We start from the raw sequence: 144,179 nt of genomic DNA, 5'->3' as shown, positions 1-144,179 counted from the left end.
GAGCAAAATAACCAGTTAATATCATAATGGCAGGATCAAGTTCACACATAACAATCTTAACCTTAAATGTAAATGGACTAAATGCTCCAATTAAGAGACACAGACTGGCAAACTGGATAAAGAGTCAAGACCCATCAGTCTGCTGTATTCAGGAGACCCATCTCACACGCAGAGACATACATAGGCTCAAAATAAAGGGATGGAGGAAGATTTACCAAGCAAATGGAGAACAAAAAAAAGTGGGGGTTGCAATACTAGTCTCTGATAAAACAGACTTTAAACCATCAAAGATCAAAAGAGACAAAGAAGGCCATTACATAATGGTAAAGGGATCAATTCAACAGGAAGAGCTAACTATCCTAAATATATATGCACCCAATACAGGAGCACCCAGATTCATAAAGCAAGTCCTTAGAGACTTACAAAGAGACTTAGACTCCCATACAATAATAATGGGAGACTTCAACACTCCACTGTCAACATTAGACAGATCAACGAGACAGAAAGTTAACAAGGATATCCAGGAATTGAACTCATCTCTGCAGCAAGCAGACCTAATAGACATCTATAGAACTCTCCACCCCAAATCAACAGAATATACATTCTTCTCAGCACCACATCGTACTTACTCCAAAATCGACCACGTAATTGGAAGTAAAGCACTCCTCAGCAAATGTACAAGAACAGAAATTATAACAAACTGTCTCTCAGACCACAGTGCAATCAAACTAGAACTCAGGACTAAGAAACTCAATCAAAACCGCTCAACTACATGGAAACTGAACAACCTGCTCCTGAATGACTACTGGGTACATAACGAAATGAAGGCAGAAATAAAGATGTTCTTTGAAACCAATGAGAACAAAGATACAACATACCAGAATCTCTGGGATACATTTAAAGCAGTGTGTAGAGGGAAATTTATAGCACTAAATGCCCACAAGAGAAAGCAGGAAAGATCTAAAATTGACACTCTAACATCGCAATTAAAAGAACTAGAGAAGCAAGAGCAAACACATTCGAAAGCTAGCAGAAGGCTAGAAATAACTAAGATCAGAGCAGAACTGAAGGAGATAGAGACACAAAAAACTCTTCAAAAAATCAATGAATCCAGGAGTTGGTTTTTTGAAAAGATCAACAAAATTGACAGACCACTAGCAAGACTAATAAAGAAGAAAAGAGAGAAGAATCAAATCGACGCAATTAAAAATGACAAAGGGGATATCACCACCGACCCCACAGAAATACAAACTACCATCAGAGAATACTATAAACACCTCTATGCAAATAAACTGGAAAATCTGGAAGAAATGGATAATTTCCTGGACACTTACACTCTTCCAAGACTAAACCAGGAAGAAGTTGAATCCCTGAATAGACCAATAGCAGGCTCTGAAATTGAGGCAATAATTAATAGCCTACCAACCAAAAAAAGTCCAGGACCAGATGGATTCACAGCTGAATTCTACCAGAGGTACAAGGAGGAGTTGGTACCATTCCTTCTGAAACTATTCCAATCAATAGAAAAAGAGGGAATCCTCTCTAACTCATTTTATGAGGCCAACATCATCCTGATACCAAAGCCTGGCAGAGACACAACAAAAAAAGAGAATTTTAGACCAATATCCCTGATGAACATCGATGCAAAAATCCTCAATAAAATACTGGCAAACCGGATTCAGCAACACATCAAAAAGCTTATCCACCATGATCAAGTGGGCTTCATCACTGGGATGCAAGGCTGGTTCAACATTCGCAAATCAATAAACATAATCCAGCATATAAACAGAACCAAAGACAAGAACCACATGATTATCTCAATAGATGCAGAAAAGGCTTTTGACAAAATTCAACAGCCCTTCATGCTAAAAACGCTCAATAAATTCGGTATTGATGGAACGTACCTCAAAATAATAAGAGCTATTTATGACAAACCCACAGCCAATATCATACTGAATGGGCAAAAACTGGAAAAATTCCCTTTGAAACTGGCACAAGACAGGGATGCCCTCTCTCACCACTCCTATTCAACATAGTGTTGGAAGTTCTGGCTAGGGCAATTAGGCAAGAGAAAGAAATCAAGGGTATTCAGTTAGGAAAAGAAGAAGTCAAACTGTCCCTGTTTGCAGATGACATGATTGTATATTTAGAAAACCCCATTGTCTCAGCCCCAAATCTCCTTAAGCTGATAAGCAACTTCAGCAAAGTCTCAGGATACAAAATTAATGTGCAAAAATCACAAGCATTCTTATACACCAGTAACAGACAAACAGAGAGCCAAATCATGAGTGAACTCCCATTCACAACTGATTCAAAGAGAATAAAATACCTAGGAATCCAACTTACAAGGGATGTAAAGGACCTCTTCAAGGAGAACTACAAACCACTGCTCAGTGAAATCAAAGAGGACACAAACAAATGGAAGAACATACCATGCTCATGGATAGGAAGAATCAATATCATGAAAATGGCCATACTGCCCAAGGTAATTTATAGATTCAATGCCATCCCCATTAAGCTACCAATGAATTTCTTCACAGAATTGGAAAAAACTGCTTTAAAGTTCATATGGAACCAAAAAAGAGCCCGCATCTCCAAGACAATCCTAAGTCAAAAGAACAAAGCTGGAGGCATCACGCTACCTGACTTCAAACTATGCTACAAGGCTACAGTAACCAAAACAGCATGGTACTGGTACCAAAACAGAGATATAGACCAATGGAACAGAACAGAGTCCTCAGAAATAATACCACACATCTATAGCCATCTGATCTTTGACAAACCTGAGAGAAACAAGAAATGGGGAAAGGATTCCCTATTTAATAAATGGTGCTGGGAAAATTGGCTAGCCATAAGTAGAAAGCTGAAACTGGATCCTTTCCTTACTCCTTATACGAAAATTAATTCAAGATGGATTAGAGACTTAAATGTTAGACCTAATACCATAAAAATCCTAGAGGAAAACCTAGGTAGTACCATTCAGGACATAGGCATGGGCAAAGACTTCATGTCTAAAACACCAAAAGCAACAGCAGCAAAAGCCAAAATTGACAAATGGGATCTCATTAAACTAAAGAGCTTCTGCACAGCAAAAGAAACTACCATCAGAGCGAACAGGCAACCTACAGAATGGGAGAAAATTTTTGCAATCTACTCATCTGACAAAGGGCTAATATCTAGAACCTGCAAAGAACTCAAACAAATTTACAAGAAAAAAACAAACAACCCCATCAAAAAGTGGGCAAAGGATATGAACAGACATTTCTCAAAAGAAGACATTCATACAGCTAACAGACACATGAAAAAATGCTCATCATCACTGGTCATCAGAGAAATGCAAATCAAAACCACAATGAGATACCATCTCACACCAGTTAGAATGGCGATCATTAAAAAGTCAGGAAACAACAGGTGCTGGAGAGGATGTGGAGAAATAGGAACACTTTTACACTGTTGGTGGGATTGTAAACTAGTTCAACCATTGTGGAAAACAGTATGGCGATTCCTGAAGGATCTAGAACTAGATGTACCATATGACCCAGCCATCCCATTACTGGGTATATACCCAAAGGATTATAAACTATGCTGCTATACAGACACATGCACACGTATGTTTACTGCAGCACTATTCACAATAGCAAAGACTTGGAATCAACCCAAATGTCCATCAGTGACAGATTGGATTAAGAAAATGTGGCACATATACACCATGGAATACTATGCAGCCATCAAAAAGGATGAGTTTGTGTCCTTTGTAGGGACATGGATGCAGCTGGAAACCATCATTCTTAGCAAACTATCACAAGAACAGAAAACCAAACACCGCATGTTCTCACTCATAGGTGGGAACTGAACAATGAGATCACTTGGACTCAGGAAGGGGAACATCACACACCGGGGCCTATCATGGGGAGGGGGGAGGGGGGAGGGATTGCATTGGGAGTTATACCTGATGTAAATGATGAGTTGATGGGTGCAGCACACCAACATGGCACAAGTATACATATGTAACAAACCTGCACGTTATGCACATGTACCCTACAACTTAAAGTATAATAATAATAAATAAATTTAAAAAAAAAAAAAAGAAAATGTGGCACATATACACCATGGAATACTATGCAGCCATCAAAAAGGATGAGTTTGTGTCCTTTGTAGGGACATGGATGCAGCTGGAAACCATCATTCTTAGCAAACTATCACAAGAACAGAAAACCAAACACCGCATGTTCTCACTCATAGATGGGAACTGAACAATGAGATCACTTGGACTCGGGAAGGGGAACATCACACACCGGGGCCTATCACGGGTAGGGTGGAGGAGGGAGGGAATGCATTGGGAGTTATACCTGATGTAAATGACGAGTTGATGGGTGCTGACGAGTTGATGGGTGCAGCACAGCAACATGGCACAAGTATACATATGTAACAAACCTGCACGTTATGCACATGTACCCTAGAACTTAAAGTATAATAATAAAAAAAAAATAAAATTAAAAAAAAAAAGAATCAAGTGCTGGGTAGAAACAAATATTTGCCTTGAGCATTGTCTTCAATGAAGGCAAAAACAATTTGGATTTTCATACTTTTCGATAGTGGAATAAGTCTAAGACAATGAGTCCTATAAGATATTGGATTACAAATCTTAGAATCACATTTCATGAATACATTTTCCTCCCTCAACAAAATTCTGTCAATCTATATTAAACCATTAAGACTCAAATGGTTTTAAAAAATGGCAAGTAAATAAAACAGTCATAGGGTTTTATTGGACTCTAAGTTCTCACATTCCTTAAATTATACCATGGGCAAACACAAATTTACAATTTATCTGTCTTAACTTTGCCCCTATATTTTGTGAGGTGAAAACATTTCAATTTCAGTAGCTAAGCAATTTCAATATCCAGTCACTTTGCAAAAAAGTCTACTTTGTCTGACTACCTGAATACACAAGTCCATCATTCTTAAAACAAAATATTTGCCTCAACACTTCTTTTGTTGGCTAGTATAAACTAGTATACAGCTACTAGTATAAACTAGTTAGTTAATTTTGTCAGCTCTTGTCTTGATAATCTACTTTACCTGGGACACTTATACCTTCCTCTAAGATTTGAATCTCACCCTGTCCTTACCAGTATTTCTTAAAACCTTAACAATGTGCCCTCAAAATCCTGTCCCAACACTGGAATCTTGAAGCCTGCTGTTGGGCCCACTGACACTATTCACTTGTCTAGATCTTTGAAGCTTATTGGTCCTATGTCAAACTTCTCTATTTATCTGTTAAAATGTTCACTAATTGTAAAAAAAAAAAAGAAAAAAAAAAAAACCGGGTTCATATGTGTGAGCAAAGAAATTATGTATAACTGGAACTTATAATTTAAAGGAAAGCAAAGCATAAAAGTGAAAAATTTGCAACCTGACCATAAACAGTAGGCCATATGGTAGAAAAGAAAAGTCCATTTTCTGGGGAGGAATTCAAGCCAGCTGCAGAAATTCACGTAAGTAAAGAGGAGCCAGATGCTCATAGTCAAACAATGGGGAAAAGGCCATGAAGTCATTTTGAAGAACTTCCTGGCAGCCCCACCTATCACAGGCCAAGACGCCTAGGAGGGAAGAATGGCTTTGTGGGCCACAGCCAGGGCCCTGCTGCACTGCAGAGCCTGGAGACTTTGTATCCCAGCTGCATCCCTCCATCCCAACTGCTCCAGTTCCAGCTGTGGCTCAAAGAGGTCCAGGTACATCTCAGGAAGCTTCTTCAGAGGGTGCAAGTTGTAAGCCCTGGGGTTTCCATATGGTATTAAGCCTGCGGGTTTGCACAGTGCAAGAGTTGAGGCTTGGAAGCCTCCACCTAGATTTCAAAGGATTTATAGAAAAGCCTGTATGTCTAGGCAGAAGCCGCCTACAGGAGTGGAACCCTCATGGAGAACTTTTACTAGGGCAGTGCAGAGGGTAAATGTGGGGTTGGTGACCCCGCAGAGAGTCCCCACTGAGGCATTGAATAATGGAGCTGTGAGAAGAGGCCCATCATCCTCCAGACCCTAGAATGGCAGCTTTACTGGCAGCTTGCACCCTCAGCCTGGAAAAGACACAGGCACTCAGTGCCAGTCCATGAGAACAGCTGCAGGGGCTGAACCTGCAAAGCCACAGTGGTGGAGCTCCTCAAGGCCTTAGAAGCCCACCCATTGCATCAGTGAATGTGGGATATGGAGTCAAAATAGATTATTTTGGACCTTTAAGACTTAATGTCTGCCCTGCTGGGTTTTGGACTTGCATGGGGCCTGTAACCCCTTTCTTTTGTGCAATTTCTCCTTTTTGGAATGGGAGTATTTACCCAATGCCTGTACCCCCATTGTATCTTTGGAGTAATTAACTTGGTTGTGATTTTACAGGCTCATTAGTGAAAAGGACTATCCTTGTCTCAGATGAGACTCTGGAATTCAGACTTTTGAGTTAATGCTGGAGTGAGTTAAGACTTTGGGGGACTGTTGTAAGGGATGATTGTATTTTTCAATGTGAAAAGGACATGAGATTTGGGAGGGACTGGGGCAGAATGATACAGTTTGGATCTATGTCCCTGCCCACATTTTATTTCACATTGTAATCCCCAATGTTGGTGATGGGGCCTGGTGGAAGTGATTGGATCATGTGGGTGGATTTTCTCCTTGGTGCTGTTTTCATGATAGTGAGGGAATTTTTCTGAGATCTGATCATTTAAAAGTATGCAGCACCAGCCCCTCACCCTCCTGCACCGCCCGTGTAAGATGTGTGTTGTAAGGACAGACTAATACATTTTTCCTTAGGAAATGCAATCTCTTTTTTAATTTAAGGCTAAGAAAACACACTTATTATTTCTACGATTATTCTTTTCTGGACCCATTTTATTTCCCACAATCTAACAGGCACTAGTGCTGTGTTCCCACTTTGTATCTCTTTCTCACAAATCTCGTCTACTTTTAATAATTCAATTAGCACAATATATAGGTGGCCGCAGTTTCAACATTTATGTTTATCCTAAGCTCCCGCTATATCTGCAACTGTCATCAACAGTGTCACTTGAATGCTCCACTATCATCACAAAATCAGAATCTGATTAAATAGACATTAAGCACCAAGTATCTGCTAGGCACTTTCTAGCCATACCCAGTGCTGTAATCTAATTACACAAACAAAACAAAACTTAAACTTTAAACTTAAGATCTCCCTACCCTATAAACCATGTTTTAATGCTATACGAGCTATGGTATATTGGGCCATCTACCGGGATCTATGTACTGTACCCAGGATCTCTTAAGTATATAAATACATACACACAGATATAAATTTTTAAAATGTAAGTATCATTATCTTCACTAAAATATGATATTTAGACTCAGAAAATTTCATTTGCCTAAGACTTCATATGATAGAGAAAGGATTCAAACCAAGATCCTTATGATTCCAAAGTTTAAGCTCTTTACACTATTCCTCACTTCCTCTAACCTCTACTCTGTTATTCTTAAATACACGATAGTAATGAAGACCATTTACTGGAGTCAGACTACTTGAGTCTGAATTTTAGATGTCGTAGTTACTATGCTAGTAACCTGAGGTCATTTTACTTTATTTCCCTCTGCCTTGTTTTCAAAATCAATTTTAATTAAATTAATCATTATTTTTAATATAATGGGGCTAATAAATACACATACTTCACTAGATTATAAGAATTAAATGAAATATGAAGCATGTGAAATAGCAACTAATACATGATAACTCAATATATTATTCCTGGGAATCATCTAGTAGTCAGAATGTCTTATCAATTCTTTACTAAAATTCTTCTCTATCCATTTCCATCTTTTCAGGTTTAATGTTGATAGTCCAAATGGGGGAGTCCATCATGTCAAATGACTGGTCCATTTTCTATCCTAGGAACCACATTCATCCCTGGATCTGCCACCTGTTTTGTGCTATACTTCACTCCATGAATAGCCTGCCAGTTCTTCTCTATCTAATTTGACCTTTAGGCCAAGCTCAAGATTGCTTTAATCAAATTCTTCACTAATTAATCCAATCAGAAGTCATAATTTCTTCTTCCTACTGAGAAACCAGAAGTTGACTCTTGTTTTATGATTAGATAGGGTTTAAATTCTTGGGTAGTCTTAACCATGACTGTGACCTCAGATATACACTACTATTGTCTGCACAAAACAGCCTTATAACATAGCTCTGTCCCAATGTTCACTAAAGCACAGATTTCTGTGATCTTTGATTCTCAACAGGCCTTAAGGAAAGATCCTTGGATACTTGGAAATTATTCTCTACTTAGTGTTATCAGTCAATGCTTCATAACAATCAGTTGTGAGTATGATGCATATAATTGCTCATATTTTCAGAATTTTGTTAAAGGAGAGTTAGACTGTGTATTCATGAGGACAATAGACTCTAGCTTCTGTGGGAAACAAATTCAAATTGCAGTGGATTAAAATAATAAAGGTTTATTTTTTGCTCATGTTTAATCTGCAGAGGTTGAGGTGATTTGCTATGGATTTTGGGTGTGCTAACTTCCAGATGATTCAAGCATATTGATTTACATTATGCAGATCCAGAATCTCAGAATCATTCACTTCTAGCAATAAGGTCAGAACAAAATTAGATAAGGAATAATTGAGGCAGTTTATAGCCAGGCCTACATAGTGGTACACCATCTTCCACATTTTATTGGCCAGATATCAGTCACATGACCCCAAACCAACTGCAAAAAAAGCTGAGAAATCACTTTTGCTGTCTTGCCCAGAGGGAGAAATGGGATTGATCTGCATTTTGCTAGTCTCCGACAGGGGACCAACGAAACAACCCTCTTTCCCACTGCCATCCATTCTTACAATTATGAAGCTGTTTCATCCCTGTTCCTAAAAATTATATCAGATCTTATGACTATCCCATTCCAGGGACTATCCCATTCCCATTACAGATAATCAAACATTAGTTCCAAGAATAGTCTCAGTATAGTAATCAAAATGTCCATTTTGAAAAATAAAACTGTGAAAATCATTTGAAACTAAAGTTTTCCTCTTCTCCAACTTTCACCTAAGGGAAGCTTTAATTTTCCCTTATGCAATCTGTTGTGTAACTTCCAGGCTTTGTGAAGTCCCAGAATTAAAGAACTATCCCACAATGCCTCTTGAGGTCTCTCAAGTTCCCAATTTGTTTTAAACCAGTCGTGTTTGACTGCCACAAGCTTACTGGTTTCTATTTCCCCACTGGAGATTCTAGGCCTGAACCAACTTCAGCCCTTAGGTTGGTCTCAGACTGGGCAAATGCCCTACAAGGAAAAAATAACATAAGATTATCAGCTCCCTTTCCAAAGGCACTCCTTTCTCTAAAGTTTTAATCTAGTCTTCGTTGTTTTCACAGTCACTTGATGTCTTTAAAATTGGGATTGGTGTAATTCATTTAACTTTTTCAAGGCTTGTTTTTTCCCCCAGTGGGAGCATAGGTGTGATCTCTCCTACTATATTTAAAAGTGGAAATCCTGCTTTATTGATTTTTAAAAGTTAAACTACATTTATTAAATTAAATTTCCCCTAGTTCCATAAATCATTTATTGAGTTTGGAAATTTCTTGTATTTAGAGATATAACCATGAAATGTATTTTATCTAAAGACATTATCTCATTGTAAAATTAAAGTGATACCTTAAAGAGTAGAATAGTGGCTACTGGAGGCTGGGAAAAGTAAGAGGGAGAGATAGTCAAAGATTGGTTAATGAATACAAAATTTACAGTGAGATAAGATGAATAAGTTCTAGCATTCTTTAGCATTGTAGGGTGACTATAATGAACAACAATTAATTATACAGTTTCAAATAGCTAGCAGAGCAGATGCTGAATGTTCCCAACACACACACACACACACACAAAAATGCTTGAGGTAATGAATATTCCATTTACCCTGATTTGATCATTACATATTGTACCTATGAATTAAAATGTCACACTGTACCCCAAAATATGTACAATTTTCATGAGTCAAAAATAATAAAAGCAAAAAAATGGTTTCTTTAAAATTAGGTATGTTTTTCTGTAAACATGAATTAATATTTGCACAGTTGTAAAAAATAATATACATGAAAGGGCTTTGGATAGTGAAAAATAATATACAAATGTGAATTTTTTAAAAAAATTACAACATGGAGTTACTTGAACAATCTGAAAAGTGGGATGACTTCCCCTTATACTAATTACTTTTGTAAAATCTATAGAAATATGGTGTTTAAAGTAGGGTCATGAACAACTTCCCCTGAACAAAGTCTTCTTAGACATATATTCATTCAGTTCCTAAGATAGAGAAAACAATGTCATTTATTAAAGATACATTTTTAATCAATCATTTTAAGGTAAATTATCTGACTGAATTTTCACAGCATCAAAGATATCTTCTACGTTATAAAACTAAGACAACTCAGGCTGTAATGGGTTGGTAATTTTACATTACAGTCACACAAGTAGAAGGTTGAAGGGCCAGTCTTTAAACCTCTGAAAGTAAGTACAAACCTAGGCTCTTTGAACCATACCAAAGATTCTTTTTGAAATCATGGTCTTACTGGAAAGAAAAGGAGATTATAATTTGAAGTTTCTCTGTAGTTTCTTCTGTTCCACTTGCAGCATAAAATGCATTTTAAAAGTTGGACAGCGTCTCCTATAGTAATTACATGACCAATGAAGCTCATTTGCCTGCAGGTTGAAGGAAATCATTCCGGAAGTTTCCTTCTGGAGTATTACTTTCTCTCAACTACCAACTATATAGTGAACTCACAATTGTACTGGTATGTTAGAGATCCATAGGGGAGGAAGGGTCTTAGCAAAAGTCAGTTTCCAGAAGGTGTAGAGACTGTTCAGAGACAATATTAAGAAAGTAGAGGACTAGACATAGGTTATTGAGGACAGAGTGGAAGGGTTTCAAAAGTTGAGGCCTAGGTGAGAAACGGGATCAGATGAGAGAATACAGCCCTATTAGAAGTTGAGAGTCCAGGAGACAGCAAATGATCCAGAGGTCCTGAGCTTTGAGAGGTGACTAACAGGAACAGGAATGAAGGCACAGTGGAATTCATTCTGAAAAGCTTCAAGGCAGATGGTGCTAGGGTGGCTATGAATGTTGAATGGAGGGAGGAGTGGGTAGTAGATGAGGACTGAAATTAACTAAAAACAGAGTGAGTCCCCTGTGGGAAAGCAACCAGTGTTTGATGATACAACAAATCACAGAAGGAGGGGAAGACAGTCCCAATGAGAGAGCAAGAAATTCCTGTTGACTCCTGTTGACTCCTCTAAGAAATCTGAATTCGAAACCCCAATTCTTCCACCACAAACATTTGACTATCACTTATAAGCCTTTACATTTAGCAGAATGTTCCCTTTTCAGCTTCATTGTTTCAGCTATTAGAGCTAAAGGAATATCACTGTCACCTGATTAATAAAATATAGTACTTCCCAGATATTACTTTTTAGTATAGCTCTTTTTCTTTACTAGAGGTCTATCAAAACATATTCATCTCAGTTTCAATATAGACAATTTAAAGCTTGCTGAATAATTTCAAGGACATGGTAAAATATAAAATTCTCTGAAAGTTAGCTTAACTGTATTCACTACTCACATGCTTTAAGATACATGTCTTTGCCTTACTTGCAGTGAGCCTATTTAACCACCACAATTTTATTGCAGGATATAAGGCAAACTATGATCAAACTACCAATCAAGGTAACCAGAGGAAGTGTAAAAACTTAATGTTAACTTAATGTTAACTCCATAGTTCATATAAGAATACTTTTTGATATAATTTTTGCTTCTTTGGTTTTAGGAAGATGATTCTAGTTAAATAAGTTTCATACATTAAACTAGGTACATTCAAATACAAATTTGGTCCCAGTAAGCATATTTTACTTTTCTGGGTAACTTATTCTGTTACAAAATTTACAACCTGTACAGTTAGATTTTCTTTTTAATCTGGTTCTTGTTTTCCTAAAGCATGTGCCATCCCTTCTGCCTAGAATAATCTTCCTACCTATTCTGTTAGAAAACTTTTTTCAGCATTTAAAACTGAATCCACTCATTTCCTTTGTAAAGCCTTCTTTGACCCTCCTATCTCCACTGCTATGTCTCTGAAGTTAATCATTTCCTCCTCTGAGCAATGTATAGATATATAAAAATATAACATAAATAAGTAAATATATATTTTTATCATATTATTTTACAATTCATATACATGTCTATCTCTTAGTGATTATTCGTGGGGATAATATTATATTATTTTCATTAGCATATCCACAGAATAGTAAGTATTCTAAGAACATGCTCAATAAATTTTGTTACATTGAACTATGTTTTGGGCTTGTGGACTAATTTGTCACTTCCTTAATTTTGGCTGATTTTGCAATGGTGTTTACCAAAATTAATGTATATGGTTAAATAGAGTACAAGATAGTGACTAATCAGATATGAAAACTTCCTTAAGGCCATTAGAGTCTAGGACACACACACAAAAAAGCATTATCTCATCTGAAGTATCTCCATTACTGGAGATTTTTATTGACCAAGACATTTTTATTTGGTATACTGCCATCCTCCTTACCCCATTCTTCTTCTTTCTCCTTCTTCTGGTACTTTTCCCTTCAAAAGTTGGGCATTTCAAAAATGTCAAGGAACCCCTCTTGCCACACACTTAATTAAGAAAAAGATTCTATGTAAAGATTGTTTCTCAAACTTGAGTAAAATATAGACCTTTCTTAAAATGAAAAAAATTTCATCAATTACCAGTGTTGACTTAACTTATATTTGTTATGTTACCAAGATATGTATAAGAATAAGAGTAGGTGTAAATTCATGTATTATTTTAGAAATAAACTGAAACACATTTCTAAATTAAATACATAAATCTAGGACTTAATTAAAATTAATATATTAATTAAATGTTATATAAATGTCACTGTTTGACATTTAAATGTCAATATTGAATTCAATAGTACAAGCATGCATTTTCTTGTCTTATGTTTTACTTTTTGTGTACTTAGTTTTGTTCCCTTGTACTGCCTAGGCTATTCTGTGTATATTTTCCATTATTACTATCATGTTATTTCTTTTTTAGCAGAAACATTTTTTTAACTATGAAAACGTTATTTTAGTGGACCAATTAAATTAATGATGCATAATAAAATATAATAATGGAAAATTTAAAGGACCATTTAACAAATATTTCTTCATTTTATATTTACTACTCTACATTTTGCCAGTGAGCTTGTACAAGTTGGTAGAAACAAAAAAATGGTTTGCCCAACATATTTGCTTGCAATCTGAACTGACTGTTTTGGCACAAGTCCATTTGAATTCAGCATGCCTCTGTTAACATGGTGCCCTGATAACTTTTAACCATCATATAGCACCAAACTGATTATAAACCCAAAAGCAAACCAGAGCACACAAATCTGTTGGAAAATTAATTTTTAACTTGGTTCTGCAGATGACTCATTTACTCTTGTGTTTTGTCTCTCAGATTTAATGGGACTTTACTGCTGTGTCTTGGAAGTGTCTAGGAAACCTCATTGGGTAGTGTCTCCATCAAGACATCTTCCCACTATTGGTCATTGCTGTAAATAACACACTGTTTGATCAAGAAGTCACTTTATTTCTTGTCTTGAGAAAAGTACAGGTAGCATAGTAGCATTCACCACCTAAGTACTTTCCTCTCGAAACATAAAGATTACTGGAACCCTTTCTTATTATGCCAGCTTTTTCTGTGTTGGCCAAAAGAATTCCCTATCTCTATTTGGTCCTCCAAAACATTTTTGTTTCACACAGTCATCCAATTCTTGCCTCTCTTTATGTTGTATTCCTAATTTGTTACACACATGCAATGAATTATAATTAAAGGTAGGGAGGTGTCAACGCTGTAAGAGTTTTATAACATAAAGTTGTAGAAGTCTTCAGATAAGTGAGAGATTCCTTTCATCCAGGGTATCTGAAAGGGCACCTCGAAATACAGTAAATGAGCGATATCCATATCCACAATCATATGTTGTTGTTGTGGGAATTTTCTGGTTCCACTCATCCGTAGCTTGCACTCAGTTTCCTTCTCTTTTCCAACAAATGTCTATCTGCTTAACCACCAGGATTAGAGCCTAAACAAAGATATATGGCAGCTCCATGCAAATTAAAGGAAGTTTCCCATTCTTTCCAGGTAAATGTAGCTCAGCACCAGATTGCATAGTTTGGTAAGTGGGGCACATGCTGATTTTAAGCCCTCATTTTTTCCCCCATGGTTGAGTGCTCCATTTCAAAGCATGATGTACACAATTGCCTATGATGGCATTGACCATGATTAACTCAGACACTGTCACATAAACCAATTTAGATTAATAAAATACAAAAAGAACATTAATGGGGGCTTTGGAAAATTAAAAAAAAAATTGTTCTATGGAATCTCTGAAAAAGGCACTTTGTCCTACTGGACATTAATAAGAAAGCAGATAGTTTCAGTTCCTGCAAGTTGATATCATAGGGCCATAAAGTCTTGGGATTAGCTTTAACAGGAAGCTATATTAGTTAGGCTATAACAAACAAAAATGACTCAAAAACAATATGGTTTATTTCTAATTTAAATAAATTCCAAGTTTTTGATTGCTTTTTTTTTACTTTCAGGGATAGAAGAGCCTCACATTTTTAAAAACAGCTTTATGGAATTATAATTGATGTGCAAGAAACTGCATATATTTGAAATAGACAAATTAGAAAACTTTTGACATATATATTTACATGTGAACATTCTAGTTCATTCTAGATTATTCTTTTTTTTCCAGCCCCAGGTTGTCTCCTCACACACATTTGCTGATCAGTACTTCGCTGAACACTAAAGGTGTACCCTCTGCATATCTCCTTAGTTCTTTCTCTGTGCAGCACTTTCCTTTCTATTTGCTGTTTTGTGAACTCCATCTGCCTGGGTCCCTCCCAGACTTATATCTGATGCCTCATTTTAGAAAATGTGCTGGAATCTGCTTGGGTTCCTGCTCCCTGAGCTGCGTCTTGCAAATTCTCTCAAGGCAGTAAACTGGAAAAGTTGTAGGACCCACTCGTTTGCTGTTTTTAAAGGATTACTAACTATCCTTCAATATCTGACTTATATGTCTAATACACAGAAAACCATTGCTTCAAATATTTTGTAAAATTTATTCATTGTTTCAGAAAGGAAGATATATCTAGGCCCTTTCTCCCATTCTAGTTAGAAGTAGAAGTGCCCAGTCTCCTAATATCTTGTGGCTCCTCCATTCTCAACATACAGCTTGCATGATCTCTATGCTCTTTTCTGTCAAGCCACGGAAAGAGAAAGAGCCACATGATCGACATGAAGAATCACATGTGAGTACTTTCTGTGAGTCAAGTCTGAAAGTGGTTGCTAACTTCTGTCACATTTCGCTGGCCAGATCTTAATCACATGGCTGCACCTGACTGAAAGGTCAATGGGAAATAATACTCAAACTGTAATTACAGGAAAAAATAGGAAATGCTTTTTAGTAAATGGCTAGCCAGTCTCTAACACATTGTGCCTTTACAGGCATCAAACATATATTTTACTTCTCCTCCCACAAAATACAAGATACTCACTTCATCTCATGGGAGACAACCTGTAGTCACATACAGTTATTTATGATCTTCCAGTACTATCCTCTTCTCTTCATCAAGTCTGATTATTATCTCTAATAATCCCACAGCATTTGAAGCAAAAATTACTTATTTTCTCCTCTATATCCACTCAATAAATAGTATTGGAGCAGGGATTGGATAATTAAAAAGAAAAAAAAATAAAGAGTAGGATTTCTAGTATAGTCAGTAGTGCACAACAATGATGAAAATCCTGCCAGGCAGGAATTGTGAAGTCCCACTCTCCTAATAAATGGAGAAAATTCATTGATTATACTTTTATTTTGCCTTCTGAAAAGAACTTTTTCACTCTGTTTTCTTCAGGCTGACTTCTCTGTCTGAGTATTTCCTATTAATTTCTCCATCACCTTTCATGTTGACATCTTATATTTACAACAGCCTATTTTAAGCTAATAACAACTTAATAGTTGTGTATATACGTATAGCTTTCTGTGTATCAATTATACTTCAATAAAGTGAGCTTATTTTAAAAAATTTAGTATGTTTATAGGCAGATGAAACTATCTGGAAGCAAATAAGTTTACTATATTTTGAGGAAATTGAATTGCTAAAGAAGCCATTAACCAATACAAAAAAAAAGAAAAAGAATGCCTTGACCAGTCAAGGCTTTAAAATCTGGAAGACTACAAGATAAGAAAAGAGGAGCAAAAGAACTACAAAACGAGACAGAAAACAATGACTGGTAAGTCCTTATCTATCAATAATTACTTTAAATGGAAATGGATTAAACTCCCCAATCAAAAGACATAGAATGGCTTAATGGATAAAACCAGATCCAACTATATGCTCTCTACAAGAGATTCACCTTAGATTTAAGGACACACAGACTGACAGTGAAGGGACAGAAAAAGATATTTCATGTAAATAGTAACCAAAAGAGGACGGGGATGGCTCTTGCCCTCTTAGAGGGCAAAAAATAGATTTAAAGTTAAAAACAGTCATAAAAGACAGAGAGGGCCATTATATAATAAAAAAGGGTCAATTAATCAAGAAGATATAATAATTATAAATACATGTGGACCCAATATCATAGCACTTAAATATATAAAGCAAATATTTATTTACAGATCTAAAGGGAAAAATAGACAGCAATACAATAATAAGAGGAGACTTCACCCCATTTTCAATAATAGATAGAACATCCAGACAGAAAACCAATAAGAAAACAGCAAACTCGAACAACATTATAGACCAAATGGTCATGACAGACGTATACAGAACATTCCGCCAAACATCAGCAGATTATACATTGTTCTCAAGGGTACATGGAACATTCTCCAGAGTAAAGTTTATTTCTAGATATAATTCTAAAGCCTGATTCATTTTTATTTTTGATTTATCATCCCTATATCTACCATTCACAATAATGATAGTTAACTGGAAACCATTTGAAAAAGTTTGTAGCAATAATACACACTATTAGGCCATTGTTGCTGAAATCCTGTTTATAATCTTATCTTTTACTGTTTGAAGTCTAGAATTAATCACCTTTCCCCTTCCCTTTGGATCCTAAATTCCGGAATCTATATATTACCTTTTAATTCTGACTGAAAACTGACTTTTAAATAGGCTAATCTCTTTCTTCAAATGATTTGTCAGCAAAGCAACAAATAGTAGCAACACATACTCAACATTGTATATCTTTTCAACCACTTTTCCTAATGTTACAGGCTCATAGTCTACCTTCTACATTACTGAAGCATTTGCTTTATGAAATGTTTTCTTCTATTGTATAACATAGATCACTATTTTTTCAGCATGTTTTCTTTATTATTAAACCAACTACAACTAAACAACTAAACCAATCCTATAAAGTTTAGGTTGTTCTTGAGGCATCATTCCACTTCTGTTATCAATATTTTAATGTAAGTCAGTAAAGTAATGTAATGCCTCAAACAGCATAACAATTTATTTCCCTTTTACATAAAGTCTAAAATGGGTATTCATCATTGGCAGTGGCTTTCCTGCAACTGGCTTGAACCTGGGCTTTCCACATACGGTTTCTAAGATTGTGATGCTTTTCTTCATCAGCTTGTGAAAGGAGATAGCACGAAGAAACACACATAGGCTCAAAATAGAAGTAGACAAAATTTTGCCAACTGTCACCTGGCCAGACTTTAGAGACATGCACAAATTTACCTATAAGGAAGGCTAGGAAATACATACAATCCAGTGGTGTCATCAGGAGAAAGAGCTAAAAATTTTAGGGTATAGCTAACCATTTTATACACAGAAGCCAATACTATGGAAGATAGAGTAGGAAGATAGAAAAACCTGGATCTTTCTTGACTTCTTTGAGCTACTGGATCATGTTTCACCATATTGCTAGACTGAATGTTTGCTAACGTTCCTTTTATTGTTGAAGGTGATTTTAGTTGGAATTCTGCTACTTGCTATGCCAAATCTTATGATTAATACAATTGCCAAATAAATTTCCCGTTAATATCAACTGACAAACCAAACACCGCCTGCTGCCTCCCTGCTATCTATTTGTATGATGCACAGTACGAATGTTTGATGCTTCAGTTGCCAGTGAGTACCTGATAAAATATCAGGACTGCATCCTGAGAAATTCAACTGGGTCCAAGAGATGAGGCCCATAGCCTCAAAATAATAGTGGTAGACTTCAACACTCCACTGACAGTATTAGACTGTTCATTGAGGCAGAATACAAAGATATTCAGGACCTGAACTCAATATTTGACTAAATGGACCTAACAAACATCTCCACCCCAAAACAATAGAATATATATTCTAAATAAAGCTATCAATCCAAAAACAATATAATATGTATCCTTCTCATCAGCATATGGCACATACTATAATATTGACCACACAATCAATCATAAAGCAATTCTCAGCAAATGCAAAAAATAAATAACCTCAAAATCATACAGACCACAGTGCAATAAAAATAGAAATCAATACTAAGAAGATGGCTCAAAACCATACAATTACCTGGAAATTAAACAACCTGCTCCTGAATTACTTTTGGGTAAACAATAATATTAAGGCAGAAACCAAGGCTCCTGAATTACTTTTGGGTAAACAATAATATTAAGGCAGAAACCAAGAAATTCTTTGAAACTAATGAGGACAAAGATACAACATACCAGGATCTCTGGGACACAGCCAAAACAGCACTAAGGGGAAAGTTTATATCACAACCACCAGCATCAAAAAGTTAAAAGGATCTCAAACTGACAACCTAATATCAGAGGAACTAAAACAAACAAGCAAACCAACCCCAAAGCTAGCAGAAGACAAAAAATAACAAAATCAGAGCTGAACTGAATGACAGGGAGATGCAAAAAACCACACAAGATCTCTGAATCTAGGAGTTTATTCTTTAAGAGAATAAATAAGATTGATAGATCATCAGTTAGACAAATAATAAAAGAGAGAAGATTGAAATAAACACAATTAGATATGATAAAGGAGGCATTAGCACTGACCCCCTAGAAATACAAAACAAAACACCCAGAGACTACAAGGAACACTTCAACACACACAAACTAGAAAACTTAGAAATTGATAATTTCCTGAATACATGAAAACTCCTAAATTGAACCAGAAGAAACCGAATCCGTGAATAGATCAATAACAAGTTCCAAAATCGAATCAGTAATAAAAAGTCCACCAACGGGAAAAAGCCAAGGACCAGTTGAAACCACAGACAATTCTTCCAGATATATAAATAAGAGCTTGTATCATTCTGCTGAAACTATTCTAAAAAAAATGGGGATCAAGCACTGCTCCTCACCTCATTCTATGAGACCAGCATCATTCTGATACCAAAATCTGACTGAGACACTGCAGAAAGAAAACTGCAGGCTGCAGACTGTAGGCTGCAGGCTGATATCCTTCATGAACACAGATGCAAAAATCCACAACAAAATACTAGCAAATCAAATCCAGCAGCACATCAAAAAGGTAATCTATCATTATCAAGCAGGCTTTACCCTTGGGTTGCAAGTTTGATAAACACGTGTAAATGAATAAATGTGAGTCATTACAGAAACAGAACAAAAAATAAATCCACATGATTATCTCAATAGATGCAGAAAAGGCTTTCAATAAAACTCAACATCCTTTCATGTTAAAAACCCTCAACAATCTAGGCACTGAAGGTACATCTATGACAAATCCACAGCCAACATCATACTGAATGGAAAAAAGCTGGAAGTATTCTTCTTGAGAAAGAATGCATTCTCACTACTGCTATTCAATATGATATGGGAAGTTGAACAGCCAGCTTGCTCATACAAGAGACAGAAATAAAAGGCTTCCAAGGAGGAAGAGAGGAAGTCAAACCATCTCTGTTTGCAGATGATATGATTCTTCATATAGAATACCCCATAGTAAATGCCCAAAAGCTCCTAGATCTGGTAAACAACTTCAGCAAAATTTCAGGACACAAAATCAATTGCATTGCTATATACCAACAATGTGTAAGCTGAGAACCAAATCGAGAACGCAAATTCCATTCTCGATAGCCACAAAAGAATAAGATACCTAGTAATACAGCTAACCAGGGAAGCCAAAGATCTCTGTAAGAATTATAAAACACTGCTGAAAGAAATCAGAGATGGCACAAACAAATGGAAGAACATTCCATGCTCATGGATAGGAAGAATCAATATGGTTAAAATGACCATACTGCCCAAAGCAATGTACAGATTTAATGCTATTCTTATCAAACTATTGACATTCTTCACAGAATTAGAAAAAAAAACTATTTTAAAATTTGCACAATGCCTAAAAAGAGTCTGAATAGCTAAAGTCATCCTAAGCAAAAAGAACAATGCTGGAGGCATCATGTTAGCTGATGTCAAACTATACTACAAGGCTTCGGTAACCAAAAGAGCATGACACTGGTGCAAACACAGACACATAGATCTGACAGAATAGAGAGCCCAGAAATAAAGCCACACATCTAGATCATCTAATCATCTACAAAGTTCACCAAAATGAGCAATAGGGGAAATGAATCTTTGTTCAATAAATCATGCTGGAATAACTGGCTAGTCATATGCAGAAGATTAAAACTGGACCTTTTCCTTACAATACATAAAAAAATCAACTCAAGATGGATTAAAGATATAAATGTAAAACCTAAAAGTATAAAAACCCTGGAAGGTAACCTAGAAAACAGTATTCTGGACACAGGTCTTGGCAAAGATTTCATGCTGAAGATGCCAAAATCAATTGTAACAAAAACAAAAGTTGACAAATGGGACCTAATTAAACTAAAGAGCTTCTGCACAGCAAAAGAAATTATCAACAGAGCAAACAGACAACCTACAGAATGGAAGGAAAAATTGGCAAATTATGCATCCCACAAAGGTCTAATAACCAGAATCTATAAGGAACATAAACAAATTAACAAGCAAAACACAAACAATCTCATTAAAACGTTGGTAAAGGACATGAACAGACACATTTCAAAAGACAACATACTTATGGACAACAAGCATATGCGAAGATGCTCCACATCACTGATCATTAGAGAAAGGAAAATCAAAACCACAGTGAGATACTAAGTCACACCTGTCAGAATAGCTATTAATCAAAAGGCAAAAAATAACAGATGCTTTTGAGGTTGTAGAGAAAAGGACACACATAACACTGCTGGTGGGAATGTAAATTAGTTTAGGCATTGTGGAAAGAAGTTTGGCAATTTCTCAAATAACTTAAAATAGAACTCTCATTTGACCAAGCAATCCCATTATTTCATACATACACAAAGGAGTATAAATTGTCCTACCATAAACACACATGCAGGTGTATGCTCATAACAGCGCTATTGACAAAAACAAAGACATAGAATAAATCTAAATGCTCATTAACAGAAGAGTAGATAAAGAAGATGTAGTACATATACACCATGGAATACTATGTAGTTATAGAAAATAATAAAATCATGTCTTTTGCAGCAACAGGAATGTAGCTAGAGTCTGTAATCCTAAGTGATTTAATGCAGGAACAGAAAACCAAATAGCGTGTGTTCTCACTTTTAAGTGGGTGATAAACATTGAGTACACAGGGATACAAATAAGGGAACAGTAGACACTGAGGCTTACATGAGGGTGGGGGTTTGGGGGGAGGATGAAGATTGGAAAACTACTACCTATCAGGTACTATGCTTATTACCTGAGTGACAAAATAATCTGCACATCAAACCTTCATAACACACAATGTATCTACATAACAAACCTGCAAGTGCACTAGAATTAAGTTAGAAACCTAGAATTAGAGTTAGAATTAAGAATTAATTAGTTAGAAACAAACTGTCTCTCAGACCACAGTGCAATCAAACTAGAACTCAGGATTAAGAAACTCACTCAAAACCACTCAACTACATGGAAACTGAACAACCTGCTCCTGAATGACTACTGGGTACATAACGAAATGAAGGCAGAAGTAAACATGTTCTTTGAAACCGTTAAGAAGAAAGACACAACATACCAGAATCTCTGGGACACATTTAAAGCAGTGTGTAGAGGGATATTTATAGCACTAAATGCCCACAAGAGAAAGCAGGAAAGATCTAAAATTGACACCCTAACATCACAATTAAAAGAACTAGAGAAGCAAGAGCAAACACATTCAAAAGCTAGCAGAAGGCAAGAAATAATTAAGATCAGAGCAGAACTAAAGGAGAAAGAGACACAAAAAACCCTTTAAAAAGTCAATGAATCCAGGAGTGGTTTTTTGAAAAGATCAACAAAATTGATAGACCGCTAGCAAGACTAATAAAGAAGAAAAGAGAGAAGAATCAAATAGACACAATAAAAAATGATAAAGGGGATATCACCACTGATCCCACAGAAATACAAACTACCATCAGAGAATACTATAAACAGCTCTACACAAATAAACTGGAAAATCTAGAAGAAATGGATAAATTCCTGGATATATACACCCTCCCAAGACTAAACCAGGAAGAAGTTGAAACCCTGAATAGGCCAATAACAGGTTCTGAAATTGAGGCAATAATTAATAGCCTACTAACCAAAAAAAGTCCAGGACCAGATGGATTCATAGCCAAATTCTACCAGAGGTACAAAGAGGAGCTGGTACCATTCCTTCTGAAACTATTCCAATCAATAAAAAAGAGGGAATCCTCCCTAATTCATTTTATGAGGCCAACATCATCCTGATACTAAAGCCTGGCAGAGACACACACAAAAAAGAGAATTTTAGACCAATATCCCTGATGAACATCGATGCAAAAATCCTCAATAAAATACTAGTAAACTGAATCAAGCAGCACATCAAAAAGCTTATCCACCACGATCAAGTGGGCTTCATCCCTGGTATGCAAGGCTGGTTCAACATATGCAAATCAATCAACATAATCCATCATATAAACAGAACCAAAGACAAAAACCACATGATTATCTCAATAGATGTAGAAAAGACCTTCGACAAAATTCAACAGTCCTTCATGCTAAAAACTCTCAATAAACTCAGTATTGATGGGACGTATCTCAAAATAATAAGAGCTATTTATGACAAACCCACAGCCAATATCATAGTGAATGGACAAAAATTGGAAGCATTCCCTTTGAAAACTGGCACAAGACAGGGATGCCCTCACTCACCACTCCTGTTCAACGTAGTGTTGGAAGTTCTGGCCAGGGCAATCAGGCAAGAGAAAGAAATAAAGCGTATTTAATTAGGAAAAGAGGAAGTCAAATTGCCCCGGTTTGCAGATGGCATGAATGTATATTTAGAAAACCCCATCATCTCAGCCCAAAATCTCCTTAAGGTGATGAGCAACTTCACTAAAGTCTCAGGATACAAAATCAATGTGCAAAAATCACAAGCATGCCTATCCACCAATAACAGACAAATAGAGAGCCAAATCATGAGTGAACTCCCATTCACAATTGCTTCAAAGAGAATAAAATACCTAGGAATCCAACTTACAAGGGATGTGAAGGACTTCTTCAAGGAGAACTACAAACCACTGCTCAATGAAATAAAAGAGGACACAAACAACTGGAAGAACATTTCATGCTCATGGATAGGAAGATTCAATATTGTGAAAATGGCCATACTGCCCAAGGTAATTTATAGATTCAATGCCATCCCCATCAAGCTACCAATGACTTTCTTCACAGAATTAGAAAAAACTACTTTAAAGTTCATATGGAACCAAAAAAGAGCCCATGTTGCCAAGACAATCCTAAGCCAAAAGAACAAAGCTGGAGGTATCACACTACCTGACTTCAAACTATGCTACAAGGCTACAGTAACCAAAACAGCATGGTACTGGTACCAACACAGAGATATAGACCAATGGAACAGAATAGAGTCCTCAGAAATAATACCACACATCTACAGCCATCTGATCTTTGTCAAACCTGAGAGAAACAAGAAATGGGGAAAGGATTCCCTATTTAATAAACAGTGCTGGGAAAACTGGCTAGTCATAAGTAGAAAGCTGAAATTGGATCCCTTCCTTATACCTTATACAAAAATTAATTCAAGATGGATTAGAGACTTAAATGTTAGACCTAAAACCATAAAAACCCTAGAAGAAAACCTAGGTAACACCATTCAGGATATAGGCATGGGCAAGGACTTCATGTCTAAAACACCAAAAGCAATGGCAACAAAAGCCAAAATTGACAAATGGGATCTAATTAAACCAAAGAGCTTCTGCACAGCAAAAGAAACTGCCATCAGAGTGACCAGGCAACCTACAGAATGGGAGAAAATTTTTACAATCTACCCATCTAACAAAGGGCTAATATCCAGAATCAACAAAGAACTTAAACAAATTTACAAGAAAAAATCAAACAACCCCATCAAAAAGTGGGCAAAGGATATGAACAGACACTTCTCAAAAGAAGACATTTATGTAGCCAACAGTCACATGAAAAAATGCTCATCATCACTGGCCATCAGAGAAATGCAAATCAAAACCACAATGAGATACCATCTCCCACCAGTTAGAATGGCGATCATTAAAATGTCAGGAAACAACAGGTGCTGGAGAGGATGTAGAGAAATGGGAACGTTTTTACACTGTTGTTGGGACTGTAAACTACTTCAACCATTGTGGAAGACAGTGTGGTGATTCCTCAAGGAACTAGAACTAGAAATACCATTCGACCCAGCCATCCCATTACTGGGCATATACCCAAAAGATTATAAATCATGCTGCTATAAAGACACATGCACATGCATGTTTATTGCAGCACTATTCCCAATAGTGAAAACTTGGAACCAACCCAAATGTCCATCAATGACAGACTGGATTAAGAAAATGTGGCACATATACACCATGGAATACTATGCAGCCATAGAGAAGGATGAGTTCATGTCCTTTGCAGGGACATAGATGAAGTTGGAAACCATCATTCTGAGCAAACTATCGCTAAGGACAGAAAACCAAACACTGCATGTTCTCACTTATAGGTGGGAACTGAACAATGAGAACACTTGGATACAGGTTGGGGAACATCACACACTGGGACCTGTCGTGGGGTTGGGGGAGGGGGCAGGGATAGCATTAGAAGATATATCTAATGTAAATGATGAGTTGGGTGCAGCACACCAACATGGCACATGTATATGTATGTAACAAACCTATACATTGTGCACATGTACCCTAGAACTTAAAGTATAATAATAATAAAAGAAGTTAAATAAATAAATGTCAATGGAACACACACAGAGAATTGAAATAAAAATTGAGTCTATAATTATATATTATCATATGTATTAAGTTGGTGCAACAGTAATTACAGTTTTTTGCCATTACTTTCAATGGCAAAAACAGCAACTACTGTTGCACCATCCTAATAGTATCTTGTAAAGAATTTGGCCAGGCACAGTGGCTCATGCCTGTAATCCCAGCACTTTGGGAGGTTGAGGCTGGAGAATTGCTTGAGCTCAGGATTTGGAGGGCAACATAGTGAGACCCTGTACCTACAAAAAGTTAAAAAAAATTAGCCGAGTTTTGGCATCCCTGTAGTTCCAAGCATGAGATTTTGTTCTTATTTTTTAACACATTACATATGAAATGCATGAGTGGCTGAGGTGGGAGGATTGCTTGATCCCGGAGCAAGGTTGAAGCTGCAATGAGCAGTGATTGCACCACTGCACTCCAGCCTTGGTGACAGAATGAGATCCTGTCTAAAAAAAAAAAAAAAAAAGGCCGGGCGCAGTGGCTCAAGCCTGTAATCCCAGCACTTTGGGAGGCCGAGACGGGTGGATCACGAGGTCAGGAGATCGAGACCATCCTGGCTAACACGGTGAAACCCCGTCTCTACTAAAAAATACAAAAAAAAAAACTAGCCGGGCGAGTTGGCGGGCGCCTGTAGTCCCAGCTACTCCGGAGGCTGAGGCAGGAGAATGGTGTGAACCTGGGAGGCGGAGCTTGCAGTGAGCTGAGATCCGGCCACTGCACTCCAGCCTGGGCGACAGAGCGAGACTCCGTCTCAAAAAAAAAAAAAAAAAAAAAAAATTGTGGGGGTAGAATTTTTTTTTTTTTTTTAGACAGAGTCTCACTTTCTCCCAGGTTGGAGTGCAGTGGCACGATCTTGGCTCACTGCGAGCTCTGCCTCCCAGGTTCACGCCATTCTCCTGCCTTAACCTCCCGAGTAGCTGGGACTACAGGTGCCCGCCACCATGCCCAGCTAATTTTTGCACTTTTAGTAGAGACGGGGTTTCACCGTGTTAGCCAGGATGGTCTCGATCTCCTGACCTCGTGATCCGCCCGACTTGGCCTCCCAAAGTGCTGGGATTACAGGCGTCAGCCATGTGCCTGGCCCCTTGTGGGGGTAGAATTTTTTGTTGTTGCTGAATATCACCTCAAATTAAATGTTTAATTTAAAAAACCTAAGTTTTTATTAAGTTGTGTGAATTGCTTTGACACACTCCAGATGAAAAGTGCTAAGTATAATTAGATGTAGATAATTTACATATGCTAAAAGTTATGTTCAAAGACCACGATGGTTTTTTCCTAAAATTTGCACTTTGGAGAAACTCCCAAGATATATAAAACATAATGTATACAGCTTAAGAAGATTATTTTTATTACTTTCTATTTCATTTTGGAAAAAAGTGGATGTTTTAATATCATTTGAGAAAGGAAATGATATTTTCTTAAAATGCTGTTTCCTGTGATATATCACTTCATATGTAATGTGTTAAAAATAAGAAGAAACTCTCATTAAGAAACTAGTGCTGTTATATTTAAAGAGCTCTATTTGGGATCAAAAACAATAATTTGCTGAATTTTTGCTGAATTTTATCTTAAACATACTTTTAAGGGACAATGGACCATGACTGAATTAATGCATTTCATAATGTTTGAAGCCAAAGAAATCCTTGTTATACAAACAAGTAGAACTAAGAAATCTACCTACATATGTAATACTGTTTTAACTGTACTTATATATCTACATATACATTACAAGAGAAATAAATAGTAGAATGAAATGCAAAAAATATTGGCTGTGATTGTGCTGGATGACGAAACTACGAGATCTTTTTTTTCTACTTTTTATATTTGCCAAACTTCTTGAAAATGCATCTGCATGAATGTATACTAAAAATAATAAAATAAAAAACATCCCCTATTTTGTCTGACTGGTAAATGAAAACTCAGAATTTTATATATGCATTGGCAAAAGCACTTATGATTTACTAATAACTCTAAAAATAAGTTATTTTCTTTTTTGTGACTATATCTTCTTCATAAAGTGGACAGTAACATATAGATTGGTGAAGAGAAGTTCAGAAAATTGTTGCTGTTTAGCAATAATAATTCATATTTGTTAAGCACTTACACTAGTAGTCTATATACAATAACTCAATACTCAGAACAACCCTATAAGGTAGTACTACTTTTATGTCCATGTTATAGGGGCAGAAGCTGAGGCACAGAGAGGTTAAGAATCATGCTGATGGTCACACAACTAACAAATGGCAAAGCAAGAATGAATCCAGGCACTTTGACTACAGGGCCAACTGGCTTATTATGCCTGCGCTTACCAAATGTCTACTATGTGCTTTGCACTTTTGATTATGCATCATTGCTTAATGGAAAGGATGATGACCTCAGATCCAGATGGTTCTGGGTTTAAATTCCAATTCAAATAAGTTCAAGAGATCTATTGTACAATATGGTAACTATGGTGAATAACAATGTATTATATTCTTGATAATTGCTAAAAGAGCAGGTTTTTAAGTGTTCTTATCATAGAAAATGATAAACATGTGAAATAATGCATATGTTAATTAGCTCAATTTAGCCATTCCACAGTGTAGACATATTTCAAAACAATGTGTTGTACATGATAAATATAATTTTTGTCAATTAAAAATAATACATGCACCATAAAAATCAAATTTCAACTTAAGTATTCACAGGTTATATGTCTTTAGAAAAGAAACCTAGACTCTCAACCTGTTTTTTCATAAATAAATGGCAATAATGGTACTATTTGACAATAAAAAAGTATAGATTTGAATTACATATTAGGTATGTACACACACAAGAAAACTCTGAGGAACATTAAGTAACTTCCCCAAAGATCATACCAGTAGTGAGTAGCAGAGCCACAGTTCAAACTCAGGTCTGCTTGATGCAAGGCAGGATGTGCTACAGAGTTTCAGAGAGGCTGGGGAATCACTTCTAGTTGATAATGTTCACTGATACTTTCATAGAGAAGATTGAGTTATTTTAATCTTTTAGTTTTATAGCATGGGTAATAGAGTTCTTTTAGTCTTACTGTGTAAATCTTATGTTTAGGCTTAGAATATTAGCGTCGAGTCTTACTGAAGAGTTTTTAAAATCTTATAGCATGGGAAAAGAGGCACAGTGAGAAATTGTAACTTAACTTTTCTATAGTGATCTCTTCAACGTCCTAACAATTGCTCAGTTACTTATCTGATGTAATTTTCACCACTACGGAGGGTAGATAATATTCATTTAATTTTATGGCTAAAGAGCCTGGAGCTCAGAGAGAACCAATGACTGGTCAAGATCACACTCCAAATAAGTTGTAGAACTAGTACTAGACCCAATAATTTGTATTTTTCAGTAAGATTTGAAAAGCCGTGAATGCAAGGTTTGCCTCCTAGCATACAGTGTCCCAGGGATCTGCTACAAGTGTTTCCTACTTTCTGCAAATATGACCATCATTTTCTTTGCTGAGACCCATAATTATAGCTTTTTTAGTCATGTTTGTCAGCCCAGTGTTCCAAATCTTGTTTTTTCCTAGTTCTGCTAACTTTTCTGTATAATAAATGCCAGGCAGCACTAGCTAATTAACAAGCAGCAGACAAAGCATGTTGATAAATAACTCTTACTCTTCCAAGTCCATATTTACATCCAGTGACTTGTGACCTCACTGTGAACCCAAGTGGCAATAAAGCTACCACTGTGATTAGGGTTAGAATAAACATAATCTGCTTAGCTTTAGTTGAAACTGTGAAAATCTCTTTCATCTTCAATTATTATTTATTTGGCCATTTGGCCCATTTCTCTGGGGGGCAAGGGGCTGTCTAATCTCTCAGGTTGAGCCTCAGGAGTCTGTAACAACAGGAAAGAATGCCAGACCTGCATACCAAGAACTGGGAGTCTGGGCCATAAATCTAAGAGGCCATGACCCCAATGTGGGTGGAGATAAGGAAGTTTCAGGAGCATGTTTATTTGACAGTTATTCTCCAAAGTAGCTGCTTTCAGAATAGATCAGAAAAGTTCCTAGCATTGTACAATTTTTCTAAGTGGAGGAGAATAAATAAACTGTACTACCTTTAGAAACAATACATAATGTAGAGTAAACTGAGACACTGCAGAGTGACTCAGGAGTGACCCAGCTAATTGATCTATTGCACTCCCAAGGGTTCTCATGCCAGCAAGGCAAAGATGTGCTTCTTGGAGACTCACAGGAATTATTCCAGAACTGCCAAGAGTGTTGAAAATGTGTTTAAGAAGACCATATACCCAGATTAGATTACCTTGGAGGAACTCAGCTTTAAACAGTAAGCAGTAAAGTTTTGGCCAAAGTATACTTTCCTCAAATGGAGAAAGCATCTGGGCATGGAGATTCATGCTTATAATCCTAGCTATTTGGGAGGCCAAGGCAGAATGATCAGTTGAGGCCAGGAGTTCAAGACCAGCCTGGGCAATACAGCAGGACCCTGTCTCTACAAAAAAGAAAAAAAAATTGCTGGGCAAGACGGAGCACAACTATAGTCCCACCTATTCAAGAGGCTGGGGTGGGAGGACCAGTTGAACCCAGGAGTTCAGGGCTGCAGTGAGCTATGATTACACCACTGCATTCCAGTCTGGCTGACAGAGTGAAACACTATTTTCAAAAAATAAAAGGAGAAATCAGCAGCAAACACTAGTTCCATGGGTCTTGGAGTTTGTGACGCCTACAACCCTGATATTCCTGAGACTTCTAGTACCAAGCAAGTTGGAAGAATTGGTGCCTCTTTTTGGATTTGTCATGGGATTATCAACCTCAAGCAGCCCAATAGCCATGTCTCGGGGTCCTCAGGTTTTTCTTGTCTCTATTCCCTCTAACATAGACCAATTTGTGCAACAATACACCTTACTTGGGAAAGATGATTGATTCCAGCAGTCTTTATAAGTATCTCTTTTCCAAGGTGAACTGGCAGAATGAGGAGGCACCAATCATCTGTATGGTTTTGCAAAGATCTGGGAAACAAACTCTGATCAACATAAAAACATTGCCAAACACCTTCAACCAGTAGACATGAGTCTAATAGATCAGAACTAAGAGTTTTGTTTTTCTTTCATAAGAACAAAAGCAATCGAACAACAGCAACAACTAAACCTCGCATCTTTTCTCTTTGCCCCCATTTTCTATCTTTGTTTTGAGTTCTTCCTAAAGTTCTAAACATAGGGTGGTTATTAGGTGACTTGGGGGAAAATGGTAGAAACCAGCCAGTTTTCCCTTTCCTCCAAGGTTGCCCCTAGTTGAGCTTAGCTCACTGAAAGGATCTTCCAATATTAACACAATTTAAGAATTCCTGCTCCCCACAGGTTATCTATTATTTATTTCACTAAATACCTGGTTATTGTTGAGGTTAAGATATGTCAGAGCTTGCAAATCTACAGACAACATAAAATTTCAGTGCTATTTAAATAATTCTCATATGGGTGGGTGAAGGTGGGGGGCCTGTATTAGTGTTTTTACACTACTGATACAGGCAAATCTGAGACTGGGCCATTTATAAAAGAAAGAGTTTTATTGAACTCACAGTTCCACATGGCTGGGGGGGCCTCACAATCATGGCAGAAAGTGAAAGGCACGTCACACCCTGGTGGCAGATAAGAGAAGGCCTCTGGGCCTGTGATAGAGAGGGCTGCCATGAAGACCTCTGACATGCCCTGGAGACATTTTCCCCACTGTCTTGGGGATTAACATTCATCTCCTCATTACTTATGCAAATTTCTGCAGTCAGCTTGAATTTCTCCTCAGAAAATGTGTTTTTCTTTTCTATCACATTGTTAGGCTGCAAATTCTCCAAATTTTTATGCTCTGCTTCTCTTATAAAACCTAATGCCTTTAACAGCATCTAAGTCACCTCTTCAATGCTTTGCTGCTTAGAAATTTCTTTTGCCAGATATCCTAAATCATCTCTCTCAAGTTCAAAGTTCCACAAATCTCTAGGGAAGGGGCAAGATGCTACTAGTCTCTTTGCTAAAACATAAAAAGAGTCACCTTTACTTCAGTTCCCAGCAAGTTCCTCATCTCCATTTGAGACCACCTGAGCCTGAACCTTATTGTCCACATCACTATCAGGCTTTTGGTTAAAGCCATTCAACTGTCTCTAGGAAGCTCTAAACTTTCCCACATTTTCCTGTCTTCTTCTGAGCCCTCCAAACTGTTCCAACCTTTGCCCCTTACTCAGTTCCAAAGTCATTTCCAAATTTTCAGGTATCTTTTCAGCAGCACCCCACTCTACTAGTACCAATTTACTGTGTTAGTCTGTTTTCACACTGCTAATAAAGACATACCTTAGACTGGGCCATTTACAAAACAAAGAAGTTTATTGGAGTCACAGTTGCATATGGCGGGGGAGGTCTCACGATCACGTTGGAAGGTGAAAAGCACATCTCACATGGCAGCAGACAAGACAAGAGAGCTTGTGTAAGGAAACTCTCCTTTTAATACCATCAGATCTCGTGAGACTAATTTGCTATCACAAGAATGGTACAAGAAAGATCTGCCCCCATGATTCAATTACCTCTGACTAGCTCCCTCCAACAACATGTAGGAATTTAAGGTGAAATTTGTCTGGGGACACAGCTAAATACATCAGGGCCCTGGGGGTATACATTTTCCAATAGTTTTTTTAGGAAGTTGCTATGGCATTATTATCAAAAACTGATACAGAAAGTTTAATTGATTAAGCTGTATATTTATATTTTGCGAACCTAGCACTTTTTAAAAACTAGATAAATAGATCTAAGTATCTCTTCAAAATCAAGTTGCTAATTAAAAGTTTTCAATGAAAGACTTTGTAAACCAAGTTGAGCATGTCTTCCAGAAAGTAGAATATAGAGACAAAAAGAATGAAACATTGTTTAAAAAGTCTTAATGGTGTCCTAGAGTTAGATTTAAAAATTTTTGAGAGATTGAGAACAAATAAAAAGAGAGATTAAATTATCAAAGAAATAATGCAAGAATGCTTTTGATAAATGAAAGCCATCTATGTCCAGATGAAAGAGACCATTTGGTAACTTCAACCAAGATGTGTTAACTGTAAAATTTCAAAATATCAAGAATAAGTAAAAATAAATAATAAATCCTTAAGGATTTTCAAGATAATTACATATTAATTTCACTAATTTTAAAACCAATCCATATATATCCTAGATAATTTAGGAAAGTATAAAGAAGAAAAATGTTTGTTCTAGTTATATGTATAATCATGTACATATATTTATAAAATCTGGATAATTTATGTATGTATGCACATATATATGTAATTTTATATTTTCTTTTACAAGTAATAGCTTGAATATTCATTCTATTAATATTCTTCATAAACATGATGTTTAATGGTTATAAAATATTAAATTTTATGGATATGACATTGTCTAACCAGTTTCTATCAATAAATATTTAGGTTGCTACTAAAAATAATGCTACATTAAATATCTTGTGCATAAATCTTGGAAAGACTGCCTGATTATTTATTTGGGACAGATTCTTAAAAGAGGAACAACTGTTTAAAGGGTACTTACTAGTTGTTGGATACTTATGCCTGTCTTTAAGATCCTTCATGCATATGACCTGGTTGTTTTTGAGAAGCTGCTATCAATTTAGAGAAGATACTCAAAGGAGGTTAAAAGGGTGTGTGAAATAAAGGGATCAGGCTGACTCTGAAATTAGTGGCAGAGTCAGTAAGGGAAGGCAGCCCGATAACTTCCGTACGAGCAGTCTTTGTGCACTCATCTTCCCATTGCTTTCTATGGATGCCAGTAGCTTTCTATGGATGTTCACGCCTCTTATAAAAAAATAAAAATAAAAGAAATAAAACAAAATGCCAGGTATCTTACTGCATATCAGGCTCAAAATTGTTGGCAATAACATAAGACATGGTCTTGCATGATTCATACTTTTCATTGTCATTAAAAGGCTTACGGAGTGCCTGTACAAGTCAAGACATTAATACAGCCTGGCATAAACAAATATGGACCATTTCTTGAGCATGCCACTATCATGGAGCAGGCTGCACCTTGTGCTGGTAGGGTATATTCTTCTGATTTTATGGGTTAGAGTCAAAGAGGAGGGCAACAAAATCTACAAAAAGAATGCTGGGGAGAGGTAGAATGGTGAAATGGCATATATATAAATTGCTATTATACAGGCATGCTAAACAGAGACATGCCTTCTTTTAGACTCAAGATTTATCATTTAAGATTTGGTTTGGCTCCATAAACAGAAAATCCAACTCATCAAAAGGTTAAACAAAACAAGGTATTCTGCTCACACATAAGTTCAGAGGTTACAATAAGAGGAGTAAGTGTCCTATTGCAGTAGTATCTTTATTTTATTTTACTTTTTAAAGGCAGGGTCTTACTATGTTGCCCAGTCTGGACTTGAACTCCTGAGCTAAAGCAAACCTCCCGCTTCAGCCTCCCAGTAGTTGGGACTACAGGCAGATGCCAACATGGCCAGCTTGTAGTAATTTATTTTTGAAGATTGATCTGGGGGTGGTGAGGGATAGGACAAAGTAGAGGAAACTGAATCAGGAAGATGTCCTTAGGGAACAACTACTTGATGAGATGTTCAGAGGGACTGAAATGACAGCATGAATGAAAGAGACACTGGAGAGAAGATTTTGCAAGTTGGTGTCAAAGTGGAAAAGTAGGGCACAAGCAGGAAAGAAGTGAAGATGATATCAAGGTTTGGATATCGGGAATTTCAATCCAAACTGGGGAGAGACAGTCAATTCCCTTTCAGGCACATGGAGCTTGTCCTCATGAGCTAAGCCAGGGCTACCATGGCAGAGTCACTCCAGGACAGCATGAGTACCTTGTCTAACTGGTTTTGGAGTGTCTGCCTGATTGTGCCACCCATGAAATAGTGCGTTGGTTCCCTTAGGAGGGCACACCTCTCAGCACTGATAAGATTAGGGTGATCAGAATGAGAAAGGTTGACTAGAAAAATACTGAAACCTAAAACACTGATACCCAGCCCTTGGTGGTCAGACAGGAAACTTCATTGTCTCTACACATTGAATGCTGAAACCTGGAACAGGAGTGACTGGAAATCCGCATCCAAGACCTATTCAGTACACATTTGATTTTAACTTTGTTTTCTTCTTTTGATATCAATAATGTTTCCATAAAAATGAAATAAACATAGAAAAGCAGGAAAATATATTAAAAAGAAGCAATAATCTCACCATCCAGAGACAAAACTCTAATACGTGGGTACATAAATTTCTGTACCTTTTTTCCATCAACAATGTGTGTGTTTGTGTAAAAAGGAAATTATGTATTTTATGCTAAATTGGAGACAATAACTTTTTGTGATTTGTTGACCTCCCATTTAAAAATGTTACGAAAAAAATTGTGAACATTTTTCAAACTGTAATATTTTCTTTAACATTGTTTATAAAGGCGGTATAATGTACCAGCACATATGTATACCATTACAATATTTAACCTCATGTGTATTTAGGGAGTTCTGATTTTTTGTTTTTATAAGCAACACTGCAATTGGAATGCTTAAAACTAAATTGTCACATACACCTTTAATGATTTCCTTACCATAAATTACTAAAAATGTAATTGTTAACAAAGGGCACATGCATTTTAAGGTTTTCGATATATATAACCACATTTCCCTTTAACAACTTTTTCTTATGTTAGTTCCACCACAGGATCATATGATAATATCTATTTTTTTACATTCTCATCAAAATTGGATATTTTTAGTACTAAAATATATTTGTCAATTTAAAAAGTAAAAAATTGTATTACATTATTGCTTAATTTTCATACTTTTATTACTATCCTAGTGAAAAATGTACTTTTCATATTATTGGCTTTTTGCTTGTCCTGTGTGGTCAATTGCTTATTTATATCTTTCTCTATCTAATTTAGTGTCTAAAAAAGTTATTAGAACAATTTAATATAAGGTATATTTCCTTTTGCCTGTCTTAAATGTTGCAAAATTTTTCTCATTCTGCAAGTATCATTTGTCTTGCTTCTGGTGATTGTTAATATCTACACATTTAGGTTTTTTTTTTCTTTTATTATTTCTGCCTTTCATGTAATATTTAAAGGTCCTTTCTCCACAATAATAATGCATAGATATTCACCTTTTTGTTATAATAGTAATTTTGTGGAGTAGTGGAAATGCCGTCAGGAATTCGTTTGAGATGGGTAACAAAGAGAGAGGGATCAAGAGTGACTGAGTTTTTGAGCTTGGTAGACTTTGGTGAGGGAGGAACCACGGACCAAAAGCCAGGAATACAGGAAAGGGAACAAGTCTGTTAGGGTAGATAATGAGTTCAGTTTTGCACATGTTGCATTTAAACTGTCTGCCAGAAACCCTGGTAGAAATGCTCAACAGGCAGTTGGAACAAGGGTATGGAATGAGGAGTAAGGTTGTGTTTTAAATACAGATATAGAAATCATCAGCAGACATCTGATAGTTTATGTTCTTTTCAGTGCATATCCTGGGCCAAGCACTATGCTAAGCACTTCACATAATTTTATTTGGTCTTCTCAAAAAAATATGAGGTTAAAATTATTACCCTCATTTTATACCTGAAGGGATGGGTTTGCAGAAGTTAAACTACTTTACAAAGTTCTTACGGCTGGGTAGTGGTAGAACTTGAATGTGAAATCAGGTAAGTTCACCTGATTCCAGAGTTCTTAACCCCATTTGCTCTATTGTCACAGGAGTGGATGAGCTCAAGCAGGGAAAGTCAGAGTCCCAAGGATGAAGAATAGCAAACTTTAGTGGATGGGCAGGGAAGAAGGGAAGTTGTGAAGGAGTCTGAGAAGGTTAGAGTGGAAGGCAGAAGGCCATGTGTATACATGTTGCTGCTTTAACCAGAATGGAAGCATTTTGATGGTAGGGGCTTATATCTTATACACTCTTTGAGATAAACGTGAGACCTTTCTTCTGACCCTGATCCTCAAAAAAGTCTGTTAACAATGCTTTGTACATAAATATTTCTTTGTTTATGCTGTGATGGTCTGTCAGTAATTTTCTTGCTTTAACTTTCTGAGCTAGACCTTACCAGTCCCTGTGTCCTCACGCATTATGGACTAGGGGTTCATTCACCGGAGAGCCTCAGTGCTATCCTATCGCCTTCTCTGAAAGCAACAGGAGTAGACTCCTTGGTATATGCTCTCTATGTGCCCCGGGTCAGACCTCTTCCCACAAATGCACAGCATGCCACTTTTACTTGTGTTGACTTTTTACCTGAGTTGGTGAGAGATTATGCAATATATCCTTTTATCTTTGCATCATAGATTTTTCTTTTCTTCCTTTATTGGCTGTTTCCCTGCATAGTTAGGACTTTATCAAATGGAAATAGAATCAACCTCTTTTCTTCATAGCCTGAATATTTAGTAGCATAGCAGAAACAAAGCTATAGTAGAAGCCTGGACCTGAAATTTATCACATACTAAAGGAGTGTGGTATAGTAGAAAAAGCACAGATTTAGGAATTAGGTGTTACGATTCTCATGCTGTCACTCCATATCTGTGACTTTGGAAAGATTATTTAAATGATTTGAGCCCTATTTCCCTCATTATAAAGTGAAGATACTTGTTACCGAGTGATTGTGAAGATCAAATAAACTTACCAAGATAAAGGGCTTAGCTCGTTGTAGATTCCCAGAATGAGGAAGTTGAAATTCTGGCACATACAGAATCATTTTGCTCCATGTTCTCAGATGCTTGCCTCTTGGCCATTCCATAGCTTATTTCCACCCATCCATGTTAGGTACTGTTAGTAGAAAAATAAGCCCCAATTCAGCCATGCCTGCCTGGCACAGCTAAGGCACATAAGTTTAGTTGATGATAAATACACTGTTGAAAATGGTTTAGGTCATATCTGGTTTTCTTGATTCATACTATTAGTGGGTTAAAAAATGCACTTGCAATCAGTTTCTCACGATAACCCATAAATATCCTATTGTAGTCTTTCTTTCTGGAAAAAAATCTAGACACAAATTTCTCATAGACTGGAGAGTATTTATTTCAAGCACATCCCATACAGAATCTATCTTGGCCTCTCTCCAAATAACCCAAAAGTTGCTTCCTACTTCTAGACACCCGCTGCAATCCTGGATGAATACTAGATGACTCCAATTGCAAGTTAGCACAGGTTTCAGACAAGCCTAGTGGGTAAAGAGAGAACTTTTTGAAGACAAGACAAAAATAAGCTGCAACTTTAACTTGGCAGACCTATTTATTAAAATTGTGGTTTAGGAGAATTTTCCAAAGCCCCTACAGCTATAGATCTCATTTGAAAGCCCCAACTTCCCCCTCTTCTTTAGGAATGAATATTCTTTTTATTATTATTATTTATTTATTTATTTTTTGAGACGGAGTCTCACTCTGTCGCCCAGGTTGGAGTGCAGTGGTGCGATCTCGGCTCACTGCAAGTTCCGCCTCCTGGGTTCACACCAGGGAATGAATATTCTTTAGGAAAGCCCTGGCTTGTTCCTGTTGTCTGGTATAATTATTCATAGTGCCCCCTTTCACTCTCAAGAGTCATAGTTTGAATGATAAAATATATGGTCATTTCTTCCAGGCCTTTTGCAGAGTAAAGTTCATCTGTTTTAAGACATATTTCTTGTATTAATCTAAGAAAAATTAGATTACCTTTTCTGTAAGAGAGCCCTTGGGACCCCATCTTGCAGTCATTTACATATTTCTTCAGGGCAATAATTAAAAGCTCACATAAGCTAATGAATAACTCCCCATAATGGCAAAAGCAAATAATGTAACTTCACAGGGGCTCACCAAATACAGTATCTCTAGGAGGAAAACATGAGGGTTTGCCCCTTCAAGTTTACATTTGCAAAGCAATTTGCAATCATTGTAATTAGTTTTTCCATTTCATAAGAATAGGTACCCACATTGGACAGAAAGGGAATGGAGATTCAGAGAAATCTAATGCTGTGCCTTCTGGGATATCATTCTTGGCTTGAATTCTGAGCACCTCGTGGTCTCACACACCTTTTACAAACTTGAGTCACTGGCCTTCCCAACCTTGGTGAGAAGATGTGCTATGGTTTAGCAATTTGAGGGTAGTAAGCTTGTCAAAACATCACCAGAGATGTTTTGAGAATTACTGTGGAGAACAGGTTTCCATGGTGCAGTGTGGCTGCTAGGAGGGGGACGAATGGCACAGCTGTTCTCTCCAGAGGGAGGAAGCACTGGCTCTTTTGTGTCAGAAAAAGCTGAGATCTTCCTGATAATCCTAAACCATCTTGACAGGTATATGTTCAGGTTGGGGAAGGTAGGTTCTCGAGAAGCATTATAATTGCAGGGGACAGGGCTGATTGAAAGAAGAGGCAAGAATAGTCTAGCTGCTTGATAATATCCTTTCCATCTATTCACTGTCTGGCTTGATCCAGTGTATAGTTTGTCCCTGACTACCTGACTCCCTGTCTGCAGCCTAGTTCCGAGAGTAGAAAATAAGTCCAAAGCAAGGAAGGGGAGTACAGGAAGGTTTGCCCCCCACAAAAAAATGTTCTTGGATTGCCTTTGTCTTGTGGGAAAATGTACTTCAGCAGAGGAAAGGATAGCACCATGAAACCAGAAGAGAACTATGGCATCATGTTTGCTTTGAGATGGCCTTTCTTCCAAACCTAAAAAGAGGAGAGAAAACATCACCTCTTGGGCAGTGGTGCTCTTGTAGGGTGACTAGAATCAGCTAGGGTGTAAGTCTTACCAGACGATGTCTAGAACACCCAGAATTCTGATATTTTAGAGTCCACAGGACTTTCCAGAGATCTTGCAACCTAACTCCCTCATTTAAACCAGGGGACTTTCAGGTTCAGAGACCTAGGCAACTTTTACAAAGATTTTACTGAACTGCTAGGCCGGGGTGCTTACCAAGCTACTTTAATCTAAAAGTCTTAAAAATATAAACCGAGAGTAATTTCTTCCCACTGTGAAGAATGATCATGAGACCTAAATGAGTACTGCTGGAAACAAACTGCACATACTTCCTGCCTGGCAAAGGAGCTTGCTCACCATGGTTGGCTGCTGTCCCTGAGAGAGGAATCTCCTACCCCCAGAGAGGCAATAAAACTGAAGCTTCAGGATCCCTTTCAAGGCCCTAGACCTAATTAGATATTTTTGATTTTGCATTCTTTTGCTTAAAAAGCTCCTTCCTCCAATGTTATCAGCTTCAGGACCCAGAAATTCCGAACTTTGCCCTGCCTGTCCTACCTCATAAATCAAAATGTCTGATGTTCCAATATGCTCTTGCTCAAAAGAGGAGAACAGACAACAGTGAGGATGACTCTGCCTGGACCAGGCTTGGGAAAACAGTCTGGGGCTGGTGAGAAAGTTGGGCTGGGTATAATTCTGAGGGCTGCCCCACAAGATGTCTCAAACTCCTACCTCGTTTCTACCCTAGGAGCTCGTTGGGCAGACAAAGTCTGTCTCTCAGATTTACAGACCCAGGATTTTAGAGCTGGCAAAGGTCTCATTTTGTCATCCTTCCTAATTTTGCAGGCATTTAGAATGGCTTCAGCATCTTGTGCTCTCCTCCCTGGGAAGTGAGGTGACATGGTTGGCTAATTCTTTAAGCAGGTAGAATATCTGTCTCACTTATTAGATATAATCTTCTTGGTGTGTCCCTGCGTGGGTGGAAACCAGTGAATGAGGCCTACCCAGCTAAGGACTTCAATAAAACACAAATGAGTGCAGTTCTACACACTGCCACTTAGTGTCCATTCCAAGCAAAGCTTCTGAGTTACTCTCTGAGGAAAGATAAAACTGCACAGGGCAGTGCCTGCAGACAGTATTTAAAGCGTGTCCCTCATTTCATGTTAATAGCTACCATTTATTTACCACCTACTGTGGACCCAGCCATTTTCTCAACAACTTTATTTCTATTTATTTATTTAATTTATTTATTTATTTTGAGACAGAGTCTTGCTCAGGTCACCCAGGCTGGAGAGCAATGGTGCGATCTTGGCTCACTGTAACCTCTCCATCCTGGGTTCAAGTTATTCTCCTGTCTCAGTCTCCCAAGTAGCTGGGATTACAGGCACCCGCCACCACGCCCGGCTAATTTTTGTATTTTTAGTAGAGACAAGTTTCACCATGTTGGCCAGGCTGGTCTTGAACTCGTGACCTCAAATGATTCACCCGCCTCGGCCTCTCAAAGTGCTTGGATTACAGGCATGAACCACCGTGCCCGGCCACAGGTATTATCGTTCTCCTTTTGTTGATGTAGAAACCAAGGCTGAGAGAGGTTATGTGACTTGTCCCAGTTACACATCTAGGGCATCCCTCTGCTTGTTTGGGGCATGTGGAGGCTAAAGTTTAGGGTGTGTCAGGCCAGAGGAGGAAGGCAGAAAGACAATGGCCTTGCCAAACCTCCTTTCTCCCTTTCACACAGGACTCTAAGTCCCAGTTCTAACACATACTAGTTATGTGTGCCCTTGAGAAAGGTGCTCTTAATCTTGGTTTCCTTATTTATAAATCGAAGAAAATAACCCACTTCATAAAGCAATTGAGAAGATGAAACAACAGAATGTGAGCAGCGCTCCATTCACAGCACATTCAGGTACAAAATAGCTCATTTTGGTATAAACTGCTCACCCCCTAGACCTCAATGCCCAATTTCTCATTTTCTTTATGTCTTTACTAAATTGTCTCCTTCTTACTGAAACCTTCCCTGGCCACCCTATCTAAAAGGCAAACCCCATATAATCTCTTCACATCCCCTTTCCTGCCTTATTTTATTACCAATTAATATATGACAAATTGTACTTATTTTGTCTTGTCTGTCTCCACCCACAAGAAGGTAAATTTTTTTGAGGCCAGTAGTCATTGTCTGCGTTAGGATTTCTGTATCATGCCAAGTACACAGACCTGTGCATGGTGAATGGTAGTACTCAATGTATATTGGTCAAATGAATGAAAACAAACAACAACAACAACAACAAACGTTAGGAACCTCAAGACCTGTGCTTGATTTGGCTTTTTTCCTTACTATTTGACTCTGGGTCCATTACTTAAAACGTCTTGTCCTTAGTTTCCTCATTTGTAAAATAGGAAGAAAAAGAGTATCTATTACTAAGACAGCTGGGAAGATTAAAAGACATAATTTATAAACCCTCTGGCATATAGTGAGTGCTCAATAAATGTTTGCCATTATTATTATTTGTAATAATCTGACCAATTGTTAAAACTGTCTTTCTGTGCAGCTCAGACTTTTTAGGATATGAGAAGAGGCTAAAAGTCACGAGTGCCCTTGGCATTTTCGGCCCAGCTGTACTCCTTGTTAACTGATTGCCAGTTGAATGGGTGTGAAAGTGCTCAGTGTTCACACCTCCAAGCTGCTGAGAGGTCAGCATTGCCATTCATTGAGAAAGAACAGGCTGCGGGAGCTCAAATGACTTACTTACGGTCCCTCAACTTAAAAACCGGGACACGCAGGAACCAAGTCCAGCCAGTCTCCGGCTTCCTAACACTGTACTTTCTCTCTACAGTGTGGGGTGGTTCGGAGCCCTGTGACTTCAGACCTGTGTTCAGCGGAGCCTTTCACTGGCCATCTCCCGCAGAGTACTTTTTCACAATCAGTTTTCTCGCAAGCAAAACGTGGAAAATAAGATCCACACCTCATAAGTTTGTGGCCAGGGTCACAGGCGAAAACAGCTCTTCGGAAACTCTAAAGCGCCGGATAAATAAACACTGCAACACGCAACCACACGCGAAATCCTTTCAGCTGCCAGTCCCGGGACTAACTCCTGTCTCCTCCCCTCTCCAAGATCGCGGAGTAGGAAGGAGGATTAACCCCTAGGGGAGGAGTTCCGCCCCCCGGCCCCCGCCCCGCCGCCCACGCCTCTCCTTTGCACCTACACTTGCGCTCCCCAAGTCTCTCTCCTGCGCAGAACCCTGGCTGCGCTTCCCTGGTCTGGCACTGCACGGCCGGCCGGCCGCCAGGATGCAGGCGCCGCACAAGGAGCACCTGTACAAATTGCTGGTGATTGGCGACCTGGGCGTGGGGAAGACCAGCATCATCAAGCGCTACGTGCACCAGAACTTCTCCTCGCACTACCGGGCCACAATCGGCGTGGACTTCGCGCTCAAGGTGCTCCACTGGGACCCGGAGACTGTGGTGCGCCTGCAGCTCTGGGATATCGCCGGTGAGCGCCGGGGGAGGGGGTCAGGGGGCTAGAGCGCCTCGCGGCCAGTTTCCAGTCTTGAGGCAGCGGCTTGCGGCCAAGCGTGAGATTAAAATCCCTAGGTCGCGAGACAGTTTTTCCTGGTGGGCTGGAAACTTAGTTTCAAAGAAAAGAAAAATGTTTGAAACTTCAAGTGCATTCCCTGGAGCTTTTGGGCTATTGCTTTAGCTCCTTCCCGCACAGTCCCCTGGGATCTCTCTGCCCAGAGGAGGCCTCCCCAGGCAACCTGAGGAAGATTGGCTGCAATTGCATTCTGCTCTCCACTCCAGCTCGTTTTCTGGGCGTGGGTAGTTCTGCCAATGACGCAGCCCAGTGTCAGGCACGGCCTTCCGTGCAGGGGCCGACCGAGGGGAAGCCCCTAGGCTGGGTCACAGCGGAAACCGGGATAGTTCCAGGCTAGCTGGAGTTCGCCCATTCCTGTCTTCCGTCGCTCACTTTATTTCAAATTTTGTCACCTTTCTCTCTGCCCTTAAGACAAAGGAGTTTGAGTTTTTTTTTTTTTTTTCTTTCAGGAAGCCAAGTACTTTTGTGTGTGTATGTCAGGGGCAAAGTATTCTTTCTCCCTCGCTTTCTATATTTCTCTCTCTCTGGCTCTCAGTCTTCTATGAAAAGGAGATTGTGTATATATTTTAAGACCATTTTTATGTAAGGGCCTATGATAGCCTTATGATTTCTTGATTTGGCCCTAAAGTTTTCATTGAGAGATCTGGAAAATGAGAGTTTTTTTGTTTTTGTTTTTTACAATATTGAAAATCAGATTTTGACTCCACAGGTTTGTACCAGAAGTTAGGCCTAGTCAAAGGTGAGGGTGCAAAGTATCTACTTCAAGTATGCCTTGGACAAGGCTGTTTGCAACCTGGGCATGACCAACTCCTCATTACAGATTTTAGCCCTGCTACTAACTAACCTGCTCAGTGGCTTTGGACAAGTCTCTTCAGCTCAGTTGCATCATTGTTAAGTGGAAAGGAGTTGGGCAAGGGTCAGGGATCTTCCTGCTCAGAAGTTTTAAGGTCTTCTGGGATTCTCCCTGGAAACAACTTCAAACAGTCTTACTTCATGGTCTGTGACACCAGGAACCTTTCTTTATAAGTGCTGGACCCAAACTAGCCACTGCTGTTTCAGAAAATGGGTTCATTTTAGCTGATGCATTTGATTGGAAACACTTTATCATGGCTTGAAGCCAGAACAAATGTGGAACATTTTTGAAAGGGCATTTGTGATCTGGGGACTTTCATGCCTCTTTAATCATAAACTGCCAGGACTTATTCTTTTAGCGTGTGAACAGATGAACAGATTCATGCATTTGGAGTCATCTTCAGCTGCTCTAGTAGCAAGGGGGTTATCAGAGAACAGAAGATGTTATCAGCCACTGTTGGATGGGGCTTTTCATCTAAAAAAATTCTATGTACTTTCTTGCTGCGTGTCATAATGTCTGAAAACCCTTCTGGCTTCATGAAAGTCCTCAGGATTCAGATTTAGAAATGGCTTACTGTTTAAACAGGGATGTAGCTGTAATTTGGACTTTTATGTACCATCCAGGTAACAGCATGACAGCAGACAAGTTCTATGTAGATTTTAGTCTCCTCACATAAACAGGAGATGGAAGGGTATAGTGATTAATAGCTCAAATTCCAAAGTGGAACTGCCTCCATCTGGATCCTTACTTTACTCTGCATGTAGTAGGCAATCTTAGGTAACTTCTCTAACCTCCTTGTTTTAGTTTCCTTACTTGTAAATAGGGAGAATGCTTTCTCCCAATAAATGACAGGTGAGCCACCAACAGTGCTAGTTGAAGGTGATCATGCCTGTTCTCTAGGAGATCTGCAAGGATTATTATCACACTAGCTAGCGTGTTTTGAGCCTGTATAAATGCTAGGCAAGAAGGATATGATATACAAGTGCTAATTAATTACTAAAAAATTGTGATCCCAATATTACATATATATTTTGTCCCCAGGTTATCACCATTTTCAGTTTTGCTATTTTACAATACTGTCAGGAGCAATTTAACTCCCAAGCTCGAAAGCACTTCGTTAGCCATGTTTGTAGACTGAAGTTACAGTGGAGGCTATAGTCACAGAAGTCTGTATAAATAAGAAATCTGGAGTCTTGGAAATTTCTTTCTACAGATACTGTGGTGTTGTTATGTTCAACATCTCAGTAGAGGAGCTTGTTTTTCCCAGAGCTCTAATGCTCAGTGGTAATCTGTCTTCAGCAGCCTCAAGCCCAAAGGCCCTGTTAGCTGAATTAGAGATTGGACAGCAGGCACAGTGAATTGGGTGGAAGCTAGGCCACTGTGGGAAATGGTTGGAGCATGCATGTGCTCCACATTTCATGGTTTAAGCTGCATAGGGAGCCATGCGGGTAATGAGTTCATGTGAAATCCAGCCTCAACTGCCCACCCAGACTCCAGCCAGCCAGGTGTACCTTGTAGTACTTTCAAATCACAGCCTGTCTATCCAAGATAAGAATGCATCTCTCCCTCCCTAGTGTTCAACTCTGGTGTGTGCCTGGAGAGAACAGGTAGTGGAGGTTAGTGGGCCTAGCTTTGAGAAGGTTGTGGGTGGTGAATGAGATAGAGAAGACCTGCACTATTCTGACAGGATATCATACACACTGGTTATTAAGGGAATCTTGGCTCAGCTAGACTCTTGATATTCACTTGGTTCAATGCCAAATAGGGCCCTTTTTATCCACTAAATTCCCATGATGTATCTCTTGTAGCTGTGTAGATTGGTCAGTTTGATCTTGAAAGACTCCAAAAAGTATCTCTAGGGTCTTGTGAGTAGGCCTTGAAACAAGGTGACAAATCCCACCAAATCCCATAGGGGACAGCAGTTGGCCTGGATTCCAGTGATTCCATGCTAGAGGGTCAGCTGGGTCAGCTGTGTGTTGAGAGGCTCTTGATAGAGTCAGACAAATGAAGTAACTTTGCCTGAGGCCACCCAGCTAGTAGAGGAAGAGCCAGATTTGACGATGTTGTTTGCACTTGCTGGCCTGTGAGTGCCTGGCACACAGCTGGCCCACAGGGATTATGCATCCTTCCTTTTTAAAAGTGTTGTTTCATTAGTAGGTGGGTTAACCTTACCTTCTCCTTTCTAACTAGATTTTTGATATTATTAAGTACCCCTGTGCATTCAGTGAAAAGAAATGAATTAAAATCTATTTCTAAATGTTTTATCTTGATTAGGATGTGAATTTATAAGTTTTTTTTTTTTTAAATAGATCAATTAGGGAAAAGGAAAGCAAAAAGTTCACACTAGAGACTCCACTATTTTATTACTCTCCAAATCCAGAGACTATAATTGCTTATTCACACTTTCAAAAAGAACTATACTATTTTGTCTAGAACTCTTGATGTGCTTTGGGACTCTGATGCAGGCATTGGGACATTTATAGGGATAGTAGCTAATATTTCTTAAGCCCTTATTGTTATACATGTCCAGGCATATTTAATCTATAATTTCCCAGTATAATAGCTGGTTAGGCCACTAGAATTTAAAATTGACCGTTGAATCTGTCTTCAAAAGATTTGCTCTACTTCCCTTAATTTAAAAACAGAACACTTCAGACTAGTTTAAATATATTCTAAATTATATATACTCTGAAAATATAATTAGGCAAACTGTGAAACCCTGCTGAACCTCAATTGTCTCATCTATAAAATGATTATTTAATTTTCCTGTGATACTTATTTTATCTTTTGTAGTCTCTGCAGGTAAAATGTTATATTATCACTGTACTCAGGGTATAGGTAGCACATGGTCATTTATTACAGCTTCTTAGTAGCTTTGTGACTTGTGCGAGTTACTTAGCCGCTATGCCTTGGTTTTCTGTCTGTAAAATGGGAATAATAACAATACCAGCATCTTAGAATTTTTATAAGGATTAAATGAGTTACTTCATGCAAAGCTGTGCCTGACACATAATAAATGCTGAATAAGTGTTAGCTATTATTCCTGTTATCATAATTATTATTACTGACTATTTTCACATACATTTTCCCACTTGATCCCCCAGCATTGCTGAGGGTGTAGACAAGCAGATGGTCCTAAACCCACTTTTTATTTAAAAAGATAAAAAATGAGAGAGGTAAGAGACTTGCCTGAGATCATAAGTGGCAGAGGAGAACAGGAACAGTCAGTCTGTTTAGCTTCAGCTTACTTGTATGAGTAAGATAACCAAGTCTGTTGGTAATCAGAAAACCCAACTCTAGTTTTATATTGCTATAGTAGAAAATAAATTAAGTGGGCAGACAATTTAGAGACTGTTTCGAGTGTTTCTTTACCATGTAAAAGTTTGACTGCAGAGCTCTGCTAAATAACAAATGCCTCTAAATACTTAAAAGAAGATCTACCCTATAAGAAAAATATTTCCACCCAAGGCACATCTGTACCAACTTCCTCCACCTAAGCCATATGACATGACAGCAGAAGAATACATTAACTGTCACATAGACAAAGTAACAGGATGAAGGCAGCCCGGTCCCAGTGTCAGGAGTCCTTGGACTAACTCTTCACACCAGCAACTCTGACACTTATTTGAGTCACAGTGGTATGTTGTTTTAGGGTTTGTAAAGTGCATTCAGGTTGTGAAATTCAACCAAAGACAGGGTTCAGACTTAACTATCTCTTTAGTATCTATTTCTAAAAGACTATTTCTTCAAGCAGTTTTACAAGATGGGTCTTAAATGTCAAGGTAATAGGTCTAGGCATGTAGAAAGAGCTAAATTTGGCGATCAGTGTGTCAAATAAACCCCCCCCCCCCAATTTATACTGAGGCTGAGCCATGCTCTACTGGACAGTTTATTGCCTTGTTTCTACAGATTTTCTAAATACCACATAAAATAACGTGCTATGTGCTTATGGGTAAATAATGTGTACAGTGAGCAAAAATGGTGAACTTTCAAAGTAGGAATGAGGGATATATGGAGAAAGTGCCTCAAGGCAGGACATGGTGCGTCATCTGGGTTTTAGAAGACTGATTCTGATAGAAAAGCAAGTAGCAGCATGATCAAGGAAAGCTAAGGCATTTGAAAGTGGGAGAGGATTGGAAAAAGTAGCTCTATATGTGTGATTGGTTTCTGCAGCAAATACATGTACATATATATAAAGTGACTGGTACGTGAAAGTACTTAGGTGAGGGGAAAACAAAGAAGGATAATAATTGAATAAGATTTAATTCTTCATCCCAGCTTCATCAGCATGACACAAAAACAAATCACTGTAACAATAAGTAAAAAGCACTGGTAGATGTAACTTCAAAACACTCTCATGGTGCAGAGATGTTGTCCACACCACATCCTCCTACTCTCTGAGACTAAATCTGAGGAAGTTGCACAAAACCTTAGGGCTAGAATGATGTTTCCTGTGCTCTTACCTAGCACCAGTCATTCCCTGTCAGTGTGTCAGGGCTGCACAACTTGAGACAGAATTTCATCGTCTGGCCCTCTAATCTGGTCTCCTTCGCTTGAGGATCTCATGCATTCCCAGGGCTTTAACTCTATGCAGATGACTTTAAAACTATGCCTATATCCTTGACTACTCGTGAGCTCAGCCTTACAATTCCATCTTCCTGCTGAACATCTCTACAATATCTCACCTACACTGCCGGTGAACATGTGCATAACAAAGTTTGCATGAAAACAGGTTTGTTTTTTCTATTAATAAGTAATATGTGCTCAGTGTAGCAAAGCTGGAAAACAGAAAAGAAAAACAAGAAAGAAATACAATATATCCACATTTGTCCCACTTAATGATAAGTAGTAAATGATGCTATTTGTAAGTCTAAACTAGACATTTGTCCACATTCACTGGACTTTCTAGTTTGTGTTAACCAAAATACTTTACCCCCAGTCACTTAGACTTGAAACCTCTGCCATCTTTTCTATTCTGACCCTCATATGTCACCCGTCTCCAAGTCAGATAGTAAATATGCCTCTCTTTTCTCACTTCCATAGACCAGAGACAGCACTTTTTTACATACCTGTTCTGGTATCATAGCCTCTTAGCTAGCTCTAATCTCTGCCTCCTCCAGTTCTCAGGTGTATCAAAGCCAAGTTTATCTTCCCAGAACATCTCTCTTTTGTATTGGCTATAGATTACACCCGCTGTGATGAGAACAATGGAGGGGATGAGAGTAAAGTATTAGGGGGGCTGATAATTAGAAAATTAGAAATATGATAGATCCAAGTCATAGAGAAATTGAGGAATGGGTTTGTGAAGTCCTTGAATGTAAGAAGTGACTGGAATACTTGAGGCCTGGTGAAGTCAAAAGGAAACCCAGGGTGTCTCTCCTATTGTGGTCTTCTTGTGAGGAACACAGAAACTGTCATTAAAGGCTCAAGTGCTACTTATTTTTTTATTTGTTTTAAAATGCAGTTTTAAAACTTGAAGATTTGAGAAGTATAAGATCTTGCCTGAGAAAATTTATTAATTCACTTGATAAGCAGAGAGATTTAGGGGTGATCGAAATAGGTTGATATTTGCTCTTACGGACTTTTAGAGTCTGGTGTGGCATAAAGATATTTATTTCAAAATAATTATTTAGTCACTGATAAGTGATCTGATGGGAAAGTGTCAGGTGCTAAAAGACAGTCAACCAGGGGACGTATCCTAGCCATAACATGGAGATGAGACGACATCATGCAGGCTTCAGTAATCTGACCTAGCTGAGGATTACAGTGTGTGAGGAAGGTGGTGTTAAGAGGGATGCAGCAGACAAATTAGGAAAGGTCATATATGCCGAATTAAATGTTAAGAGTAGTGAAAGTGAAAATTCCTTCTATTTACCAATTTATCAAAGCAATATTTGCAATTTAAATACTACAGTAATTCTAACAAATAGGTCCTCTTACTTCCAGTTTCATAGATGAGGAAGCTGGGCCAAGCATAAGTAGAACATGACATTTGGTACATAATTGTTGCTTAGTAAAAGGGGTTTGGTGTTAAGCAGTCACTGAGGTTCATACTAACGTCATCACTCATCTGGTAAATTTTTGAGAATAGATGTTTTGACGTACACTTAGAATCCTTTCTCTTCCTCTTCTGATGATTCACTTTGGAGAGTCCTTGAAAGCTTTCAAACCATTGAGAAGCTTTATTCATGTTACTTTCTTAGATTCTGAGATGCATATTCCCAGAAGGATACAGTGGACATATTGCTCCTGGAGTGGGAATCAGGTTTATTCCAGCAAGGGAAGATCCTTATCTTCTAGGATGGTGAACTAGACTGATGTCCTTTAACTTGGCAAGGTCAAGTCTGAGACTTTAGCCTGGGGTTCTGAATAATTGAGTTTTACTCATTTTTTTCAGCTGTTCAGGAATTTAGCTAAGAATTTATATGATCTTAAATTACTCTTTGAAAATAATTTGGGTTTTAACTTCTACCATTCTCTCCTTCCTTTCATTGCCCACTCTTAAGTACAAAATTCTGTCTTTTCTACCTTATAAAATAAATATCTTTTCCGTTTTTTCAATAGCCGCATCTTCTTCATAACTCCCCGGAACTGTTGCAGCAGTTGCCGCCTGCCCATGCCCTCCTCCAGCTTCCCTGCCCATCAGTTTGTAATCAACAGTGGTGATACCCCTCATCATGGTGCTGTTCTCCAGTTGATATTCTCATTTGGGATCCATCAGTGGAGCCACAGCATTTTTAGAATTAAAGGCTGAACTTTTTAGCATGACAGTCAGGACCATCATAACTGTCAATCATTTGCCATTCATTCCAGTCTTCTCTCTCACATCTATGATTTTTACATTCCAGATCTTACAGTGGCCCCATTATACCTACCTTCCCCTTTATGCTGTGGCTCACATGGTTGTCTCTGGCTGAAAAAAGCACATTCTTCTTTTTAACATAGGTAACTCCTGTGGGTCCTTTTCACTCTATCAATATCACCTCCTCCAGAATGTCTGCTGAAACCATGAGACTCGGGTAAATACTTTCTCTGCTCCCATAAAGTTCCATGATTATTCCAGATAGAAATATTTTACTATTGCATTGGAATGTCTTTTTCCTCCAAAGTGTATCCCTGGGTCCTAATATAGTATTTGGACATGTGGTAGGGACTCAAGGAGTATTTGTTCAATAAAAAGTTTTTCAGTCAACTATTGCATCAGTGCCTTAATTCTAGACATATCATTGATCTAAACATTTCTTCAATAAAAAATAGACTTCTGTTCATGATTGAAAAACTTCATAACTTCATAAACATTAATATATAAAAGTATAATTTAGAATTGAGAAATATGGCAACCACTTTTTTTTTCAGGTTTTATTTTATTGTTTTATTTATTTATTTTTTATTATTATACTTTAAGTTCTAGGGTACATGTGCACAACGTGCAGGTTTGTTACATATGTATACTTGTGCCATGTTGGTGTGCTGCACCCATCAACTCGTCATTTACATCAGGTATAACTCCCAAATGCCATCCCTCCTCCCTCCCGCCTCCCCATAATAGGCCCCGGTGTGTGATGTTCCCCTTCCCAAGTCCAAGTGATCTCATTGTTCAATTCCCACCTATGAGTGAGAACATGAGGTGTTTGGTTTTCTGTTCTTGTGATAGTTTGCTGAGAATGATGGTTTCCAGCTGCATCCATGTCCCTACAAAGGACACAAACTCATCCCTTTTTATGGCTGCATAGTATTCCATGGTGTATATGTGCCACATTTTCTTAATCAAGTCTGTCACTGATGGACATTTGGGTTGATTCCAAGTCTTTGCTATTGTGAATAGCACCGCAACAAACATACACGTGCATGTGTCTTTATAGCAGCATGATTTATAATCCTTTGGGTATATACCCAGTAATGGGACGGTTGAGTCATATGGTATTTCTAGTTCTGGATCCTTGAGGAATCACCATACTGTTTTCTACAATGGTTGAACTAGTTTATAGTCCCACCAACAGTGTAAAAGTGTTCCTATTTCTCCACATCCTCTCCAGCACCTGTTGTTTCCTGACTTTTTAATGATTGCCATTCTAACTGGTGTGAGATGGTATCTCATTGTGGTTTTGATTTGCATTTCTCTGATGACCAGTGATGATGAGCATTTTTTCATATGTCTCTTGGCTGTATGCATGTCTTCTTTTGAGAAATGTCTGCTCATATCCTTTGCCCACTTTTTGATGGGGTTGTTTGTTTTTTTCTTGTAAATTTATTTGAGTTCTTTGTAGGTTCTGGATATTAGCCCTTTGTCAGATGAGTAGATTGCAAAAATATTCTCCCATTCTGTAGGTTGCCTGTTCACTCTGATGGTAGTTTCTTATGCTGTGCAGAAGCTCTTTAGTTTAATGAGATCCCATTTGTCAATTTTGGCTTTTGTTGCCATTGCTTTTGGTGTTTTAGACATGAAGTCCTTGCCCATGCCTATATCCTGAATAGTATTACCTAGGTTTTCTTCTAGGATTTTTATGGTATTAGGTCTAACATTTAAGTCTCTAATCCATCTTGAATTAATTTTCATATAAGGAGTAAGGAAAGGATCCAGTTTCAGCTTTCTACTTATGGCTAGCCAATTTTCCCAGTACCATTTATTAAATAGGGAATCTTTTCCCCATTTCTTGTTTTTCTCAGGTCTGTCAAAGATCAGATGGCTGTAAATATGTGGTATTATTTCTGAGGACTCTGTTCTGTTCCATTGGTCTATATCTCTGTGTTGGTACCAGTACCATGCTGTTTTGGTTACTGTAGCCTTTTAGTATAGTTTGAAGTCAGGTAGCATGATGCCTCCAGCTTTGTTCTTTTGACTTAGGATTGTCTTGGCAATGCGGGCTCATTTTTGGTTCCATGCAACCACTTTTCTTAAGGAGACATTCTGTTTGTTTGTTTGTTTGTTTTCCAACTGTAAAAACTGGGAAGTGTCCTTAAATACTATTCTTAAAAGCTGTGTTTTTTCATTTAACAGTCTCCATAATTTGAAGTGAAATGTCATTTATTTGGATGTCAAATGGCAAAACTGTATCTTTTTTATGATTTTAGGGTATATTATATAAAGTAATAACTTTTTGAAAGGTAATTTTACAGAGTTAAAACCCTGAGTACTCATCAAAACCATATCAGTCATTTTATGGATGAGCAAGCTTGATCTGGAAGGGAGGCGACATTAGTTTCTCAGGCCCACAGAGCTTGTTAATGGTAGAATTAGAACCGGAACAGAAGATTATCTGGCTTATTACCAAGGAAACTTGAATAATTAAAAACGTATTTTTTAACACTAGGTGTTTGGGTGCTGTCTTCAGCATTGAGGTATAATGATAATCAAATTGGGAAGGCACCCAGCCCTGTGGAAGTTCATGCAGTGCAGAAGAGAAGATAATGGCATAGCACTGGGGACACCCGAAGTCATCCACAGTTTGTCTTTAAATAGCATTTCTAATACCATTTTCTCCCTCCCTCCATGATGAGGTCTAAATTTCAACCATTGGAACTCCTTGTCATTCCTGGTTCATTTTCATGCTTCTTGTCTCTGAGCCTTTTCTCCTGCTTGCCCTGCTGGTTCATGTGTCCTTCCCTTTGGAAGCACATCCAAATCCCACCTGATGTCTAAGACCCATCTGAAAGGGCAACTCCTCTACAGAGACTTTCCTAGTTCTCTCTGTCAGTAGTAACTTCTTCCTCCCTCGAGTCCCATGCAACTTTTCTTTCCTTTGTTTGTAGCACTTCTCCAGTTAAGCTTTGTGTTACAGTTATTTTCTACCTATCCAGATTTGCTTCATGATTTTTAGTAAATCCTGCCATGAGTTATTTGCTGCATAATTTAATGAAATTTACTGTAGAGTCAGCAAAGAAGTAGAGAAGAAGAAAGCACCAAGAATGAGGAGAACCTAGCAAGGGCAGGCGTTTGGAAGCAAGAGGTAGATAATTTAAGAAAAGGATAATTAATAGTTTCAAATGTTTTATTACTTTTTGCACTGAGTCTCTACTTTTTGTAGTTTGTGTTATTCTGATGTATTATTTAACCTTTGTTCCTTATCACTTTTATTTAAATATAACTGTCAATTAGTTTATCAGCCTTGCATAAAACTGCTCTTTTAAGAAGAGTGATGAAAACTTACTGATTTAAATTATTCTTGATTAGACTGTTTTCCCATAACATGCTATAAATAGCCACTAATTATTAAGTGTCAGGCATAGTTCTATGCAATCATATGCATTATTTTATTTACAGCTCATAATGAGCTTATCTGATGGACACTGTTGTTAACCCTACTATAGATGTGAGAGAACTATAAACAGGCCAGAAAACAGATAAACAAGCTAACAAGCACAGAAAACTTTTCAGAAGTCTTACCAATAGTAAGAGGTAATGCTGGGATATGCACTGAAATTTTGTCTAACTACAAATCCCATTTTCTAGCCACGCTATTCTGCTGTTTCCTAATGCACGATAAACAGCATAATAGTTTTCACATCTCATGGTTTGTTATACACTGCATTTAGAAGGTGCTCATTATATATTTTAAAATAGTAATTTATTAATTTTAAACTGTATACTTTTGGATAGATCTAATAATTGAATGAGTTGAATTTTTTGCATGCATTATTGCTGGCACCATGTGGTTGGTTTGACTTATTAACAGTCATCTTCATATACTACTTTTAGGCAGGAAAACCACTGTGCCTGAGGGACGCAAGTCTCTAGTTTAAAAATTAAAGCTAAGAACAGCTGTGGTGCTTGTTGGTATCAGAATAAAAAGATTTATAGGGTGGTAGAAGGACCTGTATGCATGTATTGTGTGATCTGTGTGTCTTAAATTTAAAAAAAAAAATACACTAGACTCTAGAGGCTACAGCACAAGTTCTCAAACTTTCTCAGTTAACTGCATCCAAATCCTTAGTGTTAATTTTTTCATTGTGCCTCTAGGCCAAAAGCACTACCTAACAATCCTGTTCATTAAATAGCACCAAACAACTTAATAAGTGTTATGGTCTAACAACTTAATAGTCATAAGAAAAAAAAGAGAACATATAATTTAAAAGAAAATTATTTTTGTTTCATTTTTAATCACTGCAGTTTACTATAGGCAAGTGTATGACTTTGGCCATGAAACACCCTCTCAAACCTTTGAGCTGGAGTGGATGCCACTACCATACCACCCTAATTTCCGGTTTCACATTGATTTTCACATGATTTTTGCTTTTCATCACAGAAACTTCCAAACCCCAGTTTCAAACAGATATAATGACATCAAAAGGAATGTATGTAGTGTTAACACTGTGAACTACCTCAAGCTAGTAGTTCCTGGGGTGTCTAATGAATCTTGAGTACTACTGTATTTGCACTGAAATTTTAAAATATCCTCTTTCACCCATGTGAGTTCACCATGGCATCCCCTAGAGCACCTTGGCATATATTTTGGGAATTATAACTCTAAAGGAATCTGGAAATTCCTTAAGAATGAAACCTTTAGAGTTCAGGATCTCTTGGAGGTTATTTATAAAAATGTATTTAATGGCTACTGACTGGTATTGTCTCAAATGCCAAGTAATTCGAAAGTAGGTTTTTAGTGTAATACATTTGAGCTTACAGTTCAGAGGTATTTTAGGTTGTTTATTTATTTAATTATAAACATGAGATGCCGGTCCTTCTGTCTTGATTCATCCATGACTTGGTTTCATTCCTTCCCCTCTTTATCCACTGTTGGACCTTACATTGCTAAATTATCTTTCTATCTCCATCCACATGAGTTATTTGCTTAAGCTGGTAGCACTGGACTCCAGTCTAAAATTATTCTGAGAAAAAATCTGTTGAGCTACTGTATTAGTACTCATTTTCACATACACACATATATATCACATGCACTGCCTTAAATTTAAATATACATTCAGAATTTAATGAGAATAGTTTTGAAAATGTATTTTAAAAGTAGATCACTATAATCCATCCACCTTTTGTTCTATAAGGTAATTATGAACAACAATAAAGCCAACATTTACTTCTTCTGCCATCTTATTCTCTTGTTAACTTTAGCTTACTTTATTCAATATCCTTCATCTAGCTTTATCTTCTTGTTGAATAGAGACAAATTTTGCCTGTAAGAGATGGTAACTAACAGTAGGGTGAAATGAGAGTCATTGATTATGGGGGAACTAAGGAAATTGCTAAAAGAGTTTGGGTGGTTCTGAATTGTGAACAGATATTTTTCAGATGGGATCTTAATAATGACAGAAGTTCAGTAGGCATAAAAGTAAATGAGTTAGATCAAAGATCTTCTTTTATTCAGCCTACTCCTTTTCCTTCTGGGGTTCCCTCTTGCAAATAAGAAATAAATATTAATTGTTATTTCACTATGTAAAGAGTACTTGTATTACTAGTGCTATTCTATTCTGGAAATGCATTGTGAGCATAAACTAACAGCCTCTCAGGGTACCTGTGTTATGTAGACACAGAGTATAGTAATTGAGTAATTCTACAGTAGACGTGAGTCTACAGTGTAACTGGGGACAGAGGCTGCACAGGTTTGCAGCACATAAAAAGAAGTACAAGGCAGGGCCTGATGAAGTGGTTGAGCGAGTGAGCCAGTTAGTCAGTGCTGTGGGAATATGGAAGAGTTAAGAGATGAGTGTGAGTCCAGGCAGTCATAAAAGTCTCCAAGAAGGTGGGGCTTGGGTACAACCTTAAAGAATGGGTAGAATCTGGTTAGGTGAAGGATGAGGGAGAGGGTACCTTTCAGTGGTAGTAGATTTGCCATGGTATGGGAGTAAGTGGAAGCAAGAAGCAGGACTTAGCAGAGCCTAGCAAGGCATAAGTTGGGGCAAAACCTTGACCTCAGTCTGAAAATTAGCCTTTAACTTGTAGATCTAAGAGGGCAACCTCAAAAATGCAACAGGAGGTCAGAGGGTAGAATGGAATCATCATGAAGGCAAGGATTTTTTTCTAGTTATTAGAACATAACTAGCTAACCAGCTGTATTTTCTAGTTATATGTTCCTAGTTATAATTCTGGAAAATTATAGGGATTAAATTTTTTTTTTGTTAAATGAATGAATGAGATTAGATGAGATGAAATTAGACAATCCTAACTAAAGTGATTTCAGTGGTAGTGGAAAGAAAGTGATGAATGCAACAGACCAGACATGACAGAAAACTCTTAAATACCTAATAAACCTGCAAGTATCCACTGGGAGAGGAGTAAGGAATTAAGAATTATTCCTTCACTCAGCATGGGGACCATATTGAATGCTTACTATATAGAGTGCTGTGCTTGTCACAGGGGCTGCAGAAATTTGGTTCTGGCTATGGGGTGGCTTGTTATTTTGTAGGGGAAGATTGTACCAGGTGAGTTCTAGGATATACACCTAGGTGACTTGGAAAAATGGTGATTAATTTATATGTTTCTGTCATTGGTTTGATGGGGCAAAGTCACAAAAACAGATGAAAGAGTTTCTGAACCACCACCAGACTGTCAAATAGGCTTTTATCAAAAACTGGAAATAACCACCATCACTAGGATGTCAGCCCGACTCTAATTTCAGTATGTGGGTTTCCCCTGAGCTTTCAAAACCAGCATAAGCCATTATGATGTCAGTGTCCTTTAGACCATTGCAGCAATTATAGTTTATTTTTCTTCTAGATTACTGTGCAAGGTCCATATTTCCTGTTGATTATATATTTACTTTATGTTTTCCATACTGTTACTCCCTAGAAATATAGAGAACATCTTGGTGTCACTCTTAGGTCTACTGATTGTTCTATGACTTCAACACATGTATCATTTGTAATAGAGTAAATTGATTCCAAGGTAGTATTTCTTAAGAAAATGAGAATGATTATGAAAGCATAATAATCCAGGCTGAAACTTGTTACAACAGATATGCACATAACTCTGTTGGAATAATGTTAATTTTCTCCTCCAATAACCATCTATTGATTATTTACTGGAATTTGGAGTTGAGTATAGAGTAGGTTCATCAGTATGCAGCACTAATTCACAAATACACGATAAGGCATTTTAGAGGAAGGAGGAACCTTAATTGAATTTATTTCCCCCATACAATCTTGAGCTCTTGTTGTATCCTAAAGGTGGAGAAATAAGCCTTGGGTTTTGCAATATCAAAACATGGTCAATCTGCTCTCCAAGATTTTCAGTGCCTTGGTTAGACATCCAAGCATGAATGCACAGCATAATAAGTGTCAGTGGTGTAGAATTTTTAAAATTCTGTGGGTTCATAAAGAAGAGATTCAGTGATTCCAGCTGTCAGGACAGGGAAGTATGCACAAATGTGGTGAGATTTAAGGGCATATTTGAAGGATGCATAGGATTTTATTGAACAGAGTGGGAGTACAGATGAGGAGGGAATTCAGGCTTTGGGCACAAAGATGTAAAAAGACAAGAGAATCTGGAAAGTAATTTAGGATGTGTTTTAAAAATAACAAGTAGTCCAATGGGACATGGCCATGGATCACTTTGAAGGAAATGACAAGAGTTTGAAAAAGTGGTCGGAACCAAATATGTACTACATTAAATCACATATCAATGAAGGTGTATTTTTCTTAGGCATATAAGAGTCACTGAATAGCTAAACCAGCAGAGAGTAATGGTAAGACTTACCTTTTGATAGTGGATTCTAATGGAGATAGAGGTTTTCTTGTCTTTTTTCTAAACTTTTATTATAGATTCAGGGGGATACATATGCAGGTTTGTAACATGGACATGGGTATATTGCATGATGTTGAGCTTTGGAGTACAAATGACCACCTTACTTAGGTAGTGAGCATAGTATCCAATAGTTTTTCAACCCTTGTCCCTTCTTCTCTTCTCACTCTAGTAGTGCCTGGTTTCTGTTGTCATTATCTTTGTGTCTGTGATTACCTGATGTATAGCTCCCACTTATAAGTGAGGACATGCAGTATTTAGTTTTCTGTTCCTGCATTAATTCACTTAGGATAATGGCCTCCAGCTACATCTATGTTGCTGCAAAGGATATGATTTTACTTTTTTTTTGGCTCCATTATATTCCATGATGAACATGTACCACGTTGTCTTTAACAAGTCCACCATTGATGGGCACCTAGGTTGATTCCATGTCTTTGCTATGTCAGTAGTACTGCAATGAACATGTGAGTGCACTTGTCTTTTTGGTAGAATGATTTGCTTTCTTTTGGATATATAGAAAAGAATGGGATTGCTGGGTTGACTAGTAAGTAGTTCCGTTTTAAGTTCTTTGAGAAATCTCCAAACTGCTTTCCATGATGGCTGAACTAATTTTCCTTCCCACCAAAAGTGTATAATGCATTCCCTTTTCTCTGCAGCCTTGCCAATATTTGTTGTTTTTTGACTATTTAGTCAATGGTAAACCATTCTGACTGGTGTGAGATGGTATCTCATAGTAGTTTTGATTTGCATTTCTCTGGTGTTTAGTGATGTGGGATATTTTTTCACATTCATTAGCTGCTCATATATCTTCTTTTGAGAACTGTCTGTTCATGTTTTTGCCCATTTTTTAATGGGATTGTTTTCTGCTTGTTCAGTTATTTAAATTCCTTATACAGTCTGGAAAATAGACACTTGTTGGATGTGTATTTGGTGAATATTTTCTCCCATTCTGTAGATTGTCTGTTTACTCTGTTGATAGTTCCTTTTGCTGTGCAGAAGCTGTCTAGTTTAATTGGTTCCACTTGTCAATTTTTGTTTTTGTTGCAATTGCTTTTGAGGAATTAGTCATAAATTATTTCCCAAGGCTGATATCCAGAATGGTGTTTCCTAGGTTTTCTTCTAGGTTTCTTCTAGCTTCAGATCTCACATTTAAATCTTTATTCCATCTTGAGTTAATGTTTCTATATGGTGAAAGGTAGGAGTCCAGAATCATTCTTCTGCATATGGCTAGACAGCTATCCTGGCACCATTTATTGAATAGGGTGTCCTTTCCCTACTGTTCAGTTTTGTCATCTTTGTTAAAGATGAGATGGCTGTACTTGTGAAGCTTTATTTCTGGTGTCTCTATTCTGTTTCATTGGTCTGTGTGTCTGTTTTTGTAGTAGTACCATGCTGTTTTGGTTACGGTAGCCTTATAGTTTGAAGTTGAGTAATGTGATGCCTCTGGTTTTCTTCTTTTTGCTTAGTATTACTTTGGCTATTGGGCTTTTTCTGATTCCATATGAATTTTAGGATAGTTTTTCTAGTTCTGTGAAAAATGATGTTGGTAGATCGACAGGAATGGCATCGAATTTGTAGATTTTTGGGGGGCACTGTGGCCATTTTAACGATATTGACTCTTCCAACCTATGAGCTTGGAATGTTTTTTTGTTTGTATCACCTATGGTTGTTTTTAGTAGTGTTTCATAGTTCCCTTGTAGAGATCTTTTACCTTCTTCCTTGGTTAGATGTATTCCTAGGTATTTTATTTTATTTTTATTTCTTTTTTTTTTTTTTTTTTTGCTGCTATTGTAAATGGGATTGTTCTCTTGATTTGGCTCTTAGCTTTAACATTATTGGTGGATAGAAATGCTATTGATTTTTATACATTGATTTTTGTATCCTGAAATTTTACTGAAGTCATTTATCCGTTCTAGAAGCCTGAAATTTTACCGAAGTCATTTATAGTTCTCGGAGTCATTAGGGCTTTCTAGGTATAGAGTCATATTGGCCATAAAGAGAGATAGGCTGACTTTTTGTTTTCCTATTTGGATTTTTTTATTTATTTCTCTTGCCTGATTGCTCTGGCTAGCACTTCCAGTATTATGTCGAGTAGGCACAATGAGAATGGGCATCCTTGTCTTGTTCCAGTTCTCAAGGAGATTGCTTCTACTTTTTGCCTGTTCGGTATCATGTTGACTGTGGGTTTGTCATAGATCACTCTTACTATGTTGAGGCATGTTCCTTTGATACCTATTTTCTTGAGGGTTTTTATTATGAAGGGATGTTGGATTTTATCAAAAGCTTTTTCAGAGTCTATTGAGGTGATCATATGGCTTTTGTTTTTAATTCTATTTATGTAGTGAATCACATTTATTGATTTATATATGCTGAACCAACCTTGCATCCAGGAATGAAGCCTATTTGATCATAGTGAATTGACTTTTTCATGTGCTGTTGGATTTGGTTTGCTAGTGTTTTGGTGAGGAATTTTGTGTCTATGTTCACCACGGATATTGGCCTGTAGTTTTCTTTTTTCATTGTGTCATTGTCAGATTTTGGTATCAGGGTGATACTGGCTTTCTAGAATGAGTTAGGGAGAAGACACTTCTTGATTTTTTGAAAATAGTTTTAGTAGGATTGATACCAAGTCTTTTTTATATGTCTGGTAGAATTTAGCTGTGAATCACTCTGGCCTGAGACATTTTTTGGTTGGTAGGCTTTTTATTACTCATTCAATTTTGGAAGTCATTATTGGTCTATTCAGGGTTTTAATTCCTTCCTGATTCAATGTTGGCAGATTGTGTGTTTCCAGGAATTTATTCATTTCCTCTAAATTCTCTAGTTTGTTTGCAAAGAAGAGTTAATAATAGTCTCTGATAATCTTTTGTATTTCTGTGGGATCAGTTGTAATGTCACCTTTGTCATTTCTGATTGGGCTTATTTGGATCTTCTCCCTTTTTTTCTTTGTTAATTTGGCTTGTTGTCTATTGATATTGTTCATCCTTTCAAATAACCAACATTTGCTTTCATTGATACTTTGTATGTATTTTTGGGTCTCAATTTCATTCTGTTATGCTCTGATTTTAGTGTTTCTTTTTTTTTTCTGATGTTACATGGTCAATTTAAGATCTTTCTAATTTTTTTAAATTAGCCATTTAACACCATAAACTTTCCTGTTTTTACTACCTTTGCTGCATCCCAGAGATTTTAGTATGTTGTGTCCCTTTTTTTAAATTTGTTTAAAATATTTTTTAAAAAATTCTCCTTTATTTTATTGTTTATCCAAAAGTCATTCAAGAGCAAGTTGTTTTCATTTCCATGTAATTGTGTGGTTTTGAGAGATTTTGATATTGATTTATATTTTTATTCCAGTGTGGTTCAAGAGTATGACTGTATGTTTTCAATTTTTTCAAATGTACCGAGACTTGCTTCATGTCTGGGCATGTGTTCAATCTTGATACGTTCTGTGCAAATGAGAAGAATGTTTATTCTGTGGTTGGCAGGTAGAGTATTCCATAGATGTCTGTTAGGTCCAATCGGTAAGTGTCAAATTCAAGTTCAGAATTTCTTTGTTAGTTTTCTGCCTTGATCATTTGTCTGATACTGACAGTGGAATGTCAGAGCCCCCCCACTATTATTATGTGGTTGTCTCTGTCTTTTCAGAGGTCTGGAAGTACTTGTTTTATGAATCTGACTACTCCAATGTTGTATGCATAATATATTTAGGACGTTAAGTCTTATTGTCGAATTGAGCCCTTTATTATTATGTAATGCCCTTTTTGGTCCTATTTGGCTGTTGCCAGTTTAAAGTGTGATTTATCTGACATAAGAATGACAACCTGGGCTCTTTTCTGTTTTCTGTTTATGTGCTGGATCTTTCTCTAATCCTTTACTTTGAGCCTATGGGTGTCATTACATGTGAGATGGATCTCTTGAAGATAGCATATGAATGGGTTTCGTTTGTTTCCGACTTGCCATTCTGTGTCTTTTAAGTGGGGAGCTTAGACCATTTACATTCAAGGTTAATATTTATGTGTGAGGTCTTGAGCTTATCATGAAGTTATTAGCTGGTTTGCTTTGAAATATAAGTTTCTGTTGTGTGGTTGCTTTATAGGGACTGTGGGCTATGTACTTAAGTGTATTTTTGTGGTAGCCAGTATAGTTTTTTCATTCCCATATTTAGAACTCCCATAAGGATTTCTTGTAAGGCCGGTCTAGTGATAACAGATGCCCTTAGGACTTACTTGTTTTGAAATGTTTTTAAAATCTCCTTCACTTACGAGCTTAGTTTGGTGGGATATAATTTTTTTTTTTTTTCTTGAGACAAAGTCTTGCTCTGTCTCCCAAGCTGGAGTGCACTGGCACGATCTCAGCTTACTGCAACCTCCGCCTCCCAGGTTCAAGTGTTTCTCCTGCCTCAACCTCCCAAGTAGCTGGGACTACAGGTGTGTGTCACCACACTCAGCTAATTTTTGTATTTTTATTAGAGACGGGATTTCATTATGTTGGCCAGACTAGTCTCAAACTCCTGACCTCATGATCTGCCTGCCTCGGCTTCCCAAAGTGCTGGGGTTACAGGCATGAGCCACTGTGCCCAGCTGGGATACGACATTTTTGATTGGAATTTCTTTTCTTTGAGAATGCTGAAAATAGTCCCTCAATCTCTCTGGCTTGTAAGGCTTCTGCTGAGATGTCCACTCTTAGCCAAATGGGGTTCCCTTTTATGCAATTTGACATTTTTGTTTAGCTGGCTTTAAGATTTTTTTCTTTAGCATTGATCTTGGACAATGTGGTGACTATATGCCTTGGTGATGTTCATTTTGTATAGTATCTGGCAGGTGTTTTCTGGATTTTTTGTATCTAAATGTCTTGCTCTCTAGCAAAGTTAGGGAAATTTTCTTGAATTATCCCCCTAAATACGTATTCCAGGTTTTTAAATTTTTCTTCTCTCTCAGGAATAATTTGTAGGTTTGATCTTTTTACATAATTGCACATTTCTCAAAGACTGTCTTCATTTAAAAAATACTCTCTTTTTTTTATATATGTGTGTCTGGGTTAGTTCAAAAGACTAGTTCTTAAGCTCTGAAATGGTTTCTTCTGCTTGGTTTAGTCTAGTGATAACGCTTTCACTTGTATTTTGAAGTTCCTTAAGTGAGTTGTCCAATTCTAGAAGCTGTGATTAATTACATTTTAAGATTTATCTCCTCTTTCATTTTCTGGACTGCTTTAGAAGTTTCTTTTCAATCTTGTGTTGGATCTCATTGAGCTTCCTTGCAATCCATGATTTGAATTCTTTATCTGTCACTTCTGAATTTCTATTTTCATTAGGGACCTTTGCTGGAAAGCTAGTGCAATCCTTTGATGGTGTCACTGCATTCATATTTTTCATAGTGTCAGGATTTTTGTGCTTGTTCCTTTTCATTTGGAAATTTTGGCACTTCTAATTTTTATAATTATTTTCATGTTTGTAGGATTTTTTTTCTTTTTCTTTATCTCCCTATCATACCATTGCTATTTTTTTCTTTCCCTTTTCCTTTTCCTTTCCCCCGCTCCATTGGGTCTTTTGGTTTTGCTTCTGTAGCCTTATGTACTTCTTTCTGTAGGTTTTATATTGGGGCTGTGCAGTTTGACCTATATGCCAGTAGATAGTGCTTATGCATGATAGCAGGCTGTGGCCAATGTGACTACGTATATACTTGATCCTTGTTTACTGGCAGAAGCTCTCTGTTGCCTCAGGCAATGGGCTGATTCTTGGAACGCACAGTTGTCTGAGCTCCCTGCTCAGCCCAGGGGATTGGGGGCCGCAATGGGTGGGGCCAGACCAGGTAGGTTCATCTACAGGTCTCCTAATGACAGGGGCAAGCAACTGTGCTGCAGGAGAATCTGGGGAGCAGCCACCAAGTGCCCAGTTGTGTACCTCAGCATCAGGCTGGGAAATCTCCTTAACCCCAAGTGCACTGCATGGGAAGGGTAGCAGCCTATAAACCCCTAATCCAAGAGAGTAAGTGCTTCAGATGCCTAGAGATCTGCCTGGATATAGAGCAGAAAGGCTATCCTTGCACCACAATCTCTGCACAGGAGGGGTGGGATGGCTCAGGCTGCCAATTCCAGTGAGCTGGTGCTCCTAATGGCTGGAGATTTGCCTGGGCATGGAGCAGAGAGTGCCTCATTGCCTCATGGTCTATGTTCAGAATAGGTGTGGTGGCTCAGGCTGCTGAGCCAGATGAGCAGGTGCTTTGAATGCCCAGAGATCTGCCCTGACGTGAAACAGAGTTTGCCTCCCTGCACCAGGATCACTGCACAGGATGAGTGGTGCAGGTCAGACTATTGCTCCAGGTGAACAGGTTGTCTGAATGCTTGGAGATCTGCCTAGCCATGGAGTGGAGAGGGACTTGCTGTACCATGATCTATGTCTGTCATGGGTGGGGCAACTCAGGCTACTGGTCTGGTCAAGTGGGTGCTCCAAATGCCTGGATTTCTGCCTGGGAGTAGAGCAAAGAGGGCCCTGCTGCACCACAATCTCAGGCGAGCAGGCTGGACACCTGCAGATTGGTTCCAGATTGCCAAGCTGGCCCTAGATACAAGTATTACTGCCCAGTAGAAACTGCAGCTTTATCAGCTCTCCTCCTGTCCCAGTGTTGTGACAGAGGAGAACACAATTCCAGCACCTACTGCTGAGGGGCTTTCCACAGTTCTGGCTGTGGAGACTCCTACACTTCTCTAGAGTGAGTGCCCTGGTCTCTGGCTAGAGATTAAAATGAATGGCTGCCTTGCTACGCACTCGGATTAAAAATGGCATCCTGATCTTGGTCCTGGGTATGGGAAAATGTCTGCAGCTTTTCCTCACGTCTTTCTCTCACAGTGTCTCCAAGAAACTCTGCAAGTTAGCTCTAGGGCTTGGGAGATACAAAGTGCTTTCCCTTGGCATGCTTTGCTGGGATCCCCAGTGGAAAGGCAGGTCACAGAAGGAGGCTCTCTGCCTCTCTCATGTACCTGAGTTTCTCTCACTTTTATTAGCTGGATGCCATCAAAGGGGCTGTTTGCCCATGTTTCCCTCCCTGGGATTTGGGGTGTCCTTCAATTTAGGTTGACCTGGTGGATTCCCATTTTCTTTCTTGAAATAAAGCCCACACAGTTGGCCTTTATGCACTATCTTGCTATTTCCACATGGCTGAGGCATGCTACAAGGCTCTAATCTACTATCTTGGGGGAAAAAAAAGAAATAGCAGTTTTAAGACTAGGTCATACACTAACATCATGTAGAGATAGCTTAAAAATACAGATTTCTGATCTCTTCACAAAAACAACACAATAAATAATCTCTGAGAAGTGCAACTCAACTAGGGATGGGTATTTCTTAGGCGCCAGAGTGATTTCTTATGCTGCCAGAATGGCAACTGCCTGAAGACTTTTGCTTACATTTATGTTTATATTTGGGGAGAGAGACATTGATGAGAGCCTAGATACTGAGATCCCCATTTAGGGAGCTGCCAGGGGTCCAGGTGAGGAGCAATGAGGGGCTGAGCTGGAGCAGGAGCAGTGCTGGGGGAGAGGACGGGCAGAGCCAAGGGCTACCTCTGAAGTAGAAATGTTAGTTGGATACTGGAGTCTCTTTGGTTGAAGGAGTGAGGAGGGAGTTAGAAGATAACTTGAAGTAAAAATATTGCTAGATACACATTATAGCTGTGATGCTTGTGTGTATTTTTAGCTGAGTCTGTGGCACCAAATGGACCATTTCAGGCTGCTGGTACAGGGGGCCAAAGTTTGATTTAATCTAAGGCATGAGGAATGGGCCTTTGAGATCAGCCACACCAAGTTCATTTATAGATAAGAAAACTGAGTCTCAGGGAGAGAAATACATGTGTCTGAGCCTGTTCTGGTAACCAGTGAGTCCAAATTAAGACCACGTCTTTTGACTTTTCAAGTTGGTATCTTCTGCTGTGAGATTATGTAAATAGTTCCTGCAGCAATCATATTAACTTTTGTGATTTGGTTGATTGCTTTCTCATTTAACACCCCTTATAGCTGAAAGCTGAATCATGAGCCACATCTACACTGCTATGAAGTGTGTATGTAAGAGCATTGGAGACTTATGTGGTGAAGTGGATTATTTTCAGTGCAGTAATCCAATGTGACAAAAGTTTAGAAATTTCTCCTGGGTAAAAACTGTATATTTCCAGCACAAAGTATAGAGCTTTAGCCACATTAGCTATTCCATAAGTATGTGTTGAATAAGTGATCTAAAACCAAGGGAAGTTTTTGAATTATAGTCATTTTTTAAACAGGAAATTTAACTATGGTGAATTCATCAGGTCTCTACTTTGCCCAAAAGTAGGCACTCACTCTGAGTCACATGGTTCTCATTTTTTGAATAAGAAACAGCAAAGAGGACTATCAGTTGAAAAAGGAAGGAAACAGTGTGAGTGCTAGGAATGCTCTGATCTAAATGTGATCTCTTACTGGAATGCCAAAAATATGAACTCTCCAAGTGGGCTGGCTCAGTGACCTCAACATATAAACATCTTTTCTTTCTAGAAACAAGCTGTCTTCTTCTTATTTCTGATCTAACATACATACATTCACAAACTCAAACACACATGCACACGCACACACACACACACACACATTTTCCTTTTTGATTCTCTATGAAGGTATAGCCTATGTATTGCGTTTTGTATGGTCTTAAAATAACTCTATCATATATTTAAAATGCAAAATCTTTATTCTTGAGGACTGCCTTATTCTACTATGAAAACCTCTGGACAAGCAGATTATTGACTAACCCCTGACTTTGCTCTTCATCTGATTAGATCCTTGAAAGAGATCATAAGACATCCTTTAAAAGCCTAAAGGCCTTGGAAGTTCTGAGTAATCATAGAAGGCTTTTTTACCCTATTTTTCTGAAATGTCATGGCCACCCTGGGCAGTATCAAAGGAGATCACTGTTTGCACCAGGAATTTAAAAAGAAAAAAAGAAGTTTAAAACTTATTTGGGAAAACTAAAAGTTCATCTCTGAGTTATGTGTCATGTGGAGAATATTTTGCCCCTTTCTTTCATTGACTAGACAACTATGGGATAAAAAATGCATCTCTGGTATAACCCATGTAAGAAATACTGTAAGACTGTCATGTGCTGGCTATGACAAAATACTCTTTTTTCCAGCGATACTTGCTTGTGCACACAGGCTCACACACTGGGACCAGAGCCCTCAACCTTCATTCATTTTCACTAAGTGCTTAGGGAGCCTTCTCTTACAACTTCAGTGCTACTACCAATGTAAATATAACCATCTACAAAACAGCTTGCTAACTTGAATTAAAACTTACCATCATAAAGGTTTGAGCTCAAAATTAAGGGTAAAATATTCTTCTTAGAGATATGTTAACCTGTATTTTCTTAGATACATCCCAGTTTTAGCATTTTACTCTTTCCAATAAAAGTTGACTTGTTAAATACATGCTAACTTTGTTTTAATTTATATGACTTTATAAGACTGTTAACATTAATAAATTCCCAAATCAGAATAAAAAGGCTTCGTCTGGTCACATACTTCTAGGGTTTTGAGTTCAGAAAATACAAGTCATTAGCTTCTGTCTTCAGCAACCCTTAGTAGACAGAGGTAGAAGTAATAGAATTTTGTTCATTTTTGTTATTCAGCTGAAATACTTACAATTATTTTTTGTCATAAACCCTGATCTGAAACTCTGATTTCAGAACTTGTGCCATATTGTCTTTCACATTTTTTAACATGCTTCCAAAAGAGAAGGAAAACTCCAGTATTGACTAGTTCTAAGGTACTATGCTGGGTGCTTTGCATATATTAATTCACTTCATCCACCTGGCAACACTGTGCAGTATATATTATTATTGCCAATTTGCAGATAAGGAAAAATAAACTTAGAGTGCTTAAGAAACTTGACAATATTCAATCAGAAAATTAACCATCAGAGCAAAATTGATTCCAACTGATTCTAATTCTAAAACCAATCCTTATCCTAAAAAACAAAACAAAACAAAAACAAAACTTATTTAGTGTTTTGCTATAGTAGGGCTTTTCTTACCCAATAGGTTGTAGAGCATTTAAGGGTAGAGACCATCTAGTTCACTGCTGAATTCTGAGTGAGTAGTCCAGAAACTGGCATCAATACAATAGGTGTCCAATAAATATCTGTTCGGTCAAATTCAGTGGGATGGTCCTGTGTGTGGTCCTGGTATATAAGCCTGCAGAAGAGAGAGTACAAGCCTATACTTCAGTAGTTGAGAGTATTTAATGTTGGTAAAAGACTGTGAGCTCTAGATTCAAACTGCTCAGGTTTGAATTATGATTTCTTAAGCTTCCTATCTATATGATTTGAGAATGTTACTTAGACTAAGTCTCAATTTTCTCACTTTAAAATGGGGGTAATAATTGCACCTTTATAATCACTTATGTAAATCACATTTTTCATGGTTAGTAAACATGAATGAATTTTAGCTAATATATAACCTTTAATTGGACTAGATTGTGGATCCCTTTTAAGCATACTCCATAATTTTGTTATTTATGATGTTTATTGTTTAGAATCTGTCTTCCCATTAAAATGTAATCTCCATGGTGGCAGAAATTTTTATGTTTTAATCAGAGTATCCCAAATATTTCGAATAGTGTTGCCCAATCAAATGTTCTATACTTATGGAAATGTTTTATTATTGGCATAGTCAGTAGGCACTAGCGACATACAGTTACTGATCATTTGAAATGTAGCTAGCTAGGGTGACAGAGTACTTGAATTAAAAATTTTGTTTTGTTTTTGTTCATTTAATTTAAATTGCCACATGTGGCTACTGGAATACTATATTTGCACAGGTCTAGAATATTACATGGTACACAGAAATTTTTCAGTATGTATTTGTTAAATGAATGAATTCCCTTCTGAAATCAAAAATCAAGAATAAAGCTGCATGATTGTATATATAGTTCACTCTTTAAAGATAATCAATAAAGATGAAGCATTTTACTGATTGACTTGCTCATCTTGGAGGCTTCATGAAGTTCTAATATGATTCAGTTTGCAATTGTAATACATTTTTATTTTTATTTCTTTTTGGTGTCAGGTCAAGAAAGATTTGGAAACATGACGAGGGTCTATTACCGAGAAGCTATGGGTGCATTTATTGTCTTCGATGTCACTAGGCCAGCCACATTCGAAGCAGTGGCAAAGTGGAAAAATGATTTGGACTCCAAGTTAACTCTCCCTAATGGCAAACCGGTTTCAGTGGTTTTGTTGGCCAACAAATGTGACCAGGGGAAGGATGTGCTCATGAACAATGGCCTCAAGATGGACCAGTTCTGCAAGGAGCATGGTTTCGTAGGATGGTTTGAAACATCAGCAAAGGTAATGTGACTTTAAATAATAAGCTTAATATAAGCAAGGTTCACAAAGAAAATGGCATATAATCATCACTATCTCATAATGATAATAATATGTTTGTTTAGTGATTTGTGGTTTCCAGATTGCTCTAAGCTCTTTCTCATGTCAATGCAATGAGCAGGCAAAGCAGAAATTATTGTCTACAATTTATTATTGTGGCAAGAGGAGCAAAGCAACTTGTAGAAGGTTACAATAGTAATAGTGGATAACTGTGTTTGCTTTTTGAGGTCTTACTATGAGCCAGTCATATTTTGCATGCATTTTCCTATTTAGTCCTCACAACAACTTTATTACATGAGTATGGTTTTATAGTAAAGGTCTTATTCATGTGTTAGTTAATTTACACAATCGATATTTAATATATTCACCTGTACGTCAGGAAATGTGCTTGCTCCTAGGAAAGAAAAGATGGCAAACACTACATTGGGCATACTGGAATGGTGGGGTAACAGAGAATAGACAGCAAGCACAAATGTGAAGAACACAGCATAGCTTGGCCATGCTGATTCCCCTGGGTAGCAGAAAAGTGGCAGGAGGTGAAGCTGAGGCAGGGCTGGAAGATGAAGGATCCTGTATGATGTGATGAGGATAATATACTTCCCATTGTTCCCTAATGTTGCCATCTGATATGTCAGGTGTCTGGCTTTTGTTCTACTCTCTTTTTGTTTGTGCCTGTATTTTTAAAATCTCAGTATCACAGGAGAAAAAAAAAAAAACTTTCATGGCAAAATTTGAAAATCCATAAAAAACCATAACTAAAATTTAAAAAGAATAACTATTTTTTGCTGTATATTCTGACTTTTGTGTGTCTGCATATACTTACATTATTAGGATTGCATTTTACATGGTTTTATATCATGATTTTTCCACTTTTATTCAAATATTAAATGTTTGTGGAGCACAGGCATTGCGCTAGTTTTTGGGATTCAGCTATGAATAAGATAGCCATGGGCTCTGTACTTATGGAGTTCACACTTGGGCCTTATAGTGAACATTTGTGCCCCTCATTAGCAAATGGTTTGAAAATATTACTGGAGTCATCATTCCAAAAGGCTGAGGAGGAATCTCTAATGGGTTTCCTACTGGAAAGTAGAATGGTCCAATTTGCCTTGGAGAAACTATTGGAAGACGGATTGGAGGGCAGTGAACCAGGAGAGAGAGTGGCATGGTAGTTACCATGTTCTGTGAGAACTTAAACTGGAAGCTCTCTCATAATGAGAGCTTAAACTGGAATAGTGGCTATAGATAGGAAAGAAAACCTGGATTTGAGAACATCACCACATTACAAAGACCAGCACAATTAAGCAAGCACTTGGATTGGAGATGATGGAGAAGAAGAAAAGGGCAGTGGTGCCACTTTTTCTGTCACAGTGGGATGTTCTTTTGTTTGAACCATTCCTGGAGAGCCTTGAAGCCTGTCTCCTTGCTCTTCTGTCACTAGCTTTTATGTTTGGAAAGTTGTTATTGCTCAGTTGCAAGAGTTGTTGTCTTTCTTTTGAGGCCTGAGTGTGCCAGTGTGCTTTTCCCTTTCATTCTATTTAAAATTTTGATTTCCCCTGTTTCTTGGGATTCTTCCTTTGGTTCAGGATACATTCCCCATCATTTTATATTTCTTGACTTTCATTGAACCTTTTTAGTTTATGTGGTTGAAGGATTTCTTGCTGTAAGGGGAGACAAAGCACAACTGAAAGGTATGATTAGGTTACAGAAATTTAACAAGCATGGTTTCTTTTTGTAGTCTATTTTCTTTTTTGAATGTTAGCCTGTTTTTTTTTTTCTTTTAATTCCAAAATGTGGGTGAATTCACTTATTTTCATTTCCTTTTAGCACCAATTTCAATTTCACTCCAAAGTTCCTGCATATTCCTTCAAATTGCTTTCTTTCAAAAAATGTCACTCTCAGCTCAGAAGCCTCCAGGCACAGGGGAGAAAGAGTAGGACTTTGGAGAACTCCTTTTCTCAGTTGATTACATTACATTGTAAGTGCTAACTAGATTGAATGACCCATACTTACATGGGGAGAGGAGTCTTCTGTTATTCATTCATTCATTCGTTCAACCAATAAATATTATCAAATACCTGCTATATGCCAGACAAATGTTCTGGGCACTGAGAATGTAGAAACTTATGAAACAGATAAAACCTTGTCTTCATGGATAAAAACAACAACAAAACATAAATAAAATATACAGTGTGTGATAGTTATTAAGTGCTAATAAGAAAAAAGGGAAAAAAGAAAGGAGGAGGCCTATGAATCTGTAGGGAGGCTTGAAATTACGTGTGGGTCAAAAGACCTTCCGAAGACATTTTTCACCTCACTCTGACATTCCTTGCTCAACCACTATAGTGTTAAACTGCCTGCTTAAGGACACAATGTTTAGTACCTCTTGGACTGGCTGACCCACCTTACTTAGGTACTGGATTTCTAATCCTCCAAATCCCTGTAAGTGTGAACTTTGAAGAGAAGCTTTGTACAGTGTTTGGGAGGGGGCACATGAGATTTCACAAGCATTATAATCAAGAGAGTACAAGGCCTTATTGTAAAATATAGAAGGCATGTTCAACGTCTCTTTTCCTTCCATACGTAATGCTATTGAGGTTGTCCTTCTGAATGTCTTAACAAGAATGTCTTGCCTGTGCCAGATTAGTATTCAAAGTCAACACTTAGAAGCTCAGGAACAATCCTGCAGCATTGACAAACCGGAGTGTCAAACTTTTTTAAAATTCTTTTTAAATATCTCTGATAAAGCTCTGCTAACTTTCTGACTATAGTATTACAACATTTACAAAACTGAGGCCTAGATTTAACTGTCTGCCTGAAGCAGAGATGGTAGATTATGGGGATAGCTATGAATTCCTTCATTTTGAGATCAGAGAACATTTTCCATAGGTATCCTTCTCTTAGACAGTCAATCGACTAAAAATTAGAGTCCTTTTGAGTGATGACATAATGTCTGGTGATAAATACCTGATTTCCTTTCTTCGCATCGCTGAAACTTCTGAGTCAAACTTCTGGCTTTGTCCCCATGGGCACATCCAGTAGAAATCCTTCAGGTATCATCATCAACTTGGACATCTCTGCAGTTGAAACTTTCAGGGTTTTAGATGAGTTAGTCATTGAAACCAGCCTCCATCTTACCACAGACCCCACTACTGAGGGAAATTTACCCTTTTGCTCTTCAGTCCTATGGAGTAACTTTCCATGAGAGTTTTCATGACTAATGCTGTTGCGGGAGCAATCATGGTAGCCCCTGGCTGGCAAGTGAATTAAGAGAGAAAAAATAAAAATTAAATACATGTTGGTGTCTCTGGTTTTTCACATTCTCTCTCCCAATATTAAAACCAAAGGAAAGAAAATAGTCTTTTCTGAGTCATATTCTTTGATTTTTAACATTTGCATTCTTTTGCTTTCTTGGCTGTATTTCATTGAATTCCCCCTGTAGATTCTCTAGGTGATGTATAATTGGGGTACTTGTGTGTCCCATTTTGCCCCCCAAATTCCTGGTTTATACCTGCTGTTCCAGCGTAATTATTAATAATACCTTCATTTTTAATTTGTAATTTAAATTTACATGGTCACCCTGTAGATCATGAGCTCAACTTATTTTACTCTCTACATCATACTTTAGCTCTAATAATGGATATTTTAATATTCCTGTGCCCATATCCCATTTTTATAATCTGCTTTGGCAGATCTGTTTCTTTAGGATAAGGACCCTGCCCTTCTCTTGTTAGTATATCTTCAGGGCCTATTTCAAAGGCTGACTTGGTTTTGCTGCCTGCTGAACAAATTACCTGGTACATTCTTGGCGCCCATTGCCTGAATCTCCATCAGTTGCTGTTTTTGAATTCACTCTCTAATCACACCCACTCACCTAGAGCTACTGTGAGCATTAAGAGATAATAGCATAAGAGATAATATGGCTGGGCGCGGTGGCTCACACCTGTAATCCCAGCACTTTGGGAGGCCGAGGCAAGCAGATCACGAAGTCAAGAGTTCAAGACCAGCCTGGCCAACATGGTGAAACCCCGTCTCTACTAAAAATACAAAAATTAGCCAGGCGTGGTGGTGAGCACCTGTTAATCCCAGCTATTCAGGAGGCTGAGGCAGGAGAATCGCTTGAACCTGGGAGGCAGAGGTTGCAGTGACCCGATATCGCACCATTGCTCTCCAGGCTGGGCGACAAGAGCAAAACTCCATTCTCCCCCTCCCCCCAAAAAAGAGAGAGAAATAATGTATGTGGGGCCCAGATGCATAATATCTGATCCCACCACACATAGACACACACTTTACATACTCTACACCATTCCTACTGTCTCTACCCACAGCCCATACGCCGATTTACCTGTGATGCACACAACAGCCACACTCTGGTGGAAAAGTCTGTTTCTGTATCTTAGCCCTTTCCAGCCTGCTCCATTCTGCTCACATAACAGAGTGGATCAGGTGTGGCTATGCTCGCAAATACACCACCACAAACACTAGTGTAGGTGGGAAAGAATGGAGCAAGTTGTACCTATGCAATAGTGGAGACAAAAGTCAAATTCATAGAAAGAACCTCCAGTGCCTCCAGTTCTTGCTCCTCCTACACCAGTCCTACTCCTAACAGATATCTTTGGTTCTTTCTATGCTATTTATAGTGACTTTTTGGACCCACCCTCTCTCCCAAAATGTTCTAAGAGCAACAGGTGCACTTGGAAGAAGCTTATGTTAAATTATACTCAATTTTTGCCTTTTATTTGAAGCTAAAAATAAAAATGTTAACGTGTATGCTGCTGAGAAAAAGAATATATCTAATACTGTTCTCTATAAGATGGTATTAGTTTCTCTTAGGGAGAGGAATGGATGTTTCACGGTGTAGTGGATATTTCTCATGTTGTTTGGCTTTCTAACAACTGTTAAATACATTTGCTATCTTTGGGGAATTTCCAGCTGTAGGAAGCTCACCTCGCCAAGAAGAACTCATAAAACTTTCTTCTTTTGCTTCCTTTGCAGCTAGGCACAGGCAGATGACCTAGATTACACCAGTTGTAGGTTGTAGGCATCCATCTCCAAATAACGTAGATGAAGTTATAAGATATACCTCCACTGACTTAATTTGTCACAGCACATTTAACCCTGTATTTTTAGCTGAACTGACTTGAGCTGGTTATACTTAGGGACATAAAAGGAAGGGCCTGATTTGAAATCTAAAACCGGAGAAAACTTAGAATCACTTAGAATCATAATATGCAGGAAATGATGGCTGTGTTTAATAGTGATTTCACATAATGTCCACCAGTCTGTAGTACAACTGTTTGAGTCATCACTTCTGACAGATTATTAACGCCTTACATGAAGAATGAAAATTGTTTTCTGAAGTTGGGAATAGTTGAAGTGTATATGAGTCTCAAATTCAAGCTAGTTATCTATTTAAGGATCAATATAAATTAATAATAATATTTTATCTTTAGCTAATCAATTCTCTAGAGGTTCCCTACATCAATGCTTGTAATTTACTAGACAGTCTGAGGTCCAACTGTGACTAAGATACTGTATAATAGGAGAATAGAAATGAACGATCAGAGACTATAACCATCGTTTGGTTTGTATAAGGCAAGGTGTTGCATATGTCATTCTATCCTATATGGTTCATATTTTCATTACTTAGAGCTCAGATCTTTCCTGTTTCATGTTTGGACAGTCATAATAACCTGACTCCAGACTTTGCTCACTGTAGTGTTTTGCATGCTATTAAAAACTTAACCTGCTCAAGGGATGACTTTGATTTTGTCACTGCCTAGTTCAAGAATCTTCTGTAGGTTCTACTTCTTAATGATTTAAATTTAGACACCTTAGAACATGCATTAGCAAACTATGGCCTGTGGGCCAAATATGGCCTGCCCTGTAAATAAAGTTTTGTTGGAACTCAGCTGTGCTCATTGGTTTACATGTTATCAATGGCTGCATTTATGTTACAACTACAAAATTAAACAGTTGTAACAGAGACCTTATAGCCTGCAAAGCTCCAATTATTTACCATCTGACCTTTTATGCTTCAAAGTTTACCACCGATGCCTCAAAATGAGAATAGCTTCTCTTTAGTCAAGCACTGTGCTAGTGGCTTACATGCATTTTAGCTTATCCTTGAAATAATCTTGTATGGTAAGTACTGTTACTTTTTCTGTTCACAGAGGAAGCAATTAAAGTTTAAATTAGAGAGTGACTAGCGAAAGATCTCATAGTGGTGTATGGAAGAGTCAGGATTTCAAGCTAGATATGCTGACAGAACAGCTTAGCCACCCATCCTCCACACTGTACTACCTTACAACTTTTTCTAGTCTGATCTTATATGATAACTATTTATTAAGCAATTGATACATGGTAGACCAGGGACTGGGATAGATAAATGAGTAAAATGTGGTCCTAATCTCTAGGATTTTAAAGTCTAATGACAGATATACAGATGTGTAAGTACATCTTCCAAGAAATGTGACACAATGGAGCAATTCACATGGAATTGTTGGGTGAGTTGGATAAGGAAGGGTCTTTTCTCACATGTACTTTTATTCTAGTCATTGTCAGAAACCTGTCTTTTTCTCATTTTTCTGCTTTTGTTCATGATGGCCACACTGTATGGGATTATAATGCAGTGGACATTCTTTTTCTGTATTTCATTTTGCCCAACGAAGTCCAGCTCTGGATGTGAGAGAAGAAACATAGAAAAATACCCTGGCTTTAGTAGTAAGGAGTCTTCAGAACTCAAATTAGAATCCCTGATTCTGATACCCTGCCCCAACAAATAATTCTTGCTCTGGCTAACTGTTAACTCTTTCTTCAGGAATTGCCTGACTCCAACACATTTTTTCTACAGATACCTATGGAAAGGGACTTAAGCAATTCATGACACCATGGGCTGACTGTAAAAGAGGATCCACGCTTCAGTGCACAGGATGCTCCAAGAATCTCTTGAAATTATATATGCAACTTTTTCGTGCCCATGTATTATTTGTAGAGAGGGCAATCATTTATTGCATACTAAGAACCTTCCAGGCATTTCACAGCTATTATCACTAATTCTTACAATAATGAGGCATTATCCCTATTTTCCATGGAGAGAAGGAGTCGTGGCATGATTAAGGGACTTGCTCAAAGCCATGTAGCCTTGTGTCATGATTCTGACCCCTAGTTATCTGGTCAAAGCCCACATTTTCCATGATCTGCGAAAGTGCTTCAATGCTTCTCAGCAGTCTTTCTCAGATTCAGAATTCATTCCTTGTGATCCTAGAGCTAAGTCTAGTTGAGGAAAGGCCTGTTTTTCTGAGGTCAGAAGGATGTAGCCACTCCGAGAGCTATCGCTACTGTGGTCTCATCTCTCTAGGCAAGGACCATCCATCAGAAGAGAGGGCTGAACTGCACTATATGAGCTGGCCTAGCATATATCTATCTCCTAGGTAGTACCAGCCATATTGGTTGGAGAGAGGACACCTCTTGAGGAAACCTGTAGAGGCCATATGATGTATGAGGGTAGGAAGGTAGGAGGGGAACACAGACTTGGAAAATCTTCAGAATTTCCAAAGGCAGAGATGGAAGGAGAAAGGTATTCTAGGCAGAGGAAACAGCATGTGAAAGGCATGGAGTTGAGAAATAACAGAAAGTGCTGACAATGCTGAAGTTCAATGAGGCTGAAGTATAAGGTGGAGGGGAAACAGAGGGCAAAGCTTCGCAGTGTGTCAGACCATGTCCATTAGCATAAACACTGCTGGCTGAGAATTCTCATGGACTGTAGAAGTCTGAACTCAAAGATTCAACAGTTTCTTAGTAATGTCCAAAAGTCAAAGGACGACCATTACTTGATTTTTATTAAAAGACAAATGCCAATTAAATAACAACTCTTATTCAATTAGTGCCTTTTCTGTAGAAAATTTGGCAAATCCTAATATAAGGCGTAGTGCTTTTCAGCCTCAGCACTATTGCATTTTGGGCCAAATAATTCATAGCTGGGACTGGGAGGGAAGTATGTGTGTGCTGTGCAAGGTAGAATATTTAGAAACATTCCTTGTCTCTACCCACTTAACATCAGTAGCACCCAACACCCCAATCAGTTGTGATCATCAAACGTATCTCCAGACATTGCCAAATGTCCTCTGGTTGGAGGGGCAAAATCACTCCCCACTGAAACCACAATTAAACAGTCATCAAAAAATATGTCTTGTGCACAGTTGGTTCTGCTGTTTTCTAGAGGGTGGGGACAGAGTCAGGTCCACCTTGATTCTGTCTGAAAAAAAAGAATCCTTGTAGGCCTGTTCCCATGAGTCTGTGGGAGGAAGAAAACATCTAGAAAGTAAGGTGTGTTATCTTTGAGCCTGGATCTTTCCTCCTGGATCTCTATCTCTAGCCATGGACTTGTTTCTAAAACTTCAGACTTCCATATTCTTCTGGATCTGTACTTGGATATCTTTCAGAGAACTCCTCAAACCCAACATATCTGAAACGGCATTCATCAGCTTTTCTGCAAACGTAATTATCCAGTTTGGAGACCCCACATCCACACAGGCACTCAAGCTGGACACGATATAACCAGGTCCCACATTCTTTAGAAACCCCTCATTCTTGAGCATAGAAGACCCCAATAGTGAGATTTTTTTTTTTTTTCCTGCTTCTCCAAGCCTATCTCTACTCTTTCCATTTATTCCATGGTTATGCTAAACTGCATCAAGTCCCCCATCACGCCTTGGTATTTCCCCAGGCTTCCTAGCTTTATGCACCTGTCTCTCACTCTTCCTTCAGGACTTGGCTCTACTGTCAGCTGTTACAGTGTCTCCTATACCTTAACATGCTATGTTAAGATGCTTTCCTTATGGGGCTGGCCCCTGCACTGCGTTGTGAATCCTCCTGGTCATTACCCAGTGCAATGGCATGCACGCAGAGAGTGATCACTTGGTCAGCGTTTATTGGATGGAAAAGAATATTTTGATGCACTGCCTTTTAAGGAATCTTTCAAAAGATTGTTTTACTCTATTATTCTTGGCCCTGCCCATGTAGGGTACTTATGTCCTTAGGTAACTGTGTAGAAACAGAAAAATTAATTTACTGCTGTAATTCCCAGGAGGATTCCACATTATGTAACTCCTTTCATCCAGAAAGCTCTTCAGAAACTGCACAGCGGGATATTGTAGTGCCTTGCAGTGTGGATGGGGATGTAAACAAGAAAAATGAAGGTGAGGGAAGCTGTGCCCTCCCCGGCTCCGCCCCCCTCCCCCAATGCCTTGCCTTGGGCCCTCAACTGAGATTTGCAAATTCTTTGCTTGGCAATGCCACATAACATTCCATAAGAATCTAACATTAGCTTGTGCACCAAATTATACAGGTCATTCCTACTTCACACTCCAGGACCAGAATATAGCAATTTTCTTCACTGAAATTCTTATAATCCTGTTTTACATGTATCTCTCATTTGTGTTTTAGCTACTGTCATTTGAGCCACCTGCAATGGCTGTCAAATTTGTCTCTTTTAAAGAAAGAAACAGAATTATGGGGAGGATTTTCAGTGATTTTCATTGATGAGACCAGGCCTAGACTTCAGATCCAGTCAAGCACTCTATCTATTCCATGACAGTGATTCTTGTAAAAGTGGTGCATCAGGGACACGTAAGGAGCTTGCTAAGATTGCAGATGCCTTGGCCGTATTCTCAGAGAAGTCTGGAGGGGCTTAGAATGTATGTTTTGGAAAACACTGCTTTGGTGATTTTGACTTGCACCCTGATTAAGATGCATTGTGTTGGAATTTAACTCATTTATTCATTCATTTATTCATTCTCGAAGTATTCTTTGAATACCTACTATATACTCAAGTAGGTACTTTACTAAGCACTGGGACACTGATAATAGAGGGCGCAGTTTCCTATTAGGTTCAACTCCTGGAAGACACCCAAATAAACAGATAATTACAATATAGTATGAAGTTCCAGATAATTTGATGGCTTTTTTTTTTTTTTTTTTGAGACGGAGTCTCACGCTGTTGCCCAGGCTGGAGTGCAGTGGCGCGATCTCGGCTCACTGCAAGCTCCGCCTCCTCGGTTCACGCCATTCTCCTGCCTCAGCCTCCTGAGTAGCTAGGACTACAGGCGCCCGCCACCGCGCCCGGCTAATTTTTTGTATTTTTAGTAGAGACGGGGTTTCACTGTGGTCTCGATTTCCTAACCTTGTGATCCGCCCGCCTCGGCCTCCCAAAGTGCTGGGATTACAGGCTTGAGCCACCGCGCCCGGCCTTAATTTGATGGCTTTTACAAGAGCAGTGAGAGCAGCTGAAGAAAAAGTTGTTACCTGCACCTGTGAGTGATGCAGCTTCTTTGATGTTTAATCTGGGTTGCCAAGAGTAAGAGAGGCCTCAAAGGAAGACTGAAGAGAAGCACCCAGAATTCCTTTTTAATGGATACTGTGTAGTGTGGCATTAGGAACCCACCTTTAGGAACTCCTGGATATTTCATTTTTAGAAAGCAAAAATAAGCTTCTCATCATTTTTCTAAGATATCTAATCAAGAACGTGTTGTTATTGCAGAGTTAACCTATCATTATCAGTCATCAGAAAATTGTCAAAACAAGACCACAAAGAATCTTATTAAGAATAATAATAAAAATTGTATTTATAAAATCCATGTTTAACAGGTCTTGTGATAAGTGCTTTATTTATTTCATTTAGTTCTCACAAACCTTTATGCAATAGGTGCTATTACTATGCCCGTATTATATATTAAGGAACTGAGACTTAAAGAAGTTAAACAATTTACCCAATATCCCATGGTTAGCAGGTGGCAGAGTCAAAATTAGAACCCAACTGTCTCTATTCAAATCCCTCCTTCCATATATTTTTTTTTTACTTCTCTGTGTCTAAATGATAGTTGTATATTGCTATTTCTTGATTTACTAGATTTCTACATACTCATTAATAATTTGCTTTTCCAGATGACAATTTAATTTTCTTACCTACTTCCCCTACTCCCCCGTCTTTTCAGCAAAATTCTATCACTGCTTTTGGTTGAATCATGACAAAAATCGTGGTTTATATCATTAAAAATGAAAATATTATTCACTCACATAATTGGCTGGCTGTGCTTATTTTCAATGAATCTTAATTCCTTAATGTTTAAAAAAATGTCCATTATATTATTTATTCTGTTGAGACTGGTTCTGTTTTGGAGATCTCCATCTCAGAATCCTCTCCTTTCCTCATGCAATTTATTTTGAATGCCCTGTAGAGCCAGCACACGGCTGTAATCCTGAGACTTTGCTTTGACATTCTTGTGTGTGGGAGTGCCTGCTCCCTGGATTCCAATTATTTGTCCTGTTTTGCTGGAACATAGCCTCCTGCTACTGCTTAGGAAAAGCTGCATGACATTTCTGGGTAGTTGATATCTTCAAATATGTATTTTCTAACTGTCACACAATTTTAACTCTCTAGATGGGTGTAGATTCCTTGGTTTAAAATGATTTTCCCTTATAACTTGAAGGCACTACTTCATTGTAATATAGCATTTAGCATAACTCTTCAGAAGTCTCATACCATTCTCATTCTTAAAGCTTTGTGCATAAGCTATTTTCTTTTGTCTGGTAGTTATTAGAATCATGTCTTTACCCCTGGTAATCTAAAGTCCACAATCCTGTGCTCTATATAAACCTTTGTTCATTTATTGTTCTGGGCCCTTTGTAAGCTGTTTCAACTTACAGACTCATGTTCTGAAAACTGTTATTTCTTTGATAATTTTTTTCCCTTTTTTTCTGTGTCCTTTACTTATGAAACTCCTAGTTTGGTGTAAGCCAAACTAATAAGTCTACGAGCCTATGATTTTTTCACATATTTTCAGCACTTTAGCTATTTTTGTTTTATTCTGTTTACTAGTTTGCTGCAATTTTCCAGTCTTTTATTATACTTTTTAATTTCAGCAATCATAATTTTAATTTTAAAAACTCAATCTTATCCTGATTATTCTTTTTCAAAAATTCTATCTTAAGAATGTAATAGTTGATTATATTGGTGAAGATATGATTTTGCTGCAGTTTTTTCTGATTTTTGCATTGTCTGTTTCATTAGAATTATTTTTTCAGTCCACTTTTGTTTTTCTATTTTATGTTGATGGTCCCCTTTAAAAATTTTGAGAGCAAGACCATCAGAAGCAGATACTGAGCTCTGTGTGTCTAAGGCTTGTTGAATAGTGGCTATGGTGATTGTTGATTTGTGGGTTTTGCTTTAGGTTGGTTTTCACTGGGGACTGCATGTCAGTTGTTGAAGGTCTTTTCTCTATAGAAAAACTCTTCTTTCGCACTAAGGGTGAAGATGTCAGAGTTCTTAGTAGAGGGAAGACGTATATATTGCTGCCATATTTGCACACTTTTAGTTGATTATTTTTTCCATCTCCATACCACCTACAGGGGCATGCTAGTTGGTATCTCTTGAGTTTCAAGTCTCCTTTCTTTAGTTTGTTCAGAAGATACACCAGAATTTGACTTGTGGTGTAAATGTCTGACTGCTGGTATCCTATATGGAAGAATGGAGAAGGGACAGGGTTGATGTCCCCATTTGGACTTTCAACCAGTCTCCCTGATTTCAACTACAATTACTAAGTAAGTGTTGAGGTTCTTGGATTTTGAGGTAATTAATTAGTCCTACTATTTTCCATATCTCCCTCTACACACCCTTTAGACCATGCTATCTACACCCTGTTAAACCTATTATTACTTCTCTATTACTTTTAGATTTCTAAAAATGTGCAAACCCTTTGAATGCTGATGCTCATGTTCTCATTCTTTCCAGCTTTCTACTTCTAAAAGAAAACCAGTAGACAAAGGCACTGTCTCTTCTGTCAGAACCAATGTTAACTTTCTTGATCTTCAACCCTGGGCAGAGTGGCTTCCTTGTTTTAGAAAGGGTTATGTTACTAAGATACGTTTGCCCTCTCCTTCTCTGTTACTTTGCTTTTTTAGTATTGATTTTGTCTGACCTTTGTTTTGTGGTCCTTTGCCGCCTTTGATGTGTCTTGTTTGCCACATTTGAAGCACCCTTAGATTTGTGGATGACAGTCCTACCCTCCCAAGGCCTTCTGTTTCATCACCATCTACTTCACTGCTACCGAGGTATTGATTTCTTGAGAAGGCCTGCTGAGATTGGGGGAAAATCAATATCCCATTAAACAAAAGTGAGGAGCAGCAGCAACTCCTCTGTAGCCTGTCTGTGGACCTAACATGCTAGGGGAGTGCTCAAAGGCTGGATTAGCCTGTGGTGTCCAGAGATATCCTATAGTGATGAAATAGCCCTAGGGATAATGTAGAAAAGCCAATGATGAATGTTTAAGATTTGTAAATCCATTTCCTTGAACTAAATGAAGTGGAGTCACTTTCTGAGAATAATTTTGCTTGTCAAAGCTTGCTCTGGAAATTCCTGGTCACTTTGAATTTTCTAGTGTAAGAAAAATTGTTGATTAGCTGGAAGGCAAATTATTTAGCTTTCATTTCTCCTGGGGTTCTCAAAATGAAAGAGGAATGACAGCATTGAGATGCCAGGATACTATATGTTTCTGAAACATTATGTTGTAAATCCCATTTTTAAATACCATCCCAAAAGGCTTGTTCTGGTTGCTCTTCCTGAATGAGTCTCTTTAAAAAGGAAGAGTTTCTTTGGAAGACTGTTATCACCTTCTGTGTCATCTGGTTATAAGTTTAGTTTCTGTGTTTCAGATTTTTGCAAAGAAGCATAGTCATGAGCAGTAAATGCAAACTATCAGAGTCAAAAGAGATCTAGCATTACCACAGTAGTTGAAACCCATATTTAACCCCCAAAGTAGCATAATATATCTTCTTCTACCATTTGCATGGAAACACAAGAATATTAGATTTGGCGAACACTTTAAATTAACCTGTGGTCTAAGTACTTATTTTATGGTTTTATTTATTCATTTATTCTTCAAGTAATCATTGAGCACCTCTATGTTACAGGTACTATTTTAGGCATTAGGGCTATACCAGTGGACAAAATAGATAAAATCCTTCTCACCTTGGAACTTGCATTATAGTGAGTAAAGACAGGTTATAAAATGGAAATAAGCATAATATATAGTTTGTCAGGTGGAGATAAGTGCTAAGCAGAACATGAACGCAGGGGAGCTTGTGTGGCATATGTAAAATGTGGGATATAGGGAGGAGTACAAAGAGAAGAAAGCAGTTTTAGACAGGCGTGGATGTCTAAAGGATGAAACCTTCCCTGGTCACAGAGGGAAAAACAAAAACACACAAGAGGGTGGTTTTTTTTTTGTTGTTGTTGTTGTTTTTTAAGTTAAATATTTGAAAGATGAGCACTATTGAGCCATATAAATTCACGGAAAGAAAATGATTGAGGAAGTGGGTATAGCATGAGCAGAGGCACTCTGGCAGGAACTGACAGCTGTATTTTTGGAACAGCAAGGCAACCAGTGAAGATGGAGCAGAGTGAGCAGAGTGATAGAGATGAGGTCAGAGAGGTGATGTCGTTCTGTTGAGTTTTTAGATAATTGTAAGAACTTTGGATTTTTCTGTGAGAGAGAATTTTCTGTGCAAGAAGCCATTGGGTTTGATCAGAGATGTAATATGATTTGATCTAAAGGATCATTGCAGTGGTTTTGTTGAACCTGAATTATAGTGAGAAAGGTTGGAAGCAGGAGATCAGCTGGGATGCTATTGCAATATCTAAGAAAGAATAGTGAGAAATACTCAAATTCTACATTGTATTTATGAATGTTCATCAGACACAAGATTTATTTGCAATTTAAGTAAAGGTAATGACAGAAAGGGAGGACTTAAGGATATCTAAACAGTTTTTGGCCTAAGCAACTGTAAGAACAGAATTGGCGGCCAGGTGAGGTGGCTCACACCTGTAATCCCAGCACTTTGGGAAGCCGAGGTGAGGGGATCACTTAAGGTCAGGAGTTTGCAACCAGCCTGGCCAACATGGAGAAACCCCATTTCTACTAAAAATAGAAAAAATTAACCAGGCATGGTAGCAGACACCTGTAATCCCTGCTATTCAGGAGGCTGAGTCACAAGAATCGCTTGAACCCAGGAGGGGGAGGTTGCAGTGAGCCTAGATTGTGCCACTGTACTTCAGCCTAGGTGACAGAGCAAGACTCTATCTCAAAAATAAATAATAATAATAGAGTTGGCAGTTTTTGAATGGGGTCATGAGATACAGAGGGATCAATGGGAAGAGATATCAAGATTCATTTTTTTGTATGTTAAAGTCTAAAAGATTACTATACATGTAAGAGCAGATGTAAAGTAAGTAGTTATGTATGATTCTGCAGTTCAGGATAAAAGTCCAGGCTGCAGATATGTTTGGTTGTTGTGAATATATAGGTAATACATAAAGATCCCTTGGGAATGAGATTACCTTGAGAACGAATATAGATAGAAAAGAGAAAAGGACTAAGGACTAATATCTTGGCATTCCTACATTTAGATGAAGAAATGAGGCCCCAGAGAGGGGAAGTAATAGAGGTAGTGTAGGTGTTTTTCAGAATAGCCAAGACTAGAACTCAGTGGACTCTCCTCAGTAGACAGCCCTAATAAAATTACTTTTGAGTAGCCGGACTTTTCACTTTTTTTCTCTATGCTATTCTTCTGAGTAGTAAACTGGGAAGATTTTGGACAAGAAAAAAGTCAGATTATACATCATTGGTTCTCTCTTTAAATAATCAAAACTTACATTCACTTACTGTGTTTCTGCTAGTTGGTGGGTCTAAAAGTTAAAGTAGGAAAATAAGGTTATTAAATGATTATCCCCCTCTATTCTGTCAACAGTGTATTTTCTTTTAAGTCACTGGGAGGTCTAGCATGGGTCAGAGGTGTCTAGGGTGTAATAGGAGCAAACTTTGACCAGATTTTATAGTAGTTAGAGATTTTTAAATCTGACTTAAAGAGCATAGTAGCAAGCCTAAATTTTAGGTCTACAAAAGGGCCAAAATATTCAGAAACTTTGTAAATGAGTTCATCATCTAGATTGAAAGTCAGCTTTTGTTGCTTGCCAAGAATGTTCAAAACGTTAATATATAACATTCGTATAAAACTTTCAAATTTTGAAAGTTTCTAACATTTATTTTCTTATTTGGCTCTCATAAATTCCCGGCACAGAATGACTTTTCACTCTTTGGTAAGACTTGTTTATTAAGACGTCCTGCTGTTGTTCAAGTGAATTGGCTTTGGGAACCCTTACCATTCTGGTTGTCTTACTTGGACACTGTAATCTGTCCGTATGCCAGTTTAAGTGGAGTGGTCAGATCTGTTGACAATATACTAGATATAGACTGAACAGAGCATGGGATAATGGGACTCTAAGCTACCTTTCCTGGGCCACAATATTTCTATTGTATGTAGTAGTTCACTACATTAATTTATTTTCAACAGCTGTATCAAACTGTTAGAGACATGTTGTACGTATGGTCAACTAAAAATCCCTTATTTTTCTAAATAATATGCTGTCAAATGAAATCTTGTGCATTTAAACTATTGACTTGAATGCACATGTAGAATTTTATTATTAATATCTATTAAATATTATTCTGTGGTTTCAATCTACAATTCCAGTTTCATTTTTAATCTATTATTTTTACCCTTGAAAGTAAAACATCTAGCCTGGGTGTAGTGGCACATGCCTGTAATCCCAGCACTTTGGGAGGCAAGGCAGGCGGATCACCTGAGGTTGGGAGTTCAAGACCAGTCTGACCAATATGGAGAAACCCCATCTGTACTAAAAATACAAAAAATTAGCCAGGCATGGTGGCGCATGCCTGTAATCCCAGCTACTTGTGAGGCTGAGGCAGGAGAAACGCTTGAACCTGGGATGCAGAGGTTGTGGTGAGCCGAGATTGCGCCATTGCACTCCAGCCTGGCCAACGAGAGTGAAACTCTGTCTCAAAAAAAAAAAAAACAAAAAAAACAAAGGTAAAACATCTATTTCAGTTAGAGTTGTGTTCATCTACATTTGAAAGAGACCCTAAAAAGAGTGACTTAACCAAAGAAGAGCTCATTTATAACATGAAACAAGTCTTGAGGTATGTACCCAGGACTGGAGCTGCAGTTCAAGGACATCATAAAGGGCTCAACTTCCTGGATCACCAGCCTCAGCACATGACTTTCTCCCTCATTGTTATAAGATGAGGGTATTTGTTTCTGTTTTCTTTTCCAGTGTAATACAGTTCCATAAACTTGGCAGCTTAAAATAACACACATTTATGATTTCACAGTTTCCATGGGTCAGTAGTCCTAGCACAGGTTGGTTGAGTCCTCTACTCAGATTCTCATCATGCTAAAACCAAGATGCTGGCCATAGCTATGTTCTCATCTAAACCTTGGGATCCTCTTCCATGCTCATTCAGGTTGTTGGCAGAACTCAGTTCCTTGTGGTTGTAGGACTAAGGTTTCTGTTTTCTTGCTGGCTGTTGCCTGGGTGTTGCTCTCAGCTCCTAGAGGCTGATCTGAGTTCTTAACCATGTGGCCTTTTTACAGCATGGCAGCTTACTTCTTCAAGATTAGAAAGAGAATCTGTCTCTAGTTTGCTACAATGAAATCTTATGGAAGGTAGCCTCATCAAGGGACTGACTATGCCATACTATCTTGGGACATTAGAATTAGAATTCTGCCTGTCGTATTAGTTTCTAGGCAGGATTAAATAACCTGGAAAGGTTAAGAGTAAAAGGCATGTAACAACTAACTCTGCCTGCCCCTCTTTTTAAGTTTAGAAATCAGATGAGATCAAGCACGTTCAAAGTGGTATGGCCATAGATTAAAGTTCAGAAATTGATAGTTTTATCGGAAACCCCACTTAGTAGACTTTGTTTACATTTCATTAGTCATAACTGCAATTAGCACAAGGAAGCCAGGGAAATAAAATTTTAGCTACCTATGCAAAAATCAGCATTCTGTTAAAAAGGAAAAGGAGATACTGCATATTGATAGCCAGGGTAAAAATTGAAATGCCAAAGTAGAGAAAATAAATTTGTTTTGTTTAGGAAAAATGGAAATTAATAATGGAAAAAAAATCACACAGAAATTCCTACACAGGATGAATCACTGCTAACATTGTCATACTTGACAATGAATATCATATTGCACACAATATGATATAATTAAGTACATTAAAAATGTACTATAAGGATTTATATAGTGAACTATTTATAAATATAATTTTTAATAACTGAACAATACCATATTATAAGGATATTCATAATATCCCCTATCTTTAACTGTCCTTTTCTTATAATACATTTTTAGTTTTTACTATTTTAATAATGTAAAGATGAGTATTTTGTACATGAATTTTTTTATATATTTAAGATTATTTTATTAAGGCTTATTCTTACATTTACTAGATCAAAGGGAATGGACATTTTTATGTTCTTGTCACATATTTTCATAGATTTTCAAAAACGATGAGCTAATTTATACTTACCAACAATGAACTGAAGTAGTCATCACTCTGAGAACATTCTAAAATTCTAATTTCATCCCTCATGTCAGTTTCACTTCTTGCCTTTGGGTCTAACAAAAATTTGGTAAGTATGCCTTTTATGACTTCATCCAATCTTCTGATAAAAATGAGGATACTTCTGGACAGGGGTTTGAGCCCTATACTACCACCTGAGAAGCTATTCTTATTTAATGTAATTAAATAATTAATAGTCTTCAGGCACAGTTTGAGCCCATAAATATCTAGCCATTTTACTTTGGAACCAACCCATAGTCACCTTGTCAGCAGGGACATTAAGAGGGGCGTTATACTAAAGATCAGATGTGCAAAGCAGTCTCCTGATTGCTCAATCTGAAATCCTTACTATGGAAGAAAATGAAGTTAGTTTATTGTGTTCAGGTCTCCATTCTCTGTGTCGTCTTCTAGACTTGTAGTGCTAGTCCGTCTCTTCAGTGATAATACTTTTGCTCTGAATAAACTCCAAAACAGTCTTTTTCTGCGTTTAGTATTTTCTTCAAGTTTGTCCTTAAACTTCATTTTAGCTTCCTGAGCCCATGTGGATAGTTCAGGCACTACTCGAATCTGTTCTGCATTCACTTCCCTTCTCCTTCTGTCTTTTGTACATGTTATTTTTAAACTTGATTTTACCTGAGATGTTCCTGTAGTCAAACTAGCTTCTTTTAGATGAATTTCCTTTTTCTTCTTCCTTGGATTACTCATGATTGTATAGTTAGAATTTCTGTTTCTGAGCTTCCTGTCCTTATTTATTTTCCACACTCAATTTTATGGACTGTTTCCCATCTGTGAGAATAACCTACATAGTTTTCCATTCATTGTTAGATATTTCTATTTCCAGTTTTTGGAATATTTCCAAATGTGCTGCTCCTTTCCTATTTTCTGGGCTTCAAAGGCAAAATAAAGATATTAGAACTTCCTATGCTATCCTTGGTTCAAAATTTATTGCTGTTATTTTTTTATTCCACACCTTTGAATATGAATATTAGAATTGCATATGCACGTTATAGAGAACTTAGAAAAGGATCACAATTATAAAATATAAGATTAAAATTATTTGTGATCAAACCACTAATTCATTTAACTGTCATTATTTTTGTTCTGTTTCATTCTATAAGAAATATGTGTGGCCGGGCGCGGTGGCTCAAGCCTGTAATCCCAGCACTTTGGGAGGCCGAGACGGGCGGATCACGAGGTCAGGAGATCGAGACCATCCTGGCTAACACGGTGAAACCCCGTCTCTACTAAAAAAAATACAAAAAACTAGCCGGGCGAGGTGGCGGGCGCCTGTAGTCCCAGCTACTCGGGAGGCTGAGGCAGGAGAATGGCGTAAACCCGGGAGGCGGACCTTGCAGTGAGCTGAGGTCCGGCCACTGCACTCCAGCCTGGGTGACAGAGCGAGACTCCGTCTCAAACAAAAAAAAAAAAAAAAAAAGAGAAATATGTGTGTATGTGTTTATGAAAAATAACTCCATCTTATTCATTTTAAGCCATATTTGTCCTTAAAATGTCAGCTTATAGAATTGGCTCATTAGTTATAGACCTATAATTACATATACATAATAACAACTAGAGGCAAAAGAGAAAAAAATAAAAGGTACCCAGGATGTGTGAGAAGAGCCATATTGTCTTCTGAATAATGTTTTATAATGCAAGAAAGCATGTAATATATCATAAGTGGTTCTCAGCAACAAAATTAACATTTTTAAAGTTCACAGTTGAAGCAAAAACATCTTTACTCTGGCAAAGGTATCGTCTTTTTGAATCTATTTGCATCAGTGGATTCCATAAAAACAACCACAAAATCAGAACTGGGGTTAGTTCTTTTTTGTTTTTGTTTTTGTTTTTTTGAGATTGAGTCTCACTCTGTCTCCCAGACTGGAGTTTAGTGGTGTGATCTCGGCTCACTGCAATTCCTCCACCTCCTGGGTTCAAGCAATTCTCGTGCCTTGGCCTCCTGAATAGCTAGGATTACACGTACATGCCACCATGCCCAGCTAATTTTTGTATTTTTAGTAGAGATAAGAGTTTCACCATGTTGGCCAGGCTGATCTCAAACTCCTGACCTCAAGTGGTCCATCCACCTCAGTCTCCCAAAGTGTTGGGATTATAGGTGTGAGCCACCGTGCCCAGCCAGTTCTTAAACGATAAGAAATTTCCTTTATTTCTTTTTCCTTCTTTGCTCTCAAATTTATTGAGCAACTACTTTATACCTTTCTGATGAGAGGTGCCTTTCTTCAGGTCATTTATGTTTCAACTCTACTTTCCTTATCTTGCTTTTTTGCATGTCCAATATAATAGCCTCAATTGTCTACTTATTCTGTATATGTTAAGGCACTCAGGTGCCACTAGATTTGATCTGTTTGATAATGTGTAAGTTTATGGAAAAATATTTTCTATTCCTTTTTAAAATTATGCATTGCTTATGTTTACCTAAAATGTAAATGCATACATCTACATTGGTATAGATATACAACTGTCCATATAGTGATACAGTAAATACAACTGAGGGTTTCCAGATTCAAAATCATTGAGCCATGCCAGGTTTGAGCTCCTCCTCCCAACCATTCCTCTTCCTCTCCCGCTACAAGTTTTCCCAGTAGAAGTTGCCACTTCTACATACTGTGTCTCTCAAGTCACGGTAACTGACCAGTAGTGTCCACATGATCCAAGTGAATCCACTTGTGGTCTCTGGGACTTGGAGTTGTTCTTGTCTTGAGTATGAACATGTGCCTGAAGCTAAAGTCATCAGAGTCCTTCCTCAAGATTTCTCTAACTGAAGTTGAGGGTAGGAAGCCTTTTCTGTTTAGTGGCAAAACTATGAGCATATGAACTCAGAAGCTCTGAACTTCTTTATTTGTAAAAACCTGAGGGCAGATAGGAAAAATTAAGGTGATCTGATGGTATTTGGGAGATTAATTTTATTTTCTAAAGTTCCTGGGGTAGCCAGAGTCTTTCAGCAATTCTGTTATTCCTGGGAACTACCCTCCAGATGGCCTAGGTGATTCAATGGGTTTCTGATTTTTGCAACCAATAACTTAATGGCTAATCAAGTTGATAGAGTGCACTTGCTCTAGATAATGATTGTTTAACAAATGCCTTATATTTAAACTCTCAATTTGAGAAATCTTTCCCATTAAGGGAGCATTATTCTCAGCTCTCCCACAAGTTTAACTACATTAGTCAAGAGCTTGAGATAGTCTCAGGAGTCACCTTCAATTCTGTTTGGAAAAAGGGAGAATATAAACTATCTCCCTTCACAGCTGGTGAAACGGATGCCAGAGAGAGGACTTGACCTGCCCATAGTGACCAAGATAGTTTGTAGCAACATCAGGCCTAAGACTCAAGTCTCCTAATTCCCTGTCCTAAGCTATCCTGAGTATAAAGAGATTCAATGTAATGGATATCGGCATAGAGAAATCACAATTTCTTTTGTGCTTTTTAAATTTGAATCAGCTCATTTTTCTTTCCCTTTTACAGAACAGTTCATTCATAAATTACATTGTCAGCACTACATGCCAACACTCTATGATAGCTGCTGTCAAGAGAGACACTCCAAGTGTGTGTCACTTCTGCTCTCAAGAAGTTTATTATCTAGAGAGAAGGTAAATTTTAAAAAGCAATTGTACATGTATGTGACCGTAGATACTATAGGGGACTGTTAGGAGCCACCTAGGAGGTGGAGCTAACCCTACCTTGCTAGGGTTCTGGATTGGGGAGCATTGGTCTGTCAGAGAGGATAATACCTTATCATAACCAATCAGATCCATTGTTTCCAACTTTGCGTTATATCATCTACTCTGTTAAAATCATATTTTAAAAAACACATGTATTTCAATTTGGGCTAGTCTCAGGAAAAATAGAGAAAGGTAAAAATGGGGGTAGCACTACTTAGGTGAGGGTATAAAAAACACACAGGGTTATACAAAATCGGTTAATGAATGTCTCTATCCACAAACCCCTCTACCCTCAACCACTCCCACATATACCACCACTATTTCCAGATCAGTAGTTGTCAAACTGTGTGAAGAGGAAGACTAGCCCTCAGATATATAGTATTAGATAAGAGTTCTGTAGTCAGGTAACTTTATGACTACTGCACAGTCGTTCCCTTCTTTGAGATGGGAGGAAGAAACAGAAAGTCTGTTCTCCTATCCCAACTTGAATCTGCCTTATTTCCATTTACACATAATTCATACACACCTTTCCCCTCTGCTCCCAGTTCATTATGGTGCTTTAGTTCCCCTCATGCCTTCCACCTCAGAATGAGAAACTGCTTTTCTGTTTAATATAAAAAAATTGAACACATGGCACATTCCATGATCTTCTAAAAGACTCTGAGAAATCCTATGATTAAGAAACACTTTTGTATTATTTTTAACTTAACATCTGAAATCATTTAACCATCGATGACTTTTTTCCCAAAGCATACTATGAAACATCAGAACCCACTTTGAAATACTTTAATGAAGAAGTTTGTTTGCCCCTCCAGTCTCATATATGACTTAACAATAATACTTGGGCAGTGTTGTATTATTTTCCAGTTGTTTTATTTTCAGTGCCTGTTGCATGCCAGCACTATTGCTAAGTTCTTTCATATATCTCCTCTCACTTTATACACATCCTCAATAACCTCATGAAGTTGGCATTATTTTCATCATAGATTATAGATAAAGAAACAGGCTGAGAGAGAGGTTATGGTGACTTCCTGGAGGTTACACGAGTGGCAATTGGCAGAGCTGAGCTAGTTCTGAGTCTTTCTATGGTACCTTTTCCCTTCACATTAAATAAATAGAGACAAATAATAAAAATTCAAGATACCAGACAATTCTGAAGCTAGAGGATGTAATTGAACTTCGTCCAGAAATTCAAAGCAGAATGTCAGTCAGTTAGATGTTGGCAGCTAAATACTTCCAAAAAAGTTATGTTTGTTCTGGAGGGGCAGGGGATCTACAGATAGAGATGGGAATAAGACTAACTCAAGCAAAGAACACATTGAGGGAAGGGTTTATGGTCTAGTTCAGTTGCAGTCTAGTAGAGATGAAACAGGGGAGTTCAGTTTTAGCCATGTTGGTTGGGCGTCAGTTTTGCGGTCTGAACTTATTCTGAGTAGGTAATGTGAGCCCACAAGGTATTTTTTGGATGAAGTATGAATGTAATTACACTTACACTTTAATAGGAGTAGTTAAGAGACAATCTGGAAGGAATATGGAGGATGATTGTAATGAGAGAGAAGAAACTAAAGGCATGTGATCAGAGAGAAGACTACACAGGACATGAACTGGGGTAAAATGTTACAGTGACTGTGTGAAGAGAGCATGTCATGTCCATCATCATCTCTAAGCAGAAGTTGAAGAGCCCTGGACTAACAAGACAATCACATAACTGACTGCATAGCAAATTAAAGCATGGAGTGTAAAGCCTTTGATGAATAGTGCCTGGTCCATGAAAAATGCTCAATGATCATTTGCTGAATAATAAATTATTGCATCTAGTTACATGATATTTCAACTATTACATAAGAGCTTCAAATTGATGTATCTCCTCTTTTTAATTTTCAATTACAAGTTTGTGGAATGAAGAAAAATAATGTTTTATTCCATATCTGAAAGTAGAAAATTATATAACATATTCTAAGTGCTGCCTCAGGGAGGTTACCCAGGCTAAGAATGAGTTGTTATCTGACTATGGAATTTAGGAGTTAGACCTCAGGAATTTGTGAGGGTTGGGTCGACAGGTTCTATGGTTGAGGCCAGCATTTTGGTAGTTAGCTGGTATCATTGACACTCCAAATAAAAAAGTGATTAAAATATTAATTTCTTTAGCTTTACCAACACATCCATTTTTACACATAGTTCTTCTTCCTATTTGTTTTCACCCAAGGTAACATTATTCTAACAATGCTGGCAGAAATAGTTTCATTTATGCTATCTGGAGAAGCAAGAGCTTCAAACTCTCTACTAAAGAGTTAAGGGCTAGGGCATAAGAATCATATATAAGAAAAAAATTAACTCTCTAGTTTGAGAGAGAAATGAATTTTTTAAGCTAGAATTGGCTCTTATCCATAAAAGTTCTTAAGTGAGGAAGATGATGTTAAAATAATTATATGTACTATGTAGTCACAAAAATACATAATATTACTCAACTTCTACCTTTGCCCCTAGTAAAATATTCCTAATTCTCATAATTCTGCCATATGGGTATTATCTCTGCCTTATAGGTAAGGCCAAAGAAAATTAAATATTTTGCCTAAGTACATTTAGTTATTAAATAGCACTGAAATCACTTGTGGAGCAACAGACTATAAAGAACATTTTTAAAAGAACAAAATTAAGACTCCAACCTATGTCTGCTTTCCTGCAAAGCCTACAGTAGTTCAGCTCAACTTTTATAAACTGGTTTATTCAGTCTTCCTTCCATTTCACCTAAAGGAATGGTATCAAATAATAAGTGGAAAGCAAAATAAGGACAGGCAGCTGGACCTGTAAAGTAAATTTTCTTGTGAACATGTTTTCTTTTTTACTTTCTACAGAAATCACCCACATCTAAAATTATTTTCAGTGAAAGTTGAACTTGTCACTCTTCCAAAGTCCTTGTTCATTCATTTATTCATCAGTCATTCGCTTAGTCTGTATGTCTTCTGAGTGCCTACTGTTTGCAGGCACTGTGCTAGACACCAGGATGGGGCAATGAAACTCCTGGAAGCTCCCAGTCCAGTAGAGGATACACAAACAAAGCATTACATACTTACCAGTGGTAAGTGCCAGAATAGAGAGATTCCTGCTCAGCCTGGGGGACTCAGGGGAGATTTTCCATGGGAGGTATCACTGAAGAATGACCTGAAGGAAGAAGAAGGAGGCAGGAGATTGTATTCATTGGAGGACCAACTATGTAATGTTTAGATATTTCATCTGTGTATATCATTTAACTCTAACAAGAATCTCATGAAATATAGTGATGATTGGCCTCATTTTTAAATTAAGGAGTAAAGGCTCAGGCTTTTCACTTGTCCTTTATTTAACAGTAAGTGGTAAAACCAAGTTTTAAAGCTTGACTCCAACATGCTTTCTCTTTCCATTTTATTCTACTGTTTCTTAGGACAATGATGTTTCAGTCTCATTCCTCAGTCTTGGCACACAGAGGTACCAGAATAAAAGCATTTAATTATCATAAAAGTAAATTGTGAAACACAATTTCTGTCATTTCTACCATAGATAGCCCTCAATAAATAACACTTTGAATTGAATAAGTCTAGGAAATACCGTGGCTAAGTAGTTTATCCTATATGTGTCTCAGTCTCCTCATCTGTAAAACAGAGTTAATAGTTTATCCACCTCTCAGGGTGTAGTAAGGGTTAAATGAGATCATGTATGTAACATACATGGCATGGTGCCTAAGTGTTCAATAAGAAAGTGTTTGATAATTGTTAGCAATTATTACAATTAATATTTTGTATCTGGTTGACCATTTATCGTTTCAAGCTGATTAATGAGAAAGTATTTTAACTAAAGGCTGCTGTATTTCATGAATAGGATTTGTTAAGTCTGGCTAAACAATAGTCTTCATGCTTATCTTTATTCTTTCTTTTCAAGACTGATTATTGGGTACCCCAGCACTGTTTCAGTAAAAGACTCACAGTGAGAACAATTAAAATCTCACTGAATTAAAAACAAAATGTTAATAGAGGCAATATCTATGAATATCCTGGTTCTTAATGACAATTAGTGGTAAGTCATACATTATATATTGGATTTGGAAAATGTATCAGGAATAATAAACTGTCAAAAAGACTCAAGAACTGTATCTGCCTAGTATTAAGGTTTTGGGGTCTAGTGCAGAAAAGGCAAGGATGTTGAACTCAGATTATTTTTAGGGGCCAGGAACTTAAGAGAAATGCACATTTACAGACATTTACGCATAAAAATAAATAAATAAATGGATCAATTAATAACTGCAGGCCACATGTAACGCATTGTGGATGGTTGTTCATAACTTTTGTGATTTAGAAAGAAGCAGTAGTCAAAAACAGAAAACTTGGGTCCTCATTCCTTCAACAAACATTTGTAGGGAGTAGTGGGTTAAGAGCAGGGGCTCTGTTCTTGAGTCTGGCTTTGCTATTTGACAGTTGTGGAACTTTCAGGGATTGAATTATGAGTGTCTGAACATGGGCTGCAAAACCCGGTGCCAAAAGTTTGACTTGCTGGCTGTGTGACCCTGGGAAAGTTATTTAATTTCTCCATACCTCTGTTTCCTCACCTGGTTTTGTGGTACAAAACTTAGTAATAAGTTATCCATAGGCATCAGTTATTTTTGGTAATATTATTGTTTAGATACCTCACATGCATTAGGCACTGTGCTTGGATCTAGGAATACAAATATAATAAAATATAATCCTTGTTTTCAAGGACACAGGCAACACGCAGTTAGGATATAGTGGTGTCAATGGAGGTGGGTACGAAGTACCGGGGAATACTAAAGATAACGTTTCACAGTGCTAAGAAAAGGCTATTCAGTAGAGATATTTCCAGAAACAAGGAGGTATGCAGGCAGCCAGAGCTAAGAGGTGAGGTGCATTCTATAATAGCATGTTCCCTGTGAGGTTCAGCAGCCTGTGTGATGCTAGGCAGGTCACTTTCCCTCTCTTTGCCTTAATTTCCTGATGTGTTGGAGAAAGCAGAACGAATTAGTGATACCTAAGTTCCCCTCCACTTTAACATTTGGTGATTCTCTGTGAGCTTGGGGATGTTTCACGGCTGAAACAGAGCAACAGAGGTAGCTAGGATGATGGGAGGGAGATCTCTTGGTATGTAAGCGGGGAGACCTAGGAGGTATAAGGCCCTAGAGCTACAGAAAGAAGGCACGAAAAATTTGAAATACACTTTGGTACCTAAAGAATAAAGGACAGAGGCTGAAGTAAGGCCATGGTGGGGATGAGGGACGCATTGTCAGAGGGACACAATCTTTGGAGCTGCCTTTGTAAACTTTTCTTTATACCCCATTTCTCCATGCTGACAATGTGACTCTGTCCTGTGTTAAAATAAGTGATAATATGGTTCAGTCTGTCCTTCCCAATGCCTGTTAGACCAAACTCTGGTAACTTTCATACAACAGGGCATCATTGAGACCTGGCTTCTCTGTGTCACACTGACTGTGTATGCCTTCTCTTCATGGAGATACCATGGCAAAGTGCAAAACTGTAGGTTTTGGATTCAAATAAACATTGGCTTGGGCACTAAGAAAATGTAGGCCATAGACTCTAAGAAGATCGCAAGGAGAAGATAAAGAGAAAATACAGGCAGAAGCCAGGTTCTGACCTTTCCTATCCCTGAGACCTTGCACACATCATTCTCTGGACTTCACTTTTGTCATCTGTTAAAGGAGAGCGGAGCTCCCACCTCGGAATTATTGTGGTGATTACGTGAAATGCCATATTCTGAAAATAGTGTCTGAAACATAAGGTCAGTTTAGGGGAGCCCCAGTAGAAGCTCATGATTGCAGTGGGGGAAAGCAGGTACCCAAAGGAAATGGGAGGTTGATATGAGGGACGAGGGAGGACAGAAGTGCTTAACAGACAAAAATACAGGTGTCCACTACACTAGCACCCATGTTAGGTATTAATGACGATTAACAGAAAGCTAGCAAAATCTTTGCCACTTATGTGCTCAATAAACAAGTGCTATATCTTCTCAGAGAAAGGATTTTTAAACCCCTGTTTTGTGTAATACTTTTTACAGTGGTGTTATTATCCAGCAGGCCATCTGCTCTAATTAAAATTTCACAGGGCTGAGGAATTTAATGCCCTAACCTTGGAGTCTCGGGTACAGTTGGTGTTTTGTTTGAGGTTGATGTATTTGGAAAGATTATGGGAGGATGAATTCTTTGCCAGCTTCTAACTAGGCTGATGTGAAAATTTTCTGCTAGGGTTTTCTTTTTGTTTTTGGCTCTCTGGTGCTGGGGGCCAAATATTAAATACTTTGACACAAGACAGATGTTCTGAAGAGCTAATTAAAAAACTGACAAGTACCCAGGACCTCTGATGGTTAGTTTAGGTGCCTTCCTCCACTGAAAGATCAAAATCACTGTGGCTTAGAGTGATTATATTAAATCATATTTCCAGAAAGTTTACAATTGGAATAAAAAGGACAGTGTCTTTAAAGACATTCTTAATTATATGAGTGTGTCTCAAAATTGGCTGCACATTTTTAAGTGGAGAATCTTTTTAAAAAATTATGAACAATTGTATTTTTTAAATTAAATGTGTTTAAATTTCAACTTTTAGATACAAGGGTACATGTGCAGATTTGTTATATGGGAATATTGTGTGAGGCAGAGGTTAGGAGTATGGATCCCATCACAGTGCCTAACTGGGAATTTTTTTTTTTTTTTTAATGCTCATGCTGGGGCTCCATGTCAGACCAATTAGATCAATGTCTGGAACGAGGGCCCTGGTAACATATTTGTTTTAACTCTACAAGGGATATGAATATACAGCCAAGATTGAGAAGTTATAATTTATACATAATATTCTAGGATCTAGGCTGGGCGCGGTGGCTCAAGCCTGTAATCCTAGCACTTTGGGAGGCCGAGACGGGTGGATCACGAGGTCAGGAGATCGAGACTATCCTGGCTAACATGATGAAACCCCGTCTCTACTAAAAATACAAAAAACTAGCCGGGCGTGGTGGCGGGCGCCTGTAGTCCCAGCTACTTGGGAGGCTGAGGTGGGAGAATGGCGTGAACCCGGGAGGCGGAGCTTGCAGTGAGCCGAGATCTGGCCACTGCACTCCATCCTGGGCGACACAGCGAGACTCCGTCTCAAAAAAAAAAAAAAAAAAAAAAAAAATTCTAGGATCTATTTTATTCCTAGGCTACACTGTAATGTATGTATGGAGAGTAGGATGGGAACTGGAATTGGGATAGTCTTGATTGAAATGACAGATTGGCTAAGATAATGTTCTGCTCTGGATAAGTTACTTAAGCTTTTTTCTAGCTCCCTTACCTTTAAAATATGACCATTAACTTTCCAACAGATGTTTGTGAATATTGGATGTGAGCATTATTTAATAAACAAAGCCCCTGCTTAATTAACTCCGTTTGTTTTTAGTAAAATTCTTTATTAGGAATTTTAGCCTGTTTCTGAGACTTGCTTATCAGTATAAATGAAAGATTCTGAGCAGTGGCACAAAGAAGAACACGCATTACCTTAAAACAGCACAGTAGACCATCTTGTCATCCTGCAGATATAGAAATAAATCACAGTGAGATCCATTCCAATTTTACATGTCCTGAAAGTCAGAGTATATACATTTCCTTTCTAGCAAAAGATGCCCCTGGAAATGTTGTGACTACTCCCTATAACAAATGCAAATAAAAAATTCTATCTAGTGTTTTTCACTAATGCCGGCAACTCTGTTTCCATACAATTACCCAGAAAATGTGGACTTGACTGTGTCTGTTTGGATGCCAAGTAGCTCGATCAATTATATTGCAATCTAATTGCCCAAAGGGTCTGAACCTGCAATTCTATCAGGCAGGACCTGATTATCCATGCTGACCTTGGGTTAAAGGGGAGAGGGAGGTTTGTTCTATAATGTTATTTCTTCTCCTAGCCTAGGCCCTTTGGCTGTGACCTCATTGGCATATAGAAAGTCAGAAAGACCAGAAATGGTTCGAAGTGTGCCAGTAATACAAATCAGTCTTGCCTGATTCCTGGTTGCATGCACCTACCTTGCATGCTGGAAGCAGGTGCTCTGCCCATTCTATTCCTTTATTTATTTTGGGAAATATTTGGGGGGAGCTGAGATAAGGATTTGGCTTCAAGCTAGTGCTTTAAACAGTATACATCTTGCCTTTTGTAGTAAACATGTGGTAAATATTAGTATTTACTCTTCTCCCTGAGCTCACAGCTGGCCATCCCAATTACTAGTGTGTGACTTGGGGCCAATCACTTTCCCTTTCTGAAGCTCAGTATCCTCACCTGCAAAATGAAGGAATGGAAAACACACACACATTGTGTTCTTCTGATGGTTAACTTGTATGAGGAGAATAGATAGATAACATTTATTGAATGTGTACTGTATGCCTTTCACTGTTCTAAGTATTTCATGTTTCAAGTATTAATATATATTAACTTACAAACATTTGTGAGGTAAATTTTTAATTCTCTTTTACAGATGAGGAAACTGAGGCATGAAGTGGTTAAAGTAACTTTCCTGAGGTCATGCAACCAGGAAGTAAGGGAACTAAGATAAGAGTTTGTCCCCAGGCCTGTACTCTAAACACTATACCCCTTGCCTTTTTGTAGTGTGCCTGTGGTAAATAAAGTTGAAAGCGTTTGTGGTTCTTCCTGGCTTTCTCTTACAATTTCTAATCTGAAATAGGTATGCCATGACAGCCAGCACCTAGGTACACGTGTATTAGGTATTCACTAAATAGTTATTGATAGGTTAGCTGTTAAAGTGCTAAGGACCGGTACAGGCTTGTCTAGTAATGGACTTTTATAGTATTGTGATTACTGACGTTTCACCTGCAAAAAACCTCAATGGCTCTACTTTGCAAATTTAGTATTCAAGGCTCTACAGTGATCTGGTACCCTGATGCCCTTTCCAGCCTTTTTATACTTTTGCTATTTACACAAACCCTGCTAGTGGGTAAGCTCCATCAGGAATGAGATGTATAATCTGTATATTTGTATGCCTAGTACTTAGTGGAAATCTACATACTATTAATTGGATGAATGAACCTGACTCAGTCACCATGAACTGCTGCTCTTTGTACATGCAGTCTATAAGCAGACACTACTTGGCTCTGCCTGTTTCCTTTCTCTAGAGCCCATCCTTCATGGTCCACTCTCCTGGGCCTAATACCATCTAGACTTTACTCGGTGTATTAAAACTCACACACAATTTAAACAGCGTTATCTTATATTTTCACTTAAATGACCCTGCTAAGTTGCCACTAATTTGAGCTTAGATTTTAGTTCTTTTTCTCATAATGATAATGGATTTTCATTGATTTTCCCACACTAGCATTGACTTATCCTCATTAGATTTTGTCAATTTGCACATTAATGAAAGAAAACCTATTTAACTGGCATGTTAATATATGAGTGGAGGTTTAAAAAACACTACTGGCAAATCTAACGTTCATCATATATGAAGAAGGGCCCTTTCTAATGTTTAAAATTGTTTTCCTGTCATATAAACATGTTTTTATTATAACATATGGAAGAGAAAGAAACTAGCATTATTTAACACTTACTGGGTGTAACACTAAAGAACTGACTTTTATTTGTGATTGTTCCTGGTTTCCTGAACAATCTGGAAAAGGAATGCAGCTTAGCAAAAGCTGGGCTTTGATGTCAGAAAGACCCCGTGTAAGCTCTGGCCTCCTAGCCCACTTGCTGTGTGATCCTGGGGAAGCCTCTTAACCCCTTACAGATAAGCTTTCTTGTTTGTAAATGTTTACATGAGATATTGTAATATCTCATGTTTGGTATTTGGGGTATAATTTTGTTGCCTCCTTCTCCAACACACAAGCAATAGCCAAATGGGAATCAAAGTATTGGCTTATGAATGACCGGGCAAGTACGTTAAAGCCATCCAAATAGGGCTTCTTTAATGAGATGTGGTGGCCCTTAAACCCAAGGCCTGGAAGGCTGGGTGAGGAGACCCCTTTTTACCTTACTGAATGGGAGACAGTAAAGGACCATTGGACAGGCTTCCACTCAGTCACAAAGCAAGTGGCAGGGCTCCGGAGCAAAGTATTGAGCTGGGTCCGTTCCAAAGAGCAAGGCCCTGCCCAGGTCAGTTGGTTGCCTGGGAACAGGGAGTTCAAGTGTGACCCTTGGACATGACACTAGGAAGAGGAAGAGTGGCAGAAGACATGCTAAGCACAGGCCATGACTTTAAGGCACAGGAAGTTGTCCAACAGGGGATGGGGCAGAAGCATTGCCATTCTCTAAGGACTGGATTTCATAGAGTGAGGAAGATACTTGGGCTGAAGGAAGAAATGCCATCCCCACCACTACCCCAACAATAATAACAAAATCCATGCGGACAAAAAACCTAATCTTTATCGATCTTTATCATAAAGGATTTTAAATGGGATTAAATAAGATTACTTATTTACTACTGGAGTCCCTAGCAAGTTCACATTGTGAAAGCAATAATGTCTGCTACACTCTGTCAAGGGAAGCAAGTTTTTACTAGGTAAGTGATATCATCAAGACCATTTTATAGTTGGGGAAAGGGAGGCTTAGAGAAAGGAAGACTGGTCTGGTAAAAAGCAACAACAATAATATAATAAGCAAAAAAGCAACCATGCCTTTACCTTGTGTTTTGGATTTAGAAACCCTGGGAAACATTTTTTTTAAGGCTCTTTAAAGGTGAGATAAATAATCAGGCTATTTGTCTGGAACTCCAAAGTTACCTTAAGCTTTCATTGCTGGTGAACTCAGTTTTGGGCTTGAAGGATGGGGAACCTACTAATGAACATTTACAGCTAAGGTCATTAGTCGTGGATGTCGTATGAAAGCCAACACATCTTCTTATATTTTCCAAGTAATATGACTTCATTTGATGATCTCAAAATATATCAACAACTTTGACATACATGCAAAAATCAGGGATAAGTACTTCCACTTCAGACTGGACAACAAGGTTCTGTAGTAAAACATTTTAACAATGAGAAAGCCTTGTCTCTTTACATTAAATATGAAGAAATACATCAGAGAAGTTCTACAAATTATGATTAAAAACAATCAAATTTAACTTTACTGGAGATCTTTACTTTTTACCTAAGCAGAGATATTTATTTTAGTACACTGGTAGTATATATTCTGTGTTTCTCAGGTTTCTGACCAGGATGAGAAAAAGCAGTTTAACTTACACTACTGATATATTTTAGATCCAAACGTTTGCTTCATATTTTTTCCAAATTCAAGTTTATTTCATTTTTGAACCTAAACTTATATTTCCAATTTTACTTTTTTCTTTGAAGCGTTATATCCATCTGGAATGTCTAGATAATGCCATGGTTTATTTGGGGGTAATAACCCCAAATCTCAGTAGGTTAAAATAGCAAGATCATCATTCTCATGCACACTACACAGCATGGGCTGATTGGGGTACTTGCCTCTACTTGATCTCACTCACAGACCTTATCCAAAAGAGTTTCCATTTGCTGTGCTTCCACAGGAGGAAAGAGAGAGAAAAAACATAGGAAATTGAGCACTGGCTGTTATTGCTCCTATATGAAAGTGACACACATTACTTCTCACATTTTGATGCCCAACAAGTCACATGTCCATGGCTAAGTTCAAAGAGGTCAGAACAGTGTACTCGTCCCCATTTAACTAGAGGACAGAGACCCAGAAATATCTGTCAAACCATTAATGAATACTATAAAATATGTCTTATCATTCTTATTTTATATCAAGGTCACAAAAATAGTATGTGGCAGAGGGCAATTATAAATCTAACTCAGATTAAAGGTTTATGTTTCTTCCACAATATTATTATAGTTTGAGTGTGTGAAAATGTGAAAATATGAAAACTGCCCTCTAACTGAAATTTAACCTACTAAGTAAATTCACCAAACACCATTCCTCCTATATGACACAGCAAAATAAATACTTCTTTTGTGAGGAACTGAACAGTAAAGTTCTTTGAAGGAACAAGTAAGTGAGGGGAACAGGAGGGGGATGCATATGTATCATATAGGAAGGAATATTTAAATAAAATTGTCACATATAAGTCTCTGTTCTAGCATTACTTCAGAGTATTGAATAAGAAAAGCTGTTTTATTTTTTCCCTCATAGGAAAATATAAACATTGATGAAGCCTCCAGATGCCTGGTGAAACACATACTTGCAAATGAGTGTGACCTAATGGAGTCTATTGAGCCGGACGTGGTGAAGCCCCATCTCACATCAACCAAGGTTGCCAGCTGCTCTGGCTGTGCTAAATCCTAGTAGGCACCTTTGCTGGTGTCTGATAGGAATGACCTCATCATTCCACGAATTGTGCCTCTATTTTTACCATTTTGGGTAAATGTCAGGATAGAGATACCACATGTGGCAAGCCAAAGATCTATGCCTCTATTTTTTCAATGAGAGAGAAATAGCAAATGTTCTTTCTATGCTTTCCTCACCATCATCACAGTGTTTACAAGCTTTTGAAAATACTTAGTCTGTTACAAACTTCTGTTGTGTAACTGACCAAAATTCTGCAGGGCCACGGTCAGCCCTGTTATTTGCTTCTTTTAATCAGCAAAGGCCTCAGGTCTTAAAATAAAAGGGGAGAAGAATAAACTAGCTGTCAAGTTAAGCATTGGCTTAACTTGCCCTGGTATCTCTGTCCAGATTTCAGTATATTCTCTGATGGTCTGACAGCCCTATTAAGTAGATGTGATATTTTCTCCCAAGATGACTTCCATTCTTGGCAGACCTGAGAGTTGCCTCTGAGTTAGCTCTTTGGAGTCATGAACACAGGCGTGCTATATTTTCCTTGTCCTAATTGTCTCTTGCCATGGCCTGAATGTTGGCTTAACTGAATATTGTATGAAAAGACTTGCTTTCATATGTGCCTTTCTGTTAGCTTTCTCTGACTCAAGCTGTGGGGCTCCTCTATACATGTAATATATATTATATATATTTTCACAGGTGAACAATAAAATGTTAAAAGATGCTGTTTCCCTATTTATGAAAGTGCTTTAAGTTTTTTAGTATTGTGAAGTTTTTTTTTTTTTTTGGACAAAGTAAACAGGGTTCTTAAGGTCCATTTCTAAAATTTTATTTCAAGAAAGAGATGAGAAATGTATGCTTGAAGAAACTGCTGGGCAATATTAAAACTGGGATGAGTCTATGCCATCTATGCCATCTGCATTTAAAATGTTCATATTGACATTTAGGACAGAGAGTATACAGTGCATATACATATTTTTAGTTAATCAGAGGAATATGTCCTCATAGATTCTGATTAAGAAAGGTGCCAGATCAACAAACATAAAAAGAAACAATAAAACATGGATTGTGACACCTTGCTTTACACAGTGGCTCTGGTGCTGATGTGTGCAGGTAGCTATTATTTTTTAATGTCATTATTTTATATCAATATTTGTAATACACTCACAGGAATCATATTTTTTTTTTTTCTTCTTGAGACGGAGTCTTGCTATGTCACCAGGCTGGAGTGCAGTGGCGCGATCTCAGCTCACTGCAACTTCCACCTCCTGGGTTCAAGCACTTCTCCTGCCTCAGCCTCCTGAGTAGCTGGGACTACAGGCGTGTGCCACCACACCCAGCTAATTTTTCTAGTTTTAGTAAAGACGAGGTTTCTCAGGATCGTGCTATTTTCCTATAAGGGTCTTGATTTTAGTGGAGGAAATGTGGTAGCCCTGTCAGCTTGGCCTCTTTTACAACTCTGCAGGATCCTGACATAGAGGATGAGATATGTGGGTACATATCCTTAAGAATCTTGAACCCCCAAATTCTTTGGAAACTCTGGCCTAGAAAAAGAGGCCTTTTACTGTTTCCAGTGGGAGAACAATTAATTGCTACATAAAAGCCCTGCCTCAGTAGGAAGTTTTAAGGTGAAGCTTGCCCATATTAAATTCTGCCCCCATTTCCCCTCATTGCTTCTAGACAAATAACTAGGGCCAAGTCTCAACATGATCTAAGTGGAAAAGGATGATCTGTGTTGCAGGATGAAATGGATTATTCATCAAATGAACTACAGAATCTGGCTGGTAAATACTAGTAGTAATCTAGAGAACATTCCAAAGAACTGGTCTTGAGATACTGAAATATTGGATCATAGAGATAAAGTCGGATCATAGAGATAAAGTCAGATAATAGATACTCTACTTATACGAGGGCACACTTACATGAGCTAATTTTTAACATTCTGGCAAGTCTACCTGGTGGTGATTCTAATATGCTATTGGAATGGCTTGGCTCCTTGAAGCTTATAAATGATGCTGGCCTGAAATACATTTTGTGGACATGCCAGAACTACATTGGCAAAATACTGGAGAAGAGATCCAGGGTCTCACAGAAGTGGGAATGTTAGAATGTACTTATTTTGAAAGGTCGGAGAACCTGCCAGCTCATTATGTTGTCCAGGAGAGCCTAGAAGATAATCACTTTACTAAAGCAAGAAGTGTTCCCAAAAGAGGGATGCCAGCATCAATGAGAAACTCAGTAGTGATTGTTCTCTATTGACCAGGCTTGAGATTATAGAGATGTTGCTGTGTTTTTAGGGGAATGGCTTCCTTCATATTTAAGGGTCATTATGTGGTAGACTATTAAATGGTGCTAGTATATCTGGTTCTGTGTCTTAGACAGCTAGGACCAAAATATCAAAATAACAGTATAGTCTCTCACTGTTACTTTTAATAATCTACTTAAGAAAATGAATTTCTCCTTGCCACAACTTCAGGTTGTTCATAATTGGAGGTCTTAATACTTCCACCAGAAGACACAGTAAGGGTTCCAGTAAATCTACAGCTTCAGCTGCTGTCTGATTATTTTTGGCTCCTCAGGTCTATAGACCGACAGTTAGAGAAGGTAGTTACTATACAGACAAGGGTCCCTCACCATAATGATCAAAAGGAAATGGGGTTGCTACTAGATACTGGAGCAGAAAGTAGTGTGTCTGGAACTCATGGGATTCACTGGGGTGCCTCTTGATGCCTCCATCACTGGTGATATCTGAAAGGGTAGTTGCAGCAGCAGCATCTTGATAAGGACATGAAGTCAGGGACTCATACTCTAAGGGATAAATGTCTGAGTTATTGCACTATGCAATGAACCTTGATTAGAAGCAGTTAGAAGCAGTTTGGTCAAGGGAATGAAAATGTTAGGGGAGGGAAATGATGAATATTAATTACGGCATCACTTATGGTCTCAGGATTAACTATAACACTGGAGAATGTAGCTTACCTCACTAACCTTCCTGTTAATATTCTTACTCTCTCTGTCTTTCGGTCTCAGTGGAATTATGGCCAGTGACTTCCTTGGAAAACCAGTGAAAGGACAGAGTGGACTCAACATGCAGCAGGGATGAACCTGAGTGGGCAAGGTGTGGACAGTAGCAGAGAAAATGTCCATATCCCCTCAGCATATGGCCTCCTATTACAATCCTCTGCAACTTTGCCTAAAAGTTTTCTCTGAATATGTGCAGCACATTTGTCTTCCATACTGGACAGGCTAGAGTGCTACAGAGTTAGCACCTCCTGGAGCAGCCTCCTCAAGGCTGACATAAATTGGTAGATGAATACTCCAGCGTCCTCACCCATCAGGTGGGATAAACCTGAGGCTTACTCTGTACTCTCCCTCAGAGGTCACCAATGTGACTGAGGCAAAGTTTCATACAGTGGTAACCTCATAATCACAACCTTTTTGGTCTCCCTTTCTTCTCTATCTCACATCTATTCCCCTACCAGTGCTCCCAAGGATGACCTCCCACTTAAGGTATTTTCATTTTTTATTGAGCTTCAACTACTCAATAAAAAAATATCTTAAGTAGGAGGTTATCCTTGGAAGCACTGGTAGGTGACTCTTAACATATCACAGTACCCAGGCAGTAACTTTTATTACCATGGAATCTCTAATCTACTGCTTTTATCTCTAAAGATCCACTGAAATGAGGTATGTGAGAAATATATAGTGAGATCAGAAATGAGTATCTTCTAACCCTTTTCCACCATAGAAAAGTATTGCATATATAGTCTTCAAAATGAATATATATTGATTCATTAGTCCCCTCACCCTCACAACAAAAATTTATTGAACAATTACTATATTCCCAATACTTGGGCTGGGCAGTGTTGTGGAGATACAAATGACTAAGTCACGGTCCCAGATTTTAAGTTGTTATGATAAGGTAGGAGACTCAAACATGTAAACAGTTCACCATGTTTTAAGAGAGAAGTCAGATGTCCAAACCAAGATATCTCTTCTGAACATGTAATTTACTTTTAAATGGAGGGACTTCAGCTTCAATCATGCTTACGGAAATAGAATATATGTTCCTACCATTCTCTTCCTTGAACACTGGGAAAAAGACACATTAGACTATTTTGTTCAGCTAACTCTTTCTGCGGTTTGGAATATTCTTTTTCTTTTTTGCCTGGAAATTTTACCCATAATAAAGGATCAACACAATGTTACAGCCTTATAGCTTTGCCCAGCTCTGTAGGCAATTTATATTTTTTCCAGGTTCACATAGCTCTTGATTGATTCAATCATCAAGCTCTCACATGCTTCATTAAAGTAGTGCATCAACTTCAATTTATCGAACACATCCTATGGGACAGGCACTGGTACGTAACTTTACCTTTATTATGTATTTAACCCCTACAACATATATATAAATTCACTAATCTCCTATTTTATATATGAAAAAAAAACTAGGTAGAGGGACATTGAGCAAATTGCCAAAACTCACATAGCTACCAACTGGCAAAGCAAGGATTCAAACCAAGGCAGCCTAATTCCAATGCCCAAGTTCCTAACCATTATTCTAAGCTATCTCCTCTTAGATTTCTGGAGGTGACGATATTCTGAATGCAGAGCACAACACTCAGCCCAGGAAATATTAGAGCTTCCTCTATGCCAGACACTGCTCAACGCTTTCTTTTTTTTGGAGAGTCTCACTCTGTTGCCCAGGCTGGAGTACAGTGGCGTTATCTTGGCTCACTGCAATCTCCACCTCCCAGGTTCAAATGATTCATGTGCCTCAGACTCCCCAGTAGCTGGGATTACAGATGTGTGCCACCAGGCCGGGCTGGTTTTTTTTTTTTTTTTTTTTTTCATTTTTAGTAGAGACAGGGTTTCACCACATTAACCATCCTGGTCTCAAACATCTAGCCTCAAGTGATCCACCTGCCTTGGACTCCCAAAGTGTTGGGTTTATAGGCATGAGCAACCGCACCTGGCTTAAACATTTTTCTTTTCTTTTTTTCTTTTTTTTTTTTTTTTTTGAGATGGAGTCTCACTCTGTTGCCGAGGCTGGAGTGCAGTGGCGCAGTCTCAGCTCACTGCAACCTCCACCTGCCAGGTTCAAGTGATTCTTCTGTCTCAGCCTCCCAAGTAGCTGGGACTATAGGCATGTGCCACCACACCTGGCTAATTTTTGTATTTTTATTAGAGATGGGGTTTCACCAAATTGGCCAGGCTGGTCTCAAACTCCTGACCTCATAATCTGCCCACCTTGGCCTCCCAACATGCTGGGATTACAGACGTGAGCCACCATGCCTGGTCTTTTATTATTATTATTATTATATTTAGGTTCTGGGATACATGTGCAGCATGTGCAGGTTTATTATATAGGTATACACATGCCATGGTGGTTTGCTACACCCATCAACCCATCATCTACATTAGGTATTTCTCCTAATGCTATCCCTTCCCTAGCCCCCCACCCCCCAACAGGCCCTGGTGTGTGATGTTCCCCTCCCTGTGTCCATGTGTTCTCAGTGTTCAACTCCCACTTATGAGTAAGAACATGCAGTGTTTGGTTTTCAGTTCCCGTGTAAGTTTGCTGAGAATGATGGTTTCCAGCTTCATCCATATCCCTGCAAAGGACATGAACTCATTCTTTTTTTATGGCTTCATAGTATTCCATGGTGTGTATGTGCCACATTTTCTTTATCTAGTCTATTATTGATGGGTATTTGGGTTGGTTCCAAGTTTTTGCTATTGTGAATAGTGCTGCAATAAACGTACGTGTGGATATGTCTTTATAGTAGATTGATTTATAATCCTTTGGGTATATATCCAGTAATGGGATTGCTGGGTCAAATGGTATTTCCGGTTCTAGATCTCTGAGGAATCACCACACTGTTGTCCACAATGGTTGAACTAATTTACATTCCCATCAACAGTGTAAAAGTGTTCCTATTTCTCCACATCCTCTCCAGCATCTGTTGTTTCCTGAATTTTTAATGATCACCATTCTAACTGGCATGAGATGGTATCTCATTGTGGTTTTGATTTGCATTTTTCTAATGACCAGTGATGATGAGCTTTTTTTCACATGTTTGTTGGTCTCATAAATGTCTTATTTTGAGAAATGTCTGTTTATATCCTTCGCCCACTTTTTGATGGGGTTGTTTTTTTTTCTTGTAAATTTGTTCATGTTGTTTGTAGATTCTGAATATTAACCCTTTGTCGGATGGATACATTGCAAACATTTTCTTCCATTCTGTAGCTTGCCTGTTCACTCTGATGGTAGTTTCTTTTGCTATGCAGAATCTCTTTAGTTAAATTAGATCCCATTTGTCAATTTTGACTTTTGTTGCCATTGCTTTTGGTGTTTTGGCTTTTGTTGCCATTGCTTTTGGTGTTTTAGACATGAAGTCTTTGCCTATGCCTATGTCCTGAATGGTATTGCCTAGGTTTTCTTCTAAGGTTTTTATAGTTTTAGGTCTTACGTGTAAGTCATTAATCCATGTTGACTTAATTTTTGTGTAAGATGTAAGGAAGGGGTCCAATTTCAGTTTTCTGCATATGGCTAGCCAGTATTCCCAACACCATTTATTAAATAGGGAATCCTTTCTGCATGGCTTGTTTTTGTCAGGTTTGTCAAAGAGCTGATAGTTGTAGATGTGTGATGCTTTTCCTAAGGCATCTGTTCTATATATCTGTTTTGGTACAAGTACCATGCTGTTTTGGTTACTGTAGCCTTGTAGTATCATTTGAAGAGCAACCCTAGGACACATAATCATCAGATTGACCAAGGTTGAAATTAATGAAAAAATGTTAAGGTCAGCCAGAGAGAAAGTTCGGGTTACCCACAAAGGGAAGTCCATCAGACTAACAGTGCATCTCCCTGCAGAAACCTTACAAGCCAGAAGAGAGTGGGGACCAATACTCAACATTCTTAAAGAAACAAATTTTCAACCCATAATTTCATTTCCAGCCAAATTAAGCTTCATAAGCAAAGAAGAAATAAAACCCTTTACAGACAAGCAAATGCTGAGAGATTTTGTCACCACCAGGCCTTCCTTACAAGAGCTCCTGAAGAAAGCACTAAATATGGAAAGGAAAAACCAGTACCAGCAAAAACATACCAAATACCAAAAACATACCAAAAACATCAACACTATGAAGAAATTGCATCAACTAAATCAACTAACAGGCAAAATAACCAGCTAGCATCATAATGACAGGATCATACTGACAGGATCAAATTCACACATAACAATATTTACCTTAAATGTAAATGTAAATGGACTAAATGCCCCAAATATGTAAATGTAAATGGACTAAATGCCCCAATTAAAAATCACAGACTGGCAAATTGGATAAAGAGTCAAGACCCATCAGTGTGCTGTATTCAGGAGACCCATCTCATGTGCAAAGACACACACAGGCTCAAAATAAAGGGATGGAGGAATATTTACCAAGCAAATGGAAAGCAAAAACAAAACAAACACACACACACAAAAACAGGGGTTGCAATCCTAGTATCTGATAAAACAGATTTTAAACCAACAAATATCAAAAAAGACAAAGAAGGGCATTACATAATGGTAAAGGGATCAATGCAACAAGAAGAGCTAACTATCCTAAATATATATGCACCCAATACAGGAGCACCCAGATTTATAAAGCAAGTTCTTAGAGACCTACAAAGAGACTTAGGGTCCCACATAATAATAGGAGACTTTAACACCCACTGTCAATATTAGACAGATCAATGAGACAGAAAATTAACAAGGATATTCAGGAATTGAACTCAGCTTTGGACCAAGTACACCTAATAGACATCTACAGAACTCTCCACTCCAAATCAGTAGAATATACATTCTTCTTAGCACCACATCACACTTATTCTAAAACTGATCACATAATTGGAAGGAAAACACTACTCAGCAAATGCAAAAGAATGGAAATCATAACAAACAAATCTCTCAGACCACAGTGCAATCAAATTAGAACTCAGGATTAAGAAACTCACTCAAAATCACAACTACATGAAAACTGAACGACCTGTTCCTGAATGACTACTGGGTAAAAATCAAAATTAAGGTAGAAATAAATAAGTTATTTGAAACCAATGAGAACAAAGACACAATGCACCAGAATCTCTGGGACATGGCTAAAGCAGTGCTTAGAGGGGAATTTATAGCACTAAATGCCCACAGGAGAAGGTGGGAAAGATCTAAAATTGACACCCTGACATCACAATTAAAATAACTAGAGAAGCAAGAGCAAACAAATTCGAAAGCTAGCAGAAGACAAAAAATAACTAAGATCAGAACAGAACTGAAGGAGATAGAAACACAAAACCCTTTCACAAAAAGTAATGGATCCAGAAGGTGTTTTTTTTTTTTTTTTTTTGAAAAGATGAACATTTTTCTTAACAACAGTAAGAGGTAGTGTTGTCATGAAAGAATACATGTAAATCACTTAGTATCGTGCCTAAAACATAGCAAGTAATCAATGCATGTGGATATTATGATACTACTCTGTCTGCTTATTTTTAAAATTGAAGAAGTAGTATAAGCAAAGCTATTAGGTAAAAATGGTGGATATTTTAGGATGTGCCAAATATGGGACCCTGGGGTAAATCAATAGAAACACAAAATTGATTGGTAGTCACCTAGGCTTCAGAAGTTTTCATGGATGACAGATAAAATGTAAGGGTTTTATTTGGGGGATGAGGAAAATGTTCTCAAATTCATTGTGGTGATAGTTACACAACATATGCTAAAATCCACTGAATGCTATACTTTAAATGGATAAAATCTACGGTATGCAAATAAAAAATAAAGCTGTGATAAGAAAAAAAGTGGAACCACAGGAAAAAGCAGTATAAAACTATTGTTTCCCCTGATGCATCACTGTAACTTAACTTGGTGTGTAGTCCTGGTGTTTGTTATTCCAAGGGAGGGAATTTTAGAGTGTGCCTCTTTATCACTGCTCTTCTCTGCCTAGTACTTCATCACTTCTGAATTCATGACTTGCTCTCAGATGTTCAAACTAGCATTTTGTATGAATTTAAATTTGACTGCATCTGAACTGTTTCTGTCTTAAAACATCATTGGCTTCCTGGAATTCCCAAGCACCAGAAAATTTCCCAGTATTGGAAAAGAAAAGATCATGAAAAATCCTAATAAAGACAGTCAGAAATGCTGATAAACTAAGCAAAGTAAGTCTTGAAGACAAGGATAAAATGCCTCTGGGAAGTGTGTCCAAAACTGTTTCACTGCATTGATGACTCTGAAATTTTCCATATCATCAAGCTAACTTATTTTCTTCAATTTGATTGACTTTTAGAGTATCAACCTCCAGGCACAGGCAATATATACCTAAATGCAATGTACTCACTGAAATTGTAATGGTAGACATAAGACTCTGGAATTTAAAATTCCAGATGACCCAGGTCATGCTTTCTATTAGAACAAAATTGTCTTTCAAAGAGCTCAAAGAAACTTTATGAAAGTGTTTTTTTTTTTTTTGTAAATATCAAATATGAGAAAGTTGCTATTACTTGTAATAAAATACAACATTTTCTGTTTTGTCTTGAACTGAACTTTGAAGAAGTTACCTTATGCCAGATGTGTAACATCAATTTGTATTCATTGGACTCCTTAATCAAATAGCTATCAATTGTCTGCTCTGAGCAAGTTGTTGTGTTTGGTGCATTAAGTAAGTCACTTGTCAAGATCTGTAACAAAATGCATAGTGCTTAATATATGTAAGTTTCTTTTTTTCTCTCTGTGATAGCTGTTGTTATGGAAACCAGAAATAAAAAAGTCATGAGTCTCTGCTCTTTAAGTCTACAGTTTCATTGGGGGAAGGGAGAGTGGGTTAATAAGAGGCAAAAGATACAGTTGAGGATCAAGAAAAGAAGACTGTTTCTGTTTCCACTACATGATATTCTGCATTTTTATCATTATAATAAATGTTAGAAGCTATAATTCATTGTTCAGATCAGAAAGTGTATCTTTTCCAAACATAATATCATTTAGTCATCATTACTACCTCCATTGGGAGGTGTGATTACACATTTTATAGATAAGAAAACAGATTGTTAGAAAAAAAAAAAAAAAAGATCTACATGTATCATGTGATTCTGGCAGGATTTCTTGTCAGTGCATCCGCTCTTCTGGCCACAATGGGCTAATCAGAGTACTTCATTCTTCCTGCCTCAAGTGACAGGTCTAGAGGTGTGCTTGTGACCCAAGCTGAACTATGCAGGGTCTTGGGCTGTGCCTGTTCTCCAATTCTTTAGAAAAGGGGCCTGCAGGAAATGGCCATGATTTTCTCACCCCATGTGACAGCTGGGTGAACACATAACCAATACACAGAACATGAAGAATCAAGCAGTTAAGAAAAAGAAAGGCAGGGAGAAATGAAGATCCCATCTGAGTCTCTTAGTTTAACTTGTATGAGTCCTGATTTAACCTTTAACTTCCCAGTTACAAGAGGCAATAAACTCCTCTTTGGTTTTGTTGTTGTTCATTTATTCAGAACAGATTGCATTAATTTTCCATAACTCAAACATTTCTGACTAATATAGCCATAGATTTTTATAGGTATTAGCAGCTTTATTTCAAATATGCTGCTAGTAGAAAGTATATAAAGACACGGCCGATAGAGGAAAAGATGCTAATCCAAGTGAAACAGAGAGGAAAAGATGCTAATCCAAGTGAAACAGTCAGCAGCCCAGAAATAAAAAGTTAAATAGTGACAAGTGGCTTACAGAATAAAAATAAAGCACATGAATACTTTTTTGGAATAAATAATGTTGTTAAATTACTACAGAGAAAGGTGTAATAGATATAACATTGCATGTATATAAATTAATATTTAAAATTAATATGAAAATGCTTTAATCAGAATGTGTTTGCATACACGAATCAGGAGGTAGATATTATTAAAAATCTATAAAGTAAGGTCTGGAAATTTCTAGAGAAGAGAGAATATTGAGAGTAATCAAAGAAGGATGGAAAATAAAAATTTTGTGAACGTGCAAGAAGCAGCATGAGAAGGGATTTGATAAATGCCTTAAATACTGATTAATTTTGAGAAGAGTGATATTCAGCTATTCTGTTTGGCAAAGGAAACAAATATTGAGAGGACAAAGGGTAAGCAAGGTTCCCAAATGCTTTGGCCCTAACCACAAAAAGAATTAGAGTGAGTTTATAGAGAGACACAATCATTTGAATATGACAAGTAAATGAAATAGTGCTCAATCACAGGCACTGAAAAATCATAGTGAATTGGTATTTAAATACTGTTTATTTAGTGCCCACTTTGTGCCAACTACTGTACAAATGCTGCTTAGTTTTCACAGCAACACCACAAGATAATCATTATTAACCTGATTTGAGAGATGAAGAAATTATAAAGCTCAGAGATCTTTAGCAACTATTTCAAGGTTCACATACCTAGAAAGTGACTGAGCCAGTACTCAAACTCAAGACAGGCTGGCTCAAAAGATTTTGTTTTACCATGACTTAAATGACACATTTTCAATCTGCTTCTATATGACCATACTTTCATATGACCATAATTTAGATGGCACCACTTTTCAAGATTACTTACTTATTTTGTGTAAGCATCAGTTAAGTTTCAGTAAGGTACAGACATTATACAGTAAACTGAATAAGGGACATTTAATATAAGAAAAAAACAAGTAAAGGAGATCAATTAAGAAGGATTGGTTAAAGAGAACTCTAAAGAATCCAGGAATAGCAAATGCCGGGAAAAGCTGTCACTTCTATGGCTGAGGGAGCGCATCCAAAGAGGGAAAAAACTTGGCAGATCCTCCCCGACTTCCCACCCCTTGCTTCGAGTTGAGATTCAGACTTTGTGGGAGAAAGTGTTGCCAAAGCCCACCAGATAGAGGAAAAGTTCAGTTAGGTGCCTCATGCCAGGGCAGATGATCAGGAAACCACTCCCTGGGAAGTCACTGAAACTCACTGGGGGTTGTGGACCGCTAGGTCTTCCACCCTCACTGCCAACGCCTTCTGGCAAGAAAGCTGGCTGATGGTAAGGAAGGTGTATTCTGGCAGCACACCATAGAAGCCAGAAAAAAAGCACTGAATCCGGGAAGACAATCCTCTCCCTCCTGCAGGATCTCACTAGCACCCTCTACTGACAAGTCCTTACATTGTGCCTGCTGGCAAAGGAGAAACGTCTGCAGGGTTCCCCTTTGGAATTTAAAACTAGGGAAAAGAGGGTGGATTTGGAGCAGAGAAGCAATGACTTGAAAACTGGCACAGTGTATTAATTAGAGTAAGCCATGATAACTGCAGGAACACCTCCAAAGTTTCAATGGCTTCACATAATAAAGGATTCCTTCTCGCTTAAAACGTGACCTGGTCCTAGTCAGGTGACTCTATAAAGCTGCTGTTCTATAAATAGAAATGCAGCTATTTAGACGCTTTGTCTTGTGTGGTTCCACTACCTTGGAGCGCTTTGTTTCTGCATACAAACGAGAGAGAGAATATATAATATTAGAGGCATGGTTTAAAGCCAATCCTATAAGGTGTATATGTATTTTGCCCACATTGTGCTGACCAGAACATAGTCAGAAGACTCTACTTTTATGAGAAGCTGGGACATGTACTAGAGAAAAATGAAATAGACAGTAAACATGTAGCGTTATCTCTGACACACTAGATGTCAAATGCTCGTCTGTTAATAAGTTTAAGTTATATGTCTCAGAGTCTTAATTCATCTATAATATAAAAAATAAGATGTCTACTTTGAAATAACACTATGGTATTTAGAGCAATATTATGTAAAGAATTAAACCACAGGGTCACTACATACTTAGACATTCAGTAAATATTAAATTTCCTATATCAGTAATTATCAAGGGTGGAAAAAGAAATGGGCTATATATCAAAATCTCAAAGAAATGGTGATAATAGGGAGAATATTCAGTCTTACTTATAGTTTTATATTTGGAAAACCAGGATATCTAATATTTTGGTAACAGACATCTTAGAAGATTTAAAAATCTTCTGTATTGAGGTATTTAGAGGTTAAATTTACAGCATGCATTTAAAAAGGGAAAGGCATGGCAGATGGGATTATATATAGGAGGAAGTGGAAAGGGCATATGTCTCTGTGGAATGACATATCAGAATCTAGTGTTTGTGAAACCATTGAGGGAAGGGAGGAGATGGGAGTAACAATGTAATATTTATTAGAAGAGAGTGGGTTAAGAAAGGTTGAGAAACTGCTGTAAATGCTTGTTAGGTACTTGCCTGAAATGTGTGCAAGTCTGTATCATCATGCCTCTTTGACTTAACTCATATGCTGGAGAGGAAGTTTCAGAGCAAGGGAGTTTGTCTGAAATCACACTGTCTACATTCAAATCCTAGCATTATTACTTAATATTCATGTGTTCTTGAGCAATCTACTTAACATCTCTGTGGCAGAGACTGCTGGTTGCCACCTAATAACTTTTTCTCCTTCTTACATGAATATATACTTTTTAGCTGGATATTTGAACTCTCAGCTAAATAGTACACTTCAGTCTCCCTTGCAGATGAGTATAGCCACGTGATTAAATTGTGATCAATGTGAAATCAACAGAAATTATGTGCAATTCCTGAGCTTTTTCCTTCAATGAAAAGGAAGTATTGCCCATATTCCTTTGGAATGTGGACATGAAGCTGAGAGCTAGAGCAGTCATCTGTAATTGCAAAGTGGAAGTCTCATTGAGAATGAAAGAATAAAAAAGACAGAAGGGTTCAGGTCCCAGATAATGGTGAGTTGCCCTGCCAACAGTGGACTACCTGCTTGAATATTTTAGGATAGAGGAAAAAACATTATAACCTATTGAAGCTATGGTATTGGAGGTGTCTGATATAGCCTAGCACGTATCCTGGGTAAAACACACTAATTCTCTGGTTTTATAATCTGCAAAATTGGTATGTTAATAATAGTGTCATACGTCCTGGTTCTTGGGAAGACTGACAACAAGGATAACAATAGCAATATCAGATGCTTATGTAGCCCTCACTCTGTGCCTGGCACAGTTCTAAGAGCTTTACTTGTATGTACTATACAGATGTTTGCTATCATCGTTTTTCTACTTTCTCCATGATCCCCAAGGTGACCATTCCAATTCATCTTTCACTCTTTCTTCACTAAATGCCATTAAAATTACAATTAATATTCAGAGTGTCTGTTTCTATACGGAAAGCAGTATACATTTGTTAATAGTATATAAATATAATAATGTAATTATAAATAGAGATTATATCATTTGAATAACATAATTATGTATATTATTACTTTTATGTGTTGGTTACTTAAAAAACAGCTGTTGATAATATTATCAGCCTTGTGGTCATGAAAATCAAAAACATTTTTTATAGTGTGAAACAGAAACCATGTCTTTATAACATATTTCCTCTTACAACAAATATAAAATATGCATATTAAATAAAATACATAAAATGAATACAAAATTCATGAGTGATGCCCTATTCAAATTAACCTGCCTTTTTGTCTGCCTAAATGAAATTGTATTTAACATGATGTTTTGGGACCTAATTTTTTTCTCTTTATAATGAACATCTTTCTAATTCTTCAAATATTTTTATACGTGTACATTATGAAGGTGAATATAAATAATATTATATTAATATATACTGTGGTTTATTTAACCAAACCATTAATGCTGCATATCATTATTGTTAAAAATAAATCATTTTCTTTTAAATGATGTTTCAAAGATAAATGTTTGTTTACTCAATTAATTCCTTGTAACAGATTCTTAGAAGTTAAATTGCTGAATCAAAGATTATGAAAAAATGTTAAACCATCTGAAAATTATTTTCAGAAAGCTTGTATCAATTTCCACTTCCATCAGTGATGTTTAAAAATACCCAAAGAGCACATCAATTTATGACCATCTCTCCTATACATGCTTGTAACCATTGCAGATACCCAGCAGAAGGCCTTTCCATGTGTGTGTTGGGGAGGGAGTGATAAATACATGAGGAGAATGAAAACATTTGCAGACACCAAAAACCCGATGTCAGATTACAGCAATGTCACTTTCAATAGGAGAACCGATTAAACTTATATTTTAGTCTCCTCTTTCCTCCTTTTGTCCAGTACCCTTGAGAAAGATCATCTGATTCTCTAGCAGCTGGGGAGAAGTACTATGACAGTAAAGATAAAAGGTAAAGTAAAAAGTAAGTAAATGATAGGGTTTCCTAAGAACTATTTTGTCTACTTGAAATTATAACCTACAGGCTCCTATAAAACCTGCTTGCCCATAATATTTCTAAAATTAATGTCAAGTCTTTGTGTCTTACAGCTTTAAAAAGACATTTATTCTACCAAAGTATTATTACAATTTTCAACAGCTCATAGGATCACCTTAGTTTGTTTTAAATCCATGGCAATAAAGTGTACTTTCCAAAATGCTAGTGAGGTTTACACCTTAACTTTGCATAAACTATAATTCTAATAAGAGAATAAATATAACCTTGAAAATTTCCCCGAGAAATGTTTATTAATCTGCTTTAATCACAGCAGGGAGCCAGATGATTTGATATATTTGATTAGTGGAATATAAAATATGAAATATCAAGGACAATTGGACTATGAATTATAATTGTAACATGCCATCATAAAGACTTTCTTACATGATTTTCTTCCAGTTTTACAGCTCCACACAATCTCACCACTGCCTCCTCTTTTCTGGCACCCTTCAGGAATGCTAGCTAGGCTCCCATAAAAGGGCCATTCCACAGATGTTTTTGATTTATGTTGGCTGACCTTGAATCAGAGTTTACAGCATCTGTCAGCATTGTACGATTCTTTTTCGTTGGATTTGAGTTAACAGACAGGGTGACTTTTTACCTTTACGTGTTTTTAAAAATGTTTGTTTATTGTTTGTTTTTGTGTGTGTGTTTCATTGCTATCAAGGAAAACCATCAAAAATCACTCGTTTTTAAACACTTTTTTTAAGATGAGTCAAGTGCAGTAGTGAGAAGGAAGGAGAGTAAAACAAGGGGTTTGATCTGTAACTGACTGTGAACAATCAGTTAAGATAACTAATTACCTTCAGACCAGCCCAAACACTTTCTGATAAAACCGGAAGAATGAAGTTCCTAATCATGGAATTGCTAACTGGGTTAAATGAGACAACCTATTGGAAGTATTTAGAAGAATCCCTGACATCTTGAACCTCTTGAACTATTAATACAATAAATTATTATATTATTAAAATATTATTTTAATATAAATTGAAATTTAAGTATCACCAAGCAAAAGGCATGCCTTGACCCTATGTACTAAGAGTGTGCTCTGTAACAATCATATATTTAGATTTAGAAAGATTTGACCCAACACTCTTGTCCTAGGAGTATATCAAACATTACTGGCGTGGGAGGTGGCTTAGCTGGGACATCTTAACACATTCTCCTACATGCTAGACTCCCACGAGCAGGGCTTTGTGTTTGGGTGAGGAAGTGTGCACATGACCACAAGTGCCCCCGTGTTGTGCTTTAATTCAACTATGCTTATATTTTGGATTGATTTACTCCCCTTAGGAGAGTCTAATTGATAACAATGGAATGTTAATGTGACTTAAAAATAATTTCCACTTGTATCTATTTGAAGTTCTCTTTCTCTCCTCTCCGTTTGATTTTTGGAGTATCACACCAAGAAAACCTGTGAGACTTAAGAGGAAGTGATGAATTCTGTGAAAATCAAAAAAACAAAACAACATAACAAGGAAAGGGATTTCCTTGAGCTCTAGGGCATAAAAGTCATTAAATATTTAATAATAAGCCAGGCTTCATTTAAATCCCAAGAGTTCATTTTCACCATTTTATTGCATTTTTTACATATTATACATAATCAGTAAGATGAAACTGCATAAATAAATTCTCATTCTATTTCAATTATGTTTGATTTTGAAGGATCAAATATAGTTCTATTGGTTTTTAATAATTTTTAAAACAAATAAATGATTAAAGAGCTTTGTTTGAAACAAAGCAAACATATAAGAACATATTTTTATTTCCTTTGGTCCACTCTATGTCCAATTAAAAATATACAAAATTTAGGATTTAATTAGCTTTCATAAAAAGAATCTACTTTTCTTACCAAAAAACAATAGCAACAAAAAGAAAACAAAAAAAAAATTATTTTTCAGTGTCATGCCTGGTATGAAGACCCAAAAAGAAGATGGACTATTTTTAAACAATGTAGGATTTGTTTGGTTTTTTTGTACCTGGAGGAGATGTCACAAGCATAAGCAATATATAGGATGCCCTTAGCCATTATCTAATAAATCAAGATTCTAATAAGAATAACAAGTTGAGTAAGCTGTAAAGCACACTTACAGTGTGGCCTTGGGTTTATTTCACTTATTGAGTCTCAGAGGTGCTTCTGTAAGGCTTTAGTAAAATAGAAAATCCAACCTATTTTACACATTCTTTCAAAAGTTAGGTTGCATTAAAAACAGAGAATGGAAAGATCTTTAGGTTATTATCCCAGCTACTCATTATACGAATGAAACCGAAGTCCAAGAATTTTCAGTGGTGTTTATGAGGTCATGCAACTAGCTAAGATACAGAATATTGGCTAAAAGCCATATCTCCACTATTCCACTAATATGTCCTGCTACAGAGAGAATGTTAGGTACTGGGCATTCTACTTACATTGCTTTATTTAGTTGGCATAGCAAACCTGCAATGTAGACTTAAGTTTTTACTTAACAAATAAACAGAGACTTAGAGAGGTTGAGTTACTTTCACAAGGTCACACAGAGTAAGGATGAATTCAAATCCTATTCTGACTCTGACCTTAGCATTTGTCTTCCTGGTACCCTGCCCCACCTCATTCATAGCAGGCTCTCTATTTCATTGTCCTCTCTAGTGTTGAAATATGTGTCCCTTTCCTGTTTGCTGTGTACCAAATTTCTGACAAGAACCAAGAAGCCAACACCAAATAAGACTCTATTTATTTATTTATGTATTACTGCATCTCTACCCCAGCTGTGCTACGGTGGCTCAGAAGAGGTTCTGAAGCAATTCCGATGTTTAACCATTCCCCCGATAAATCAAATCACAAGGACAGGTAATGGCTTCCTAGAGGTGCTGACTTTGGAAAGAAGAGAAGCATGAACAGTAAAGTATTGATAAAGTGATACTCTTGTAAATTGGTAAGTATATATTTGTATTCAATTCTGAAATCCATCCATTTTACTGATAAGAAAATTGGTTCTGCAATAGTAATGAATTAAGACCCCTGTTTTCCAGAGACGCTATCAGAAGATATTGTCCTTTTTCAGAAGCCCTATCCTGTCCTTTTCTAGATTTTTAGGACTTCTACTTGTGTAGGAATTTCATTATACTTAGAGGAGGTACAGGTTGAGTATGAAAATGTAAAGCTAACAGAGGAAATTAAGGGATGAAGGAACTCAAATTCTTTCTGCAGTAGTGAATGGATTTGGTCCTGGTGTCCTCAACATGTCCCTACTATAGCTCCTTTGTGAGGGCACCACATGGTACACAAAGCTGAGGGCACCACATGGTACACAATACTGTAAGGGGATCAAAGCATCCTTTAAGTATCCTAGCTGTGTTTTGGGAGGGTTCCACTCTTTATTCTTGGTTACTCTTTCCTCTGTGTTTCTGCGGAACTAGGTACAGGTATTACTCACAGTCAAAAATTGTTTTAGGCTCCAAATGCAGACTCAGGAATTTCTTCCTGACAGTTTATAAACTCTTTGGTGCACAGATGGAATGCTTTGTTTCCTCTGTACTTAGCTCACAATCAGGTAGATGCTAAATGCTTGTTGGTTATCTGATTGAATTTGCCCAAGCTGTGCATCTGGAGTTGGATTTGAAACATTCCATTCCCTATAAAGTAATAGGCACTTCATGGGATATTTTGGAATATCCTAGAAAGCCCTGGTAAATAGGAATGGAAAGGAAAGTCTCTTGTCTATGTATAAAACAAGGCCTGTTTTAATTTAGACAGTCCAGTATTTGAGCTTTCTGTGTAGAAAACAAAAACATATGGGGATATAGATCTCTTTTTTTCTTGTATAATTTCTCTTACAAAATTTTTTCTATTTAAAAATGTTCACAGGTAGAAGTCTCCATCAACAGATGAATGAATAAAGAAATGTGGTTTTTTTTATTTTACAAAATAAAACAGATATGAAAAAAAGAGTCCCCCCTCGCCCCTGCCATGACTACACCACTGAAATATTTACTCTGTTGACATTTTGACATGTTTCTAGAATATTTTCTGTTTTTTTCTTTTATTTTTAAAATTTGAAAATATGGTGTGAAATTATATATGCATTCTTGCCCCAAATAGAATATTTTCTACATACAGAACATTTTAATTAAAACACACACCGGCCCCTTTCTTGCTTTATTTCCTTCCATCATTCCTGCTTCCTTTCTTTTTTTTCTTTATTTTTGTTGTTAAAGAATTATTTCTTCAAATACAACTCATTTATCAACAACTTCTTAGCACTGTTGAGATTGCTGCAGATAAAGCAGTGTATAAACAAAGGCCCTGCTCTCATGTAGGTTTCACTGGTCTAAGTGAACATCTACAGATATATATATATATATATATATAGATATATATATATATATATATAAAATGTTAGGTGTTAGTGAGTTTTCCACAGAAAGATAAAGTCGTGTAAGAGGGAGAGACAGTGATTCTTGGGGTGCTATTTTATGCAGGATAGCCAAAGGAGTCTTCTATGTGGAGATGACAATTGAGCAGAGAACAGGGGGAATTGAGTAACCAAGCCATGAAAATATCGGAGAGAAAAAAAATTATAGACAGAACAGGAAATGTTAAGATCCTGAGGGAAGAACCTGCTTGAAGTTTCCAAGGAACTGTAAAGAGGCCAAAGGGACCTGAAGACACTGAGCCAGGGAGAATAAAGTGAATGAAATAAGAAAGGTATTGGGGAGGGTAAAGATGATGTAGGACATCTTATTTTGATCTTTAATTGGAATAAAATGGAGAAGCAGTAGAAGATACTGAGAAGAGGAATGGAATTATATAACTGAAATTTTAAGAGGGCCACTGTGGATGTTGTGTGAAGAAGAGTTTACAGGGGTCAGAGGTAGAAGCAGAAATGCCATATAGGAGACTCTTGCAATAATCCAAGCAAACGATGATGCTGCCTTAAACCAGGGTGGCAGTGGATGAGGTGCTGAAAGTCAATGAGTGTTGACTTGAAAGCAGAACCAAAGGGATTTCCTGATAGATTGGATGTGAGGTGTGAGAGGAATTAAGGGCGATCCAAAGTTTTTGTCTTGAGTAACTGCAAAAGCTGTGAATAGAGTAGGAGGTGTAGTTGTGATGGTAGGGAGATCAGGAGTCAAATTGGGGGCTTGTTAAATTTGAGATACCAGTTGGAGATAGGTAGTTGGACACAGGATATATAATACTAGAGTTGAGAAGAGACATCAGGTTTAGTTAAAACTTTGGAACTCATCAGCTTATAGATAGTATTTAAAGTTATGGATAATGTAGAAAGTAAATATAAAGAGAAGAAAGAATTCAAGGATTGACTTCTGGGGTAGTCAACCTTTAAAGTTTGAAAAATAAGAAGGAATAGCATAGAAGAGTGAAAGGAGCAGCCAGTCAGTAGGAGGAAAACAGAGTGACTTCCTAGAAGTCAAATGAGAATGTTTCAAGAATACAAGAGCAACTACATCAAAGGCTGTTGATAGGCTGAGAGGATGAGGACTGAGAAGATATCAGTGCGTCTATCAGCAGGTAATTACTGTAACGATGACAGAGGAGTTTCAGTAGAGAATAAGAGAGTGAAGAGAGGAGGTACAAATGTGTAAATATAAACAATTCCCTTGCTTTGAAATGAAGCAGAGAAATGGGATTATATCAGGAATGGTACTGAGATGAATACAGAGCTTTAATTTTGTTTTGTATTTTTGCTTATATCTTGTGTGTTTTAGGATGGGAAATGTGTAGCATGTTTGCACAGTGAAAGAAATACTCCAATAGACTGTGGAGGTGAGGTGAAAATTAATGGTGCAAGAAAAAGAAAGGTGATTATTGGAGTGATGTCTTTGAGTGAGAAGAGATAGGATCTAGGGCATGAGTGGAAGAATTGGCCATAGGTGAAATAATGTTTCTCCATAGTAACTGGTGGGAAGGCAGTGTGTTGCTTTTGCTTTCTCAGTGAAATAACAAGATGAGAGTGAGAGAAAAGCAGATACTGAAGGTTCTAGAATAAATTCAGTCAGTATAGGCTGTCCAAAAGTCTTTGAAGTTGCCCTAGTGTGAAAACTCTGGCCATATGAACGCATGGGGACTCACCAATCTGTATGCTTTCTCAATAAGCCAATCAGATTTCTCTGAAGGAGTTTAATAATCTTGAGAAATATATAGAGAAATATGGTTAATTCATTGTGCTTGGAACAAGGGAAACAAAATTATGTGGTCAACCATCTTGACAATGAAGCCCTACAGCAGGCATCACCAGATGCCCTATACCTTGTATGATCATCTTGTTACAGAATTTTTCCACTCTTTATGAGGTCTGGCTGTGAGAAAGAAAGCCTTGTCTTCTTGTGTGATCTTATGTATCTTAGAATGAGCTCTCATGACTCTAGGCATCTTTTCCCAAACTTCAATCATTTAAATTTAATCAGAAGTAGGCTTCTGAATAGAGTCTTTGAAATGTTAACTATTTTCTTTTGAAGGGTATATCATGATTAGGGTACTTATACTAATTTACCATATCTAAGGTGAATATATAATAGAAAATATATGTAATATAATATATATACACATATACATATACATACTAGTTAAATCCATATACATAACATACTCTTTGACATGGTTTAGATGTTTTGCACCCTTTAAATCTCATATTGAAATGTGACCTCAAATGCTGGAGATGGGTCTAGTGGGAGATGTTTGGGTCATTGAAATGGATCTCTCATGAATTTGACTTGGTGCTGTGCTCATAGTGGGAATGAGTGAGTTCTTACTCTGTGAATTCATATGAGATCCAGTTGTTTAAAAGAGCCTGGCATCTATATCCTCTTTCTCTCTCTCAGCCTCCCTCTTGCCATGTGATACACTGGCTCCCCCTTCCCCTTCTTCCATGATTGTAAGCTCCCTGAGGCCTACCACAAGTTGAGCAGATTCTGGTGCTGAGGTAAGAGACTAGCAGGACTTGTTTTTTAGTCACAACTCCGCTGCCCAAAACAGGATATAGTCCAGACAAAATAAAGAAACTCAGTAGGAACCAGAAGATGGCAACAAAAGTAATCTCTACCTCCCCTCATTGCTCACTGGCATAAGATGTTCCCAACAGCACCATGACAATTTACAAATGTCATTACAATGACTTGGAATCTACCACTGCTTTCCATGGCAATGACCCAAAAAATATCGCCTTTTCCTTGAAAGTTCTAAATAACTTACCCCTCAATTTGCATTGACCTGCCTCTTAATTTGCATGTAATTGAAAGTGGGTTTACCAACAGCCTATACAGTTGCCAAGAGCTCATAAATTGGCTCTGGGCACACTACCTGTGAGTTAGCTGACCATAAAGAGCAGTGCTGTTCAAAAAAGATTACTGTCTAACACTATCAGCTCTCACTTGAAATTTTTCCCAGCTAAAACCAAGAACCCTCCCAGGCTAGCCCCAGTGCTGGGGCTTGCCTGTCCTGCAACATTTGGTGGCCACAAAGGAATGAAGATAGCAAATGAAAGGCCGTAACTGATGTGGTGGTGAGACAGCAAAATGGTGGTGATCCACAAAGAGGCAAGACAATGAGAGACAGTGAGAAACAGTCAGATGGCACTCAGAGAGGAGGCAAGAGGTGGCAATCAGCGGTCTGTGGGATGGCAAGACAGCAAGAGGTGATGATTGGTGAGATGGAGAGATGGCAAGAGGTGGCAACTGGTGAGAGATGGCGAGAAGGTGATTAGTGCTACCAAGCTGTAACATTAGCCAAAGTCTCTTTCAAGAGCCATCATCTGTTCTGGCAGAGCTGAGGGAATGGACATGTGACCATAGTGCCATCGCCTCATGTGGGACCTGTCAGTCCAGCCAGTAGGCTATCAGGTCACTGTTCCCTGCATTGCAGTGAAGCCCACCTGGGCTGAGGGAAACTAGAGAGACCTTCAACCAGGTCCCACATGGAAGATTGATTGGCACCATTTTGACTCCTGTGGATGGGTGAATGTCCCTCCATCCCCTGCTCCCAATTGGCTGAATTAGGGAATAAAGCTTCTGGCTAGGTGGTCAGTTTAAATGCTTACATCATTTGGATAACCCGAATCCTGTCCTTGTCACCCCTTCCCCTGGTCCCTCTCCTTGGACTTCATTTTATTGCTCTAGCAGCCATTTTATTTTCAGTTCTAAAATGTATGTTTTGTTTGCAGTTTTGTTTCTTTTATTTGACTTTCTGTTAACTGTACTTGGGCAATTGTTTAAGGCAGGACACGTGTTTGTGAAAGGCCCTTGTTATGCTGACTCTGAGATGCCAGAGTCATGTTGTTATATGGAGCTAACAAGGCCTTTGGAGTTCACTACTGGCTGCCCCTCAGATGCTCCAGCATTTTGGCATTTGGTGTGGAGATCCTCCTTGGCTTATAGCTGAGCACTGTGGGTGTTTTAGCATTTGGTATTTTTGGCTGCCACCTGGGTGCTACCAGGTTTTTGGCACTGACATTTCCTCCAGAACTCTGGGTTCTGGAGAACTGTGGGCCCACCCTGGGGTAATCTTAGTCTTGCCTTTTCTTGTTTTCTGCCCTAAAATTATTTTCTGTAACATATTTTTTTCTTATTGTTACTTTATTTGCACTTTTCCTTCTATGCTTTGTTTAATAAAAATACTTCTTTGGTCATATTTCATTCACTGGCAAACACTTATAATCTACTTTTTTAATGACTTGCTGCCTATACTTACACTTTCTCTGTAGGAAATGAGAATCTAAAAGGGAAAAATAGCAAAGGCCCATTTGCTGTCCCTCTTGCTATACTTAGAAAAACTTCTGTGTCCAGTAAAAATCCTTGTCAGACATGGGGACAATGACTGGCTTCCCACAGGACTCACCACTAGGATATCTATCAGGCTACTGGAGCACATTTGAATTTGACTAAAGAAAAAGAAACTTTTTTCTATTGCAACACTGTTTGGATTCAATACAAATTAGAAAACCAAGAGATTTGGCCTAAAGATGCTTCTATTAATTATAATGTTATTTTACAATTATACTTATTCCGTAAAAAGGAAGGGAAATGAGAAGAGGACCCTTATGTTCAGGCTTTTATGACCATTTACTGGCTCATGGTACTTCCAGGAAACCATTCCTAAGGAATCTTCTCCTAGCTGCTCCCTCTAGAAGGCTAATACCCTCTCCAGAGTCTCTTTAGTCCCCCAGTTCTAAGGTGGGTCCCACGCATATTCTAATGAAGGATTCCACCCAAGATCATCAGGCACCTGTCCCACTTATCCAGCAAGCCACAGCCTATACATTCTACTGACCAAGAAAGTAAGCCAAACCAGTACCAGGAAAAATGGGGTTCCATATCAACCCTTAAAATCACATCTGTGTCCATTGCAGGAGGTAGCTGATGAAAATGAGGTAAATCTTAGAGTTCATGTGCCATTTTGTATGTGTGATTTGACTTTGTACAGGGAAAAATATGACTACTTTTCAGAGAAACCAGAAAAGAGCATAGAGAGATTTTTTAAGTTGATCATGTTCTTTAACTTTTCATGACTTGTAAGTATTGTCAACTGCTTGCTGTGCCATGGCATGAAAAAAAAAAAAAAGGAAAAAGTGTGTAGTGAAGCCAGTCAATTGTAACAAGCTTAGAGAAACACCTCAGGAAGAAGAATCCCACTTGGTTTCAGGGTCATTTGGTTGAGGAACTCAGGAAATACATTAATGCAGACCCGACTCCCTAGAAGGGCACTCTCTTCTGGGAATATGTTTTATTACTCAGTCTGCCCCTGACTTGAGGAGGAAGCTACAAAAAGCAGCATTGAAACCGCAAACTCCTATGAGCCAACTCTTAAATGTCGCCTATAAAGTTCACACTAGGGACACCGTAAAAGAGGTGGAAAAAAAGCCAAAAGAAATAACCAAAAAGTACAATTACTAATGTCTGCTTTAAGCCCCCTGCCACCTCAGGGTTGCCCAACAAGACAGTGTCACAAGATCAGCATCTGGGATGTCAAAGTGACAGCCCCGACATGCCAGCCTCTGCCCCTTATTCAATCTGTCCCTGACATGAGGAGGAAGGTATTTATTTGTTAAATTATCAGAAATGTTTCCTATAATGTTATAAATAGTTTATTTGAAAACTTGTTGGATTTGTATCTCAGAGATTTAACTGTTGTTGCATCTTGCTGCTTTCATCTCTTTTTCTCTATAAGAAGGATTATGATGATGTGTCTATCCTTTAGCTTTTTTTTTTTTTTTTGTCAGCTCCTGTGAGTTTTTCTCCTCCAGCTCTGACTGTTTTTGTGACCTGATGCTAAAGCATTTTGTCTTAGAGGACTATGAGAGACATATTTTCCCCGTAATATCTTGAGTCTATGCTTTTGGTTTTTCTTGATGTGTAACCTTATTTTTGGCTTTTAGATTTGACTCTCACATTGCTTAAAATAAGTTTAAGGACTAGAGATACCTTCCCACCTTCATTCTCATCTGGCCTAGAATGTTTAATTGGCCAAAAGAAATGCCAAAGAAACCTAAAAATAAAAACACTAACTCAGGTCATTACAGGAAACCAGGGGTCAGACACACCTCACCATGCTCCCCCTTGAAATTTAAGCCAGATTTAAATGCCTTTCAATAATTCTGAAATCAAAGTATTGCCCTTTCCCACAAATGAAAATATAGCTCCCCTCTTCAACTAGAAGACTTAGTCTTCCTAAAATCTTTAAAAAAAGATCACCTGATGATTAATTAGAACCAAAATAAAAGGGTCCTTATCAGGTATTGTTAAGTACCCCTACTGCTGTTAAACTTCAGGACATCACTAATCGGGTACAACTGTCCAGAGTTAAACTGTTTCTTATGAATCCCTACAGAGATAAAGGAAGGACACCACAACCTTCATTTGAAAACTCTAGAAAACTTAAGTTTGTTTTACAAATAAGTAGTTAAATAATTGATTCTGTGGGTGGACATAGTAGCATTAATTCTTCTCTTCTGCCTAATTGCAATTTACTTGTTTAACCTCCTAATAAATTTTATATCTTCTAGATTCCACATAAAGATGATGCTAGCACAAAGCTTCCAATCCATCCTGTCTGCTGACCTGGAAAATGAAAACATCCTACTGTTGGTCCCTAGATCAGATATCTAGAGATTCACACACCTCCAATGCTATGCAGGGCCTACACGCATAAAATTGACAAGAAGCTGTTATGGAAGATAGACCACCACCCTTTTTCAGTTCCTGTAATATTAAGGAGAAATATCTTATCTCCAAGTGGGAAATGAGGTAGGAGACCATAAGGACTTTTTTCTAGTCACAACCCTGCTGACCAAAACAGGATCTGGTCCAGACAGGATGAAGTGAAGAAACCATCAGGAACCAGCAAATGGTGATGAAAGCAATCCCTAGGTACCCTCATTGTTCACTGACATAAGACGCTCCCATTAGCACCATGACAGTTTGCAATTGCAATGGTAAGACCCAGAACATACTGCCCCTTTTCTAGAAAAAATTTCTAAATGACCCACCTCTCAATTTGCATTGACATACCCCTTAATGTGCATGCAATTTAAATTGGGTTTACTGAGAGCCAATACAGTTGCCAAGAGCCCATATGTTCCTGACTCTGGGCATATTGCCTATGAATTAGCCCTGCTTTTCAAGGAGAAGTGCCATTCAATAAAAGATTGTTGTCTGACACTACTGACTTGCCCTTGTATCCTTTCCTGGGCAAAACCAAGAACCCTCCTTGGCTAAGCTGCAATGTTGGGGCTCACCTGTTCTGCATCAGTGTTGTGCCTGTACAGCCTGCAGAACAGTAAGTCAAACGAATCTGTCTTATTTATAAATTACCGAGTCTCAGGTATTCCTTTACAGCAATGCAAATGGACTAACACACTCTCTATGATAAAGTATTTCAAATAAATGAAACAATGGCTAAGTGTGGTCTCTTCCCTGAGTAGCCCTTTTTCTGGGCCTAAGTAGCAGGTAAGGTCTCTGTTCAGGGCTCACTGCTTGGACAGATGATCTCAGATACAAGGATTAAGCATTAGGTGTTCTATTCAAGGCACATTCTGCTCAGCAAGTTATATAATGCCTTGTAGTGGCAAAAGAGAACCTACAAATATCCTTCCTCTCTTTCTCCATCTCCTTTACCTGCTAATTCTTAGTTGTATTGAAAGTTGCATTACAAGACTCCTCCTTATAGGACATTTTTGCCTCCCTCCAATTGTCCCCATTACATTGTCCAGTCTGCTTTTTAATATCTTTAGTTTTCTCTGTAAAGATAATTGATACAGTATATTGAATGTTTATTATTTTCTAGATACTGGCACTGTGATAAGCACTTTACATCTGCTCCAGAATACTCCACTAGAAATAAGAAAGTACTCTGTCTCCATAATTCAAAGAGCATAGGACTTAACAACAGAGACACTCCTAGAGGAGATAATCGAAGGGCCAAATGAAATCCTCTATCTATCTATCTATCTATCTATCTATCTATCTATCTATCTATCCATTTATATTTTTCTGCTCACCTATTACTTGACACTAAATTCACATGCTATTCATTTACTGGTGTGTTGAGGGAGTTCAAACACAGAATTGGTCATTTGACTGATTGATCTAAACTCTGTGACTTGCCCAAGCTTACCTCCTACCCTAATATCCAGCTCTTTGAAAAGACTCAATGACCAGTAATTGGAATAGCATATGCCAGGTCTCATCAATCCATCACCAGCATAATTAGGAAACAATTGTCAAACTTTAACACATAAGCTCTTAGGCAAGAGACCAATTACCTTGTCTAAGGACAGAGAAGAAAGTGGTTATATCAATTCCCTTGTCCAAGGAGAATATGTGGCTACAACATATTCTTCCACAAGAATGGGGTTTATTTCGTATCAACTCATCTACTAATCCTTGGCATAAAAATATAACACTGTAATTTAATATGTTTATGCAATTTTACTGGCATATAAATAAAAACTTTCTTTCTTAAAACAATGTGTGTAATACTTTATGATTCCTAATCATTATTATTTCTTCATCCCACAAAGCAACAGTCACAATAATAAGATTTGGGATTTCTGGAATGCCTACGTTGTCACTTAATCTTCACAATAGCCTTATAAGATAATATTATTAAACTATATTTTCTAATTGAAGAAATTAAAGCTTAGAGAGATTAAATAACTTACTCAAAGTCATACAGTTAGTAAACTGTGGAGGTAAAGTTCAAACCAGTCTACCAACTCTGATGGTCATAATGCTACACTAAGTTGTCTTTCTCTTCTGTGGATTTTATCCCTGAATTTACCAAGAATGCTAAGTTCAGTTGTAAGAACAACCTCAACTCTTCTCCTTCTGTAAAGCAGGGGCAGTAATTTTTTGTTTGTAAAGAGTTACGTAGAAAATAATTCAGGCTTTGTAAGCTTTATGATGTCTGTCTTAATTAACTCAACTTTGCAGTTATAGTGCAAAGGCAACCATGGACAACACATCAACAAATGTGTGTCTGTGTTCCAATAAAACTTGGTTTACAAAGACAAGTGACCAGTGAATTTAGCCTGTGGGCTTCTTTTTTTAAACAAGTAATCCCCGTTTATTTCATAAAATCATTTGAATTGATGTAATTATTTTTTTAAAAAATATAACTCATAGTTTGTTAAATTTTCTCAGGCCATATCATAATATTTAGTCTCTATATAGCATTTAGACAAGGTAGTTACATATTGTAATGAAAAATATAATTAGGTTTGGAGCCAAAAGATCTGAATTTGATTTCTGATTTTGTCAGTTATGAGCCAAACTGACTTTGTAAAAGTCACTTGGCTTCCCTTGTGAGCATTTTCCCTTTTTCTCTTCAGTGACACCTCTGCTTTTTACCCAATTTTGCCTTGGGAAACCTACCTCTATGAACTGCTTGAGCTTCCTTGCCTTCTGGTTGACAGCTGGGTTTAACCAGAGGGGTTAACTCACAAGAGATGTATAGTGAAATAAGTGAATGAGGTTGGTTCTCACCCTGCAGGATTACCAAGTGCTGGCTAATTCCCTTACCAGAGGGTCATTGCTCCTGTAAAGACAGTCTTCTTTTTATCAGAGTTTTTTCTCTAGGTTCTAGTAACCATTAATCCCCAGGGGTGTGCTCTAACCTTTGTGGTTCCTCTACACCTGTCCATTCCTTTTAAGCAGTCCTGTTACTAAACTCTCATCAAATTACCCATTTTGAGCATCATCTATTTCTGTCTAATTTCTTCACACCTTAATTCTGCCTTTATAAAACGGGATCAAAATATGCAATCTGCCTACCACGAAGAGTTGCTTATTTGTCTGATACTTTATTCAGCAAACATTCATTCAGTGCTATTATGTTCCAGGCAGTGTACTAGGCAATAGTGCTACAAAGATGGCCAAGATGTGGTCCCACCCCCAAGAAATTTCCAAAGAACTGGAAAGACAAACCCAAAATAACTGACTATTATGTATTACGATAATGCTACTATCAAAGAGGGAAAGAAGCAACACAACAAGAGAGAGAGCTGTTATGTGAGGAGAGAAGAAAAAGAGTCAGAGAAAGATCCAAAAAGGGCATAATTATGAAGTCTGGCTTTGAAGGTTAAAGAGCCACTTATTAATCAAAACAGAATTAGTAATGCAGAGATCTTTTTGACAAAGTGAGATTTTACCTTATCTCACTTCATCCTACTCCTTCTTTTCTGATCAATCTCTGAATCCTCCACTAGGTCATTTTCCTTTTTTTTCTTGTGTTAACAGTGGCTGTTCAGGATGATTTTATCTCCCTCCTTTTTTTCTTTTGTTACACACCTCTTGGAGCTCCATTCACTTCTATATTTCATCTCCTTTCAAAGCAGATGACATCAATCCTCATAACTTTACTTTTTTTTTGAAGTCTAGCCCCAGATTTCCAATGCAACACTATTCACACAAAATTCTTTCCTCCTCATTCAATCACAGGGAAGATTTTTCTCCCAATTTCCCTATTACTGGTAACTCTTTGACCCTATATTCCAACGTCTAGGCTTCAGGACTTGCATTAAGCCCTATTGTCATACATACTATTACTTCCCCCATCCAATTAATTGCCTCATACTTCCTCTGTACCTTCCTCTTCAACAGTCACTATTCATCCATTTATTCATTTAATATTTTTATTCAATATCTATTGGATGAACATTTATTGAACACTTACTATTATCCAGGCACAATTCTAGGAAATGGGGATATAGCAGTAAATGAGACAGACAAAGATCTTTTTGTCTAGTTCTTTTGTGATGCCATAACAGAATATCAAAACTGGGTAATTTATAAATAATAGAAATTAATTTCTCACAGTTTTGGAGGCAGAGAAGTTCAAAATCTAAGCGTCGGGGGTTTCAGTGTTGGTGAGGGCCCTGTTCTCTGCTTCCAAGATAGTGCCTCTCTGCTCAGTCTGTGACCTTTTCCTTGCATGTCAGAAGGCAGAAGAGCAAAAAAGCCTGAGCTAGTTTCCTCTGGCCCTTTTAAAAGGCATTAGACCACTCATGAAGGCAGAGCCCTCATGAGTTAATCACTTCTCAAAACAACCTATCTCTTAATGCTACCAAAATGATGATTAAGTTTCAATATGAATTTTGAAAGGGACATTCAAACCATGGCACCAAGCTTAGAATTTATATTATCATCAGGAGAAATAAACAATAAATATTTTGCCATATTTAATTGAATATTTAATTAAATCTAAGATGCCAGTGATTTTTAAATACATAATTATTTCAAGTATCACCATAAAGCATGCTACCAGTTAAAATAAGACTCCATCCATTGGGAGTCATTTTCATTTCAGAGATGTTAAAATGTCCTATAAATGTAAATTTCCACATCTTTGAATCAATGAAATTCAAAAATAAAGCACATATTATTATGTATATAATATATGTTATCTCAGATAAGGGGAAATATTAAGAAAAAATAAGTTGGGAAAAAGAATAAAGAGCGCTTAGGATGAGGGGTACAATTGTAAATAGGGTATTCAAGAAAGGTTTTATTGTAAAGATAATATTTTAATAAACACCAAAGGAAGTGAGGGATTGAGCCTTGCATCTATCTAGAAGAATAGCTGAAGCAACCCAGAGAACAGTAAAAACAAAAACCTTGAAGTAGGAGCATAGCTATTCATGCTTAAGGAACAGTGAAGTGACCAGTATTACTAAAGGAGATTAAACTAGAAGAAGAGTAGTAAGAGATAAGGTCAGGAGAACTAGAAGACCAAATTATCTACGGTCCTTTAGGCTGTTGTAGGACCCTAGATTTGAGGAGAAAGAAAGCCATTGGAGGCTTCTGCACAGAAAAGTTAAATAATCTGATTTATGTCTTAAAAGAATGATTGTGTTTATAAATGGAGGAAAAACTGGAAAGGATAAGGACAGGAGCAGAAGTTCAGTTAGAGAGCAATTGCAGAAATTAGGAGAGTGATGTTGGAATCTTAGACCTGGATGCCTTCAATGAAGTTATTGAGAAGTGAGACTGAATAAATGTTAAAGATGGAGCTTGCAGGATTTTCTGATGAATGGAGATGTGGGATTCAGAGATAAAAGTCAAAGATGACTCGCGTTTTGGATCAGAGCAACTAGAATAGTCGTGTTGCTCTTTCTTGAGATGGGATAGATTGTGGGAGATGCATATTTGAGAGAGAAGATTAGGTGTTTGTTTTAGCTATGTTAAATTTGAGATTCCTATTAGATATCTGGGTGGTTGTGTGTCCTGACAGTGTTTACTTCCCAGTGCCTCTGCCACAAGCAGCATCCAGGCTGACATTTTCTGCTCAGACTCCTAGAATTGATCTCCTTCCTTTTTGGCTTTGCATGTCCTAAATCATCCTGCAAATAATTTTTTTGTTTCTAATATATTACGATGATTAATATTTTTGCTCAAAATTTAGTATCTTCTCATTTCTTATTTAATATAGTAGACTCTCCTTAGCTTGAGAATTGATTGGTCTAAACTATTATGAACATTGGCAAATATATAGATATATAACTACCAAAACAATTAAATTATTGATCATTTTCATCACCCCAGAAAGTTTGCTCTTGTGTCAATTTCCATCTCTCATCTCAATCCCTGGCCACTACCGATCGATTTTTGTCTTAAAAAATCAATTTTAAGCCTTTTTCAGAAGCAACATAAATGAAATCATAGCATATGCAGGTTTTTGCATCTGGAATTTCTCACTTAGCATAAGGCCTTTCTGATATATCCTTTTTGTTACATGTATTAGTAGTTCATTCTGCTTTATTGCCAAGTAGTAAGGTGTTCTGCAACTTTTTTTATCCCTTCACCAGTTGAAGGATATTGGGCTTTTCCAGATTTTCGTTTTCATGAACAAAGCCTCTATAGAGGGTTGAATGTGGCATTCCAAAAGATATGTCCACCCAGAACTTCAGGATGTGATCTTATTTCAAATAAGGGCCTTTGCAGATAGAATTAAGGTAAGAATCTTGAAACGAGATCATCTTAAATTAGGGTGGGTCGTGAATCAATGATGGATGTCCTTCTATGAAATACAGAAGGAGCAAACACACAGTGACACAGAGGGGATAAGGCTATATAAAGTTGGATGCAGAGATTCAATAATGTGTCACAAGCCAAGGAGTGCTAATTGAGGATTACCAATAACCACCAGAAGCTAGCAGAGAGGAATGGAATGGATTCTTCCTTAGAGATTCCAGGAGGAGCCAACCCTGTCAGCACCTTAACATCCATAACTTCTGGCATCCATAACTGTGTGACAAAAAATTTCTGCTGTATTAAGTTGTCAAGTTTGGAGTATGTGTTATGTCAGCTGTAGAAAGCTAACACAGCTTCTATAAACATTAATATACTATACAGGTCTTTGTGTAGACATATATTTTTATTTCTCTTGTGTAAATACTTAGAGTGGGATTGCTGGGTAGTATAACAAAGCCATGTTTCCATTTCTAAGAAACTTCCAAACTCTTTTTCCATAGTGATTATACTACTTTTCATTTCAACCAACAATATATGACAGTTTCAACTGTTTTGCACATTGGTCATCATTTGGTATTGTAAATTTTGTGTGTCTTTTATTTTGTTTTAGCCATTGTAGTTAATGTGTACTGCTGTTATTTTCTGTTTTTCTAATGATTAATTATGAGAATCTTTAAATGAGTATTTTTTATATAGTGTCTTAAAATATTTTGTCCAACTTGTATTTGTTTGGTTGGTTCCTATCAAGTTGTATGTTGGCAGGTAGGATTTAAAGATGGCTTTGTTATCTTTCTTTCATTCTTTATAATTTTATTTTCTTCTTTCGCTCTTTTCCCTCCCTCCCTCCCTCCCTCCCTTCCTGCTAAATTGCTCATCAAACCACCAAATGCTGCCTTGATGGAAAAATGATTCTCCATTATTTTATTAATTAACCACACATGGGTATCGGGGGTGAGGTGCTAAATTTTTGGAATTCCTCTTGTGTTCACTTGATGTAAAAATCTATCTGTACACAAACATAGTACTGTGATGTTTATTGCAACTTCAAACTGAGTCTTAAAATCAGTTTATGTGGGTTTTCCAACTTTTTTTTAATCGTTTGGAGTATTCTGGACCCTTCTTTTTTCTATTTAAATGTTAGAATCCATTTGTCAATTTCTCAAAGAATGTGCTACAATTTTGATTCAGCTTGCATCAAGTCCATAGAACAGTTGGAGAAGAACTGATACCCTAACAATGCTGACTAATCCAATTAATAAATATAGTATCTATCTCCTTTTATTTGGATCTTTTAAACACTTTTTTCATCAATATTTTTCTTCATGTAGTAGTTTAGAGTCTTACGAATGTTGCATATTTATTATTGGATTTATCTTTACTTTTTACATCATTGTAATATTTTAAAAGTTAAATTTCTAATTGTGTGTAGCTAGTGAATGAATAATTTTTTTGTTTTGTTTTGTTTTTACATACTGACCTTGTATCCTGAAACACTGAGAAGCTCACTCCTTACTTGTAGAAGCTTTTGATAGATTCCTTGGGACTTTTTCTATGTATGGAAATGCCATCAGCTGATAAAGACAGTTTTATTTTCTCCAATTCCAATCTATATATATTTATGTTTTTTTTTTAAATTTATTGAACTGTCTAGTACCTCATGTAAAATGTTAAATAGAAATAATGATGGTATATATTCCTATCTTGTTCTCAGTCTTAGGGAAAAAGTATTTGCTTTGCTTCCATTAAATATAATATTAGGTAAAGGTTTTTGTTAGATGGCTGCCATCAGATTTAGGAATAACCCATTATTCCTAGTGTATTAAGAGTTTTTATCTTAAATGAGAATGCAATTCTCTCAAATGATTTTTGTGCTTCTACTGAGATTACTATTTTTTTTTTCATTTTTATGATGTTTATGTGGTGAATTACTTAGATTGATTTGCACATGTTGAACTAGCTTTGCATTCCTGGGATAAACTCCATGTGCTAATGATGTATTACATTTTTTATATTACTAGATTTGGTTTGTACATATTTTCTTAAGATTATTGCATCTATTTCCATGAGCAACATCAATAGGTAGTTTTCTTTTCTTATAATAGTGTTGATATCAGGGAAACGATGGTCTCATAAAATCAGGTGACCAGTATTCCATCCTCTTCAAATTCTTCGAAGAGTTTGTGTATAACTGATTAAAATTTTCGTGTAATTTGCTAGTGAGTTTATTTGGGCTAGAAGAGTTCCTTATGGGTAGATTTTTACTTAAAGTTGGAGTTTTTAAATAATATAGAACTACTGAGAATATCATTTTCCTTACACGGACTATCATACTTTGTGTGATTCAAGCAATCTGTCCATTTTATCTAGCTATCATCTTTTTGACGTTTTTAAATAATAATTGCTTATTATTCTGATAATGTCTGTAGGGCTTATAATGGTGTTTCCTCCTTTGATCAGATATTACCGTTTTGTTTCTTCTCTCAGTTTAATCAGAGATTTATCTATTTTATTGATATTTTCAAAGAAGTTTTGGTCTCATTTGTTTTTTCTATTGTTTTTTAGTTGACTATTTCATTTAATTTTTATCTTAATTAATTCTTCCCATTGGCCCACTTTAGGTTTCGTTTGCTCTATTTTTTTCCTACTTTCTTTTAAAAGCTTTTTTTATTGATACATAATAGATGTATATATTTTCAGAGTACATGTGATAATTCAACATGTTCATACAAAATGGAAAGATAAAATCAATGTAACTATGAAATTCATTGCCTTAAATATTTGTCTTTTCTTTATGCTAGAAATATTTTATTTATTTCCTTCTGGCTATTTTAAAATACACAATAGATCCTTGTAAACTATAGTTGCTCTACTGCTCTATCAAACATGAAGTCTTATTTCTTCTATCAAATTTATATTAGTACTGATTGCAATCTCTCTTCATAACTCCCTTCGCCCTACTTTTCTCCACCTCTGGTGACCACCAATCTACTCTCTATTTTAATGGGATCACTTTTTTAGCTCCCAAATATGAATGAGAACATACAGCATGTCTTCCTGTGCTTGGCTTCATTTCACTTAATATTATGACCTCCAGTTCCATCCATGTTGCTGCAAATGACAAGATTTTGTTCTGTTTTATGGCTGAATAATATTCCATTGTACACACACACACACACACACACATATATATACATACACACACATATATACATATACATATACATATACATATACACGATATTTTCTTTATCCATTTATCCCTTGATGGGCAATCAGGTTGATTTCTCATTTTGGCTATTCTGAATACTGTGATTCATATTGCAAAATAAGATATTGTGATAAATATGGGAGTATAGATATCTCTTCAGTAGATTGACTTTCTTTCTTTTGAGCATATAACCAGTAGTGGAATTGATGAATCATATGGTAATTTTATTTTTAGTTTTTTAAGGAACCTCCACACAGTTTTCCATTAGTGGCAGTACTAATTTACATCCCCACCAACAATGTATGAGGGTTCCTCCTTCTCTACATCCTTGCAAGCATCTGTTATCCCATCTTTTTGATAAAAGCCATTTTAACTAGAGTGAAATATCTCATTGTGGTTTTGATTTACATTTTTCTGATTTGTGATACTGAGGATTTTTTAATATACCTGTTGGCTATTTGTATGTCTTCTTTTGAGTAATGTATATTCATATCTTTTGCCTATTTTAAAAATTGGATGATGATGATGATAATGATGATGATGAATTTGCTATTGAGTTGTTTGAGCTCCTTATATATTCTGGTTATTAACTCCTTGGCAGATGGATAGTTGCAAATATTCTCCCCCATTCAGTAGGTTGTCGCCTCTCTTTGTTGATAGTTTCCTGTCAACAATGGATACAAAGCTATGCAGAAGCTTTTCAGCTTGATGTAATCCATTTTTCTATTTTTGCCTTGGTTGCCTATGCTTTTGAGATCTTACATAAAATATATTTGCCAAGATTTATGTCCTGAAATACTTTCTTAATATTTTCTTCTAGTAGTTTCATAATTTTTGGACTTATTTTAAAGTCTTTAATCTATTTTTATTTGACTTTTGTATATGGTGAACAATACAAGTCTAGTTTCATTCTTCTACATATCCAGTTTTCCTAGCACTGTTTATTGAAGATACTGTCTTTTCCCTATTGCATGTTCTTGGCTCCCTTGTTGAAATGAGTTAGGTGTAAATGCATTGACTCATATCTGGGTTCTGTATTCTGTTCTATTTGTCTAGGTGTCTGTATTTATGGCATTAATATGCTGATTTGGTTACTGTAGCTTTATAATATACTCTGAAGTCAGGAAGTGTGATGCCTCCAGCTTTGTTTTTTATCAGGATTGCTTTGGCTATTTGAGCTCTTTAGTAATTCCATATAAATTTTAGGATTTTTTGTATGTTTGTTCCTGTGAAGAATGTCATTGGTAATTTGAAAGGACCAGGATTGAATCTTTAAAGTGCATTTGGTCATATTGTCATTTTAATTATTAAATATTTGTTCTTCTAATGCATGAATATGTAATATCTTTCAATTTTTGTGTCCTCTTCGATTTCTCACATTATGTTTTATAGTTTTCTTTGTATAGATCTTTTGCTTCTTAGGTTAAATTGATTCCTAGATATTGTATATTCTTTTTCTTTTCTTTCTTTCTTTCTTTTTTTTTTTTTTTTTTTTTTTTGATGGAGTCTCTCTCTGTTGCCCAGGCTGTAGTGCAGTGGCACAATCCTGGCTCACTGCAACCACCGCCTCCCAGGTTCAAGTGATTTTCCTGCCTCAGCCTCCTGAGTAGCTGGGATTACAGGCTTGCACCACCAAGCTCGACTAATTTATTTTTGTATTTTAAGTAGAGAAGGAATTTCACCAGGTTGGCCAGGCTGATCTTGAACTCCTTATCTCAGGTGATCCACCCACCTCGGCCTCCCAACGTGCAGGGATTATAGGCATGAGCCACCGTGCCCAGCCTATGTTCTTTATAGCTATTATAAACAGGATTTATTTCTTGCTTTTAAAAAAATTGTTTGCTGTTGGCATGCATTTTGTTGATTTTATATATCCTGCAATTTTACAGAATTCATTTGTCAGTTCTATCAGTTTTCTGATAGAGTCTTTAAGTTTTTGTAAGTTTAATATCATGTCATCTGTGAGCATAGCTAATTTAACTTCTTTTCCAATTTGGATGCCCTTTATTTATTTCTCTTGACTAGTTGCTCTGGCCAGGACTTCTAGTATTACACTGAATAACAATGGTGAAAGTAGGTATCTTGGTCTTGCTTCAGGTCTTAGAGGAAATGCCATTAAATTTTTTCCATTCAGTACAATATTAGCTGTAAGTTTGTTATATATGGTCTTTTTTATTTGAGGTGTGTTTTTTTCTATACCTGTTTGTTGTATGAATCCAGGAATTTATTCATTTCTTATAGGTTTTCTAATTTATTGGTATATAGTTGTTCATAATAGTCTTTAATGATGCTTTCTATTTTTGTGGTCAGATTCTTCTATCTCTTTTCTTATTTCTGATTTTATTTATTTGTATCTTTTCTCTCTTTTTTAGTTAGTCTGGAACAAAACTTTTTGGTTTTTTTAAATCTTCTTTTTTATTTTATTATTTTCAATTTTAATGTTTTTTCTCTGATATTTACTATTTCATTCCTTCTACTGTTTTTGAGTTTGGTTTATTACTTTCTAGTTCCTTGAGGTGCATCATTAGGTTGTTTGAGGTTTTTCTTTTCTTTTCCTTTTTTTTTTTTTTTTTCTTTTTTTTGAGACAAAGTCTCACTCCGTCACTCAGGCTGGAGTACAGCCGTGCGATTTTGGCTCACTGCAACCTCCGACTCCTGCGCTCAAGTCTTCCTCCAACCTCAACCTCCTGAGTAGCTGGGACTACAGTCATGCACCACCATGCCCAGCTAATTTTTGTATTATTTGTAGAGATGGGGTTTAACCATGTTGCCCAGGCTAGCCTTGAACCCGTCAGCTCAAGCGATCTGCCCAGCTTGGGTTTCCAAAGTGTTAGGATAACAGGCGTGAGCCACCGTGCCTGGCTGGAAGTTTTTCTATCTTTTAGATATAGGTGTTTATTGCTATAAATGTCCCTCTTAGTACTACATTTGCTGTATCCCAAAGACCCTAGTATGTTGTATTTCCATTTTCATTTGTTTCAGAAACTTTTCTTCTTAATTTCTTCATTGATCATTCAGGAGCATGTTGTTTAATTTCCATGTTTTTGTATATCTTCTGAGGCTCCTCTTTTTTATTGATTTCTGATTTTATTCCATTGTTGTCAGAAAAGATACTCGATATGATTTCCACTTTTTAAAATTTGTTGAGACTTGTTTTGTGGCCTAATTACTGTATTCTGTAGAACGTTCCATGTGCTTATGAAAAGAATGTATATTCTGCAGGAATGGAGTGAAATGTTCTATAAATGTCAGTTAGGTCTATTAGGTCTGATGTGTAGTTTAACTCCAATGTTTCTTCGTTGATGTCCTGTCTGAATTAGCTGTCCATTGCTAAGAATGGTGTTGAAGTCTCCAGTTATTGTATTGGTGTCTAACTTTCTCTTTAATAATAATTAATTTGTATATTTGGCTGCTCCACGGTTGAGTACATAGATAATTGCAATTGGTATATCCTTTTGCTGAATTTACTCCTTTATCATTATATAGTGTCATTCTTTGTCTCTTCTTATAGTTTAGGATTTGCAGTCTATTTTATTTGATATAAGTCTAGCTACTCCTGCTTATATTTGTTTTCTGGTTTCATGGAATACGTTTTCCACCTCTTTACTTTCGGTCTATGTGAGTCTTTATAAGTTAAATGGGTTTCTTGTAGGCAGCTTATAATTGAGTCTTCTTAAAAATTCATACAGCTATCCTGTGCTTTTTAATGGGAGAATTGAATCAATTTAGATTCAGTGTTATTATTGATAAGTAAAATTTGTTACTGCCATTTTATTGTTTGTTTTCTGATTGTTTTGTAATTCTTCTCTCCCTTCCTTTCTTTCTGTCATCCTTTGTGGTCAAGTGATTTTCTCTGGTAGTATGTTTTAATTTGTTGCTTTTTATTTTTAATAAATCTGTTATAGGTATTTGCATTATGGTTACTATGAGGCTTACTAAAAGTATCTTACAGTTATAACAAGTTATTTAAAGAGATGACAACTTATTTTAGATTAAAAAGAAAAGAATATCAACAAAGAAATAATTTTAAAACTCTATAACTCCATTTCCCCATATTTAGTCTTTATGTTGTCTTCATTTGTATATTTTTATATTTCCTATAATTAACAATTGCTGTAGCTATTATCGTTTTTTGATACATTAGTCTTTTGGGTTTCACAGTAGAGTTATGAGTGTATTGC

General features: G+C 37.4%; 1 protein-coding gene across 1 annotated transcript; it reads left to right on the top strand.

Moving 5' to 3' along the window:
- The first annotated feature begins 42,298 nt into the window (after positions 1-42,298).
- RAB38 (RAB38, member RAS oncogene family) lies at positions 42,299-113,863 on the top strand. Its single transcript, XM_005579305.5, has 3 exons — positions 42,299-42,557; positions 69,279-69,559; positions 103,900-113,863. Exons 1-3 carry the CDS (start codon positions 42,356-42,358, stop codon positions 104,050-104,052), a joined length of 636 nt encoding a protein of 211 aa, XP_005579362.1. The 5' UTR covers positions 42,299-42,355; the 3' UTR covers positions 104,053-113,863.
- The last annotated feature ends 30,316 nt before the right edge of the window (positions 113,864-144,179 follow it).

The sequence above is a fragment of the Macaca fascicularis genome, chromosome 14 (assembly GCF_037993035.2).
Source record: "Macaca fascicularis isolate 582-1 chromosome 14, T2T-MFA8v1.1".
NCBI classification, from domain to species: Eukaryota; Metazoa; Chordata; class Mammalia; order Primates; family Cercopithecidae; genus Macaca; species Macaca fascicularis.
The sequence above is the reverse complement of the archived record's forward strand: the minus strand, read 5'-3'. Positions and strand labels throughout refer to the sequence as shown.

What these genes read in the sequence shown, in the direction of transcription:
- RAB38 (XM_005579305.5), top strand. Translation starts at nt 42,356, where the DNA reads ATGCAGGCGCCGCACAAGGAGCACCTGTACAAATTGCTGGTGATTGGC. An exon ending in GCAGCTCTGGGATATCGCCG is followed by an intron (nt 42,558 to 69,278) that starts GTGAGCGCCGGG and finishes TTTTGGTGTCAG; the next exon opens with GTCAAGAAAGATTTGGAAAC. An exon ending in GGTTTGAAACATCAGCAAAG is followed by an intron (nt 69,560 to 103,899) that starts GTAATGTGACTT and finishes TTTCCCTCATAG; the next exon opens with GAAAATATAAACATTGATGA.